This window comes from Tursiops truncatus, chromosome 11, assembly GCF_011762595.2.
Source record: "Tursiops truncatus isolate mTurTru1 chromosome 11, mTurTru1.mat.Y, whole genome shotgun sequence".
NCBI classification, from domain to species: Eukaryota; Metazoa; Chordata; class Mammalia; order Artiodactyla; family Delphinidae; genus Tursiops; species Tursiops truncatus.
The window spans coordinates 15,602,609-15,746,787 of NC_047044.1; the positions used below are offsets into that span (position 1 = coordinate 15,602,609).

Sequence of the window (144,179 nt, forward strand, 5' to 3'; positions counted from 1 at the left end):
CAAATAGAACTGGGAGACAGAAAAGGGTCTGTGGCCGACTGGTGTCAAACCCTTGTGCACGTTATTTTAATTTCTCAGGATCTTATTTATAAAATTAGAGTTTAATTAGATGACTTAAGAGCTTTTTTTTTTAACTCTTAGAAATTTATGACTACTTGATCCAGGCTTTCAGCACCTTTATGAGGTTCCTCCACAGTATTCCCAGTATTCTAATTGCTAAAATTGAGCCCATGCTGTTAGTCCTTGGCAAATTACCTATAGTTGTTCAATACTGATTGACTATCCACAGTGGGGCTCTCAAATTAAGCACACAAAATGGGCGCTGCCCTTTAGGAGTTTTTATTTATCCAAGAGCTGGAATGTGGGTCAGACCTATTTGCATCTCGCTGGCTTGGAATCCCATCCAAACACCTCTTGGGAAAACCCAGCGCTTTGGGTGGCAATGCTGTAATGTGGCGAAAGAAGTTGGACTGGGAATTGGAAAACCTGGTTTTTAGTCCAAACTCACTGTGTGAGTCTCAGAAGCCCATCATTTGTCAAATTCCTTAAAACCCTTCTGGCAACCAGTTTTTTGTATCTCAGAGGAAGACTTGAAAGCCAAAGGACTCTACTTGCCCTCTTTGAGCATTGATTTTCTCAACTGTGATGAACATAATAATATCTACTTTGCAGGATGTCTTTAGGGTTAAAGGAGATGGCTGTCAGAGTGGCCAGCACAGCAGACCTGGCATGGAATAGCCACTCAAATGTTAGCTGAACTGGAATACAAAATGCAACCTCCCTCACAATGATGTTGGAAGATGTGGGGACAAAGGTCATGTTATTCCTATCGATGCACAAATGCTTGAGTTTTGTTGTTGCTGATGTTGTTTTTAAGAACACAAAAGTAATTCCAACACACTGCTTTGATCTTTAAACCTTGTAGTTAATGTCTTTAACACTGACACGCTTTGACATAAGACAGTTTGGGGATAGTGACTGTCATATATGTGTGTAGGTAAGTAAGGAGCCTAAAACACCACACACACACACACACACACACACACACACACACACACACACACACACACACACACACACACACACACACACACACACACACACCCACCCACCCATATCAATGTCTTTGCAATTAAGCTTTTGAGATTCACATGTCAGAGGAAATATATTCTCACAGCCCTTCTTCCAGTCACTTCCTTTTTAGCTCTGTATGCAGTAAAGCGTTAATTTACTTACCAACATTTGACTAAACTCTTAAGGTTCAACCCTAGGAGGAGGTGGCAGTGGACAAAGGATTATTGTCATTCATCATCAACACACTTTAGTCTTCCCCTCCAGTTGCCTATGAAGGATTAGCATTTCCCTGAAAGGAGGAGGACAGAATAAATTGCATCTCCCGCCAAAGAACTGCCGGCTCCTTTCAGCTGGGGGCACATACCGGGAGCTTTTCCCATATTAGTCAGCTCTATCGCAACTTTTGGGCAGTGCCTGCATCTGACTTTCATGGGTTTCAGGGTCAGTCAAAACAGAATTGTAGGGTTGTCGAGGTCAGAGGCCACTGCTGTCAAAGGGTAGTGACCTGAACAGCAAGAGGGAGCCAGCGCCCCCCTCCACCCCCTCCAGTGACTTCATTCTAGTGAATACTTGGCTCATTGCACCTCCCCTGCAGAGCTTTTTTTTGACCTAGTAATAAAAATCCTCCTGTGACCTGGTATTTTTTTTTACATTATTATTTTCTTTTGTTCCTGTTTCTCTATAGAATGACCAAGTCTTGGTCCTTGATAACGTATTGGTTTGTATGTACCCTGGGAAGTGATGGAGGGAAAACTGGTCTGCTGTTAACTTACAGTGAGTGGATGCCACCTCAGGTGCAGCTTACAATCTGCCTTCATTTACCACACAAAACTTTCCCAGAACTTCTGAAACTCTTGTCAACCCAGCAGATTCTCTTACCACGGTCAAGGTTGATTTAAAAACTGCAAAGCCGCTTAGGAGAGAGGAATGGGGGTGGGGTGGGGCGGGAACAAAAGTAGGAAGGAGGAAGAAGGCAGGGCGCTATAGCAGAAAGAGCACAGGCTCTGGGAGTGGGGCAACGTAGTTTCCACATCCCAGCTCTGCCATTTACTGTGTATGGCTCTGGCAGGGCACTAAACTGCTCAGAGCCTCTGTCTCTCCACCTGTAAAGAGAAATGATTATACCACTGACACTTCTCAAGGAGGTTTTGAGAAGCGGAGATGATGCCTCTGACGGGCCTGGCACGCAGCAGACCCCCAGAAACGGAAACCTCTATGGAGTGAGGCAGAGCTGTTTCAGGAATGGACCATATGTCACTCAGTGTGAGATGAGGAAAGCGTGTCTCATTTAAAGCTTGTCCTTCTGTCTTGATTACATTTCAGTTCTTAAGAAGACATCTTGCAGTTTGTTTCCGAGAGGTGTAGCCCGGGCCAAGACATTTCGGATTCCATCTCTGGTGGGGGCATCGTTTGGCAGTTCTTTGAGAATTCACTCTTCTGAACTTCTTTCAGTGGCTTTCCCTTCTATCAGCAGACTATTTTAAATATCAAGGATCAGCACTGCAGCTGCTTCTGAGGCTGATGCTCTCACCCCTGCTGTCTCGGTCAGACCTCGTTATTTTTCGTAATAGCTCTTAAAACAACTGGTTTTAGCTCTGGAGGCATTTATGATGACAAACGGAGGAATAAAACTGGGGAGCCCTATTTCTCCCACCCACCCTCTCTCTTCACCCACACTCTTTTCCTAGCAACAGCTCTTTTCTCAACTCTTGGGCCTACGTCTTCCGTCCCACCTACACCAGTAGCAGCAAAATATGGGGGTGAGAAGGCTGGAGTGGGGGGTGGTCGAGGTGCAGGAGGAGGAATGGGGGAAGAGCTTCAGGGAGGAGGCTGATGAAGCACAAAAGGTTCTGACCTCCTTGGAAGAAGAGGAAACCACAAGGGCTGGCTTAGCTTGGGAGGCTGCCAAGGAACTGAAGCAGAGAAGGGCCAGGTTAGGAGGGCAGGCGGCAGAGTGGTAGGGAGGTGGGCTGGGCTGAAGGACAAACAAAACAGTACAGTCAGGGAAAGGTTTGTCAGCTGTGGGGACACTGTGAACAGTGTGGATGACTGGCATCTGCCAGTCTGTAAAAAAGAAACTTGGGGTGCCTATTCGGGGAAGAGCAGTCCCTGGATCTTAGAACTTCAAGGTGGAAGTGGTGGTGTTTCTCAACCCTGGCTGCATATTAGAATCATCTGGGGAGCTTAAAAGGCTACTGATTCCTCATCACATTCCAGGTCAAGTATTGACTGTGGGTGGGTCCTACCTATCAGTATTTTTATAAAGTTGACAGAATAACTCTGACGGGCAGCCAGTGTTGAGAACTGCTGAAGTCCAGTCCTACTTAGAGCAGGAATGTCCCTTCTGTAACATCTCTGGTGGAACCAAGATTTAATCTCAGTTCTACCTCACTTTGAAGCCAGTAAGTACATCCACCTTTTTTCTTTTAAGCTTCCTATGATGATGATGTGCATACTTCAGACTCTTGACTAAGTCTGAACTCTGAGCTTCAAGAGATCTACAGCTGCCCCTCCCCACACTCTTTCCCCTGTAATAAAGGGAGACTAGCCCCTTCCCATGATTTTTTTAAAAATCTTTCGATTCTGCCTTTAAGGGGTATGAGAAGCTGGGACAAATAGCCTGTTTGTTTTTGCTCTTTCCTTCTCCAGATTCACTTCAGACATTTTGATTGATGTCACTTTAAAGCAAATATTCAGGACAAGTCTGGAGGGAGGGGGAAATAGCAGGAGACTGCCATCCCCAGTGGAGTCGTGTAAGAGAGGCTGGGGTTGGATACGAGGAAGAGGTGTTGCTTGGTGATGGTGGTGCAGGTATATGGGACTCAGCTCCTGGGCATGAACCGCAGTCCGTTTCTTTAGCACCAGCTGGTGGAGCCGTCGCCTTCTCTCTCATTGCTGCCTTCCTGAATCACTGCCCAGCTGCCAGTCTGTTCTTTGTTTTCCCTAAGCTGTCCACCCTCCTCACCCAGATCTGCCCGCCCTGGTCCATCAGCACACAGACTATAATTCAGGATGTCACAGTCATAGAGGAGGTCCGCTCGAGGTCCAGTGGGGAGGTGACCCCTCCAAGGTCACATGGTGGCAAAGCCACGGCTCCCTTTCAGTTCTCTTTCCATGATTTCGGCCCCTCTCCTCAGTGAGGTTGGGCTCACTCGATGGCAGACAGTTTTGATTGGTCTGTAACTGGGTTGCTGTCTCCGAGGGGCCACAGATCCCCTTTCTTTCCAGACCTGGGCTATACTAGAGGCCTGACAAGGACACAGCAGGATGGGTGCCTAGGACGCCACAGGCCTGTGACGTGGGCGAGCCATCCTGGCTGCTGTTCATGACTTCAGCCAGCTTCAAGCTGGCCAAGTCCTTTTCAGAGAGAGTCCTGAAGAGGGCAGGGTCCCTTTATTGCCAAGACTCCTCTGTGCACCCTCTGACAAGCGGCTGGCCCTGCTCCCAGCTGCCGGCCTTGCCCATTCCCTTCCTGGTGGCTGGCTAGGGGCCACCAGAGGGAGAGAAGATGCAGCTGAGTCATGAGCTCACAGCAGCTGTTGTCTTCTTCTAATCAGATCCCTCTGTGTTCTGAAGTGGAAGCTTTAGAACAATTGGGAACATAAGCAGTATGCTAAACTCCCAAGACATGGGGACCTTGTGCTCTGGAGAGAGCGTCCAGTGGCCACTCGCCTCATCTGAAGCTGCCTCCTTCCTCCTACGGCGCCGATGACTCCCGGTTCTCCGCTGTGCTGTGACGAGGAGGCCCTTGTTCTCTCCTCTGCAGAGTTCCTCGAGCAACCGCTCTATTTTCTGGGATTCAGGCTCTTGTTGATCGTGACTATTTTTGCCTAAACATCTGCGCATTTAAAGAGCTTGTGGTTGTTACTTGTACATGGGTGTTGTTTATTCTGCGCTGCTGCTACCTGGCTAGAGAATCTGGCAATTGCTTAGTTTTTTTGTGCTTAGTAGGTCGAAAGTCAGACTTACTACACCCATTCGTTTGTGGAGCACGAGCTTTGGATTGCAGGAGAGCAATAGGTCTGGTTATTCTCAGGCTTATTTTCAGTGACTAAATATGAAATTTTATTCGTCCTCTCCCTTATTTGCCTCATATAAAACCAACTAATGGACCTTGGCTGAAAGAGCAAACTCATTTACCATCAGAGAGTGAAATCCAACATCTGCTTCCTTTTGGTAGAACAACATAGCTAATTTTTTTTAAAGGGGATGCTATGTAAAATGTATAATTTTAATCCTAAAATTAAAATTTCAGGTATAAGTATGTTATGTAATAGCAAGTAAGAGCTTGGCTTTAAAAATAAATCTTTCAAAATGCAAATTGAGTTGTCAAATTCTCATGCCTTTTAGTTAAAATAGTCACTACTGCCATTTCTGGAAATCTGTGGCTCTGAATTTCTCATAGATCCTAGACTCTTAACATTTGGGCAAAACATTTAATCATTTTCCCTCTTGTGTCCTCACTTCCCAACCCTAGAATCAAAATGCAGTTTTGGAGAAGAATTTGTTGGTACTTACTAAGTATTTAGTACTGTTACTGTTCTTTTCCACAAGTTTATTGGCATTTAAAGCACTGTGCTTGAAATATCTTTACAACCAGTGATCATTAAAGCATAATGAACTAAGTACCAGGGGACCTCTTAATGATGCTGGTATTGAAGAATAATATTCCCTGCAAGAGCTGAAAGGCTCCTGCCCTTTGCTGACACTAGCCATCATGAAAACTTCAGGTAAATCCTTGTATGTAGAACTGGTTCCCTACATCAGGCTGTGGGTGCTAAATCGTCGTTTAAGGACTGCATGTGTGGCCTATCCACATTTTAATGATGACAAGATCACAGGGAGCTGGATAAGCACAACCACAGAAGACCACTTAGTTTTGCTTCGCCTACTTATACCCTAAGTATTCAGAATGTCATTTATATTACACACACACACAGGTCATTATCAAATACAAAATGAAAATGAAGAAAGCAGGTCATTCCAATACTTTTTATTTGAGTGTGAAACCATTCATATCTTGCACAACTGTACAGATAAAACTATGTCCATTTTAGCTGTAGACATGATTATCACACTGAGTGGTGTGATCAAATGTTTTATTTACAGAACAACTGCTAAAACATCCGATGTCATGTTTCCATTTATTTCTTACCCATAGGGTAATAGGCCCACCATAATTTCTTGGTGTTTTTTATAATACAGAAAGAAAACCTATGTTAATCTCTAACAAACCTCACAAATTGCTACAAATCTAACAGAAAAATGCCTACGAAAAGATTTTCCAAAAGTACAATACATTTTTATTTCCACACATACACAGTATAGTATAGGTTCAAAGGCACAGCTTTGATTTTTTTCTATCAAAGTGTCGGAAATTATTATAGTCTTATGAAGGAACCATGAAAGTCATTTTCACACTTGGTGCTTGGTAAGTTAAAAGTTTGGTCCATTCAGTTTCACAGAGTTACTATAGCAGAGCTGAGTATGATACTCAATGCCATAAATCCACATTCTCTCAGAACTTTAAAAACCCCTTTCCTGCCTTTTGCTGACACTAGCCATTGTGCAAACTTAGGACAAATACTTGCATGTAGAAGAACCGGTCCCCTACAAACCTCACTCAACTTAAGGCATACAGAACAGGCCTCTTCCTTCCCCCTAAACAGTGCTTACATTCCAAGGCAATGCAGGTACTGTGACAGACATAAGTGTAACAGGGAATCTAGAGTTTCCAGATACCTCCACTTAGCCCTGGTGCTCCAGGAAGCAGTGACGACACCACCAGGAAGAAGGGATGCTTAGGACATATCTGAGGGGGCTGTCTGTTGTACAGTAAGATGACAGCCAGATGGAAAGGTGAATGCTCTTGGTTAAATTATGTGCCCATCCAAAAGCACAAACCAGATTCCGTCTCTAGTATCCACCCTTCAAGACTAAAGAGCTTCTGTCAACAGGAAAATAGGTAATTTACTGGCAATGGTTGCCAACATAAAGTGAAGGCATGGAACAGAGGGAAAAGGGACAGGTCGGCCTGCCCGAGATAGTGCTCTATACAAACAGTCAAGTCTGGCTTGGCTACAGGAACCCAACCTCACTGACTTTTAGTGAGTCCCATTTCTGAACTAAAGTTTATCATCCCACACTGAATCCCAGCCTCATATTCATTAGGAAGATGGACGCCTAGGAATAGTCCAGGAGTTATGATGTATTGAGATAAAATTCTTCTGGGGGGTGGGTGTTGAGTTTATTATTATTATTATTAATTATTATTAATATTAAATATGGATTTCTATGAAAGCAGTCACTTAGCCCATCCTGTGGAGGCCTCTCCGTTGATGTAAGCAAAGCCAGGAAAGTGTTGCATGTGCTCATACTCAGAATTCCTGCGCGTGGTCAGGGGTGTGTACATGTCACTAGAGTTTCCATACCTCGTGGAATGCACAGACGGGCTTGTGTAGCACGTGTTGGCTGTGGGCACCTCTGGCCATCGGGGGGTGACTGGGGTAGGATGCAGTCTGGGAGTACTGCTCATCAAACAAGGTTCCATCCGGGAAGTGGGGCTATTAAACGGGTACTTGTTGAGGGGAAAGAAATTCCACAAAGTTAAAATTAGCTTGAAGTTGCACATACACAATATCAGTCATGTTCACAGTTTAAGTTAAATTTCTTAAGACGCTGTTAATGAAAGTTGATGGGAAGTAATCAGTGAAATTCTGAAAGACTGACTCTTGGTCTAGGAAGTATATAACAGGAGAAATGCAAAGGATTTCACAGCCAGAGCTAGGCTGATAGCCACTCAACCAAAAATACTGACTTTTTGTGCTCTTAATCTGCAATATTTGGGGAAGTCAAACCCAAAAGAAGGAATAACCCCACTGTGAATACAGGAGACAGGGGGAGAGGGAGAGGGAGAGAGAAAGAGAGAGAGAGAGAGAGAGAGAGAGAGAGTGTGTGTGTGTGTGTGTGTGTGTGTGTACAGGAGGAACAGCATGTCCAAATAGATACGGATATATGGATGGATGGTTTTGAGCTTTATCATTTTAGGAGATGTGATAGGTCCCACTCCATCAACCCAAGAGAACAATACTGCCAAGAAAAACACAATGACATCATTAAAAATAGCATTTTACAGTTGAATTCAATTATGAACTGCAACCTAAAAGCAGGCTTTTGAAGAGGAAGCAAGTCAACAGCTTCAAAGGTTATTATTAGTGCCTATCATTCAGAGAACATCTCTCTTTTTGGTTCACATTCACTGAAGTCCTAGAAGATATACAAGCAGGAAATGGTAAATTATTGGGCTTGGTGTGAATGTGGAAGAAGGAGTCAAGATAAGCCAAATGGGAGGGGAGGTGCTTTTGTGCAGGCCAGGAAAACAGGTGTTAATAGCTACAAGAAGAGGGGAAGCTGTTCTGGAAAGAATCGGGAATAAGAGGAGGGCCCCTGAAGTGCTGCTTCTTTTACATTCTTTTCAGTTACCGAGACAGCTATGCAAATAAGCCGCTTTTAGTACAATCAGAGGGGAGGAAGGGGAGGAGCTCTGGGCTCCCTTTGCGAGCTCTGGGGTCTGCAGGCCAGGCAGCACAAAGATTTCCTTGCTGTGCTAAGGGCCACCCCAACAAGAGCAGGAGCCAGTCAACAAGGGTGGCAAGGGCAACGAGTAGGGAGAGCGCCTATATGTGCTAATGTCGGAATTCTTCTGCTCCCCATCTGTCTTCCCTGACAGTTGGAGAGTGGAGCCCCGAGGGATTCGGTGGGAAGCTGCCCCCTGTGAGGGAGACAGACAGGCTGAAGCCTAGACAGCCAGGAGAAGGGGTTATGACAACAGTGGTGCCCCCTGTAGTCGAGCGGGCCAGAGGGGAACTGTTCTGCCTCTTTGAGTGGCAGCCCGAGGGGCAGCAGGGGAAGGCTGTTAGGCCCAAAGCATGCAAAGAGAACCAGCTATTCACAGGTCAAGGAGGAGGGCGCCAAGTTCTAGTAGTGAGGGTTTTGTCCTACCTAGGACAGACAACGCGCCTTCCGCAGTCAGAAGAACAGGTAGACAAGAGGGAGAAGGGCGTAGCTGGTGTCTGGGATCTGGGGGGACAAGGCACCAAGGGGTGTTGCCAAGGAGACCAGGGAGAGCACACGGAGCCTTTCATAATCCCCAAATCAGCTGCGTGTACGGCAGCCACGGTGGACCCTCAGGCCTGGGCAGTGGGATTCTAGCCTAAGACCCATTCTAAACCCCAAAGAGACCGTACTGAGATTGGGCCCTGCCCAAGATATCAAGATCCCGGGTGTTAAACAGGTAATATTAAGAAGTATTATTACAAAATGGTCTCTAATTTTTTCCAAAAGGTGGCTTCCCCCTCCTGACAGTCTCTCAGGTAAGCTCCCCGGATGCATGTCCCTTCCCTGGCACAGAGGCCTCCTCTCTGGTCCTCTGGCCTGCCCAGCTGGTTCCCACCTCAGAGAATTTTGTCCCACCTGTTGCCTCTGCCTAGAACACTTCTTCCCCACCGCTACCCCCAAGCTCCTTCCATGCTTGCCTTTTCATCATTCTTCAGACCTCAGCTCAAATGTCACCTCTTCAGAGAGACGTTTCTGGACATCCTCTCTCTCCAAGCTAAGTGCCTCACCCCCCATCTCTCAGGTCGGGATCTTAGCATCCTGCTTGTCAGCTGTCTCCTTCCACTGGCTTATATTCCTAAGCTCCTGGTGGGGCTTTGTCATGTTCTCTACCATATGCCCAACATCTGAAATGATGCCTGGCACCTAGCAGGTGCTACATAACTTATCTGGTGAATGAACACCAGGACGTTACCGCTAGAAAGAACGTTAGGGCTCATATAATCCAACCCCACGTTGTACAGATGTTGTACAGAAAACTAGGATCCATAAAGTGGGGCACCACATGGCAAGCTAGTGGGAGAGCTGGCAGAAAGGCCCGGTTCTGAGCTGGTGACTTTCCTCCACATCAATCTGACTGGCCCAAACGAGGCATGACCCACCACAACTGAACTGCAGAGAATTCAGAGAGGAAGACACTCCTTTCCTGGAACACAGCCCATTAAACTTGAATCTGTCTGTCACTCTTCCTTTAAGCCCCCCCCTCCCCTACAGACCACAGGGTCTTACAACCCTGACCAGGCCTCAGCTTGATGCTTCTGACAGAGTCCTACTTGCCTGGCTTGTGTAGGTACCATGTCACCGTGTGGACTTGGAGGCTCCTCCCCACAGAACCCAAGAGAGCGTGTCTTTTGTGCCGAAGCAAGGACCCTAGATGCAGCTGTGCCCAGGGGTTGTGTCACAGGCTCAAAAGAGTAATTGCCTGGAAATGAGACTGGCTCAAAATATCTCCAATGTGACAATAAAATTCTGTTACCACAGAATCCGGCCTGGAAAATTCTGTCCCGTTAGGTCAGCTAATTGCAAATGAGTCAGTGACTCGTCTTCCCCGTGGTGAAGAGACCATTGAGAGCTGAGAGGCTGGAGTGCCGCTGCCCGGCCTGGCCATTAAAGCCGCCAGTGAGGCCTCTCTTTAGTCTGGCGGGAGCACCCGCCTCACCTTTCACACTTCACATCCGGGTTCACGCAGGCTCCTCGGGCCCACTGGGCACAAACCCTGAGGTCCCGAGAGCTCTGCTCAGGATAAAGGCACTTTTTGTTGAGGGCCCCTAACCAGAAGTTAGCCTTTTCTAGGTCAAATCCCACACTGTTGCTACTGATGTGAAAATGGAGATGAGTCACCAGTCCCCACCCCGTGAGAGGTGTGTGAGGGGTGTCTGTGGGCACGTGTAGGTGCACGTGTGTGTGCACAAGTGGGCAAAGGTTCCCTCAAGGGGCCGTGACATGAGTCCATCTCAGCTGAGACTGACCCCGGGCCTCTCTGGAACCATTTTAGGAAGTGCTATTTTGAGAAGTGACTACTCACACCGAGGGCTGACTTTCCTGCACTTGGAGAGGGAAGAATGAGCCCTTTATCCCTGACCCTCGCCAAATGGACTGCTACTTGAGCACGGGTGAAAGGTGGCCCCCGTCGGGCACACAAACTGTTTTCCTATGAAAGGCGGCTCTCACTGACCAAAGTTCTGCCAACAGGCACCCCCCACCCAGGACATAGCTCCCCCAAGACTGTGCCAGACGGTCCACATCTGCTGAGCTCTTCGGGTCAGGATTAATTGAGTTAATACATGTGAAACACTTCGAGCTTCCACACAGTAAGTTTTCAAAACGTGGTAACTATTATGGATATTCGTGGTCCACTAATGAAAGGAAGAGCCTTAGTGACTGACCACCTGGTCCTACCTCTCACTTTACAGATGAGGGAACTGAGGGCAAGAGAGGGGAAATGATCTACGTGAGGTCACACAGCAACTTACTACCAGAGTAAGGATCCATTCATCCCTTCATTCATTGATGAGTATGTCCTGAGGACCCAGCAAGGGCCAAGTCTGTTCTGGGTCTTGGGAATAAAATGGTCAGAAAAAAAGGACCTGGTCCCTGCCTTCACAGAGCTAGTAGAGTTGAGGAAGATAGAAATTAATTCTATAATTATGAAAATATAATAACAGTGGTGTTACAAAGGATAATGATGAAAATATCCACACAGAGTGTTAACTATGAGCTAGGCCCTGTTCTAACCTTTATTAACTCACTCAAACCTCACAACAACCCTATGAAATAGGTACTAGAATTATCTCCATTTTTCAGATGAGGAGACTGAGCCACAGAGCTAATCAGAGGCAGAGCTGAGATTTGAACTCAGGAAGCCTGGCTCTACAGTCAGAGATTTTATACCGCTATGGTGGGCTTCTTTTATTCCCTTCGGCCCAAGATGCTATCCCAAAGTGGAGCACGCTAAGCAAACTTTGTAGCAGTCACTGGGCCACTGAGATCGAGGACCCACTGGCCCTGGGCTGGTCCACTGGAGTTGCCGTGAGAGCTGTGTGACCGGCTGGCAAGGCTGGGCCTTGGCCATACAGACGAGAAATGTGCAACAACTTTCTGGTTCACCTTAAGTGTCTTTCTAGACAGTTTGCTTCTGGTTGATCAAATGGCTTTTAAGCTCAAGGGCCCACTTCACATTCATGGCTGCTGACAGGGTAGAGGTTCCATGAATGTGTGTTGAATGAGGCTCAGAAATACTTTGTGGCCATGTGTTTGGTTTGTTTTCTCTTTCTGGTTGGGCATGAGAATGGGGAACCTGGGAAAGGGCAGCTGATACCATCCCTTGTTCACTTATTTTGGTGTGGACAAGTGCAGTATAGCTGAAAGAAGGGTGTTTTTCTGAAATAATTCAAACCTTACCCTGTGCAACCTGATTCATCTGGACTCACTAACTGAGAAATTACGAGGATTCAAACAGGACTGGAGGTTTACCTTTGTAGTACCATGAAGAAAGCATGTCTTGTATAAATGAGTAGTATAAACAAGGGCACACAATGCCCTATTTCAAAAAACAAATGACTTCACGTTATTTTGTGTATATAAATGCTGGGATGTCTGCGATTACTGAACTTCACAGAGGTGTTGTATCCATTCTTTAAGGCAAACCTGGTAGGCATTTACTTGCAGAAGTTAGTTTCTTGTGCTAATGACCAACTGCATTCTTTAACCATATTCTATGGTTGTGATTCTTCTTCCATTCAGACTAATCTTTTCCCCACTGAGTCTGATGTAATGAAGTGTGATATTCAGTATTCAGGAGTAGAACGGCTTGACCTCTGCTCTGGAAAGCTAAAACTAATTAGCCCTGCAGTGGATTTTCCCCTATGTGCTCAACCTTAAACCAAAGTACCAGGAAAGGAAAGAAACACAGTATCTTGAGTGTGTGATTCTTCTCTTTGGGAACTTGAAACTTATTAAGAACAGCTGCAGTAACCTCTCCAATTTACCTCCCACCCTCCAAAACATACACCATGTAGTGTTCAGTGCCACCGGCCTGGGGTTGAGATTTGGAGAATTTGCCTTTGAGTCCGCTTTGTCACTTACTGGATGCATGACCTGGGGCAAATTACATTCTGAGGTTTTCCTCGTCTTTAACACCTGGAGAAAATGCCTTCTTCCTGAGGTTGCTCTGAGAATTAAGTGAGCCTCTGTATTTGAAAGTGCCTAGAACAGTGCTTGACCCATAAATGTTAATGAAAAACAAAACAAAGGATTCTTTGTCTTTAGACAGTACCCTCTCCAGGAGAAGTGCTGATCTCACCCTTCTAACCCTAACCCTAACCCATCGACCTGGGCAGAGATGTTTTATAACTAACGGCTCCCCACCCCACTTTACAAATGGAGACAAAGGCATTAAGCACCAAGTGGAGGGCATGAGCGGGTGGTGGGGGTCAGAGGTCGTGAAAGGACCTTGCCTGAGAGCCACAGGACACAGTGGTGACGTCGCTGCAGGACCCTTTCACCTCCCACGCCTAGTCTGGGTTCAGCGGGCTCCTCCACAGGCGTTCGTTTAGTCCTCAGCCCTTGGATTAGGACCAGCGATTAAATGATGATGCTCCAGCTGGGGACCGTTGTGGTTTCCGGGGTGGATGCTTCGACCTGTCTTTGATCACCAGGGACCGCACGGGCCTTTAGGAGCCTTTGGCTTCTTTCTGTAGCTAAAGGCTTTAAAAATAACAGCCCAGAAAAACCAGCTCCAGAAATTTCATGAGGAGGAATGAGGGAGTGAAGAAAGAGGGAAGGTAATGCCAGGAGCTGTGGCTGGGATTTTCGCTTGATCTTGCCAGTGTCTCCTTACTGGAGCCGAAGCTCTCCCAAAGCAGGCACGCTTCCGTCTCATTCTCCCCGTATTCTCAGAGGCTAAGCAGTGCTTGCCGCAGAGTGGGCACTCGACAGTCGTGGGAGAGCGACTGAATGAATTAATGAGTGGGCTGCTTAGACTGTGTGTGACCCAGTCTATGGCAGCAGCTCTAAGTCCCTTAGGGGATCAGCATGGGGGAGCACAGACTCTGCTCCCAAGAGAAGCAGTCCCTAGGGAAAAGGCCTCTCTGTGTGACACAGTTGGGACCTATACTGAATGCCCCAGGTGATGATTTCGAGGAATCCACTTCTTGGCTTGTCCGGGGATTATACCAGGGCTCCCCCTGGTACTGCCGATGGAAATCAAAACAGACGCCTGTTTGCCCCGAGGGCCCGTGGACCGTGGGTACACTCTGCTCGGTGCCCGCCCCCGGAGGCAGGTCTGTGCTGACAGCTGATGTAACTGCAGCCTGCATCCCAGCTCACGTCCTGCCACGTCTGTTCTGGACTCCTGCAAGTGCTTCCTGGCAGCGCTCCCTGTTCTGCCAGGCCCCTTCCTCTCTGCTTCATTGTCCTTTGGCCCTTGCTGCAGGAGCTCTTTCCTAAGCATAGCTCTCATCTTGCCTCCCAAACCTGCCGCCCTGCCTGCCGCACACCACAGTTGTTTATGCTGCCCCACCTCCTGTTCACTCCTCTGTTCAATAAACAGTGGATGCCCTCTATGAGAGGTGACGGAGGCTGCTGCTTAAGAGCCTGGGCAGCCAGGGTCACACTGCCTGGGTTCAAGTCCTCGGGCAAGTTATCCTCGCTTCCTTTCTGCAAGGGTTACCATGGAGGTGTGGAAAGGGCTCGGCACTATGCTTGGCACGGGACAGCATTCAGTAAAAGCTAGCTGTTCTTTTTGATGGGTGCTGTGACCCGGAGATCCTAGACTTAATTTCTGCCTTCAAGGAGCTCTGGGGTCTCCTGTGGGTGTCAGGAAAGTCAGTGATGAGAAGTATGCCAACAGAAGGAAGCCCAACGCACCATGTGAGTACAGAGGAGTGGCACCGAATACGGTCCTGGAGGAAGGACGAGGGCGGTGTCAGCAAGTGCCGCACAGACAGTAGGATGCTTGTCCTGAACAACAAGCAGAAGAGGTTGAGGAAGAGAATCCCAGCCCGAGGCAACAGTATCTGCGAAGACCTGGGGGAACTGCACGTGGGCTGGCATGGCTGGGGCAAAGGTGGGGTATGGCTGGTAGGCCAGAAAGGCAGGCAGAGCCCAGATGATCATGAGTCTTGAGAGACGTGCTAAGGAGTTGAACTTGACTTTGAAAGCGATGACATGCAAAAGAGGGAGGGTGTTATGGCCAGTTGGCTTTTTTTTCCCAAAAGATTCCTCCAGCTGCAGTATTGGGGATGGACCAGAGATGGGGCAAGTTCAGTGGCATGGCAACAGATGGGAAGGCTTTTGTCATCATCCAGGTTGGATAAAGACCTGATCTGAGACAAGGACAGGGAGTGTGCAGAGACAACGAGGATGCAGAATAGGATGGAACTGGTGACCAGTTGTGTTTGGGGCACAGTGCACAGGAACAAGTCTGAGACAAGTGGAGCACCCAACACTGGTGCGACAGGTGCAGCCACTATCCCCACTCACCAAGGCCACAGAGGAGCAATGTGGTTTGTTAGACAGTGAAGGGCCAAAGGCCTGAGAATGATCGGATAAGGGTCCATTTCAGGAGGACTCTTCTGGTAAGGTTGTGTGTGTGGGTTGGACTGAAAAGGAACAGATGTGAAACCAAGAGACCAGTCAGGATGATGCTGGCATGACAGTCCTGACAGGACTCCATAAGGGTCTGACTGCACCAGGAGTGGGTGGTGGGAGAGGACACAAAAGATTCAGTCTGAGAGTGGTTGCCCGAAAAAAAGGACAACAGACATTGCGGCTGCTTGGCTCCTGGGAGAGAGGTCAAAGGGAGGACAGAACTAAAGACATGTGGTTGGCACCCATGTACGTGAAAGCAAGTAGGGGTGAACTCTGGCTGAGCACCCACTGTGGGCAGCCACTGGAGGGAAGAGATGACACTGAGGAAAAGACTGTCCTTTCCTTGGAGACACACAGTATGCAGAAAGTGCTTATTAATTGTGTTGAATTGACTAGACCTGGCACCACGCACACCAAGGCCTGGACAACAAGTGGGGCCACCGACTCACCTGTGCAGAGCTCCTGTGGTACGGGGAGTAGTGGAGCGGTCCCGAGATGGCTGTGTCGTGCGGGAGGGCCGGGTACTGGCTCTGCATTGGGGGAGGATGCTGGTTGCCATAGCTCCCGTAGTTATAGCTTCCCGTGTATCTAAAACGCATTAGGCACGTTGACTATTGTGAGTAACAGCAGGGAGAACAAATCAGTTTGACACCTTTAAAAATCAACCTCATCTACTTTTGTTCCTTTTTGTTCTTTTCTTCCTTTTTGTTTTCCATTTTTCTTCTTTCTGTTTCCTACCATCTCCACTCTGCGGCTTTGCTGTGATAGTTTTAAACTCCCAGGTGGGTTTTCCTCCTCCCCTCAGCATACCTCCTTCACCACCCGGCGGATGCGCAGGGAATGAAAACTAGCCCTGAGCAAAACATCATTAGTGATGGAAACCTCTTCTCCTGTTGTGGTAAAAAGCCCCATATTATAGCCTGAAGTCAAATAGGAAAAAAAGAAGAAATTACTTTGGGACTTCTGTTTTTGTATTGTTCAGGCCTTTGCTTTCCCATGTCTCTGGTGCAGGGGGGAAACACCACGGCCAACCAGGCGTCAGCCTCCGGTTCTAAGCCTGGCTCCACCACTTCCCAGCTGTGGGACCTTGGGCTACTCGCACCCTTGTTTCTCACATCTGTACTAAAAATGCTGCACATGACCCCGAGGGTCACTTTCTATTATAAAATAGTCTTGTGGAAACATAGGATACTATTACCACTATTCTTAATAACATCTTTACAGCAAAGACGCTGACATATGACCATGCGGGTGTCTGTTGTGCCATTTCTGCAGAGTCGGAAGCTCTCTGAAACAATGTCGAAGTCGATTTTAAATGTGTGGGGAACTACTCTAGGAGGCCCCGAGAGGACATGGTGGCTGCCCCACTGATGGGTCAGGGGCACCTGAGCCTATGGAATTAACCTCAAGTATGCCCACAGCCAGGCCTCAGGCTACCACGTGGAAGGGACCTGAGCGGTCCTCCTCCGTCCCCTCCTGTGTCCCCCAGAGCTGGTCTGTTGGAACCTGGCTTGGGAGGCTTACTGTGCCTACATGGCAGAGTCTCGTGACAAGAAGGGCCCTTTTTAACATCATAAGTGTTTTTCAGATAACTGCACATTAGACGCTGTGTGAGGAATGTCTTTTAATAAAGAATGCAAAGTGGCAAAAAGCTGTTACCCTTTTAAATGGATCTGTAGCTTATTCATCACAGTAACATCACTACAGATTAGGGGAAAAAATATGGGCAAAATCAATGATTTATTTATTCAGGGTCCAAAGCACCACTGGAACCCAGGGGGATTCTCTGAACCCCATGAATGACTGCTGCCCTCCAGGGACCTCCAGCCTCGGGTGAGGAAGCCCTCCTCCTATCGAGTCATAAAGGACTTGGACCCACCATGAAGCTGTGTTATAAGGCTACAAAGTGCACGAGGACCATCCAGGGGAGCTGCGGGGAGGGAGTATTCAGTTTTCCTTCCTAAAGGAGGCAGACACAGGCTGTCAGCCTGACCCTCGCCAGCTGTGTGGCCTTGGGGAACTGGACTCAGTGCAGCCTCAACTTCCTCATCTGTCAGGCGGGGGTGACCCGCCTACCTCCCCTGGTCATTGTGGGGACTGCATGAGACAGTTGTACAGGGGCAAGAGCACGCTGAGAACTCAACAGAGGGCGCAACCTTCCCGTCCTCAGAAAACCACTACCGAGTAAACCCTCCCCTTTCAAATCAAACGTAAAAGCAAGGCAACATCCCGGGAAAGTCACCTACCCGTGCTCGTCTCTGTGGGGATAAACTGGGATCCTGTGTGTGACCGAGGAGGAAGGTACATGTGTACTCCTCATACAGGGCAGCTGTTGGGAGTTTTCAGCTGGAGATCCTGCCGCCGTTGTCACTGTGTATGTTAGAGACCACGTGTATGACTGCATCGCTCCTGCAGAGACAAACGAAGGTGCATCAGTCATTAACAGTTCTCACACCTCCAGTTCTTCCTTAGAATGCTAGTGGCTTCCCATTGCTCTTCAGCTGAAAGCCAAAATCTTTATAAAGCATGTGTCTTGGTCCTTGCTGATCTCACAAGAAGCATCCCCTACCCTCTGCCTTTGTGCTATCTGATCCAGCCACAATAGCTTTCTTTCATGTTTTCCAGCGTACCATGATTCCCGGCAACACAGGGCCTTGGCACATGCTGTTTCTGCTGCCTGGAATCCTCAGTTTTCCCTTAGTACCCACTCGTTCTTCATATCTCAATGCAAAGAAGCTGTCTCCTAACCCCAGACTAAGTCAGATCCCTTACTGCATGGTGGTGCCCACCACAGTTTGTAATCTTACACCCATTCATGAATGTGATAGAATTAATGCCTAATTCCCCACACCAGACGGTAAGTTCCATGAGGGTAGGAGTCTTGTCTATTTTGCCCACCATGAGGTCCCTGGTGCTTAGTGCAGAGACTGGTGGCCAAAAGATTTTCAATCAAAATTTTAAAAGGAAGAAAAGGGAAAGGGAAGACAGGAAGAAAGAAAAAGAGGGAGGGAAGGAGAGAGGACAAAAGAAAGCTCAGGGCGATGTAGCTCAGACGGGCTCCCCAAATAACTTCTCAGCACTCAACTAAACAGGTGTTAAGCATCCAACAAATTGCTTTAAGCAAAGATAAGTAGATTATTGGACTCTGCCTGCCCAGGTCTTTTTGAAGATTATTAGACAGTGACCTTAACGGTGACCTATTCCATACATATTATTAATTCCATTAATTTGCTTTTTAATTGGATACCTTGAAAGTGCTAGGGACTGGGAAAAGAAACTGACAAAATTTAAAACCTTCAAGAGACTTAGGAGCTTTCTGAGATAGAATAAAAAATGGTGATTTAAGAAATCACTAATAGTGATCATAAAGTCCCCAACTTAATTTCTGATAAATTTAGAATGTTGATATAATGGAAAGGATTAAACCTATTTTAAAAGGTAGCGGGAATAGGATTCAGCACCTCCTTGTAGGCACATGGAAGACTGAAGAACTGGTCAAGGGAGGTCATTTTTAAGGTGAACTAAAAGAGAAAACTTTGGTCCTCCAATCCTATACCTTCTACGCAGACCATGTTTAATCTTGAAATTCTTGTGGGAAGATAAAGGAAAGGTTTTCATTTAAAAGTGGAACTCTACCATAGTGTCTCTTTGCTCTGGGTCCTAATTCTGCCATGCACTGGCTGTAAGATCTTGAGCCAGCCTCTTAAATTTTATCTGCCTTTCTTTCATAATCTGTAAAATAGGGATAATTACGTGTATTATATCATGTAAGTCATACAAGTCATGTAAGTCATACCTTGTATGACTGTTGTGAGGATTAACTGAGATAATATATGTCAAAAAGCCTGGCACGTGGTAGGCTCTTAATGATGTTCAAGCACTCTTCATTATGAATTCAGGTATTCTTACATCAGACTTTCTTAAAGTAGAAATTTCTTTATTTCCCATTTCAGATTCCAAGGAAGAAAAGACAAGTTTCTTGGGTCAGATTCTGTCACCAGGGGTGAAACGTCTGAATAGCAACAGTGATTTAACTAATTACAGCAAACTTCTAAACCCATGTTCTTCTGCAAAATCACAAATATCCTTATCCAGCAGTATGGCTAAAAGCACCCCTTCTTGGTTTGGATATCCACACCATTATTTTCCCCCCAAAGATAATGACTTTAGCAGGCTGTGTGCTAGGTGTCATTTATAATAAATGCAAGAAGACTAGAAGGAAAAAAAAAAAAACCCCAAATGATCATGTCTCAGAGGACTGGATTATGCCTGACTGCTCTCCTCTATATTTTGAACTTCATATGAAATTACATAACTGTTGTAATTTTTTAAAATACCCTTTTTATTAAAACAGGTTATTGCTGAGGATGGTTTTAACATTTTTTTCATTTTGCTTATCTGTATTTTTATGTAAAGAATGTGTATTGCCTCTGTGAAAAGAAAAACATTATTAAAATGTATTAAAACAAATTTCACAATTAGAAATGGAATTGGAGGGGGTGGGAAGTTTGGGAAAACAATGAACCAGCCACAGCAAGCAAGTAATTAACCCTTCAAGGCCCTGGGACCTCAGGAGAGCACAGCGAGGTCAGTGGGTATTTTAAAAGGGGCAGTCGGGGAAGCCAAAGGATTTTCTTCCCCCAGCTCCGCAAGCAGTAGGAAGACACAGTGAGAATAGCCATCACCTGAGAGAATGCAGCACAAGTTACTTTTGTGTGAGTTCCTGGAGCACAGCAACGGTTCCTTATTCATCTCTGTATCCCCAACAGAGGGTTTGCCAAATAGTAGGTGTTCAGTAAATTTTTGTTCCATTGAATTTGTTGTTGAAGGAGTAAATGCTGCTAGAAATAGACGTTATCAAACAAAAAGCTAGTGGAACTCTCGGAAAAATGGGCTCCTGTGGTCTGGGAAACAAAACCCCTAAATGGCCATGTGCCAGCAACCTAACAGATCCACTCAGGCAGGCTTAAGCAGATTAACACCTACTGGCTTGGGTGAGAAACGCTCTCTCCCTGGGGAGCAGAAAAGAACACCCCTTGCATTCCCTTTCCTACCGGTGGGACCTCCAGTGAGGACTGCTGCTTCTTCGTTTTTAAGGAAACTAATAAAAGAAAATCTGTGCAGTTAATAGTTTGTGCTTAATTTTTAAGACAGCTCTAATGCTTTTTATTTGTTGGTAAAACAATAACAAACCTTCCATGTTTGTCTAATTCCCATCTTTCTCTTATTCTCCCCTCCCCGTTCCCCCACGTCTAATTAAAAGTCTGAGAATAGTGGTGAGAGTCCCTGATCTCTGAGAATCCTCTAAAGATCCTATAGGATTTGAGAATCCTATAAAGTTGTTGTCCATGTTATAGTATTGAAACTGCTAGAGAGGAATATTTTCTTTCCTTCCCATCCCCAGTAAAACATTCTTCTTCCCTGAGTTTTTGTTGTTGGTGGTGTTTACTTTTCTTCTTTTCTTGAAAGGGGTGCCTCAGGACAGGGAGGATGCTTAGAATATAAGAGGCAATCAATAATGTTTTGTTAAACAAGTGAATGAACGAATGATCATCCAACATAAACCAGTTCTCATACTAGTTTCTTTTTATATATTGACACATTGGATCTTCACAATAATCCTTTTGAGGTAAGTAGTATTACCTCCTTTTTCAGGTGAGAAAATTGAGGCCCAAAACTTGGTCAGGTAAGTGGCAGAGTTGGGATTTGAACCCAGATCTGCCCAACTCCATAACCTTTCCACAATAACAGTTGCTTCTCACACTTGCATGTGCATTTGCATCGCTGGGGATTTTGTTAAAATGCAGATCTGATTCAGTGGGAGATTGGGAGTTGAGCCAGCGATTCTGCATGTATAACAAGCTTCTAAATGATGACGATGCTGTTGGTCCATGGAGTACGCTTTGAGTAGCAAGCCTCTAGGAAACACTGCCTCCTGTCGTGCATCGTGTATGTTCAGGGCCATTACAGATCACAAGCTGTGAGACTCTGGTACAGACTTGTGAACATTTAAACTGCTTCCTAGCCTACCTGGCCATACCCTTCTGTCAGATTTTGGACCAAATCATTTGAACCTTTTCCCCACTAGGATTCTATGGACCATCACAGATGTTGCTCAGGTTTTGGGCCAGCCTAAGCCTTTCTTAGTACCTTCCTGAGAAATAAGCTCCTTTAAGTACGTCTAGATTCTAGAGCTGTCTTTCCCTATACATTAGCCAGTATAAATTTAAATTAACTAAAGTTAAATACAATTAAAAATTCAGCTCCTTAGTCACACTAACCCCATTTCAAGTACTCAGTAGCCTCAAGTGGCTGGTATCTACTGTTTTGGACAGCTCAGATTCACAAAAAAGCAAAAAAACGTTTCCATCGTCACAGAAAGTTCCATTTGAACAGCTTTGTTTCGGAGTATTTGTTACTAAACAGACATTTCCTGTGACCTTCAAAACTGAGAAGAGAAAGAAGATTTTATATCTATCTCCACTCCCACTGGCTATCATCTATCCTAAAGGTGGCTGTGCTTAAGGAGAATATTTGCTGAAGCTGAAAACCTCATCTGTTTGAGTTACACTTTACCAACAGTTCCCTGGCCAAAATCTGACTGACAAAACTGACCAGGGGCAGCAAATGCATCAGTTCCCAGAGAGGTAAGCTGATATGGCATGACCTGGCCCCTGTCCACCTCTGCAGCTTCCTCTCCTGCACCCTCTCCCTTGTTTATATACATCAGTCAAGTCCTCACTATGCCAGGCTCTTTTCTGCCTCAAGCCTGTACACATGCTGATCCCCACTACCTAAAATGATCTTTTCTTCTCCCCAGCCTTTATGTGGCTGGCCCCTTGTCATACTCCAGGTCTCAGATAAATGTCACGTCCTCAGAGAGGCCTCCTCTGACCACCATCTATGATGGGTCCCCATAGCACTTATGACCATTCAAAATTATATATTTACCTGGTGCTTTACTTCTGTATTGACTCTCTTACCCACTAGAATGTAAGGATCATGAGGACAGCAACTGCGCCTGTTTTTCTCGCTTGTGTACCCCAGGGCACGGCACAGATTAGACGTGGAATTACTTTTTGCGGAATGAATGAACAGATGAATGAATGAGCAAATCCAGAGGTTCCAACATGAAGCCAAGCCCCTGGTGGTGTGAAGTCAGGGGCAGATTAAACAATCTATTTTCAACCCCAGCTTTTATTGCCTAATTTCATTCCTTTGGAGAAAAGGAGGCAGCAGGGATGGACGAGGAGGAATTCACTGGCAGGGACAACTCTGGGGCTCTGTGAGTGAGTCACTGCGGCTCTGTGGCGGGGCCGCAGTGTCCACCAACTCCCACTCACTTCAGCTGCCCTCAGAATAACTGAGCTTTTGTTACTTGGAAAGACTAGCCACCAGTTATCTTTGTTACATCCTCAACTGATGCAGAGAAAACGCAGCTGGGCAGGCCAGATGTTCTACAGTTAGGGCTATTTATGAGGAATTTGCCTTTATATTTCTTTAGGCATCCTAGCATCTCAATGATTTAATTTGCTGGTTTTGTGTTGCAGGGAACCCATGGTGGGAAGTTGAAAACAAGTTTAATAGTTAACTTTTATTGTCATTGCTGAAGGAGGGAATACTTAAAATGACATCATAAACGAGGTCTTAGAACCCTTCAGGGGCCTGACTTGCACAGAGCGGGATCTTAACGTTTTGCTTTAAAAGACATTAAAGAATTGCAGCCCAGTGTCCTGTGAAGTGGGTTGCTCCGTTTGGAACCACCTGCCATGCTCCTGAAGAGGAGGAGCACCAGTTTTCCTTAAAGAAAGCTAAGGGGCTTCCCTGGTGGCGCAGTGATTGAGAGTCCGCCTGCCGATGCAGGGAACACGGGTCCGTGCCCCGGTCCGGGAAGATCCCACAAGCCGCGGAGCGGCAGGGCCCGTGAGCCGTGGCCGCTGAGCCTGCGTGTCCGGAGCCTGTGCTCCGCAACGGGAGAGGTCATGGCAGTGAGAGGCCCGTGTACAGCAAAAAAATGAAAATAAAAACAATTTTAAAAAAGAAAACTAAGGTTTCTGAACTTGCTGGGCCAGGAGGAAGGTGGCAAGCCCACAACATTAGGAAAAAAAAGGATCAATGGGCCAGATTCTACCTTGTGGAAATCTGTTGAAATGGAACCTTTTACCCAGTCTCTTCTCATGGCATTGCCACAGACTCTGACATACCCAACCAAAACTGGCCATGCATCAGGTGGTTTGGGGTGCTTGATATGCCTTTCCTTTTCCCTCTGACTTTTCAAAACAATTAATAAATACCATCCTAAAACATATTTAGAAATACATACAGGTATGGACAGAGAACTAGATACAGATATAGATGGGCGGCTGTTTTCCTAGTGAGTCATAACTCATTCTCACACTACTTTGTATTCACTAGTCCTTGTGTCAAAGGTTCCCAAAAGGTTATGTGCAATGAATTAATTTTCTCTTTGTGCTCACCAGACAGACATAATACTGTTCTCTTTTTCACAGCTGAAAAATGGGGAAGTGTCCATCAAGAGTGAGACACTGCTATGTGGAAGAGCTGCAGATACCTGATTGGCCCTGACTCTCAATGAGCTAGACTTGATGACACGTACATCATCTGAGCAATGATATTCAGAGTCCTAGAAGCCCAACAAAGTCACTAGATCACATAAAATTTCATTTAAGGCGTTAATAAGCTGTTTCAGCCAAGAGTTGTTTTGTTTTGTTTAATTTTCTCTACTACTTCTTCATTTCTTGCTTCCTGGCTTGGGTCCTTTTAAAAAAATTGGTTTTGCTTTTTTTTTTTTTTAATTGTTAACCACTTTAGATACTTCTTGGAAAGTAATGGTATACAAATCAAGCAGTAATTTAAAGATGGAAATAAAAATTAGCTGGTCATGAAAACCATATGCTGAGTTAACTTAAAAAAAACACGGCAAATGCATTTTATAAAATTTATAATAATTGTTCTCCAATTTACAACATTGTTCAATAAAAAACTGCACAAATTCCCAAACTTAAGAAGCCTACTATAATAGATTTCCTAAGATTTAGGTGTATATCATGGATAATTTGTGCTTTGTATTGTAATAGCTATAAAACCATACATGTTGTTAGGAAATTATGTTTATGTTCCCTCCAAGACCATGACCCAAAATGCATGCCAAGGTCCAGTCCAATTTAGCAATGGAGTATTTCAAAAGTCGTACTTGAGAAAAATATTACAGATAGTTTTATACAGGATAACATTTTTAATGCCCCCTGGAGATATCTGAGAACAAAGCTGGAATGTGCCAAAATCTTCAAAGGCTACACTCATCTGAAGAGAACCTGTTTCACATTTGTATTTCTAAGAAGCTACTTTTACGACTCCTGAACACATTGCACAGAAATCTCTGTACACGTTCATGATATTCCTGTGCCTCTGACTATCACACCTGCCATAGCGTGAGGCCTCCAAATTGCTACAAAGAAAGCCAGGAGCAGACTCACTAGCTGGCTGAGAATGATCATGAGATCCTAGGAATCGTTCCTTTGCACTCCTCCGTCCCCTTATTTCCTTATTGTCCTCTTGTTTGATCTGTTGCTACATTGGAAGAAAGGTTCCACTCAAATTGTTTCTGCTTCATAATGCAGAACTGTTTCATTTGCATATTTTCCCTGTTTATTTTAGAAGTAAGGATGTTATCACTGACTGACTGACATGTGTGTCTGCTGGGCGGTGGTGGGAGTACGTGGGCAGGATTATTCAGGTAAGTGGCTCCTAGATGCTCTCACTGCCCTTCCTTCCTTAGTGAGGCAGGAGACCCCCAACTCCAGTCTCCGATGGACCCCTGAGCAGCTGCAGAGCTGTGAACAGTGCTTAAGTTCTTTTCCCTTTTTATTTTCAGCGAATAACGTCGTTCTGTACTTTTCTTCTGGAGCCTTCTAAACAGGAACTACAACAACCCACTAGGGAGAGAACATGGGAGGGAGGTGGGAGGCGGTCAAGTTCTTTCTGCTCCAAGTAGGAAACTAAATGCGACTTGCAGTGCATCTATGTAAACAAATGCAGGGATGCTCACATCTGAATTTCCACAGAAGAGGAAGACTCTCCAGCTGTGGACCCAAAGTGAAATCATCACTCCATCTAATGCCAGTTGTTGACAACCCTGCTTTTTTTCATCACTGCTCTGAAGAACCCAGTCTCCTGAGCTGTCTCTGACAAAGGGCCACTGGGTTTGTTGGCACGTTTCTGCCCCTGGCAACATGCAAAAGAGGGCAGGCACCTTAAAGGCTCTTAAGCATCTGTTCATTCCCTCTCTGAGTAGCTCTGGTTCTGGAAACTTTAGTGAAAGAATTAATCAAATGACTCCTGGAAAATGACATGCTCTCTTGCCTCCAGGCCTCTGTACTACTTACTTCCTCTGCTTGGAATACCTTTTCTCTATTATTTGGCCCCCGACCAGACCATCCAAATAGAGGCTGGAAGCCCTGCTTTGTGCTCCCTAACACTCTGACCTTTCTCCCAACTCAGCACTCGTGACATTATATTGTTAACTGCTGTCTTGCTCATCAGAACCCTAACCTCTCACAATAAACTCCCAGGGGCAGGGACCACGACTCACTTGTTTGTATCACCAGCTTTTGAAGTGTTTAGCTCACAGAAACCACTTGAGAAATATTTATTAGATAAATGAATAAACGGATGGACGTGTGAGTGAACGAGCAGATAAAAGATAGCACCTAAATACGACAATCTCATCCTATTTGATCTTCAAAAATACATAATTTAGTTCCCAGCGTATTCTAGTTAGAACTGGGATATAACTAAGCCCACGCTATGAGGGGCTGGAGGAAGATTCTAACCGGGAGGATACCCAGCTTGAGAGTCACTGTGGATGTCCATGAGAGGTGGGGAAGGCCTGAACCAGATGGCAGCAGTGGGCTGGGAAGGAAAGGGTGGGTCAAGATTTGTGTTAGAACAACTGGCCTTGGGAGGTGTGGAGGAGAATGCCAGCTGTCTCTCCCATATCTGTTTCCCCTTCCCTGCCTGGGAACCCTATCCTACACTTCCCCGCCTCTCTTTACAGTTACATGAGGCCATGTGACTAAGTCCTCGCTGATGGAATCTAAGTGGAAGTGACATCCGCCAGCTTCAGGCCAGGGCTTTTCCGAGTCGGTCTTCCTCCTCCAGACCCACTCTCCATTTCCATTAGCTGGTTGCAGACTTGACAAAGCCCTAAGTCAGTGGTGGTCCTCAAACTAGTCAGCCTCAGAATCACCTGGAGGCTTCTTGAGCAAATGGCTGGGCCCCACCCTACAGTTTCTGATTCAGTAGGCCTGCAGTGGGCTCTGGTAATGAGCATTTCCAACAAGTTCTCAGGTGATGCTGATACTTCTGGTCCATGGACCACACTTTGAGAACCACTGCCCTGGGGTACAGTGGAGCCTCATATTGAAGGAACACGTGTCTCTAAATGGTTGCATTAAAGAGAGCCTCCTCTCTGACTGAAACACCCTGCATGAAATAGATGTCCACTGTGTTAACGCCATCCATGTTTGGGTCTATCTGTTACAGTAACTTAGCCTATCCTAGCTAATACAGGAAGAGCTGAGGGAGAGGAGAGCTGATTTCCGGATTTGGTACTTGGGTAAATGAGGGAGTAGAAGATAATGAATTTAATTAGCACAGTCTTAACCAAGCTCTCCACTCCACTCTGGTCTGTTCACCTGCCCCACTCTCACCCAGGGCCATCTAGCAGAAGGTTGTTTCTGCCTTTGGTTCCTGTGTGCTCACTCCTCTGTTAGCTGAGTCCTTCTCATCTTTTAAGGCTGCCTTTGAGACTCACCTCTCTCCTGAAGACTCTCCTCCGCCTGCCCAGGTTCCGGTGGGATGGACAGGGTCTGCTCCTCCCTGAACTCCTATACCCCTCTTGGCTGCAGCCCTCATCTTGTAGGCACTCCTAACAGTAACCCCTGCTATCTGGATAGCAGTGCACTGTTAACAAAGCACTTTGGCTTTTCTTACCTCATCTAATCCCCACAGCAACCATGTGTAAAAACGTGGAGGTGCACACAAACACACACGTGCGTGCACACACACACACGTGTGCACACACGCACTCTATTTATTATATTAGCTAACACTTACTGCAGATTCCACATCCAGTGTATCATTTCCACAAGTCTTGAGAGCAAGGACATTTGCTGAATGACTGAATGAATCAGTTTGTTTATGGTAACTGCTGACTGTGGTGCCTGGGACCAGGAGTTTAACCCTTCTCCACCCTTTACTTTTCCTCCTCCATAAAATGAAACAATAATTACCTTGCAGTGTTACTGTGAATATCAAGTGAGACAATTATGCAAGGGCCCTTTGTGCATGGTAAAGCAACATTTAGACACTAGTAACTAGCTATTATTACCCTTGTAACATTTCTTCCATTTTCAAACCTTGTCTTGGCATGAAAGATCCTGCAGGATGTGACTCCGACTTACCTTTCCAGGCTTGTAACACTTCTTCATGACCACCTACATTTTAACCACTTTACCATTCCCCGAAAAGGCCCCATACTTCCTGCCCCGTGCGTTTGCACACACTGTCCTCTCCCCAGAGGCCCTTCTGTAATACCTTTGTCAGTTAAAATCAAGTTTCAGCTCAAATCCCCTCTTTTGTGAGGTCTCCAACCAGATGGACTCTCCCCTTCCTTGGGGACCCTGCAGCATTAGCTTGAACCTCCATTATTGCCCCTGCCTTGATTCTGGCTACCATGGCTTAGCATATGACTTCCTGTCTCCCCACTTTCCAGAGACGCCTCTCAGTTTCTGGCTCATGGAGGGCTCCCTTTCTTGTTTTCAAGAATGGCTGTGTTTTATATCATTTTAGTGACTTATCTTTTTTGGGGGGGGGGCAGTGGGTGGAGATTTTATCATGGACTTGATCTGCCAACTTGAAAACAGAAGCATAAGGAATACATACAAACTAATAAATGGATAACTGCAAGTCATCCATAAATCCAGGAGGATACTCAGATTTTGGCATTGTTTTGGGAGGGGGCTGGAGGGAGAATGTTTTTCCAGATAGCTCTGGCTTTAAACATCAACTCCCCACTCGGAGCCTTTGAGGGGCTGTTCATTACCTGTAGTGCTGAGGCCAGTGTACTCAGGGGATGGGTTGCTGACAGGGGAGGAGGGAGGTGGCACTTCCACGGACGTGGCAGATTTTGCTGGAGAAAACGATGGCACTGGTGAAGGGGTTGGTGGGGCAGCCTCCGTCAAGATAATCTCCTCTCGGACTTCTGCTATGGGTAGAGAAAGGGTGGGTTCTTAGAGCCAAAGGTCAAGGCAAGTTGTCTTTCAGGGACTTTTAAAAAGCAAATATTCTTTCTAATCTGTGTCATGTCACTCCTCTGCTTAAAACCTCTGATGGTTTCCCATCACCGTGGTGGCATGCAAGGGAATTCCCACGTACACACATGCCCGCTCTCAAGAAGAAGAAGACATTATTGGTTTCCCACCATTTGACTTGTTCACCATAACTAAATTCTTTGGGATGCGGAGCTAAAGAAACACAGAGCACAGAAGTAAAGATACAAATCAGATTGACAAGGAGGACGATTCCCAGTGAAATGCCGGCTTACCGGTGCTTCCTTCTCCCTTCATGGCTCGCATGAGCTCACTGGCGCGCTCCTGGCAGTGCAGGGATTCTAACAGGTAGAGCACATAGTCATCAAACATCAAGTGAATTAGGTGAAAAGACCCTGGTGAGAGAAGATCCAAACAGAAAGGTAAGTCATGTCGGCTCGGGTGTGCCCCTCAGCCTGGTCGATAACACGTCACACGGTGCTCTGACCCTCTGTCCTGGACCCTCATTCCCTCTCAGTTACGGATCACCTTGCGGTCAGAGGATGCTCTCCTTTGTCGTCTCCTCACCTAGCCTGGTGTTTAGCATAAGGTAAGTGTCATTAACACTGCGGCAAGCGAGTCTTTTCCTTGCTCGATTTATTAATAGGACATCATCAAAAATGACACCTATTGAGCCATCTGTCAAAACGCGCCTGAGCTCTCACATTCGCACTGGCGTCATCCTCGTCTGGGCACCCCTCACTTTGTTCAGCATTGCTTGACATAGTGCCTTGCATTTTTCTCTCTTCCACAAGTTTATCTTATTTCCCCGACTGGACTTAAGGATATTCACGGCAGGGACTTTGCCTTCTAACTCACTGGTGTCTACCAATGTACACAACATAATTCCAGGAGCATAACTGACACTTTACATTAGCAACAACGGAATTATTTCCTTAAATGTTTCTGAGACTTCCGTTTAGCACATGGTTGTTACAAAAGGTATTATAATGGAAAAGATTTGGTATCCTCAAGCAGTATTCTTCATTTTAAATTTAGAGTAGATTACTTCATAAAAAGGGATGTGAACAATCATTTTAAAAGATTTTTCCCATGTGCCAGCCTTTGTGCTCAAAGTATTATATTCTCTAATTTAATATCTACCACCACCTTGTGAGGCAGGTGCTCTTACTCCTGTTTTGCAAAGTCAAGTACTTGTGCAAGATAACACAGTACATTACTTCAAAACCATCTTTTTTAAAAATATTTATTTATTTATTTGGCTGTTCCGGGTCTTAGTTGCAGCCTGCGGGATCTTCGTTGTGGCATGCGGGATCTTTAGTTGTGGCAGGCAAACTCTTAAGGCATGTGGGATCTAGTTGCCTGACCAGGGATCGAACCCGGGCCCCCTGCATTGGGAGTGCAGTCTTAGCCACTGGACCACCAGGGAAGTCCCCCAAACCATCTTTTCTTGCACGTCATGCTGCATGGACAGTGGAAGATCCACATACGGAAGGGGCCTTCATGTCTGCTGTCATGAAGACCTCACGGATGCCAGCGTCAGAGAGGCCAAGCCTTCATCTCTAGTCCCATGTTTCCACCTCTCAAGGGACATCTCCACATGGACATCCTGCTGTCCCATGAAGTGTCCAAAACGTCTCACCGACTATTTACAAGCTGCCCTCCTCTTCCTATTTCCCTTGAGTTTGCTTTTTTTAGAAGCCTTATGAGACTCTGGCATTATTTATTATCTTGTGATCCTAGCATCATCATCAACACCACTATTACTGTCATCATCATCATTGTCATCGCACCTCCCATTTATTGAATGCTTACTATGTGCCAAGAACTCTGCTGAGCACTTAACACAGGTCTCATCCTTTCACCAAACTGTGAGATAGGTGGTATTATCCTCTTACACACAAAGAAATGAGTCTCTTCATTGGAATTAAGTAGGGATTGGCCTCAGTTTGCTCTGGCTCCGAAAATCCGTTCCCATTTCCCCTACAGATCATCTGGTCCAGTCTCCTCATAGCACAGATGGGGAAAATAAAGAACATGGTCCCCAGAAGGGCCATTTGAGTTGGGCTCTATGCCTTTTCAGGTCTCAGAAATAAGGTGATGAGGGCCAGTTGGGGGCTTTTGGATGACTCCTCTTTGGTGGAATTTATTAATTTTCTCCTTTTTAGTTGCACCTGGCTTCTTTGTACACGTGCGTGTGCGCGCGCACACACACACACACACACACACACACACACACACACACACACACATATTCATTTCAGATAGATTGATTCTTTTGCTCCAGAAATGTTACAGAAGAAAATCCCCGGCTTAACTCTGAGGCCACTGGATGCCCTGCAGGTCATGCACATCTACACCAATACCCCGTCTCTCCGGAGCTGCCACCACCTATGATCCTTGTGCCCACAGAGCTCCACGTCCACGTCCCCTGTCCTGCACTTTCTTCACATTTTTCCTCCATCTCCAGGGTGCTGTGTCTGGTTTTTGACCCCACTTGGAATTCAGCAAGGTTCAGGGTTTTTTTGAGTCATGGTGAAATGCAGACTTCCAAGACTAAACTTTCCATCTACTTCCCCAAAATGAGTCCTATGAACCGCTGAGGAGGTACAGTATTGTGGGTAACTGCATGGGTCTGGATCAAACTGCCCAGGTTGAGCTCCAGCTCTGCCACTTAGTAACTGGGACCTTGGATGAGCTGCTCCTCGAAAACGTTAAAAATAAAACCAGCCGTTTACTGAGCCCTTGCGCTGTGGCAGCCACTGGGTTAACTGCTGCAGATTTATTATTGCATTTAATTCTCATCACAACCATTTGAAATGAGCGATACCCTCCTTCTGCAAAGGAGGAAACTGAGACTTAGAGGAGTAAAGTAACTGTCCAATGTCACACAATTATTAAGTGGCAGACATGGGATTTGAATCCAAGACTGTCTGATTCTGAAGTTGTTCTTCAATCGTGCAATATGGCTCTCTAAAAGGGAAACAGTCAAACCTATTTTACAGAAGTACCATAATGAGGAAAAGTATATACTAGATGCTTAATAAATAGTAACTAAGGTCGCTTTTGCTATTAATGTTCTAACACCCTGTGATGTGACTGTTTTGTTCATAGAGTCAAAGAAGTCAAAAGATAGCATCAAATACCTAAAAGGAAAAGGTCTCCAAAATGAAGAAGTATTTGCTGAGATGTGGCTCTAAGTCAATAAGGATAGAAAGAGAGAAAGACACTATGAAACCGAATTAGAATGGAAAACCCTAGATAATAAAAATGGCTTTAGTAGTTTTAGCACAGGCAGGCACCTTGGATCATCTATACAGCACCCCTGTCTAATAGATAAAGAAACAAGATCTGAGGTGAAGACACTTGCCTAAGACCACACTGTTAGAAAACATCAGAGCTGGGTTTGGAGGCCAGTACTCCAGGGGAAGTGTTGATTTGGGGTTTCAAGCTCTCTTCCTAATGACTCTCATCATTTACCCAATTGGTCTGATAATTTTCAATCATCTTTCAAACAAGGAGAGTTTGTAGAGCTACTGCTTCTTGCTTATTACTATTGTGCAAAGTGCTCTTAGTACAAAGGAAACTTAAAGTTCAGTCACTGACTCCACAAAAGCTACAGTGTCCTTAGCAAAAATCAATCCTTAAGATTATTAGGTAACAAACAGTTCAGTGCCAGGGTACACAAAGACTGATGAGAGGGAGAGAGGAAGGAGGCAGGGGAGGGAAAGAGGGAGAGGAAAAGAGAAACATCAAAGACAGACAGGATAGAGGCAATTATAGCTAACATTCCTGCTTTATTTCTTCCCTTAGCACTTAACACCATCTGCTATACTATATATTGAAATTATCTTTATCATGTGCCTCCCTACACTAGATTGTAAGCTCCATAAATGCAGGGATTTTTATCTTTTTTTTTTTTCCCCACTGTTCTATACCCGGTGTCTAGAACAGTGCCAGGCACAGTAGAGGCTCAATGGTTATTTGTTGGATGAATGAATCAAATGAGCAAGCACTGACCACTTACCATATGCTCTGTGCTAAGCCCTTTTAATTTTCCAACAACACTATGAAGGGTTTTTTTTTAATTTATTTATTTTTATTTATTTATATTTTGGCTGCATTGGGTCTTTGTTGCTGTGTGTGGGCTTTCTCTAGTTGGGGCGACCGGGGGATACTCTTCGTTGCAGTGCGCGGGCTTCTCATTGCGGTGGCTTCTCTTGTCGTGGAGCACGGGGTCTAGGTGCGTGGGCTTCAGGAGTGGTGGCACGCAGGCTCAGTAGTTGTGGCTTGCGGGCTTAGTTGCTCTGCAGCATGTGGGATCTCCCTGAACCAGGGCTCGAACCCATGTCCCCTGCACTGGCAGGCAGATTCTTAACCATTGCGCCACCAGGGAAGTCCCAAGGAGGTATTATTATCTTCAGTTAACACATGGGGGAAATGAAGTCTCAGAGGATTTTAAACGACTTGCCTAAAGTTACAGAGCTATTGAGCATCAGAGCCCGTTATGGAAAAAGGTACTAGGATAGAGACAAAAGGAGATTGTTGTTGTTATATGGTAACATAGTTAATGGCACCTTATAGAATCAAAGCATTTCTTTTTTCTTATGAAAAGTTTCAAACATATGGAAAAGTATAAAGAATTTTAAGGGAATTCCCTGGTGGTCAGGGGTTAGGACTCTGTACTTCCAATGCAGGGGGCAGGGGTTTGATCCCTGGTTGGGGAACTAAGATCCCGCGTGCTGCACAGCACGGCCAAAAAAAAAAAAAAGAATTTTAAAATGAACGCCAGTGTACTCAACACCAAGCTTTATAATATTTTAACATTTTACCGTATTTGAATCATATTTTTAAATTGAAGATAAAAATGAACCCCCTGTGTTCCCTTCCTTAATCCTACTTCTCTGCTTCCTGTGTTCATGCCCTGATGTAATCACTGCCTCGAATCTGGTATTTACTGTTTACATGCATTTCTATACTCTTACTGCCTATATTTATATATCCATAAAAACACATGATATTGTTTTTTATTTTCAAACTTGATAGAAATGGTACCATACTTTACAGAGTATTCTACAACCTGCACTTGATACTTTGGGTGTTTTTAGGTCTATCCACACTGACACATGTAGGTCTTGTTTAATGGCCATTGTGTGACTATGCCACGATTTATTTGTCCATTCTCCTGTCGATGAAATTTAGGTTATTTACAGTTTTCACTATTGGAAACTGGCTCTAATGAATATTTTTTGTACCTGTTGCCTAGGTACAAAAAATACCTGGCTCTAGGACCAGAGGTGGAATCAATGGGTCCAAGAGCACCTGCATCTTAAGTCTTAATGAGATAGTGCCACACTGCTCACCAAAATCTTCTACATCCTTACTGGTAGCATAGGAAATACAGTATTTGCCATCTGAAGGGTATGAAATGTTATTGTCTTTATAAGTTGCAGTACCCTAATTACTAGAAAGGTCCACCTCTTTTCATATGATATTGCCCATTTGAATTTCCTCTTCTGTGAACTGTCTATTCATATTCTTTGCCCATTTTTCTACTGGGGTATTTGTCTTTTAAAAATGTATTTAGAGGGATTTATCATATATTCTGGATATTAATACTTTGTTCGTTATATGCATTGCAAAATATCTTCCCCCTTTCTGTGGCTTTTTTTTTTTTTGGCCACACCATGCGACTTGTGGGATCTTAGTTCCCTGACCAGGGATCGAACCCAGGCCCTCGGCAGTGAAAGTGTGGAGTCCTAACCACTGGACCGCCAGGGAATTCCCTCTGTGGCTTTTATCTTTTAATTTCGTCTATGTTGTGCTTATTAAACAGAAATTTAAAATCCGAGTGCAGTCAACTTTGCCAATATTTTCCTTATGATTTATCCTTTTTGGTACTTTTTTAAAGAAATAATTTCCTATTCCAAAGTCATAAACTTATCATCCATATTTTCTTCTAAAAGGTTTTAAGTTTTGGTTGTTTTTTTTTCATTTAGATGTTTCTTTTCAGAAGGGGAAAATTGTTTCTAGGGAAGGGGTCTAATTTTATTTTATTTATCCTAAAATGCGTGTCCCAGAACCTTTGTCCACTGATTTTTAATGCCATATCTCTGTCACACAGATCATCTGTACAGTCCTCTTGTTGAGACAGAAAGGCAAGAATTTGATGAGGCAAAGACAAGTTTCATGTCAGTCTGTCTTGGGCATCTCTGCTGTTTCACTACTCTTTGTCTAGCACTGTTAGATGACCACATTGTCTTACTCCTTAATAAACCTGAACGTCAGGTAAGCAAGTCCCTATACCTGTTCCTTATTACTTTCAAAATGCCTTTACTATTCTCAGGCTTTTGCTTTTCTATATGAATTTTAACATCAGATTTTCAAAATCAAAGGAAGAAAAAGTTAAGAACCAGATGGAAATTCCAATTGATTTATGTATTTGAAGGGCATATCCTTTTCCAGATATGAACAGGGTATATTTCAGTAATATTTAAAAATTTTTTTCCTTGAAGGTCTTAAAATAATTTTTGTTAGAATTTTTTTCTGGGCACATTTCTATTGCTATTGTGAATGGGATATATAGATATAGATATATAGATACACAGAGACAGATATTTTCTAGTTAATGGTAAGAATGTCAATGATTTTTAAAAAACTGAATTCAGTAACCTGCCTGAATTCTTATTTGTTCTATTAGTTTGTAGGTTCTCTTTTTCTTGTCAGCCATCATGACATGTCTAGAAATAAAGACAATTTTGTGTTTTCCTTTTCAATTCTTATATTTCATTTCCTTTTCTTATTGCATTGGCTAGGACCTCCAGTACGTATCTATCAGAAACAGCATTAGAAGGCATTTGTGTCTTATTCATGACGGGAATGGGAAAACTTCTAAAGTTTCACCATTTGGTATATTGTTTTCTGCAGATTTTTGAATGCTCTTTAACATATTAAATAAATTCCCTTCTATTCCTAGTTTGCCAAGAGTTTTTAAAAATTATACTTGAAAGCTGAACTGTATCAAATACATTTTTTCCTTTGTATCTATAGAGATGAACATATGACTTTTCTCTTTTAATTTGTTAATGCAGTATGTTAAATAGTAATTTTCTGACTTTGAATCATACTTGAATTCTTGGCATAGGCCTCATTAACCATGATTTAAAAAAAAATTTGCCCTGGATTTGATCTGCTAGTATTTTATTTAGAATGTTTTCATCTATATTTATGTGTGGTTGAGTCATAATATTCTTTTCTTCTACAGCTCTTCCAAGATTTTGAAACTGAGATTATATTAGCTTCATAAAATTAACTGTACAGCTTTCCTTCTTTTGTTTTCATGTTCATTTTCATAAACTAAGGATTTTATGCTTCTTAAAAGTTTAGTAAACGTTGCAATTTATGCCTGATGTTTTTTGAGGGAAGAGACCTTTTCATTTACTGTGGTTATTATTTGATCTTATTTCTAGCATCCTGTTTCATATTTTGAGTTTACGATCCTTTTTCTAAGCTTCTTTTATCTTCTCAATTCTTGCCATTTAAGTTTTCACATTTTTCCATTTTTCTTTGGTAACTTATGATTCTATTCTTTTAGTGATGATCATATATCCAAACATCTATTAAATCCAAACTATAAATTTTTTTCAACAAAGTCTACAGTTATTTAGTATTTCAAGACAAAGACCTTAGCATGCGTTAACTATTCCTTAAAGATTCTCTCCCAGCTACCCTGTGTTTTATTGTTTCCTGGAATTTGGTTTTACTTTCTTGAAACACACACAAATTAGTTTTTAAATTACAACCAAAAGTTAATTACATTTGCTTATATATTTTAAAATTTCTCTCATCTTAAAACAGGGCTCCCAAATTCTTTGACACTCCTTCCTGGGAAAATTGTGGGGCGGTGTCTATGCACTTCCTTCAATCTTGGTAGGTTTGTGACTGCTTTGATCAACAGAGTAAGGGGGAGTGAAACTTTCACTTCTGAGATTGGGTCATAAAGGCAATGCGGCTCCCCCCTCGGCACACTCACTCATGGGGCCTAAGCTTCCATGTGAGAGGTTCAACTGGCCAGAGGCCACTGTGTGGTGAGGAAACTGAGCCACATGGAGAGGCCACCTGAACACACTCCAATCGGCAGTCCTAGTGTTCAAGTCATCCCAGCTCAGGCACCAGACACGTGAGGGAAAAAGCTTCCAGAGGATGCCAGCCTCCAGCCGTCGATGAACTCCAGCTTTTGAGTCTTCCCCTCTGAGGTCCCAGACATCATAGAACAGAGACAAGCCATCCCCGCTGGACCCTGCCCAAATTCCTGACCCATAGAATCTGTAAGCATAATACTGTTTTAAACCACTACACTTTTGTTAAACAACAACAATAACTAGAATATTGTTGTTTCTTGTATCCCAGACCTTAGCTATGGTTTTATTTTTCTTCTTATTGAAATCCATTCTTTAATTTTTTTTTTTCGCGGGCCTCTCACTGTTGTGGCCTCTCCCGTTGTGGAGCACAGGCTCCAGACGTGCAGGCTCAGCGGCCATGGCTCACGGGCCCAGCCACTCCGCGGCATGTGGGATCTTCCCGGACCGGGGCACGAACCCGTGTCCCCTGCATTGGCAGGCGGACTCTCAACCACTGCGCCACCAGGGAAGCCCCCATCCTTTAATTTTATTTAAGTGAAGTTCTATGGGTGCCATATAGTTCTCTTAGTTTTTGTATAACTGAATATGTCTGTGCTTTGCCCTCACTCTTGAATAATGGTTGACAGTTCTTTGTTCTCAGCACTTAAAAGATATTATTCCATTGTCTCCTGGCATCTCTTATTACTCATGATTGTCTAATTATTGTTCTTTTCTCTCATAGCTTAAAAAAATTTTTACTCTATCAATATGGTTTTAGAAAATCCATCAATGAGGGGTAAACAAATTTGTCTAGCCTTTTTGTGCCATGCATCTGAGCCCAGGATATTTGTCTCAGTTGTGGGAATTGAAAAAGCATGGGTTTTGTGGTCATGCACATCTGATTTTGAAACAGGGCTCTGCCACTTGCCATATTGATTTTGGGCAAGAAAATTCTCCAACTCAGTAAAAAGGTACCTATTATTATCTGCCTTGCAGAGTTGATGTGAGAATTAAATGGTTCTATGTGCTTCCTACACATTTGTTATAAAGAGTAGCATTATCCTGCCTTTGCTTCATGTTCTATCACGACTTCCTTGTCTGTTATATTGAGGGCAGTAATAGTGGACCTCATAAGTTGTTGTGAGAATTAAATGGGAAAGTGCCTACTGTTATGTCTAGTGTACACTAGTCCCTGAATAAATGTTACTTTGCTTTTCTTATTACTATTCAGCTGGAGGAAGTTAAAGAGGCCTTGGCAGTGTGGCTCTAGCATGGGATAGATCCCCAGGGGAGCTCAGCTTAGTTTGCTGTGCATCCTGGGCAAGCCCCCTCTCCTCTCTGGGTCTCTTGCTTCTTCTCCCGAATACAGGGAAAGCAATTCCTGCCTCCTGGTGCTTGGAGGGGGCCTGAGAGACATTTTGAATGTCAAGATCCTGCAATTTAGCAGGTTCTGGGTAAGAGAGCCAGGCCAGGACATCTAAACATTGAGAAGCAGTCTGGAGGCTCCGTCCGTCATGGCCACTTGGCCTGGGAGTTGATCCCATGTGGCCTCCCCGGCCCCGCCCGAGTGGGTGAGCTTTGATGCTAGGCCAGAAAACAAGCGTGTAAAAAGGTGAAAACCTGGGAAATGATATGTAGCCCTGCCCCCTTGGCCGTCAAACCCGAGGCAGCCTTTCACAGCATTTCATGCTGAAGCACTTCCAGGAACTATTGTTGCCTTCCGGATGTTCCTAACAGTGAAACAGGGGCATCTGGTAAAAACCCATAGTGAAAGGTAAAGGCACCTGCACTGACTTGGGATCCAGGTATCCTACGAACTAAAATCAGAGCAGTCAACTGAAAATATGTTGTTGTTGCTTTTTTTAAATAGAACCTCTAATTTCCTCAGCCCCGTTAGGATGAAAAGTTCATTGCCTGCTACCCTACCTTTGCTGACTAATTTTGCTAGAAAGTGCTGCTGCAGCAGAGAAAGAAAGTCTGGCTACTTTAGTTCACCGCATAGGCTCTTTCAGTGAAAAGGAATTAGGGAGAAAAGAGTGAAAAGGAATTAAGGAGAAGAAAGGAGTCAACTACCTTTGAAAGAGGCTGTTCTGCGAAGAGGTGATAGAGTCCCCCCGTGGGATCATTGTGATATTCCACACGATCATTGTGACGGTCAGCCTGCTACTCGGACATACAAACCCCGCACCATTCACAGCTACCAGGATCGTGTGGGAGTTATAAGATATATAGAGCTGGCCCCTGTGCTTGGGGGAGGGGCCAGGGAACAGAGGGCTCTTTTTCCTAATTAGCTGTTTTTATACAGGGAACACATGACCCAAACACAACCACCAACTGTGTCTTTGACATATACAGGCAGAAAGGGGGAGCTGGGCTTTTGTCTGCCGCAAATTCTTTCAACTTGCCTGTCACCCCAAGCTGTAAAACTCAACAATGAGTCGGATGAGCAGGACCATTTCAGATAGTTTGCTAAATGGACTTGGAGACAGGTATTATTTCCATCTGTTCAGGGTTGAAAAATACTGTAAAAGTGAAATTGGGTTAATATCTTTTTTCTTTCCTTTTCTAAAAGATTTGTGACCATGTTTGCCATTTGCCTGAGTTTCCAGTGTATCCTAGAATGTGCGTGGTTCATAAAGAAATAAACACATTTTAAGGAATAATATTTCTTAGTAATAAATTCAACCTATTCTAATTGTTCTACTTTCCATAACATTGACTGTTAACTTAGTACATACAAATGGATTTCAAAGGCTATTACAACACAGACTACTTTCCCTGTCTAATGAAGGGTGTTTGATAATATACAGTCAGTATAAGAATCAGCAACTTGAAGAATAAGATATAAAACAAGGAAAGGGTGCTTGCTTTGTGGATGTATATATACTTATTTGTGCGGTATCGTTCTTCTTTGATTTCTGAAGCAATGAAAAAAATCTCGAATATTTTTCACCCATCAGCTTAACTGAAAGCAGTTATGCACAAATGATCTTCCCAGAGCCACAGGTAACATGTGCTAACACTAACTATGCTGAACTGGAAGTCATCAAAATGCCATGCCTGGTGGCACTGCCCAGGTAGCAGTCACCAGAGCATTTCCATATACAGCTCAAAGAGAATTTCCATCTGTAGCCATGGTGCAGGCAGGTTCAGAGAACTTCCCAACGCTGAGATTAAAGAAATCCACAACAAAACGCTTCTCCAATTGGGTAAACACAGTCTTTCATGGACAGAGCTGTTTAGAAAAAATAGTGCCTTCTTTGTTTCACCACATATTCACTGCATTGTATAGCACAACTGGGAAATAGTGACAAGACCATAAAAAGCTAGATGGAAAAGTGTCAAATTAAACCCAGAGCAAAACCCAGAGCTGATTGGCTTAATTGGAGATAATGAGAAGCAAAACCACATCTCTACTTGCAAAGTAAAACAGAGAACTGAAGCAATTACCCAGAAAATTCACAAACAGCCCTTTGCCGAAATGCCTAGAAAACTGAGGCCAAAGTGTTTTGAGATTTCAAATGTCTGGATAATGCCTTAAAGTTCCACCTCACTTTGCTAATGATGACCCGGACTCAATGCGTATGCCATTCTTTCCAGTGAAAAATGGCATTCACCCCAAGTCGGTGATTAGGTTCCTGCCCGCAGAGACTACCGTAAGCACCTCCGGTCAGAGATTTCAAGTCCCGTTAAACTGGAAAACAGGAGACAAGGACTTGGGGTAGGGATGTGTCCTGGAGGTGATGAAAACCCAAGGGGTCAGTGAAACAAAAGGGAAAATGAATGCAAAAGTCGTTTACTGGGGATCACACTGGGGCACGTTATCAAAGAAAACTTTACCCACCACTGGCCTGTCAATCAAGCCGTTTGCAAATTTTGCACTTGGAGGCTTCTTCATGTGCCCAGTCTTGGCAAATCCACACTATGAAATTTGGCAAAATAGACCAGTGGAAGCAGCCATGACTGGGGACTTCCAGAAAAAGGGGAGCACAGCCACTGCTATTTACTCCTCTTTAAACTCAAATAATGTTATCTGTGTGCAAGCCTCTCGTTTTCAGATACGTATACTTCTCCTTTAGCGTGCAATGCCATCTTTCTCCCTGAAAGTCCTAACAATATCGTGTCCCCCCAGAATAGAGAATGTTTCCGGGTGATGTCCTTGTGGTCTCAGAGACAGCAAGACCATGCCTGACTCCGGAGAGATGGACTTGGTACATGGAGCCCGGAGAAGACGTGTTTGGATGTGGGGAGGGCTGGGGTGGCCTTACCGAAGCTGGGGGCACTGTGCAAGGTCATGTCCCGGATCACCCTTGTGCCAAAACAGGACCACATCAAGAGGAACTGCTGGGCCACCTTCTTCAAGGACCCTTGCCTCTTGGCAGCCACCTACAAGAGAGTGAACGGCTGTATGCGTGGTTGATTTGACCTTCATTTATTACTGTCTCTTATTGAAATGACAGGAAGGCTTCGGGTCTCTAAGTTCAATGTTATAGACTTTTTATTTTTAACAGCAAAAACACACTTTAAGAAATGAAATCTTATGTCGAGACTCAACAGGTACAACCGCTAGGAGAGATGCTGACCTGGTTGAACCAGGGGAGGGAGACTCTAAGAGTCCTGCCTCGTGACACCCCCCTCCCCCACTCCTGAGGGGGGCCTAGGCCTCTCCTTGCATCCCTAGGGCTCCGAGGCTGCCGAGGAAACACTCAGCTAGCTCACTGCGGGGCTCTGTATTACCCAAGCGCCATCAAGGCGAGTGATGGGCTGCCACACCCGGGCCTGCACCTTCCGCTTCAGCTTACCAACCTTCACAACACACCGGTCCACCATGGTGTCCAGCCACTCGATGTAGGACTCGATGGGAGACTGCTCCTCCAGGAGATGGTCGAACTCCTGATACACTGTCAAACAGAGGAGACCCCACACACCATGCAGTTGTGTTTAAACACACACAGGTGTTAAAAGAACAAAGGAATACAACGGAATAAAATAAAAAACTCCAAAGTCTTAGCAGGGTATTCAAGGATTTAGAGAATACACCCCAACTTACCTTTCCAGGCTCATCCTCCGTGCCTGTGAACACTTTAAGCCCTGGTCACCCCGGGTTACTTGCCATCCCCGCTTTTCTCAGGCAGTTCCCTCTGCTTAGACTGTTTAGTCTGTCATGAAACAGCTGAAATGATCCTCCGATGAAATCCTATTTACCCTCCCATGCCCCTCGCCGGCAGAACTGATCACTCTCCCTCTGTACTTTCACAGCACTTTACTATTTGCATTCTACCTTCACTGTATCACTAAGAACACTGCTATAGTTAGGGGTGTGCATGGGCGTGTCCCCCTGCTACTTCTTTGCCTGATAGCTTTATTAGCTGGCACATTACCTGTGCTATAGCTCTTATCCAGTATGCGCTTGCTTGCATGACAGGGGAGATGCACTGCTGCTCTCTTGCTCTCTGCCCCATGGTAAGGCACATTTGACCATTCAAATGTTTCTGAACCACAACCATACTGGACAAGCAGCCTAACCAGCCTCTCAGTGCTTGACACATAGCAGACGCTTAATAAACGTTTGTGTAAAGGAAACCATCACTGTGCCCTCCAGTTTCCATACTGGTCAAAGGAGGATCATCATATCACTTTACAACCTGTCTTCAGGTACAAGTCAAATCATTGAGTATAGAAGGATTCTGTAATCAGTGAAGCACTGCAGAAAGTAGAAACATTGCTGTGGTGATCTCCAATCCGGAACATCTCCTCTTACTACATTTCTTTGTGTTTTTGTATGTGAAGCTCAATAAATCAAACCACGATTCAGGATTCACATGTTCCTACAGTTTTCATTTGTCTGAGCAGCTTTTGTTGTCCCATTTTCCAGGACTGGCCAATCTGCTCTATTTTACTTAACTGATAACTGCTGCAAGAGGTCAGCTTCCAGGACCCGAAAACATATACTTTAGAATGAGAAAGGACTTTACAAAACCCATTTAGTTGATCTGTCTCATTTTACAGGTGAGGAAGCTATGTCTTAGAGGTCAGATGACCCCCTCAGAGTCAGAGGGTGAGCTGGTGGCAGAGCAGGAACTGGAACCCAGTCTCTGACTTTCCCTCTGGTGTTCCTTCGCTCTTCACGGCACTGCCTGTGCGTCTGAGCCACTGTGCTTCAATCCGTGATGATAAAGATCGAGATGGCAATGAAAGTGCTAACTGCCAACATTTACTGAGTGCTTGCCGCAGGCCAGGCACTCTCCTGAAATGTTTTCTACGGGCACACTCTGACCTTAGACTACCCCTAGAATGTGAATGTCATGAGGCCAGGACCTAGAACAGTGCCTGGTACACAGTAGTTGCTCGAATGTTTGTTGAAAGGATGAACGGCCCACGGAGGTAGGTACTATTATTACCCCCCCCACACACACCCAGCCTTTTGACAAATGAGGCAGAAGAGGCGCACAGAGATGAGTGACTTCCGCAGCTGGTTAATGGCAGAGGCAAGTTGCAAACACAGCCCGCCTCAAGTGCTTGCCTCCCAACCTCTTCTCTACACTAGCTCTACGCTGTGTGCCATGTATGTGGCACACATTGTCCCATTTCATCCTTTTGCATTATCCCCATTTTACAGATTTGGAAGCCGAGGTCACAGCGCACCAGAACCAGGGTTTGAATCAAGGTCTGTCGGGCATCCCAACCGCATGCTCTTACCACAGCCCCACTTAAGACTCATTCTAATCATCATGCTCAAGTCCCAATGTGTACTTTTTAATTTAAGGTAAGTCAGGCATCCCCAGCCAGCATCTACATCATGGATGTGATGGTAACCCCCTAAAGCAAGAATCCGCAGACTTGTCAACTGGTTGTAAGGAAAGGAGGGTGCAGCACACAGGTGCCCCTAGTCCTATTCAAACCGACCTTTGGTCCAGCTCATTGTGTTCAGGGACTTACTTCCCAGCTGTCTGGAAGGAGCAAGGATGACACCCGCGTGCCAGGCCACCTGCCTTCAGGCTTCCTCAATCCCCCTCATCCCGGCACTGCATCACATAGTATGTCCTCTTTGGGAAAACGCAACCATTTGGAAATTACTTGTTCAACTTCTGATTTGCCATTAACTCTAAGCTCCACGTGGCAAGGGCAGTGTCCATCTTATTCACTGCTCTTTGCTCAGCGTCTTAACACAGTGCTAGACCCAGGACAGGCATTCACTAAGTACCAGGTGGGTTGCACTGAACCTCATTATGACTCCCTTCCTCTAGAAGAATACAATCACAGATTTAAAGGACAACATTCTGGGCTTCCCTGGTGGCGCAGTGGTTGAGAGTACGCCTGCCGATGCAGGGGACACGGGTTCGTGCCCCGGTCTGGGAAGATCCCACATGCCATGGAGCGGCTGGGCCCGTGATCCATGGCCGCTGAGCCTGCGCGTCAGGAGCCTGTGCTCCGCAACGGGAGAGGCCACAACAGTGAGAGGTCCGCGTACCGCAAAAATAAAAAATAAAGGACAATATTCTGCCCCCAGCCTAAGAAAGCCAGAAGAGAAAGCCCCAAAAGGTTCTTTCTTGGAGAAGCAGCAGTGACCTTCGTGCTGCTCCAGCAAAGGCTCAGAGCCTGGTCCCTAAAACAAGCAATGGTGATTGTATTTTTCCTTATGAGTCTGGGTCACATTTTCTTCCCCCCATGAAAGGTGCTGAGGGGAGAAGAGAGCTGAGTCTAATGCTGCTAGGAGTGGTTAGCAGAACCAGGAAGTTGGATCATTGTGGGCTTCCACCCATCTATTTGGTCCTCTACAAACATTGCTGGCCTCCGCCTCTACCCCTGGCCCTGTGTGAGGCCCTGGGGACACGGCCATCAGGAGTATAGCTAGCACTGTTAGGGGGCTCTTAGCCATGCTTTCCATTGCCTTCCAAAAGGAAAAACACAACAGGAAGCATGACTGTAAGCACTTGGAAAGATCCTGGAACCTCTAAAGCTTGCCCACATCTCGTTATTTTTTTCTCCTCTGGCATGCACAAGTGCATGGCTGTGACACCAAAACTAGACCTGGGTTCCAGGTCTAGCTCTGCTACCTTGGGAAAGGCTCACCACCTCTCTGGGGCTCAGTTTTCTCATCTGTAATATGGGGCTGATAAGTGCATCCTCCCCGAAGGGTTGATGTGGAGATTGAGATCATGACACAGGACCTGGCATAAACCAGGCACGCTATCAGCTGAATTATTATTTGTCACAATCTCTAAAATTCCTAACAGGGGAAAGCAGGCTGGAGGCTGTTGCACAGGAAGAAATAAGAGCCTGAGAGGAGCTCTGGGGTCACTAGGAAAGAAGAAGCCCCAGGGAAGGTCCACGTGATCCAGTGCTTCAGCTGCTCCATTTGTTTTTGAAAAGAGGTCTCTAATAGGAACATCTTAGAGAACTCTGTTTATAAACATGACATGCTTAGGCTGGATGAAGAAAGTTTTCCTTCAGGGCAACAGTGTTGAGGGGGCGTAGTAGAAACCTAAGGGGCTTGGGGCTCTCAGAAGACTAGGCCCCTCTTCTCGGGGCAGGGGACAGCCACTCTGCAGCTTCCTGAATGTCACTATTAGGGCCTTGGGCCTCACCCCATCCAGAAGGCACAGCTGCTGCCGTATCCCCCACACCCAGCACAGCCTCAGCACCAAGCTTTCCAAGAGCTGATGGGGGCGGATGGACTCACCCTCTGTCCTCATGCTCCCTTCCCCTGAGGCACAAGAAGCAACGGCTGAGTAAAATAAGGAAGGAGCCAACAGACCCTGGTCCAGGGGATTCCCTGGGCAGAGGCTGTGATGGGCTGTTGAGGAACAGCACGGATGTGCTAAGAATGGTGGTGTTCTCTGGCCTTCCGTGTCCTCTGCTGCTAAGAAGAGCAACCCGACCACATCAGGATAATACCTGGAGCGGTACTCTCACCATCGTTATCCACAGGGGCATGAACATGTATTCACAGAAGTGAATCACCTTCCATCCCCTTCTCAAACATCTACTACGATTGAGAGGTTCACCTGCCAGTAAATAGGTGGGCTGACGCCCGTGGCCCTCCACAGAAAAGTAGGCGGGATTTCCAGCTTCCTCCAGGCTGACATAATGACATACACTGAGAGAGGCAGCAAGCTTTTGTCCTCATTTGTTGATGCCACCTAGGGAACAGCACCTGGCATCGAGGGTCACGGGTGGGGCCTTTTGCCTGACACTGTGTGCTGCCCAATGCCCCAGCACCCATTTTCTCCAGCAAGGTTGACCCATGTCCTTGAAAATCAGCTGGCCCCTCCATCTAGGCCGACCCATTCAACAGGGCCAAGAGAGGGGATGGGATCCCAGGGAGAAGGACAGGGTGGGAATGCCACCTAATTATGTACCAAGATACTCTTTCTTTCTTTTTAAACAAATAAAAAGACACACGCCCTGGTAGAGCATCTTACACTGGATTATGAGCTTCCGGTGCTCATCTCGAGTGTCTTCCATGGTGTAGAGGGTTTGCTTGGTGATGCTGTTGAGATCCACGTTCCTCCAGTCTTCCAGCATTTGGAATGTGATGTCTGCACTGTGGATCACTGTTCGAGATGCCTGGAATCCAATACAATCAACTCATTAGCTCATGGGTTGTTAGGTTAAAACCCCTTCCTTTATTTCCTTTTAGTTCTTTTTAATGAGTCTGTTTATGGTACTTTGCAAAGTACTCTGAAATTCAAGAAAACTCAGAAGATGAGTCTATAACTCAGAAGATCCGTATACCATTTTCTCTGTGGCTCTCTCCTCACATCTCTCTTTATAAGAAACTACCCCATGGTGGCCTAGGCCAGACCAAACCTGCTGTTCCCAGCCCCTTTGGTCTTGACCCCGTGGAACAATGGGATGAAGCCCAGAGATCTGTCAGCCTCCTGATGTGAGCTTGTGGGCGAGAGCTCTGTGTTTAATAACCTGTGTCTCTAGCATGTGAGAAGCAACAGGCTCAGATCTAGGAAGGGTCCTGCTACCCTTGGGCCTATGATAGATTCAACCCCAGAAATTTTACAAGGTGTAGTATTCATCTAAGTGCATTCTGAAGCAGTTTATGGTCTAGCTTTCTGCTTTTGCTTTTTATGTAACTATAATAATTAAAACAAATATGAACAATTGAGATGGAAGAAAAGGAAACTATACCTTACGACTCAGTGGTCTTTTAATGTGGTCTATGTGAATGTGAGAGTGTGTGAGTGTGTGTGTGTCTGTGAGTGTGTGAGTGTGTGTGCGTTTAATCTGTGGCTTCCTCAGCAACCCTCATAGTAGAACTTAAATTTGTAAGCTGGAACAATACTCGGAACAACAATACTTGGAACTACCAAGTTGTAACAATACTGATAAAAGCAAAGGAAAACACTTCCAGAATCATTTCCTTTACTTGCATGTTTTCAAAAATGTCTTTAATAAAACAAAACAAGATTTCAAAGACACATGGACATTATAAGTCGCCTAATGCTTATGAATTTCCAATCAAATGTAAATACTGACAACCCTTTTACATGTAGACTGTCCGAGCACAGGTAAAATAAAATCTTACTTAAATCATTGTAGAAGTCTTTGCACAACACAGAGGCCTAGAATATATGAATATATGAAAAGTGAGTTGGGTTGGTTTCTAATGATAATTGAATGTGAAGGTCTAGGATTCTGGATTCAAATATACTTAGTGCAAATCCTGACCTTGCTACAGACCAGCTGATTGATTGGGGGCAGGCAAGCAGATTAACCTCAGTTTCCTGATCTATAAAATGAAGATGTACTAGTACCTATCTCTTCAGGAGGGCCACTGTTGAAGACTCCTTGGGATAATGCTTGCAAGGTGCACAGTTCAGGGAGTAAGAGCTCAATAAATGAGGCTCCTCTCATGCAGGTCGACTCTCTTTGTTGTGATCGCCCTGACACCCCAGGACCTTTGCACAGGGTGCTCCTGCTGCTGAAATGTTCTTCTCTCACCCTGCCCCGGCCACCCTGCCATCATGCGTGCTCAAAATTAAATGCAGTACCCATGGAGAGGGCTCCTCTAACCACATTATCTCAATAGGATCTAAAATGCCCCGTTATTCTCTATTTCCATTCTCTTTCCTTCATAACGCTTATCACTTTTCACTATTTTTTGTTGGGCAAGTACCACTAAGTGTAAATGTCTGGCACACAGTAGGCACTCAAAAGATTTTGTGGGATGAATGGCTGAGATATGAATGCCAAGTTGCTTGCTCAGTGTATATCCAAAAGGGCCTGAATAGTTGGCTCTTGGGTTTAAGTATCTGGGGGTGAGTTTTTGGCTGGATGTTGTTTAGTCTGACTTGCCTTGTGTGTGTTTAGGAAAGCTTGCTGGGATATTAGCTAAGATGCTCCATGGTGTTTCATTCCCAGCACTAACCCTAGTCCTTTCGCTGATCCAGAAATGTGTCTGATAGCTGTCCAGTGAAGATGGAAAGGTAGCAATTGCTGATTAAAGTACGAACTGTCTATGTGAGAAGTGGCGAGTGTGTGTGTGCGCATGCCCGTGAGCATGCAGGTGGTTGTAGGTGTGGGTGTGGATGCTTTTATCTACATGGTACATTAAAGGGTCAAAGGCCTTTCTAAACTTCCTAAATGTCTACTTTTAACTATGTCCTAAAACCGTATCTAGTTCCCTGATATGACCCAAAACCGGCTCTTCCAAGCTGGGAAGAAGAACCAGACGGCATGCACCCTCAGAAACAATGCAGTCTTTCCTTTTTTTTTTTTATAAAGAATATCTCAAATCAATTTATTTTATATACACATTAAAATCTTTTATATTTAATAAATGTGTAAGATACAAAGACAAAAATGACAATTCCCAAGACCCAATACCCATGATGAATATGAGTTTCCCTGACCCAGAATTTACCATCATTAAGGTCTGGAAATATTTGCTTCCATCTAATCACTGTTTTTGTTATTGTAAAATTATTATTGTTTTTGTTTTAAAAAGATACACATATTTATGCAATTGAAATTTAATATAAAAAATTAAACAAGAAATTTTTGATCTTTATGTGTAGATACTATATGTTTAGTGATATTAATAGAACCCTCAGGCTTGTGTTGAGTCCCTCCTAAAACCTTTTGATGGACAGAGGTAGGATTTGAAAACTAACCCTGGCAGTGTTTCTTTATTTTGTTACTATTCATTTTATTTCCTGAATCCCATTAACCTGTGAGGCTCTGCCCTACCCCAGAACAGTGCCCAGGTGTGGCCTCTGAAACAGTACAAATGTGGAAGGTTTCCCTCTGTGCCATTTATGCCAGGGGCAGGGCTGGAACAGTGAGGTGTGGGGGGGGGTGGGCGGTGGGTGGGTGGCGGTAGTTTTACACTTTCTGGTTCCTGGCCTGGAGCCTTCCTTCAGGCCACTCTAACTAGAGACCCCTCCCCCTCCCACTTTGACCTTGAGTAACCAACACCAACCCAAAACCAACAATGTAAGGGAGAGGTTACAAACCCGAACACATAAACAAAGCAGGCAGGTGAAGTGCATGAGTGAGGTGGGCCAAGTGTAAGAGAAAGCGGAGGTGATGAGAGGACGCTGCCTGCTAGAGAAAAGCTCGGCCCATCCAGCTGGTTATTGCCCCGGGGAAATTAGCTCTGGGGTTGCCAGCTCTTACAGTTTTTCTACAGAATATGTGGGTGTTTAGTTGTCATCTCCTAGTTTCAACTGTTAGTGACTAAGTAAAAAAAATTTTTTGAACATACGCCAATCAAACAAAAATAACCCCACACATCTGCGGGCCAGATTTGACCTGCAGCCACCAGTTTGTCCCCTGGGCTTTAAGGTCATTAACAGTTTAATGAATGTTAATGGCCTGCCTTAACAGACTTAGATTCCCTTCCTTGAGGTTCAAAATTAACAGAAATGCAAAACTTTATGCCATCAGTTAGAACTACAGAGCTACAGCGGGATCTTTCACTTTTTACTGTACGTATATACTTTCACTAATTAAAAAAAATTTTTTAATAGTAAGCAAATGTCACTTTTGTGCTAAAAAGAACAGAAACCTGGGGAAAAAACAAAATTGGGGTGATTTTGCACCCCCCAGGCTACACGTGGCAATGGCTGGAGACATTCTTGACTGTCGCAACCAAAGTGGTACTTGGGGGTGGGTGGTCTTACTGGCATCTAGTGGGTAGAGGCCAGGGATACCACTAAGCATCTACAATACACAAAGCAACTCCCCACAACAAAGAATTACCCAGCCCAAAAAGGCAACAGTGGCTGAGAAACCCCAATGTACTTAAGCAAAACACAAAACTTGTGGACCTAGAATATATGAAAGGTTAATGGGGAAATGATGTCAGAAATTATTCTGTATGTTACTTGAAACTATTTAGTGATTGGCTAGCGTTTCAATTCCTTATCTGTAGAAATTTAAGATAATGGTGAGAGTGTACTATTAAACAACCACACCCTGACAGATCCTCTCCAGAGTTATTGTGGATTTGCCGTTCATTTTCAATGACTTAGCAGTAGTTAGAACACATAACACAGGACAGCTACCTGGCAAAGGTGATTTAGTGATGTTTGCCGTCTCAGAATTTGGGAAAATCTTCTCGACACTGCAAGAAGAAAAGAGTGAGTATGACACATTTTATGCTTTATGGTCCGACCTTGGATTTTCCGCAGGCCGATTTCAAAAAGTAGCTTCCTTGTTTGCCTAACTTTGTCACTGTCCAATCCTGTTTTCTGCACCCACTGGCAAAACCCTGCATTTGCTTCTTTGTTCTCCCATATGGACAACTATTTCCTAAGATGACGATATTTGGGGTACATATTTCAAAGTTGCCCACACTCCACACTGGCAGGTGTGAGAAACTGTGGCGTCAATCAACCGTGAGTAAAAGCAATTATTTACTTGTCTTTCATTTCGCTAATTGCAAGCTCAATCACTTCTCCCCATAAATAATTGCAGGAATCAAGTGGAAGCTTTGAAGAAGGCCCTTTAAAAAGTAGTATGTCTACTAGGAAACCTTGATTGAGCAGGGTTGCTTCTAGGATAGAACCTTGGGCGGCACCTTGAATGTGGCTTTGCATTCATCATCTGTCGTTTTCATCTAACAGTCTCCACGACCTATTTGTATGGATGATCCTGGGTCCTATGCTGACATAATAGGCTGATGCTTTGAAGTGGGGTGATCTTATATCTGTAGGTTTCGAAGCAGACAAGTCATGTGCCAGCCCAAGGTCTTCATCCTTACAGAGTCCTTTGGAGAGGTGTGTGTCTCCACTCCTTGCACCTTCTTGAAGTGCACCCCCAAGGCTCCCTGGGGAGAGCGGGCGCCTCCAGGCTCCCATAGGTGGCAGGTCCGACAAACCTCCTGGCTTCGGACTTTCAAGAGATTTGCTTTGCCAGCGTAATTAAAATGGGCACGGGGCATTCTTCTCATTAATTTCTGAACTGGTCAAGAAACAATCAGAAATTTCCCTGGGATTATTCTAATTTGTACTCAGAACCAGCTTGGTTGGAAAAATAGGGCATGGGGTGGAGGAAGGGGGGGGCAGGTGGAGTCGGGGGACAGATGAACTTCTAATTTTCCAGGCCGATCAATCGTTAATCCTTCTCCTTAATTACTTTTTCTTTAACTTTGTGATGTGGAATTTAGTGCTCATGAAAAGAAAAGAGCTGAGAGCCGTGAAATAAAGCAGGCTTTATCAATAGGTGATGGGCACGGCAGGCGGCCTCAAAGCACGTCTGAAAGGGCCCCCTTTGCCTGTGGAGAGAGGGTAATTGGATCTCCTTCATTTTCCTTGCTGGTACTTATTTCGGGCAAGCATGGCCAGCTGTATTCAAATGGGGTTTTAAGAAACACATATCTTAAAACTTTATTTGGCTTAACATCATCTCACCTTGGCTTAATAGCACGTGAGACTTCCCACAAGTAAAGACACATTGACACAGAGAAAGAGGACCAGTTTTCTCAGGCCACATGAATGCTGGGGAATGAGTGGTGATGCTCAGCAGAGAAAAGATTCACAGTCCGAATCCCCCATGAGAAATATTAATTTTGCTTTCTCATTAGGCAGAGAATTAAATAGATGAAGCCCTGAAGCTCTTGTCTGTCTTCTATTACCCCCACTTTGTGGACAGGAGCTTCGGGGAAATCTCCATTTTAGGGTCAGATAGGCGTGAGTTTGACTCCTGGCCCCTAATTACCATCTGCATGTCTGTGTGGCTTTGGCGAAGTTTCTTTGCCTCTCGGCGCTTCACCTGTAGAAGAGGGATACTGTTTCCTACATTGCAGGGATGGGTGAGGATTAAATGGGATAAGGAGTGTGGTGGTGACAGCAGAAACTCTGGCATCAAACAGACCTAGGGGCTAATCCTGCCTCTGCTGCTTACTTCCTCTCTAAATCTGTTTCATTTTCTGTAAAGGAGAGGTGTGCCACCCATAATAAACATTTTGTGAGGATTAACGAAGTTAACGCATGGAAAGTGCTGAGCATGATAGTTGGTGCTTTGTAGGCATCAGTAAATTCTTAGCTATTATTATTATTTTATTAACAACCTATGTAAAATATCTGGCACTAAAATGTTACCCTCCCTTCCCCTCTGCTCCCAAACTTCATACTCACATTCAAACTTGATGTTTCGTAAATTTTCTGGGAGGTCATGGAGAGCCACTTTTAGCCACTCATCCAGCTGTTTGGCAAACTTTCGGATCACCTGAGTTAAGCTAGAAAGAGAAATGACACATGCTAAGTGCCTTGTGTGTTGCCCAGTCCTCCCCACAGGCCCCTACAGAGTCTTATTTCCTCTGATGGTGTTTTGACTGCAACCATTAGGCGCCACTGAAAGCAGTAACCTCAGGGACAGGGTCAGCAGTCCATGCCCTGTGGAGAGCTGGTGGGTCTGAGAAGGGCGTGGACAGAATGTGCTCTGGTGCCCACACTGGTCGACGAGGGAGACACAGCATACACAGGTGTGGGGAAAAGCCCACTGCAATGCTTGGCATCATCCAGAACCCTGTCTGCGAGTAAGACCCCATCCTTCGTTTTTGAAGAGGCTTGTGGGAGGGGTAATGACAGTGGACAGTGGACCTGAGAGCACCGTTTGCAACTGGCCTCTCCTCCTTATGCTGCTCAGTCTTGTTGGAGCTCCCCAGGCGGGCAGGAACCCCATCTGCAGCATACCGCCACGCCTGCCCACACAGCCGGGACTCAGGCTTACTAAAATGTTTGCCTCTTGGTAGGAACTGGGAAGCAAGAGTACATTTTTAAACTGACAAACAACCCTGACACAGACCTGGAAGCCATGTCAGATTTGGAAAGTCAAGGACTGTTTGGGGGCAGGAGGTGGGGTGGGGGTGGGGGCTAGAGGGGTGAAGGGTTGAGGGGGCAGTCGGTTGCAATATGAGATGGGAATCTGGAGTCGAGGAGATATTAAGCACCATTTTCAGGCTCTCACCATCAAAATCATCTGCTCATCACCATAGGTCCGGTGTCCTCCATGAGGTCCTCCTTAGTCATGCCTGCCACAAGGACCTCTCCCCACCCTCACCATCCACACCATCCTTGCCTTCCACCAACACTGCCTACCCTGCTCTCATTCAGTCCCTGTCGGATTCTCCCCCTAGTTAAGCAGTCCTAACTATGTTCCTCTGCTCACTCACTCTTTCCTTTTCCATGACTTACTACAAACTTCTCCATGTTCCTCTGCTCACTAACTCTTTCCTTTTCCATGACTTACTACAAACTTCTCCGTGTTCCTCTGCTCACTCACTCTTTCCTTTTCCATGACTTACTACAACCTTCTCCGTGTTCCTCACACTTCCAAACCCCCACCTCCCCCCTCTCCACCAGCAGGTGGCATCACCTCCTACTTCTCAGGGAAAACACCCCAAAGAAGTCAGCCTACCTGACAGAATCAAGGAGCCAGCCCCATCTCTTCCCCTCCTGCCTTCTCAGGAACCTTCCACTGCTGACTGCTCCTTCTCCTGCATATTCACCTTTTCCTCTCTCTTGATCATTCCTCTTGTCATTTTAACATGTTCAAAAATGTCTCACCTTAAAAACAAAAGACCGTCTTCTTTCCTCACTCTATCTCCTCAAGCTACTATCCTCTTTCTTCCACTTCACAGACATACTTCTTCAGAGTTGTCTAGACTCTCCGTCTCCTCTTCTTCACCTCCCATTCACTCCTCACCTCACTCCTGTACCTCTGCCTACAAAGCTCCCACCCAGGCAGCAACCTCCATCCATGACACAAACCCATAGACTCATTCTGGTCCTCACGTTGCTTGACATCTGGCAGCATTCGGCTCCGTTAGCCCTTCCTCCTTTTGGAAACGTTTACTTCACTTGGCATTTGTGACCCCTCCATCTTCTGGCTACTTCTCCCCAGTCACAAAGCTCAGCCCCCTCTACCTGGCCATTACATCGTCCAGTTCTTCCAAGTCTAGTCCTGGGCCCTCTCTTATCACATTGTATTCCTTCCTTGGATAGTTTCTCCATGCCCACAGCTTCAGTCACCATCTCTAGAACTCTGGACCAACTGCATGCAGGACACGTCCATTTCAAAGCCCCAAAAGGTCCATCGAACTAAACATGTCCAAACAGAATTCATCATTTCCCCATCAGACCTGGTTCTTTTCTGTGGTCTCTATTTCAGTGTGCACTCTACTTTGTTGAGTTTTGTTTTTAACATTTTTATTAAGAAAAACTTCAAACCTTCAAATACCCATGACCCAGCATCAATAATTAGCAACATTTTGCCAGTTTAATTTATCACATGCTTCTTTTTCTTTTCTAGAGTGTTTTAAATGAATTCAAGATGTTATGCATTTCTGACAAGTTTTAAATATGTATTTATATATGTACATACATGCACAAACACTTAAAACCACCATGCCATTGTTATACCCAACAGAATGAATAGTAGTTCCTTCATATTATCTAAAGCTCGGTCTGTACTCAAATTTCTCTATTCCTCTCAAAGACATCTTCTAGTTTGTCTGAATCAGGATCCAAACAAGTTCCACACATTGCATAAAAGATATAATTGCCTTGTTCTATTTCTTAAGCCTTTAAAAAAAATTCTATTTCATGCCATTGGTTTATTGGCAACATCATGTTATTTGTTCCATGGAAGGCCCCACATTCTGATTTGGTTGATTTCTTCCTTGTAGTGACACTTAACTGTTCATTTATCCTGTGTGCTTCCTATAAACCGGGCACAAAAGGAGGAAAAAAAGAAACAAAAGCTGAAGGAACTAACAGAAAACAACTAGCAAGATAGAAGATTTTAATCCAACCATGTAAATTAATTACATTAAATATAAAGGTCTAGACATAGCAACTAAAAATTAGAAACTGTCATATTGGATAAAAAAGCAAGACCTCATTATATGTTGAGAATATGAAATCTACTTTAAGTATGAAGACATAGAGTAACGGAGTGGAAAAAAGATATACCATGCAAACACTAATAAAAAAAAAAAGCTGGAGGGGCTTCCCTGGTGGCGCAGTGGTTGAGAGTCCGCCTGCCAATGCAGGGGACGTGGGTTCGTGCCCCGGTCCGGGAGGATCCCACATGCCGCACAGCGGCTGGGCCCGTGAGCCATGGCCGCTGAGCCTGCATGTCCGGAGCCTATGCTCCGTGGTGGGAGGAGCCACAACAGTGAGAGGTCCGTGTACCGCAAAAAAAAAAAAAAAAAAAAAAAAAAAAAAGCTGGAGTAGCTATCTTACTATTCAAAGTAAACTTCTGAACAAGAAATATTACCAGTGATAAAGAAAGGTTTTACATTATGAAAAGCAGGCAATTCATCAAGAAGTCACAACAATCCTAATGTGTATGTACTTAATAGAGCTTCAAAATACACGAAGCAAAAACTGATAGAAGTAAAAAAAGAAATAGACAAATCCACAATTATTGTTAGAGACATCTATATTCCTCTCTTGGTAAACAATAGAACAAATGGACAGAAAATCAACAAGGGCATAGAAAACATAAAAAATGCTAACAATAAACTTGACTTAATTGACATTTATAGAACATTCCACCATATGAGAGCAGAATATACAGTCTTTTCAAGTACACATGGAATATTCACCAACATATTCTGGGCCACCAGACAAGTCTCAAAAAAATGTGAAAGAACTGATACAATACAACATATGTAACCTGACTATAAGAAAATTAAACTAGAAATAACAGAAAGATATGTCAAAAATCCTGAAATATTTGGAAATTAAACAACTCACTTCTAAATAACACATGAGTCAAAAAGAAAGTCGCAAGGGAAAATATTTTAATTGAATTAAAATGAAAACATAACATGAAAATTTGTGGGATGCAGCTAAGCAGTGATTAGAGAAAAATTTATAGCATTAAATGCTTTATTAGGAAAGTAGAAAGATTTATAATCAATGACCTAGGCTTCCACTTAAAGAAAATTAAAAAAGAAGAGTATACTAAACTCAAAGCAAGAACAAAAGATAAAAGCATATATCGATAATATTGAAAACAGAAAAACAGTAAGAAACCAAAGAAATCAGAGAAACTAAATGATAGCTTTTGGAGAAGATTAATAACATTGATAAACCTCTTGGGACACTGACCAAGAAAAAGAAAACATGATATAAACTACCCACATCAGGAATGAATAAAGGGACATCACTACAGATCCTACAGATATTCAAAGGATAATAAGGAAATACTATGAACACGTTTAAGCTCATGGATTTAAAATTTTAGATAAAATTCTATACAAACTCTTACAGAAAAAGGAAGAGAGGGACTCATTTTATGAGGCCAGGATTACCCTGATACCTAAACCAGAAGACACTAAAAGAAAATAAAACTAAAGATCAATAACTCTCATGAATGTAAATCCTCAACAAAATATTAGCCATTCAGATGTAGCAATTATACATATGTATGAAACTACCATGATCAAGTGAGTTTACCCTGGGGATGAAAGCCTGTTTCAATATTTGAAAGTCAAACAATGGAACCCACCTTATTAACAAACTAAAGAAGAAAAACCATATGATGATCTTGGTACAAAAAAGCTTTTAACAAAATTCAAAATCTTTTCATGATAAAAATTCTCAACAAACTAGAAATGGAAAGGAATTTCTCCAACCTGATAAAGTGCATCCATAAAAAATACCTATGGCTAGCATCATTTTTATAATGAATGCTGAATGCTTTTCCTTAAGATCAGGGAAAATGCCAAAATGCCACCCCTACTTAAATGGGGACATCATTTGAGAGGTGCAATAAGACAGGGGGAGAAAAGAGTATACATATTGCAAATCAAGACATAAAGGTGTCTTTATTCCTAGAGTACATGATTATACTCATAGAAAATCCCAAAGAATCTACAAAAAAGCTATTAGTCAGTGAGTTTAATAGGATCTCATACAAGATCAACAAACAAAAATCATTTTTCTTCAACTATCGATGAACAACTGGAAACTGAACATAAAAAATAGTAGCATTTACAATAGCACCAAAACCCACAAAATAATTAGATATAAACCTAGCAAGATATGTACAAAATCTATTTGCTAAAAACTCCAAAACTATGAAACACCAATGAAGAATATTAAAGAGGACCTAAATAGATGGAGAGATATACCACATTCATGGATTGGAAGACACAATATAGTTAGGATGTTAATTCTTTCAAAATTTATCTATAGATTCAATATAATCCTAAACAAAATTTCACAGAACTTTTTGCAGATTCTATGAACTTAATATGCAGAAGCAAAGGAACAGTTTTGAAAAAGAAGAACAAAGTTGGAGCACCCATTCTAACTGACTTTAAGACTTACTACAAAGCCACAGTCATCAGAACAGTGTGATATTGGTGAAAGGAGGACATATAAAGGAAAGGAACATAATTGAGAGTCCAGAAATACACACACACACACACACACACACACATGGCCAAGTAAGTTCCCACAAAACTTCAATGTAATTCAATAAACAAAAGTTAAGTCTTTTTAACAGTTGGTGCTAGAATATTTGGACTTTCATCTGCAAAAAGCAGAAATGAACCTTTATCCCTACACCTTACACCATATGGAAAACTCAAAATGAACAAATGTAAAGTCTAAAAAATTATAAAATGTAAAAATCGTAAAACCTAAAACATCTAGAACATAATCTAGGAAAAAACGGTGACCTTTCTTGGCAAATGATTATTAGATATAACACCAAAAGCAAAATCCACATCATAAAATATTGATAAATTGGACTTCACCAAAAGTTGAAAATTCTGCTCCTCAAGTGATAATTGTGTATAACGTGAAAAGCCAAGCAAAAATTGAAAGAAAATAGTTTCAAAACACAACTCTGGAAAAGAACTTGTACCCAGAATATATAAAGAATTCTGCAACATCCATTTATGATAAAAACTCTCTGGAAGGTGGGCATAGAGGGTACATACCTCAACATAATAAAGGTCATATATGACAAACCCATAGCTAATATCATACTCAATGGTGAAAAGCTGAAAGCATTTCCTCTAAGATCAGGAACAAGACAAGGATGCCCGTTCTTGTCACTTCTATTCAACACAGTTTTGGAAGTCCTAGCCACAGCAATCATACAAGGAAAAGAAATAAAAGGAATCCAAATTGAAAAGGAAGATTAAAACTGTCATTTTGCAGATGACATGATACTATACATAGAAAATCCTAAAGAAAACACCAGAAAACTCCTAGAGGTCATCAATGAATTTGGTAAAGTTGCAGGATACAAAATTAATGCACGGAAGTCTCTTGCATTCCTATACACTAACAACAAAATAGCATGAAGAGAAATAAAGAAAACAATCCCATTTACCATCACAAAAAAAAGAATAAAATACCTAGGAATAAACCTACCTAAGGAGGCAAAAAACCTGTACTCTGAAAACTATAAGATGCTGATGAAAGAAATTGAAGATGACACAAAGAGATGGAAAGATTTACTGTGTTCTTGGACTGGAAGAATTAATAATGTTAACATGGCCATACTACCCAAGGTAATCTACAGATTCAATGCAATTCCTATCAAAATACCCGTGACATTTTTCACAGAACTAGAACAAATAATCCTAAAGTTTATATGGAACTGAAAAAGATCCAGAATTGTCAAAGTAAACCTGAGAAAAAAGAAAAAAGCTAGAGATGTAACCCTTCCAGATTTCAGACTATATTACAAAGCTACAGTAATCGAAACAGTATGGTACTGGCACAAAAACAGACACATAGTTCAACAGAACAGGATAGAAAGCCAGAAATAAACCTATGCACTTATGATCAATTAATCTACAACAAAGGAGGCAAGAATATACATTGGAGAAAAGATGGTCTCTTCAGTAAGTGGTGCTGGGAAAACTGGATAGCTACATGTAATGAAATTAGAACATTCTCTAACACCATATACAAAAATAAACTCAAAATGGATTAAAGACCTAAACGTAAGACAGATACTATAAAACTACTACAAAAACATAGGCAGAACATTCTGTGACATAAATGGCAAAACATTTTTTTTGATCTGTCTCCTAGAGTAATGGAAACAAAAGCAAAAATAAATAAATGGGACCCAATTAAACTTAAAAGCTTTTGCACAGCAAAGGAAACCATAAAGAAAATGAAAAGACAACCTATGGAATGGGAGAAAATATTTGCAAACGATGCAACCAACAGGGCTTGATTTCCAAAACATACAAACAGCTCATATAGCTCAACAACAACAAAAAAACAAACAACCCAATCAAAAAATGGGCAGAAGACCTAAACAGACATTTCTCCAAAGAAGACATACAGATGGCCAAATAGGCACATGAAAAGATGCTCAACATCGCTAATTATTAGAGAAATTCAAATCAAAACTACAGTGAGGTACCACCTCACACCAGTCAGAATGGCCATCATTAAAAAGCCTACAGATAACAAATGCTGGATAAGATGTGGAGAAAAGGGAACCCTCCTACACTGTTGATGAGAACGTAAATTGGTGCAGCCACTACGGAAAACAGTATGGAGGTTCCTCAGAAAACTAAAAATAGAATTACCGTATGATCCAGCAATCCCACTCCTGGGCATATATTCAGACAAAACTATAATTCGCAAAGATATATGCACCCCTATGTTCACAGCAGCACTATTTACAATAGCCAAGACATGGAAACAACCTACATGTCCACTGACAGATGAATGGATAAAGAAGATGTGGTACATATACACAATGGAATACTACTCAGCCATAAAAAAGATTGAAATAATACCATTTGCAGCAATATGGATGCAACTAGAGATTATCATACTAAGTGAATTAAGCCAGACAAAGACAAATGCCATATGATATCATGTATATGTGGAATCTGAAATATGGTACAAATGAACCTACCTACAAAACAGAAACAGATTCACAGACATAGAAGTTGCCAAGGGAGAGGAGGAGTAGGAGAGGGATGGACTGGAGTTTGGACTTAGTAGATGCAAACTATTACATATAGAATGGATAAACAACAAGGTCCTACTGTATAGCACAGGGAACTATACTCGATATCCTGGGATAAACCATAATGGAAAAGAATATAAAAAAAGAATGTATATATGTGTATAACTGAGTCACTTTGCTGTACAGCAGAAATTAACACAACATTGTAAATCAACTATACTTCAATTTAAAAAAAGAACAAATTACTGTTACACACAACAACATGGATTATGCTAAGTGTAGTGAGTCATACTCAAAAGGCTACTTAACATGTGATTCCATTTATATAAGATTCTGGAAAAGGTGAAAGTATAAGCACAGAAAATAAATGAGTGATTGCCAGGGGCTGCCAGTGGGGAGAGGCACTGACAAAATAGGCGAAGTTTTTGAAGTGATGAAACTATTTTATATTTTGTTGTATACACTAAAAATGATGAATGTTAATGAATATAAGGTATACTTCAATAAACTTGAATTTAAAAAATAAAATTAAATTAAAAGCTATAAAATATAAATAATAATATAAAATAAACTGATAGAACTAAGAACAAAAGTATCTGTTGTATCAATAAATGTATATGGGCTGGACTTACCTTATAAGAGAAAAATCAGATTGGATAATAAAACAAATTCTAATGGTTCTGTATACAAATGAGTTATAAAGGTTAAAAATAAAAGAGTGGGGGAAAAAAAAATAAATAAATAAATAAAAGAGTGGGTAAATGTATTCCCTCAGATGAAAACAAAAAGAAAATAGAGGTCATGATTTCAATATCAGACAAATTGAATTCTGGGCCAAAAAAAATTAAATGAGACTTTATAATGCTAAGAGTACAATTTACAATGAAGATGTTGTAATTCATAAGGAAGGCATTACAACTCACACTGAAGACGAAGCAATTAGAAATATCAAAGCACTAACATTCAAAAACAAAATAATAGGAAATACAAGGTGAAATAGGTTGGCACACATTAGAAATCAGTCTTTAACTTACTAACCTTTCTCAGTCCATAACAGTCTAAGTGGACAAACACTATGACAACACAAGAACTAAATAACAATAAATTTGGTCCAAATACATATATGTCAAAAAGTCTGTATGAAGATACAGAATGCTTCTTCAAATGTAACAAAACTGACCATATATTAGACAACAAAATCTAAGCATAGTCTCAAAAGAAGAAATAGTTCAGAAAACAGTCTAATCACAAAGCAGTAAAGTTAAAATGAATAACATAACCAGGAAATAATAGCTCCAAACAACTGGATATTTTTAAATGCTCTATTTAAATTCTTAGGACAAGAAGGAACTCCAAATCAATGTTGCAAAATATCTAGAAAATAACAGTATTAAAATATTACATATCAAAACCTATGAGATAGGGCTTCCCTGGTGGCGCAGTGGTTGAGAGTCTGCCTGCTGATGCAGGGGACACGGGTTCGTGCCCCGGTCTGGGAAGGTCCCACATGCCGCGGAGCCTGTGCGTCCAGAGCCTGTGCTCCGCAACGGGAGAGGCCATAACAGTGAGAGGCCCGCATAACGCAAAACAAACAAAAACAAACAAACAAACAAAAAAACCCAAAAAACCTACGAGATAAAGCTAAAATAGTGCTCAAAGGAAAAAGCCGAGCCTGAAATACTTATGTTATTAACCAAAACTAAAAGAAAGTACATAGGGACTTCCCTGGGGATGCTGTGGTTAAGAATCCACCTGCCAGACTTCCTTGGTGGTGCAGTGGTTAGGAATCCGCCGGCCAATGCAGGGGACATGGGTTCAAGCCCTGTTCTAGGAAGATCCCACAGCTGTGGAGCAATTAAGCCAGTGAGCCACAACTACTGAGCCCATGTGCTGCAACTACTGAGCCTGTGTGCTGCAACTACTGAAGCCCATGCGCCTAGAGCCTGTGCTCCTCAAGAGAAGCCACCATGATGAGAAGCCTGTGCACCACAGTAGCCCCCGCTCGCCGCAACTAGAGAAAGCCTGTGCACAGCAACGAAGACCCAATATAGCCAAAAAAAAAAAAAAAGCAAAAGAATTCAGAAAGAAAATACATCAAACATCTATTTTTTGGTCAATTTTTTTGGTCACTGATATAACCCAACTTCCTAGATCTGAGTCAGACACATAGGAGACACTCAATAAATATGTGTTGAATAAATGAGTAACAGAGTAAACTTAAAAAAGGAAAAGGAGTTAAAAAAATAAAGGCAGGGCTTCCCTGGTGGCACAGTGGTTGAGAATCCGCCTGCCAATGCAGGGGACACGGGTTTGATCCCTGGTCCAGGAAGACTCCACATGCCGCGGAGCAACTAAGCCCATGCACCACAACTACTGAGCCTGCACTCTAGAGCCTGTGAGCCACAACTACTGAGCCTGCATGCCGCAACTACTGAGGCCCCGTGCCTGAAGCCCATGCTTCACAACAAGAGAAGCCACCACAATGAGAAGCCTGCGCACTGCAACGAATAGTAGCCCACGCTCACTGCAACTAGAGAAAGGCTGCACGCAGCAACAAAGACCCCATGCAGCCAAAATAAATAAATAAATTTATTAAAATATAAATTAATTAAATAAAGGTAGAAATTAATATGTTAGAGAAAAAGAAATAATAATAATACCAATAAATACATCCAAGAGCTTTTTCCTTGAAAAAAATTAAACAAATTAGGTAACCTATTCACAAAGAAATGGCAGAAAACACAACTATGCAAACAAAAATGCAGTAAAACAGAAATAATCACAGACACAAAGGGAACTCAATGAATCTACAAACCCACTTTGTTCAACCCTAAGCAAGTAAATTTAAAGATCTGGAAGAAATTGATAATTTTCTAGGAAAATATAATTTACCAAAACTTACCTCAGAGAAGATAGAAAACCTAAACTGACCAATTACTATAGGAAAAAAAGAAGAAAAATTTCAAAGATTTACTCCCTCAAAACACTCGGCCCAGATGCCTTCAAAGAGAAATTAATCCTGTGTAATCTTCAAGAGCAAATAATTTCAATGCTATTTAAACTGTTTCAGACCTTAGGAAAAAAAGTAGGGGCAGAGGGAACCTTCCAGATTCCTTTTATGAAGCAAAAATAATGTTGATACCAACAACTGACAAAGATTCAACAAAAAAGAAAAGTGCAAACCAATCTCACTTCTGACTCCTGATGCAGAAATCCTAAATAAAATAGAGAATAAAATCCTGCAACACATTAAAGAAAATAATAGACTATGAGTAAGTGGGTGTATTCTAGGAATTCAAGAATGGTTCAATATTAGGATATGGGTAATATGATCACTTCTATAGATGATGGAAAGCATTGGATAATATGCAACAACCATTCTTCATCAAAAGTTTAATGAGAGGGCAGGGGAGGGGAGGGTAAAAAAAAAAAAGTTTAATGAAATAAGAAAATACAGATATTCCTTAGCATGATAGAATATCTCATTCTTAATCCAAAGCCAGCATCATGTTTAACTGAGAAACAATAGATGCATTCTCATTAAAGTCAAGAGCTTTTACCATGTTCTTGAGGAATAAGCCAACATAATTAGATAAGATAAATAAATTAGAAAAACATTTTTAGATAATATAATTCTAAACCTGGAAAATTTAAGAGAAGCCCCCAAAAGGAATACAACATTAAGATAGTTAAATTTAAAACAGTCAGGTCCAAAGAGAACACACAGAAACCAACAGCTTTCATATATATAAACAACCACCAGTCAAGAGATATGGAGGAAAAGACTGCATTTACAATAGCAACAAAAAAAAGTAAGAATGAATTTAATTTTAAAAATATATATGATTTATATGAAAAAATATTTACAACATTCCTGAAGGCCACAAAATTTAAGACCAGAATAAATGGCAAGGCAAACAGTGTTCTTTTCTAGAAATTCTCAATACCATAAAGATATAATTCTCCCTAAATTAATCTATAAGTGTAATGTAATCCCAATGAACATACATATATTTATATATAAATTTTTATATGTATATAAATACTTAAATAGACAAACTGACGCTAAAGTAGTTAATATGGAAAAATAAGAGACAATAATAGGAAAATTCTACAAACAGAAGTAAGTATGAGGAGCTAGCCTATTAAATATTAAAATATGTTTAAAAGCACAAAACTTAAAGACAGCGTGACCCTGGAACATGAATATATACAAATATCTATGGTATAGCCTAGCAAGTCTAGAAATAGCACCAATACATATGACATTTACTACATTAAATAGGAGGCACCTCAAATCTGTGACGAAAAAATGGAATAGTTAACATATGTATGAGGATAGGGAAAGCTGTTGGGGAAAAAATGAAGCCATACTTTACATCTTACACAAAGATGAATTCCAAATTGTATAAAAGTTCAAAAGTACAGAATCAAAGCATAAAGTTTGTAGCATAAACCAAGGGAAAATTATTTTGTAACCGGAGTGGGAAAGACTTCTAAAACAATGAAACAAAATCCAGAAGCCATAAAAACAAGGACTGATAAATTCAACTACACAAATATATTTTCTGTACGGCAAAAACAAAGGAACAAAATGAGAAAAGATTTGCAACTCTTATTACAGATAAATGGTTAATATTTCTAAAAAATAAAGAGCTCTTAAAAATCAATGAGATAGCCTCATATACCAGAGGGCAGACAGCAGAAGCAAGAAGAACTACAATCCTGCAGCCTGTGGAACAAAAACCACATTCACAGAAAGACAAGATGAAAAGGCAAGGGCTATGTACCAGATGAAGGAAAAAGATAAAACCCCAGAAAAACAACTAAATGAAGTGTAAATAGGCAACCTTCCAGAAAAAGAATTCAGAATAATGAGAGTGAAGATGATCCAGGACCTCGGAAAAACAATGGAGGCAAAGATTGAGAAGATGCAAGAAATGTTTAACAAAGACCTAGAAGAATTAAAGAACAAACAAACAGAGATGAACAATCCAATAAGTGAAATGAAAACTACACTAGAAGGAATCAATAGCAGAATAACTGAGGCAGAAGAACGGATAAGTGACTTGGAAGACAGAATGGTGGAATTCACTGCTGCAGAACAGAATAAAGAAAAAAAAAGAAAAGAAATGAAGACAGCCTAAGAGACCTCTGGGACAACATTAAACGCAACAACATTTGCATTATAGGGGTCCCAGAAGGAGAAGAGAGAGAGAAAGAACCCAATAAAATATTTGAAGAGATTATAGTCGAAAACTTCCTTAATATGGGAAAGGAAATAGCCACCCAAGTCCAGGAAGCCCAGAGAGTCCCATACAGGATAAACCCAAGGAGAAACATGCCAAGACACATAGTAATCAAATTGACAAAAATTAAAGACAAAGAAAAATTCTTGAAAGCAGCAAGGGAAAAATGACAAATAACATACAAGGGAACTCCCATAAGGTTAACAGCTGATTTCTCAGCAGAAACTCTACAAGCCAGAAGGAAGTGGCATGATATACTTAAAGTGATGAAAGAGAAGAAACTACAACCAAGATTACTCTACCCGGCAGGCATCTCATTCAGATTCGATGGAGAAATCAAAAGCTTTACAGACAAGCAAAAGCTAAGAGAATTCAGCACCAGCAAACCAGCTCTACAACAAATGCTAAAGGAACTTCTCTAAGTGGGAAACACAAGAGAAGAAAAGGACCTACAAAAACAAAACCAGAACAATTAAGAAAATGGTCAGAGGAACATACATATCGATAATTACCTTAAATGTGAATGGATTAAATGCTCCAACCAAGAGACACAGGCTTGCTGAATGGATACAAAAACAAGACTCATATATATGCTGTCTACAAGAGACCCACTTCAGACCTAGGGACACATACAGACTGAAAGTGAGGGGATGGGAAAAGATATTCTGTGCAAACGGAAATCAAAAGAAAGCTGGAGTAGCAATACTCATATCAGATAAAATAGACTTTAAAATAAAGAATGTTACAAGAGAAAAGGAAGGACACTACATAATGATCAAGGGATCAATCAAGAAGAAGATATAACAATTATAAATATATATACACCCAACATAGGAGCACCTCAATACATAAGGCAAGTGCTAACAGCTGTAAAAGAGGAAATCGACAGTAACACAATAATAGTGGGGGACTTTAACACCTCACCTACACCAATGGACAGATCATCCAAACAGAAAATTAATAACAAAACACAAACTTTAAATGACACAACAGACCAGATAGATTTAATTGATATTTATAGGACATTCCATCCAAAAACAGCAGATTATACTTTCTTCTCAAGTGTGTACTGAACATTCTCCAGGATAGATCACATCTTGGGTCACAAATCAAGCCTCAGTAAATTTAAGAAAACTGGAATCATATCAAGCATCTTTTCTGACCACAATGCTATGAGATTAGAAATCAATCACAGGGAAAAAAAATGTAAAAAACATAAACACATGGAGGCTACACAATACGTTACTAAACAACCAAGAGATCACTGAAGAAATCAAAGAGGAAATCAAAAAATACCTAGAGACAAATGACAATGAAAACATGACGATCCAAAACCTATGGGATGCAGCAAAAGCAGTTCTAAGAGGGAAGTTTACAGCAATACAATCCTACCTAAGAAACAAAAAACATCTCAAATAAACAATCTAACCTTACACGTAAAAGAACTAGAGACAGAAAAAAAAAAAACAAAACCCAGTTAGTAGAAGGAAAGAAATCATAAAGATCAGAGCAGAAATAAATGAAATAGAAACAAAGAAAACAATAGCAAAGATCAATAAAACTAAAAGCTGGTTCTTTGAGAAGATAAACAAAATTGATAACCCATTAGCCAGATTCATCAAGAAAAAGAGGGAGAGGACTCAAATCATTAAAACTAGAAGTGAAATAGGAGACGTTACAACAGACATCGCAGCAATACAAAGCATCCTGAGAGACTACTATAAGCAACTCTGTGGTAATAAAATGGACAACCTGGAAGAAATGGACAAATTCTTAGAAAGGTATAATCTTCCAAGACTAACCCAGGAAGAAATAGGAAATACGAACAGACCAATCACAAGGCATGAAATTGAAACTGTGATTAAAAATCTTCCAACAAACAAAAGCCCAGGACCAGATAGCTTCACAGGTGAATTCTATCCAACATTTAGGGAAGAGCTAACACCCATCCTTCTCAAAATCTTCCAAACAATTGTGAAGGAAGGAACACTCCCAAACTCATTCTATGAGGCCACCATCACCCTGATACCAAAACCAGACAAAGATACTACAAAAAAGGAAAATTACAGACCAATATCACTCATGAATATAGATGCAAAAATCCTTAACAAAATACTAGTAAACCGAATCCAACAACACCTTAAAAGGATTATGCACCATGGTCAAGTGGGATTTATTCCAGGGATGCAAGGATTCTTCAATATACGCAAATCAATCAATGTGATACACCATAATAACAAACTGAAGAATAAAAACCGTATGATCATCTCAATAGATGCAGAAAAAGCTTTTGACAAAATTCAACACCCATTTATGATAAAAACTCTCCAGAAAGTGTGCATAGAGGGAACCTACCTCAACATAATAAAGGCCATATATGACAAACCCACAGCAAATGTCATTCTCAATGGTGAAAACCTGAAAGCATTTTCTCTAAGATCAGTAACAGGACAAGGATGTCCACTCTCACCACTATTATTCAACATAGTTTTGGAAATCCTAGCCATGGCAATCAGAGAAGAAAAAGAAATAAAAGGAATACAAATTGGAAAAGAAGAAGTAAAACTGTCACCGTTTGCAGATGACATGATACTATACATAGAGAATCCTAAAGATGCCAGCAGAAAACTACTAGAGCTAATCAATGAATTTGGTAAAGTTGCAGGATACAAAATTAATGCACGGAAACCTCTTGCATTCCTATACACTAATGACAAAAAATCTGAAAGAGATATTAAGGAAACACTCCCATTTACCATTGCAACAAAAATAAAATACCTAGGAATAAACCTACCTAGGGAGATAGATGGCCTGTATGCAGAAAACTATAAGACAGTGACGAAATAAATTAAAGATGATACAAACAGATGGAGAGATATACCATGTTCTCGGATTGGAAGAAGCAATACTGTGAAAATGACTATACTACCAAAGCAATCTACAGATTCAATGTAATCCCTATCAAATTACCAATGGCATTTTTTACAGAACTAGAACAAAAAATCTTAAAATTTGTATGGAGACACAAAAGACCCCAAATAGCCAAAGCAGTCTTGAAGGAAGAAAACGGAGTTGGAGGAATCGGGCTCCCGGACTTCAGACTATACTACAAAGCTACCATAATCAAGACAGTATGGTACTGACACAAAACCAGAAATATAGATCAATGGAATAGGATAGAAAGCCCAGAGATAAACCCATGCAACTATGGTCAACTAATCTATGACAAAGGTGGCAAGGATATACAATGGAGAAAAGACAGTCTTTTCAGTAAGTGGTGCTGGGAGAACTGGACAGCTACATGTAAAAGAATGAAATTAGAACCCTCCCTAACACCATACACAAAAATAAACTCAAAACGGATTAGGGACCTAAATGTAAGACTGGACACTATAAAACTCTGAGAGGAAAACATAGGAAGAACAAACACTCTTTGACATAAATCACAGAAAGATCTTTTTTTGATCCACCTCCTAGAGTAATGGAAATAAAAACAAAAATAAACAAATGGGACCTAATGAAACTTAAAAGTTTTTGCACAGCTAAGGAAACTACAAACAAGACAAAAAAACAACCCTCGGGTTTCCCTGGTGGCGCAGTGGTTGAGAGTCCGCCTGCCAATGCAGGGGACATGGGTTTGTGCCCCGGTCCGGGAAGATCCCACGTGCCGTGGAGCGGCTAGGCCCGTGATCCATGGCCGCTGAGCCTGCATGTCCGGAGCCTGTGCTCCGCAATGGGAGAGGCCACAACAGTGAGAGGCCCACATACAAAAAAAAAAAAAAAAAAAAAAAAACCCTCATAATGGGAGAAAATATTTGCACACGAATCAACGTACAAAGGATTAATCTCCAATATATATAAAAAGCTCATGCAGTTCAATATGAAAAAAACAAACAACCCAATCCAAAAGTGGGGAGAAGACCTAAATAGACATTTCTCCAAAGAAGATATACAAATGTCCAAGAAGCACATGAAAAGCTGCTCAACATCACTAATTATTAGAGAAATGCAAATCAAAACCACAATGAGGTATCACCTCACACCAGTTAGAATGGGCATCATCAGGAAATCTACAAACAACAAATGCTGGAGAGGGTGGGGAGAAAAGGGAAACTTCTTGCACTGTTGGTGGGAATGTAAATTGATACGGCCACTATGGAGAACAGTATGGAGGTTCCTTAAAAAACTAAAAATAGAATTACCATATGACCCAACAATTCCACTACTGGGCATATACCCATAGAAAACCACAATTCAAAATGACATATGTACCCCAATGTTCATTGCAGCACTGTTTACAATAGCCAGGTCATGGAAGCAACCTAAATGCCCATCCACAGACGAATGGATAAAGAAGTTGTGGTACATATATACAATGGAATGTTACTCAGCCATAAAAAAGAATGAAATTGGGTCATTTGTAGAGTTGTGGATGGATCTAGAGACTGTCATACAGAGTGAAGTAAGTCAGAAAGAGAAAAACAAATATCGTATATTAACGCATATATGTGGAACCTAGAAAAATGGTACAGATGAACTGGTCTGCAGGGCAGAAATTGAGACACAGATGCAGAGAAGAAACGTACGGACACCAAGTGGGGAAAGTGGTGGTGGTGGTGGTGTGATGAATTGGGAGATTGGGATTGACATATATACACTAATATGTATAAAGTGGATAACTAATAAGAATCTGGTGTATAAAAAAATAAATAAAATAAAATTTAAAAAAAGAAATCAATGAGAAAAACATCAACTACCAAATGGAAAAATAGTCAAAGGATAAGAACAGAGAGTTCATGGGAAAGAAATAGAAATCACTCTTAAAGACATGAAGAGATATTCAACTCCATTCGTAATAAGATAAATGCAAATTAAAACCTCACTGAGACAAGTTTAAGTCACAGACCCTTTGAACCAGGAATTCAGCCCTTTAGGAATTTATCCTGCACATATACTCTATGTAGTAGGATGAAGGGTTGTTCCCCCCCATAATACGTCCAATTGGAACCCGTGAAGTTGACCTTATATGATTACAGGGCCTTTGTGGATATGCTTAAATTAAGGAGCTTGAGATGAAACCTTGGATTAACTGGGTGGGCCTCAAATCCAGTGACAAGTGTCCTTACGGGAGACAGCAAGACACAGAGTGGGAATCAATGTTAAGATGGGAGGCAGAGACTGGAGTGATGCAGCTACAAGCCAAGGAACGCCAAGGATAGACGGCACCCATGAGAAGCTGTGAGAGAGGCACAGATCAGATCCTCCCTCAAAGTCTCTGCAAAGAACCAACCCTGACAACAACTTGATTTTAGACTTGTGGCCTCCAGAACTGTGAGGGAATACGTTTGTTGTTTTCAGCCACCCAGTTTGTGGTACTTGGTTATTGCAGCCCTAGGAAACTAACAAACTGCACCACAGAAAAGAATGTACTAAAAACATCATTCACCACAGCATTGTAATAGGACAAGATTGGAAACATCAAGACAACTAATTTAACTCAACACAGAGGAACAATATGCAGGTGTGAAAAAGAAAAAAAAACACCTCTTTATAGACTGATGTAAAATGCTCTCTGTAGCAGTCCCAACAGGAAACAGATGCCACTCAAAACACTAGAGTTTGTTTATAAGGGACAAGTCATAAAGGCGTGGATAGGCATAGGAGAACCCATAAAGGTGACCGCTGCAACCAGGGGTTAGGGTCAGCAGGCTCTCATCCACCTCATGACGAAAGGACAACCTGGAGGGAGAGAGGCGGCCTGGAGGGCAGCAGAGCCCAGTGGAGGTACGTGGCCAGCCGGGGGGTGACCTCATAGGGAGGGAGGTAGGGAGGCAATCTCCTGACTTCACTCTCCTCCCTCCCTTTGATGTCCCTTCTGACCCCCTCCCCACCACCAGCTGATCAGGGCTGGAAGCCAGAGGGAAAGGGAGCCCCGTAAGGAGTTCCATGCAGTCCACCCTCCCCACCTACCCCTCACCGGGCAGAAGGCAGCATGGAACACAGCGGAGCCTGCATCTGAAGGGGCACAGAAGCTGCCCAACACAATCTCCAAGACTTGTTTTTTTGAAACAAGGTATAGAACAGCATATGTAGTATGTCATCATTTGAGTAAGAAAAAGTATATGTCATGCACTGGTTACATGTGCATAGCAGATCCGGACAGGGCCCTAAGAAAATGACTGTATTTGATGCTCTGGGGAGAGGACCTGGGTATGTGGGGAAGAAGATTAGGAGACTTTTCACTGTGTAACATATCATCCTTTTTGAATTTTGAGTGATACAAGAGGTTCAAAATGTTAAATTTTATTTATACTGGAAATACTAAATTTTATTTATATTCAAAAATATAAATAAAATTTAAAGTCCAATATTAATGGTCTTTACAAGGGAGGCCCCCAGACAGTACATGGTTCTATTCAATAAATGAGAAGCAGGAACAATACCTGCTGAGGACCAGCCATGAGGGGATATGAGAAGAAGCGTGCCCACCTGTCAGGTAATGCCTGCAGCACAGTGGGCATCAGCACTCCGGAGATAGCTTTGTAGAGGATGGAGTCACACACGCCGACGATGTTCACCACCGTGGAGGAGCCCAGCACGGGCAGCATGTGGGGCGGCATTCCTTGCCAAAAGTGCAGAAGGAAACTTTGAACCTGTATCAACCCACAGAGAGAAGAACCGTTGAGGTTACACAAGGCCCTCCCAGCAGAGCCCTGGGACTCAGCCAAGGCCAGCCCAGTCCACAGCGTTATTCTCTTCTCCCCTTGCAGCAGCAGAGGCCATCCCAGCCTGGGTGGCTTACGAGGCCCCGGAAGGTCCTCCTGTCCCAAGTCCTCACCCTGCCCGTCTGGGTGCATGCCCCCTGCTAGAGAAGCACTTGGCCTGGCAGCCTGGGGTCTATCCTGCCCTGGGAGAGAGCAGTAGCAAGTTAACCCATCTGCCCCTTCATGCTGAGCGTGGTCTGGGTAAAAACTTTAAGCAAGGGAAGGTGGGATGTTGCTTCTAAAAAGCTCAGAGCACTACAACTATTCTTTGGGCCTGTTGGTGCCTCGGGGACCCCAGGGTGTTCTGGAAAGGAAGGGAACATTGTGCGAGTTGCTGGTAAGAGGACTGTGTCTAGGAGGAAGAAGAGTAGGTGTCACAGACAGAAGTCTCCTGATACAATCTTGTGCGCCCCCAAAATGGATAAAGTGCAAAGGCCTCTTCGTGGCCAAATTCGAACACTTTCTCAAAGAGCCCTTGGTGCAGCCTTGGCTGGCTAGCGTCATTATGGGACGCTAGACGGTGCCATCTGGACAGTAAGGTACGAGGACACCCAAGCCCAACCACTAGCACAGGACAGAAATCTAGCGGGCACTCAAAATGGAGTTATTGTTATTAATCGAGGAGAGCAGGCCCCCTACCCCTGTATCTTCCAGAGTCTGAGTTGGAGGTCAGGGAGAGAGCAGGTGGGGGGTGGGACAAGATAAGGGAAGGGAAGTGACACGGTAGAAGATGGGTATCTGGTATGTATAATAACACTAAAGATACCTAGACTTTGGCTAACACTGAGGAGTGACTCATCTTAAAGTTAGGGAACAAATAATTGAAGTTTTGTGAATTCTTACAAGCTCAACTTGGTTCCTGTACTATCTATCTTTCTTTCCTCCACAGATGGGCACTCCTGAACCCTTGTGTACAGCACTTCCCACATCCCTGGTTCCCCAAATCGATCCTGACCCAAGGCAGGAGGTCATTTAGTACCCAAGTCTAACACTTTGGAGGTGGTATTGTTAATGGTGTCAGCGTTATGTATTTATTGAGTGCTACTATACGTCAGGAACTTAGCACAGGTTCTCTCAGTTAATACTACAGCTTAGAATCACTGCTCCCATTGTGTAGAGACATTAACTTATTTGTCCAAAGCCAGACAGCAAGTCAGGGAATGGATGAATTTGTCTTTTCACAAATCAGTCTAGTGGCTAGTTTGCTCTTCACGTGGGCTTCTACCCCATTCCTGAGACCTATGCCTCTTCTTGGACTGCTGCCCACATCCCAGCTTTCTGCCCCAGCCTGGGGACCTGCAGTTGTCCTTCAAGCCCCTCTTAGAAGTAGGGTCTTACTTTCCTTTGACCAGGCTTCCTCTGACCCCAGCTTGGTGACCTGAGCTCAGCCTCGGATGGACAGAATTCCCTGATCCCCACGGCCAGGCTGGAATTCCCAGCGTAAACACTGGATGGGAGCCTTTGGGGGTGAGGAATGAGGAGAAAAGCATGCCCCCTGACTTCCTAGAGGGAAAATGGTAATTTCCAAAAACAGGATCAAAGTGGTAAAGGAGGTCAGGTTTGTAAATTATGAAACTCAAAGTCACAGTTCTGTTAATTCCACGAGAGTGAAAATATTGCAAAGTTTACAATGAGACTGAAAATTAAAACCAACAAAAAAAATCCAAATGAGTGAAGACTGCCTTCCAGGGTTCTAATCCTGTCACCACTACCAACTAGGGGTATAATATCTCTATGCCTCAGTTTCTTTACCTGTGAAATGGGAATAAAAGTAGTATTTACTAGATTTTGGTAAAGATTCCTAAAAAGTACTTATTACAGTGGTTGGCACATAGTAAATGCTCAATAAAGGTTAGCTGCTATTATTACTACTATTATTATTATTTGTATCATGGAGGCACTACAACTATGAGGCCCAAGAAATCAGTGCACTGCCCTAAGACATTTGAGACACCCTTGCCTACGTTTCTGAGCGTCACCCAGCCAGGATCCCCATGGTGGCTCTGCTCACCTGTCAAGGTTCCTGTTCTTATTGGGACACCTGGTGGCTGACTGCTGGCCGCCTTGGGCCTGGAGGTGGCCACATCTCTTAGACAAGGTGCTTACCCTCCAGACAACCCTCTGCTGTCTCCGGATCCCATCTCATCCCTGGGCACTGGCCTCTGGCCAGGTCCTGGACCTCCCTGCCTGTCCTTCCAACTCTGAATAAGCATTGCCCAGTTGATTCCTAGTATTTGGCAGATTCTGAATTCATCTGCCTTTCTAAGCTCTCCTTGCATGTAGCCCTACTCTTTTTTTTTTTTTTTTATGAGTAGTCAATTTCCAGCAGAAATTCTGGCAAACATTAGCTGCTGTGTACATTAAAACAAATCTGTAGAAAGTCACTCTCATTAGCAGCCATCTGTCTTTTTCAAGTCTGTTCAAGTGGCACAGGGAGCCCTGATCAGTCCTGGTACCAGGGCAGCCTTTGTAGAGGGCATATTATCCAGTTTTGACCTCCCTTCCCACTCTGCATTTAAGAGCATTTAATGTCCAGTGGACTAGTTCCTCAGAGTGAGAAAGAAAAAAAAGGAGGGAGAACAGTGTAAAGCTCAAGGGCTGATACCTGGAAGTCAGGGGTGAAATGGACAGACACAGTGTTCATATCAGGAGGCTGAGCCAACAGGACCTCCTGACAGACTAGATATGAAGCGTGAGGGGAAAAGAAGAACCGAGGTTTGTGGTTTGAGCAATTGTGTGTGGTAGTGGCAATCTAAGACTTGGGAAGAACAAATCTGGGAGTGAAAATCAGAGCTCTGATTAGACCACCGTAAGTTAGACGGCAAGTCATTTGAATCTGGAGCTCGGACTAAACGAATATACAAATATGAGAGTTACCAGCCTTTACAAAATGGAGATGGTGTCTTCCTATCAGTAGGATGAAATAAGATAACTTGTAAGATGCCTGGCATGATGAAGGCATTTAACAAATGGAAACATAATCATACAGAAGGGAAAAGTTCTCCTCACTCCTTGCAAGCATAAATGGTGGGCGAATCAGGGGTAAATGATTGAAAATGATTATTTAAACCAAGTTTCCTGGATTATCTACTTTAGTCCCTTGAACTCCCAGCCCTTTTTCTCTCTGTTCAATGAAGTATCAGGAGATGATTTCCTTAAGAATACCTAAGTAAGTTTTCTATTTCTTTTCCATGCCTATGTTTAGTTCATTCCTAATATATTGGCACCTTGTGGAAACATATCTGATGACTTCCAGTCATGGGTACTTAATTGCTACAGTGTTAAAAGGAACTTGACAAAACAATAACTACCAAAATACCTACCACGTATTATGCTCTGAGTTTGAAATCAGACACTTTATCTATACAATTTCCATGTAATCATCACAATTTTACTGTGAGGTAGATATAGTTATTATCTCCATTTAACAGAAAAAGAAATTGAGGCTCAGAGAGGTTAAGTACCTTGCTCAAGGTCACAGGCTAGAAAGTGGTGAATTTGGGATCAAACACAGGACTATCTGGATTTTACAGCTCTCTGTGCAATGTAGTTTGGAGAAGGCTTTGCAGCAAGTCCCCTACCTGCAGACTTGGACTCTTTGTGCTTGCCTGACAATGCTATAAGTCTGTGGCGGTTTTCCATCCATCCACCCATCCACCCATCCACCCATCCATCCATCTATCCACTCACCCACCCAAGAAACATTTACTGAGAGCCTGAGAGTATAATTGACCTGGATACAGTAGTAAGCAAGACAAACAAGGTCCCTGCCCTCAAGGGCTTCCATGGTGGTGGTAGGAGACAAACAATGAACAAGCAAACAATAAGATAATGTAAGATTGTAATACTAGTCTACATTGTGACCTCAATGGATATTAAACATCTTGAAGACCTGAAACAAACTACACCATCAAAGTGTACCAGATGCATCCACCATTTATTTACCAATGACTTTTCTCAGCTGTAGGAGAAAGCCATGCCCATCAGAGGTAAAATACCCCCTTCATTCTTTTGTGTTTGGGTAGAATGAACAACATCTCGATCAGCCATCTCAAAAACGGCCACCAAATACCTCTGCCCAGGGGTAGAAAGAAATACTGGACCAGCAGTGTTAGGTGACAAAGATCTAACCAACTGTGCGACCTCTCTTAACTCTCTGGTTGACGTATCTGACGAGAGCAAGCATTTGTATGGCCTTTTACCAGGGATTGTCTCATCTCCTCCTTCCAGTAATCCTGTGAACTGGATAGGCAGGGATGATGTTTTTATCTTCGTTTCTAGGATGAGGAATTGAGCCACGTCTTGAATCCAAGCCTAAGCTCTGAGTCTAGCACTTTTCCCGCAGGAGCACTCAAGCCCTCACAAGGTTTCTGGACCATGTATTCTGCATCCTAATTGCTGGTGTGCGTGCCTTTTTTTTCCCTCAAGACCGTGTCCTGTCACCCCATTTCTGGGGGCTAGAGCAGCATATGGCACCATTAGATGCCCAACAAGTGTTGGAATTGATGAATGGAATTCAGTGAAGTGAGATGATGATCAAGTTTTGAGATGTATAAAGCTAGATATGAACATAAGGGAGGACTGTCACCAGTTTTGTTGTTAGTACTTTTGTGGCAGAGAGGGACAGCTATCCACCAGAGCGCCTCTTCTCTAGTAGTGTAAGCTGCCGTCCAGTGAGGGGCCACACTTCCCAGCTCCCCTTACCTCAAGGTGGGGCTGTGAGACCAGCTCTTGCCAATAGACTATGGGCAAAAGTGATGCATTTTATTTCTGGGCTGACAAGGTTAAGAAAGGGGATGTCTTCCCTGTAATCCTTTTCCCCATCCATCAGCTGAACAGGGAACTCCAAGACTCTAGGGCAGTGTGTGGCCACAAAGTAGAAGAAGCCTGGGTCCCTGAACCACCCCCAGAAACCAGCCTTCCAACCAAGGGCGTCCACGTTGGATTGTGACATGTATTGTCTCACTGTGTTAAGACTTGGGGCTTATCTGTTACAGAAGCCAGTGTTGTCTTAACCAGACATGAGTCATGGTTTGCCCAGATCTCAGTGCACTGTCTGTGATTCGTGAGACATAGCCAAACTACAATACGAGAGAAAGCAGTGAGTTTGCTTTCTTTAAAAAGAAAATAATTCCACGTAAACGGTCACTCAAGGAATTTGGGGAATTTAAGAATCTAGTGGATGAAAGTCAAGAGCAGGAAGAATAGTCCTTCTCTGCCAACACGCTGCCACCTCTCCTGGAGCCATGTCTGAGAACCAAGCGACAGCTCACATACGGTGGTACCACTGCTACACTGGGCTCCTGAGGGAACAGTAAACAAGGTGCACAAGTACCGGCAAGTGCTCAACAAGCATTCACTGCCTTACCTCATCCTCTTCCCCTCCATCTCCAACAGCACATGCCCCCCTAAAACACACAAAAAGGGAATCTCCAGCATCTTTTTCACCAATAACTACTGATTTTTATAGCCCCTGTAGAGCCTGGGCTATCTTCCCTGAAATTGAATGCCCACACCTGATCTCAGGGTGGTGTCTTTGGTTTAGTTTAGTTTTTTTTTTTTTTTTTTCCTGCCCGAAAGGCATTTTCTTTCAACAGAAAGGCCTCAGGTTTATGGGGTGAAATGTGCGGTTTCCTGCCATCCTGTTGGAAGATTCTTTTGGACGGCATTTTAGGCAAGAAGATTTTATTGTCTCTTTGGTTATATAACCAGTGCTTCAATCCTCCCTTATTTCTCCTCCCCGTTCCTTAACTGTGATATTTTTAAATAAAAATGAAATGAAATTCTTAGATTGTTTGTATTCAAAGATGGCCCTACCGGCAGTGTGAGATGGACACGGGGACCAGACCTTGAGAATGGAGGGTAACCAGCTCCAAATGCACTGAAGCGGATAAGCCTCAGGAAAAGGTTAAATCAAAAATAAAGAACAGCTTTCCTTTCGTTTTTCTGAATGTATAATTCTGGGTGTAATGATACCTTGGCAAAACTGTGTTCCCAGGAGGCCAACTGGGCAGGATGCAGTTCACTAGACAGAGCAAGTAAAAAGCCATGCCAACTGCTGTTCACACAGAGAATCTGTAAAATGGGGATAGTAACAATGCCTGCTTCCTAGGATCACTGTGAGGATTAAATGAGCTAATGTGCATCAAGGGCTTCCAGAGGCCTGGCAACTAGCAGGGAGCTCGTGAAATAGAAGTTCGTGTTATCATAATATTTTAACACAGAGTATTCATAGCTCAACACTTGTTGACCTACCTCATCAAAGTTGGCTCTTATTACAGTGTCCAGTATTCTCTGACAGTGTGTTCTGTACATCATAATAAAGGTAGAAACCTGTGAGGGGTGAGGAGGGATCAACAATAAAGGCATACATTAATAGGTGTTACTTCTGCCCTTGGAATTTCAATTTCGAGTCATTTATTCTATGTGGAGGAGATGAAATTCGCCTAATTCCTACTCATCCTGCAAGACCCAGACAAAACTCATTTTCACTAGGTGGGGCCCGCTGACTCTCAGCTCCCTCCTCTGTGCTCCCATAACACCTGAGTGTGTTTCTCCCTCAGAGCACTCACCCTGTGGTATGGAAAGCATGGGTTTCTCTCTCTGCCCCATCTCCACCCCCTGAAACTGTGGACTCTGGGAAAATAAAAATAGCATATTATTCATGCTTGTGTATCCAGCATTTAGTACAGTACCTGGCACATAGTAGAGGCCTACCGAATTAAATTCTCATCAGCTGAGATACTGAAAAGTTAAAACCCAGCATGTACTCATAAGAAGAGGTGCTTTTGCCCAAATCACAAAAAGACATTTGGAAATTCTCTAGAATCTGCTTAGCAAAAGAATTGCATCTCCAGCTCCATTTAACTAAGAATTTTAAAGCAATGGTACAGGAAGTTTGTTGAGCAAGAAAGCAAATTTGAGAAAAAATAAGGATTTATCTAGTTCTTAGATTTAAAGCATTCTTTTCAGGTATTCTTTTTGTTTTAGAACCTAGATATATGCTTTATATAAACTTAGTTTGCTTGTGCAAGCATCTGTCTCCCTGCTCGACTGTAAGCTTCCTGAGAGCAGGACTCAAGTCTCATTCACCACTGCAACCCAGTGCGATATGTAGAAACTCATCACCTACTGGTACACTGGGCAGCACAAGGTAGGTGCATTAGGATGTGACCACCCAGGGGAAAGTCTCCAAATTTGTGTTTCCAATTATTTCTTCCCAATACCCTATGGCCCAAACTATCCGATTCACTGTACCTATAAAATCTTTTTTGTCTATGGGACTATAATTTCACCACATCCTCTGCAGCACATGGGAAAATAAACTTTATCCTATATAAAAGCAATCCAGAGGAGGGGGCCCTTGTGAAATGAGACAGTACAACATCATAGATGGGTAGGAAGGTAAGTAAGATAGATAGGTAGAGAGATAGAAACTTTTAATTTTAGAATAGTACTGGGTTGTAGTACAGTTTTGAAGATAGTTCAGGCAGTTCCCTTATAGCTCAAACCCAGTTACCTCTACCGTTAACATCTTGCATTAGGATGGAACATTTGTCACAACTAATGGACCAACACGGATACATTGTTATTGTCAACTAAAGTCCATACTTGAATCTGATTTCTATCTTTATATTTTTAAACTCACCATTTTGTAATAAAAGTGTATGTGTGTATGTGTGTGTGTGTGTGTGTGTGTGTGTGCTGTGGTGTGTGAGAGAAAGAGAGAGAGAGAGAGAGAGAGAGAGAGAGAGAGAGAGAGAGAGAGAGAGAGAAACCACCCACTCCCAGCAACACTTCAGACGTGGTCACCTTCTCCTCTGGCAGACTGGCCGGCAGATTTAGATCTTTGACATTTGGAAACTCTGGCAGCAATGTTCCAAGTTTGGACCGGGGTGAATACGCCACCGTCTGTTTGCTCACTTCTTTCTTGCCCGTCTCGCTCACCCAGGCGGCTCCTTTCTTGGAATACATCACATCATAATATTGGGAGCTTTCCTTCACCGCGATGCCGTAGTAATGATACCTGGGCCACAAAGGAAGAGAGAGAGACCCACATGCACCCTCATCAGGTGGAGGTTCCTGAGCCACGGGAGCCCAAGGCCAAAGACGGCTGGACCCATCCTCCCTGAGCTAGAAGAGTTAACTCCTCTGCAAGGCTCAACATGTTGGAAGTCTAGAATTAAAGCAAAGTTCCATGTTGCCAGCCATCAATCAGACAGGTAAAAATAACCAAAATTGCCTCCTACAGAAAATGTTAAGTCAAATACTTTGCAAAGCAGAAAGTGGGATAAAAAAATTTCCATTTGTACTTAATCTCTTATATACATGGACCCAAGAAGAAGAGTGTGTTTATGACTGTTAACTGTACCACCAACAAAAATTCATTTGGTCTATGTTTTTCTTAATCAATAAATGGCAGTCTTAAAGAACTGTATCTTAAAAAGGATAAACTCAGTATCTCAGTTGACACTGAATGTAAGACAAAGACCAGGACCTTTTATTAACTCAGAATGGGCTTAATAACAGCAATGTTTTCAATTAAGACGAATGAGGGATGGAGGCTGCATTTTGTTTGGGTTTTAGCTACAATCTATTGAACACTTGCTATGTGCTGGGCACTTTGGAAAGTGCTTTACATACATTAATTTGTAAAATAATTCTATGAAATGGGGATTATTATAATCTTTCTACAGATGAGAAAATGGAGGCAAGAAAGCTTAAGTAATTTGTTCAAGGTCATACAGCTGTTTAGGGGAGGAAGCAGGTTTGACTACAGAGCCACTGTGCTACACTAAGAAAACACACCACATGGTGGTGTTACAAACTTTAATGTTTGTCAGAGCCACTTATGGACTGTAATAAAAATACAGATTCCAAGGCCCCTTCCCAGACCTAAGGATTCAGGACAGGGAATAAGGGGCCGAGAATCAGCACTGAAATGAGCACCACAGATAATTCTGAGGCACATCCATTTGAGATCAGCAAGCCTGCTGGGTTAGGCCCCTGCAGTACATTCCTGGCTCTATGAGACCGCCATTACCTACTATTCTAACACAGCAGCTAACAAGGTACTAAGTGCTTTACACACATTGCCCGATTTCATCTCACAAAACCCCTGGGAGGCTAGAACTAATTATTATCCCCATATTACAGACTAGGAAACTAAGACCCAGAGAATTTAAGTAACACATCCAAGATCATATAGTGAGTAAGCAGTAGAGGCAGGATTTGAACCTCTAAAAGTGCTTTTAAGCGCTGAGCCGGTGACTGTCAAATTTTACTACTAATAAGAATCACCTACAAAACATATTAAAATACAGACTCCCAGGCCCTGCTTCCAAAGATTCTGATTTAGCAGATCCAGAGTGGATTTTTACGATCACATGGCAATACTAATGTAAGTAATTCATGGACCTCACTTTCAGAAATGCTGTACAACGTATTAACTACTCTTTTCTACTCATGGAGATATGGTGGTGACAGTCACGAGATAATACAAAAGAGAAAGCAGTCTGAGTTCTGGGAGAGGCTTCCCAGGGAGAGGAGAGCGGAGCACAGGTAACCTCCCCTTTCCCCGCTCCCCCTTCACTCCTGATACCATTCTGTGATACTTCTGCTCAGTGGGCATCTCGCCTCTATCTGAATGCCTCCTGGGATGAAGCACTCAGACCATCCGAAGGTAGCCCAGTTCATTTTAGGTTGGTGCAGTGATCAGAAAGTTCCTCTTTGTGTTGAGCTGATCTCTGTCTTCTACGCCTTCTACCTCCCAACTGTCATAACTGCCTTTCCACCTGGAGGGTACTCCTTTGGTAGTGGGGGTGGGGGCGGGTTCCATTTGCTCTGGAAGCCCCTCCAGGCGGGAGGGCAGTTATGACACGCCTCCCTAACTTTACAAAGTCCCCCCTTACACTTTCTTAAGATCAAGCTAGTAATAACATGTTCAGATCAGACCGCTTCTTGATTTTTCAGACTGTATGTTGCTAGAATTGGCAACTGCAGCGAAGCTAGTGCTCTGACCACTTCTCAGGTTTCTATTTCAGGTCTGTAAGGCACGTCAACACACTCTCCATCAGCCCCCTGCCCCCCCAATTTATTCTGTCCAAGTAAATTTGCTGAGGGATTTTCTCTAAAAGGCCAAATGGCATGCTGGAGACTAGAGCTTCTTATTACCTCTCAATTGGTTGAAGGTGAGACCAACCTTGGAGGATCCTTATGGAGAGGATACAATGAAACTGAATTTTTAAAGAAGATATTGCCCAATTTGCCAACCTCTAGGTTAAAGAAAAAGAAAACAAAAAAACAAAAGCAGGCTCTTACATGTAGACAGAAGGAAACTTTCTCCAAACTTATGCAGGATGGGAAACCATGCTGTTCTATCTTTACTACTTTTACTGCCTGTCTTTACTATCTATCTATCTTTACTATCTATTTGTACACTTTTATCTCAGAAATGGCAACAATGTATTGGAGCCAGTGACTCTAAAAAGACCGTAAGCTGGAGAAAAATAATTCCTTTCCATTCATTCAAGAGTCTTCCAACCATCTGCTTCTCTGTGGATTGATTTGCCCTTGCGTGCCAACCACTGTGCTCACCAGCAAACAAATAAGGAAGAATCTGGGTTTTCTACTTTATACTCTTACCAGGGCTGAAAGCTCATTTTTAAACAAATACTGGAATTTTTCATTATGAATGAGATTTGTTCATGAGAGGAGTCACCCTGAAAAATTATTAGAAATTTATTCCAAGATGTCCCTTGCTCAAAAATTTTCTGTAAGTCTCTTTGGAAATTGCCCCCAGAGCTTCTGAGCCACATGAAAAAAATGAGTCTCGTTTATTTTCAGAACTTTACTACAAAGGGTTTTCCCCAGTTTGATCATCCACTTTCCACTTTCTTTACCTAATTTGGCTCCAAAGTTAAACCCACCCTTGGAGGATGGGAATGTGCTGCCTGGGGATGGCCAGGGGTAGAGTCAGGGGGCAGTATTGGACATGCTGCTTTTGAAACATTTTTAGTGACAAGTCTTACAAGTCCTATGTGGTGGTTGTTTTTTAACAAAAAGTTTCATTATTTTATAAGTCAGTATGTGTTGATCTGCTACTCAGCATGGTAAAAACGTTTAGAAATGCTGCATAATAAGGCACTCTCTAGTGGAATCACGGTGTACAGTAGTATAATAAAGGTTCTGACAAGTCCTGCATAAAGGACCCTGTTTAGCTCAGTGCTTACCAAACTTACATGGCCAACAGACCTTCTTCCTGGAACACCTAGTCACTTCCAACAGTTTTTTGAAACACCCTTCGAGGCAAGTCTCTATAAATCCAGATTTTAGTGAAGCCTGGGCTAAATAGGCAGAGTCCCTTCCCATTGACTCTCACCTGGCAGACAGGCATCCACACAGCCTCTCATTCCTCGGGTCACCTCCTCAGTAAGCCCTTCCAGGGCTACCCTCTCTAAACCAGACCAACCTTTTGTTATTCTCTAGGACAACCCTCTTCACAATCTGATGATCATTTTTGTCTGTCTTCCCCTGGAGAATACATGTTCCATCCAGGAGGGCAGAAACCTGTTTGCTCGTGTGTCCCCAGCACTTAGCACCATTTATCTGACATGCAGAAAATGTGAAGCAAACATTGGTTGGTTGGTTGGTTCCGAATGGATGAATGGGAAGCAGTACATCCTGGGTACCACAGCATGGCTGGAGCTTTCCACCCCATCTCCCTTGCAGGGATTGGTACAGGGTTGCTTCTCTGGCAGACTGGATACTGTCAGAGTAGAGAGCTTGTTGACCAAAACAATCCAAGTAACCTGGAGATTGGTCAAGAAACCACAAGGCGCTCCTTTTAAAGAATGCCCAAGACTCTTTCACGAAAACAACTAAAGGCAGGGTGGCACCATGTCGGATTCCTTAAAGCAGCTGGCCTTTTGGACGGCCTTGCTCTCAGGGCTCCTGGGAGAGGGGGCCACTCCCGCCAGCCACAGACTTCCCCCCCAGGCCTGTGGACTGAGCTCAGGATGAAAGGCCTGGGGTCCCGATCTGACTGGAGGCCCGTGGACGTGCACTCTGCAGGTGGAAGGGCTGTCGGTGCTTACTTTGACTGTCCTCGGGTCCCGAGTCTTCTGGTGGTTAACTGAGGAAACTGCTGCCTTATGATCTGTAAGTCAACACAAGAATCAGTTACGCGCTGGGAAAAGCTGGGAGCGCAGTGCCGGAGTTTACAAACAGCAATCTAAAGAATGAAGGAAAACACAGACCCTTGGTTGGGATGACTTATTAGGAGTCCAAGAGGAACCCCGAGAAGACCACTGGTGCTGGGGACGCTGGGGGGGGGAGCACCTGAGTGACGGTGGGGCTCTGGATCCTCAGGGGGGTCTCACTTGGCCGCTCTGGGCTTCACCCCCCTCCTCACAACGTAGGCAGTGTACGCTTTCATCCAGAACCTGTTACCCCCGTTTACAGCCCTCCAAAGGCTTCCGCTGCACCTGGTACTCACCCCCACCTCAGCCTCTGTAACCCGGTCCCTGCTTGCCTCCTGGCCTTCCTCTCCTCCGACTCTCGCCCTTCCTCACTGCATCCCAGCCACACTGGCTTGCTTTTTATTTTAGTTTTTCCCTGTTCCTGAAACATGCCAGGCTTCCTCCCCACACTGGGGGCCTTTGTACTGCAGCTCTCTCCATCAGGAATGCAATTTCACCCAGATCGTCACAAGATTAGCTCCTTCTCCTACAACATTCGGGCCTCTGGGCAAGGTCCCTCTGCCCAGGGGCCTTCTCTGACCAGCGGGTGCAGAGTAACACATGCAGCACCCCAGCATGCGACCCTGCTTTCTGTCCTCCTCTCGGCACTCTCCGCAGTTGTCTCGCTCGCTTGCTCTCTGAGGGCTTATTTCACATCTCCCCCCACTTGAACATAAGCTCCACGAGAGCAGGGACCTGGCCCAGGGCACATGCGAAGAGCTCAGTCCATGTTTGTCGAATGAAGGCATGAAGCCCGACCCCTGGCCTGGAGAGTACCCTTTACTCATTTGACAAGTGGACGACGCTAAGTGCTGCTTCCCAGGACAACCACGTAGATCTGCCAGAAACCTAGGAGGGGCCTTCTGCCAAGGTGAAAACACAACCAATGGGCCACTTTCTTGGTGTGTACAGCGATGGTGTTTGTGAAGAGGCAGTACGGTAGAGGGGTTCTGTGCAAGGGCTTTGGAGCTAGATTACCTGGATTAGGTCCAAGCTCAGCCATTTGTTATTCTGGGGCCCTTGGGCAAGTTATTTAACATTCAGATGACTCAGCTTCCTCATTTGTAAAATGGGAATGATACCAACCCCTACCTCAGAGAATTTTTGTGAAAATTTAAACAGTAAACATATGTAAATAATTAGCAACAGTGCCTGGCACTTAGTAAGGGTTCAATAAACATTGCCCATTATGACCAGTGATTATCCTGATGACTCATTCATTCCCTTTTATTACCAGGGATGTTTAAGTCTAGCCACATTTCTTCTAACTCCCTTCTCTTCTAATACAGCATCGAGCAGGCAGGTGTGGTCAGACAGAGGGAGCCTGCACACTGTCCTTCATAAGAGATGCGGCTGCACAGGCTTCCCTGGTGGCGCAGTGGTTGAGAGTCCGCCTGCCGATGCAGGGGACGCGGTTCGTGCCCCGGTCTGGGAAGATCCCACATGCCGCGGAGCGGCTGGGCCCGTGAGCCATGGCCGCTGAGCCTGCGCGTCCGGAGCCTGTTGCTCCGCAGCGGGAGAGGCCACAGCGGTGAGAGGCCCGCGTACTGCAAAAAAAAAAAAAAAAAAAGAGATGCTGCTGCTGATTTCCCACTGGCAGGGCACGAACTATGAGCACCTTCTCAGAGGTGGGGATGAATCTCTACTGATCCACTTACACCCTCTTCCAAGCCTTTCCTGATCCCCTGACCAGGTAAGAGCTCTTCCTTCTCCAAACCGGTGCACCTGCTACTTCCAGTCTGTGACCAAGTTCCATCCTCCCTCTATTGTGAATATATCCTGATTCTCCCCGCATCTCCATCTCCATCGGCCCCAGGGCCATAATCTCACACCTGGATTGCTGCAATGGCCTCACTGCCCCTGCTGCCAGGCATGCCTCACCTCAACCACTCCTTCATGAAGACTCCAGACAAAGTCCAAACCCACCAGGTTCTGCCTTCATTCCAGCTCACCTCTCGTCGTCCTCTTCCTCTCCCAATCCCATGAAGTATTGAAGGGTATTACCACTTTTTAAAAATGTGCTAAATTGGAGAGCCAAAAAATGACCTGTGCCTCTTTCTTCCATTTGAGCATCAGGCTTTTTCATCTATCAAATGGGGATAACGACACTGTTTCAACCTATCGTCCAGGCTCTGCCCCCCGCTTGATGTCCTCCAGGAGCATCACCCTTTTCTAGCACATTCTCTTCATCGACAGACGTATCCTTCAAATCCTTTGATGGCTCTTCAGAGGATTCTCAGAAAACCCAGTTTCCAGGCTTTTGTGGTTATCTTATGGTCTCCCAAGCAATATATTTGCATGGTTAGAATCTTTAATTCCATTTGTGAAAATACTTTTTCTCTAAAAATATGTGATGGCCAAATCCTCTCCTCCTCCTCCAAAAAGAGAGAAAGGTCATTTCAAATAAAGCACGAAGAGGAAAGGAAGCCTGTTAGGAGTTGGGGGTGGGGGATGGGTGGAGGCCCTGCTGCACCACATCGCTCTCTGCCCAACTGGAGGTCAAGACTTTTCCCACTCTGAGCAAAGAAAGCTGTCGCAGACAGCACCTCCTCCTTCCAGCCGCAACAAAAACCTGTGGGAAGGGAGTTTGCTTTTTTTTTAAGTGTTTCTTATGGGCTGCAAATTACAAATTATTCTCCTTTCCTTTCACCAAATAATCAGCTGGTCCCTGAATCTGAAAGCCCAGCACAATTTAGTTTGAGTCTCAAAATGCAGGGTCGGTTCAGCCCTGCTAAGGCTGTTCAGCTTTTAATTTCTGGAGCAAGACTCAGCAAACAGTCAAACACTTTTGTGGAGCTGTGAGAGTTGAGCTTCACTGTTTGATAAATGGGCAGACGGCAGGCAGCCCCTCTTTCTTTTTTTGTATGGATTCAATGAAGCCTGCCTAAAGAACACCACATGCTGTTCTAGCTACTGATCTAACATTCCGCAACATCCCAGCCTTCCAAATTCCCTTTAATTACTCAGGAATCCCACCCTCTGCTCTTTCAGCCTGGGCAGACGGGGCTGGGGTCTCCATGGGCCAGGCAGGGGTGGGATGCGGAGAAGCTCTGGCGAACCAGTCTCTCCGGGGCTGCTGGCATCCTTTTTTAGGTGGTGGTCAGGTTATTCATCTCTTCCGTCCGTTCTTCTCTCCATTATACACATGGCTCCAGGTGGAAGGAAACTCAGCACGCAGGGTACCCTGACATAATTTTGTGGTTGTAGTTTTTTAAGAAACATGAGTGAGTTTGGGGCAAACGTTCCTGAAATGGCATCTTCAAACCACAGGCCTCATTTAAGATAAGGAAGGGGAAGAGTGAGAAGAGGAACTGACACCCATTGGGCATCAGCAGGCACCATGCGCTAGACAAAGTATTTTACTCTCGGTATTAAATTTATCCTAAAAACCACACTGGAGGAGAATATGATGGTCCTCGTTTCACAAATGAGGAACCGGGGTCTAGGGTGATACAGGCTGCTCGGATTCACAGACGCCAGCGAGCAGAAGCAGCAGGGATCCAGTTCCACTGTCTCCTGTTCACCACTTTCACCGACACCCAAGGGAGCCAGCAAGGGTCCACTGACTGTGCACGAAACCCTCAGCATTCTCTGTGGGTGTCACCTCAAGAGACACCTTCAGAGCCACATAGCAAAGCCACTCGGCCTCATTACTCTACAGAGAGGCCTTGTTTGACTTTGACCCCAAGTCATATGGTCTTGCTTGATCCAGCTTGATCTCCAAACTTAGTCATCAGGGACGCTCTGAAAAAAGGCTTTTGGTTGTTCCCCAAAATTCAATCCACCCTCAGTAGGCAAGGATTTGCCACCAACAGGAACTGATCCAAAAGAAGTTCCAGTGTAATGGAATCAGTGGATATTCTCCCCCACTCTGAGGGAGACAAACTCGTGTATACAAAGAATCAAGTATGCTTAAGACGGTTTTAAAACAAGAGCTCCCGGTCTTATTTCAGAGGTCATCTGGGTGTGGGAAAAAGAAAAGGGGCTTTTCAAGCAGCAAGAAATTATAAATTCAGTACAATGGCAAGTACTTGTGCCTTCTCTTAAAAAACACACACAACGATTTTTTGAACAAGAGAGAGAAATGGTTAGGGAAAGAGGTTAAAGGGATTCTAATTGTCACAACTTTAAGTCTGAAAGTGGGGTACTCTCTTTGTTGGCAATAGACCTTGAGCCTTTTTCAGAGAAGAAAAAATCATTAAGCCTGGTAGTATGAATAAGTTTTCCTAAATACTTTCCATTGATGCTACCATCTTGAAATGGGTGCTTGCCAGAGTCATTTTACTATGCTGGGATAACTCTATCCATTTAACAATTTGGGGAGGAGTAACACCTACTGGGTGCCAGGCACTGGAGGTTGAGGTGGGTTCTACCCGGCTGCAGGTTCCACAGGAAATTCCACAAAAGAAATTTTTAAAAATTACAAGAAATTTACATCTAGAGCAATGAGACAGAAATGGAATTTCAGATTATGCATACGGATCGATGAAGGATTCCGAGCAAACACCCATGGCTAGAGAGGTAACGATCTGTTGCTCGCGATAAGTACCGTGGGTAACAATTCCAAGAAGTCCAAAAATCTATATGTGAGCCCAGTATTGTCCTTGGGATGTTGGGAGGATGTGTCATGTCTGTGAGTGTGAGAAGAGACAGTCAGCATACACCCATTTAGCTAGAATGTGGTGAGTTACATAAGATAGAGGTTAAGTCAAAAAGGGAATAATTCTGAAGATGATAATACGAGAGGGTGAGGGTGGTGATGGTAGCATGTGTGTGATGTGGGAAATTTTTAGAACAATTGTTCTCAAAATTGTTCAGAAGGAAGAGCAGCTAGGAAGGTTGAAACATTCATATGTTAGTGATGATATATTAAAAACATGATGTATTAAAGTCATGAAATGTTGCGATGGTAAACTGAAATCATAATTAGAGCTAAAGTGCACTGAGTGTTTATACTTACCAGGCACTGTGCTAAGGCAGCCCTTTTAACAGTCATTATCTCAACAGTCCTCAGGTGGTTGGTGCCATGTCCCCATTTTACAGAGGAGAAAATTGAGGCTCATAGCTATTAAGAAAGCTCCTGAGTTCACACAGCTGGTAAATGGTGGAGCTGGGATTCAAACCCACACAATTTGATTTCTGAGCTTTTACACTGCACATCAGTAAAGATGTGTGAAGTAACAAAATATGGAATCTGGTGTGAAATCAGACATTCTGACATCACAGCAGATACTAAGGGTTAAGAAAAACATATGCAAGAATTTAAAGTAGAAGGAAACTGTCCATGTGCTTAATTTTTTTCCTTTGCAAATTGCAAAAAGACCATCCCTGAAGAATCCTAAAGATGCCTCAAGAGTACCTTTATCTCCCTCTGTGTCCCTCCACAGGTGCGCAAGCAACCTGGGGTCAGGGCAGATTGTGAGCGCTCTTGAGGAAGAGGGCAGTCATGTAAAACGAGAGGAACCTTTAGCCTTATCTCTGTTCCAGGCATATGTGGCTGAAAGAAGCATAGGTCCCCAGAACACTGTTGTCTGTCTGTCTGTCTGTTTGTTTCTTGCATTGCTCAAGCATGGGCGGCGGGGAGGAAGGAGCCACGTATTCAAGGAAGCAACACCCACAGCCCAAATGGCTAAGTACCTCAAGCCCTCACGGGGAAAAGGCAGGATATAAATAAATTCAATTCATACAAGTACATCTGCCGCCCCAGATTCCCTTCCTCCTGTCTCCCTACCTCTTACTGGAGGTGGGGGGGGGGTCCCTGCCCAGCAGGTGGCATCCACTGGTCTCCCCCCTTCCCCTCAGATCCAGCCCTGCCACTACACATCGGACCTTGGGAAGCCCACTCAATCTCTTTGACTTTTAATGTCCTTGTCTGGAAAATGAGAAGGTCTCACCAATAGATCTTTAAGTTCCCTTAATAGATTAAACTTCTTTACATTGAGGTGTTAGTAACTGGGAAGTATTAATGAATTACCCTGCTCTTTTGTAGTTGCATTTCCACAGACTTAAACGAAAGGAACTGAGGATTTTGAGATATCGGCAAGCCTTCGGGGGAGGTGCATTTGCGAGGTTAAAGGGCCTCCCGACGTATTCAAGTCGCACTGTGTCACAGCTGTCTAGTTGCCTATCCATGAAACAGCCTCTTCCTGACAAGCTCAACAAATCTTTGACCATAAATCATGTTACCCCACACAGTCTAAGCTACTCACTTGGTGCACTTATGTTTCCTCCCGTGGGCTCCACATTTGAGAGTACACCCTGCACTCTCTTAGGATCCTGGGTTCCATTTTATAGTCGTGACACAAAAAAGCACACATGGAGAGAAATGGGTGAAGGTGATCAAAAGGTACAAACTTCCAGTTATAAGATAAATAAGTCCTGGGTTGTCATGTACAACCGTCATGTACAGCATGCTGACTATAGTTAACATTATTGTACCGTATGATCGAAAGTTGTCAGGAGAACAGATCTCAAAAGTTCTCATCACAAGAAAAAAAAATGTGTAACTCTGTGTGGTGATGGATGTTAACTAAATTTATTGTGTTGATCATTTTGCAGTACATACATACATCAAATCACTACGTTGTACACGTAAAACTAATACGATGTTAGATGTCAATTAGATCTCATTTTTTTAAAAGAAAAAGGATACATGGATTTCTGAAATGCCCTTATGTGGATAAAATGGCTAGTTGTCTGCCCCTTTCCCTTTCTAACCGAACTCTAATTTTTTATTCCAGGAGGCGATGGACTACATTCTCCCGCCTCCCTGACAGCCAAGGGCAGACAGTGAGACAAAAGGGGAAATCACTGGGCAGGGCTCTGGGAAAGCTTCTAAAGACAGCTGACTCAGCTGGAGTTTTGACCTTTCTCTCCCTACACCCTGTTTTCTACTTCTTGCCTGGAATTTAGGCTTTGTTGTCCAGCAGTCACTTTGGACCATGAGGTGACCTAGAAATTAGAAGCTATCTGCTAAGAATGGCAGAGCACAGAGAGAGAAGGAGCCCAGGTCCCTGATGCTCTTATAGAGCTGTTATACTAGCATAGGTTACCTTCTTTTAAACTTATTCTATGTGAAGAAAAGTAAAGCCACAAATTTATTTAAGCCACTGTTTGGGAATGAGGAGAGGCATCTCTTACACACAGCCCCAATACAATTCCTAACTGATACACCTTCTGATGTCCACCCAGGATTTACCTCATAGGAAAGGTTCCAGGGACGCTGGAATCAGCTATCTCATCTTTAAACAGGAACAGAAAACGGCATCTAGTTCACAGGGCTGCGTGAGGATTAAATAAGGTAATATGTGCAGAGGGCTTGGCCCAGTGCCTGGCAAAGAGTGTCAGTGTTATTGTCATTATGATTTCTCATTGAAAAGTGTTTCCAGTTCATATGGTAAAGACCCTCACACCTTTGTAGACTGACTTCCCCACGTGATAGATGGAGGGACTGAGGTTCAGACAGGGAAATGGGACCTGTCCAGGGTAATACAAAGAGTAAGAGTGACAGATCCTCAAATTCAGGGCCCAAAACCTGGCGTTACTGGAAACTCCTCGCCTACTGCACATGGTGGACCCTCAGTAAAAGTCTGTGGAAGAAGACATTCTTTTGCCTTTAATCCTCCACCAGAATGCCTGTTACAAATGCGTGGAAAGCAATCCAATTAGTAAGAGTTATTCTCTTAGCTCAGAAATCTGAGGTCCAGTTTTTCTTTCCGAAAAAGCTTAGCTCTTGCTAAGCACAGTTATGCTCCATCTCTGGGCAGGTGGAGTTTTTAGTTTCCAAAAGACCAGTGGAAAAGCAGGAGAAAGAAGCATTTGGTGAAACTGAAACACTCGCTTCAGCTTCCACGGATCCCGCAAGTCTGCAGGTTAGGAGAAGGCAATACTAGGTACCTACAGGTACTCCGGGATTGACCTGGTTCTCAGGCTGCCCTCACTCCCCACCCCGAGGAGGCAGCGGTTTCCTCCTCTGCGTCCCTCCGATGCTGGGTGTTCATAGCTCAGGGGGCACATCTGCCATCTTGCTTTGCAGTTTCTCACATGCATATGTCCGTTTGCAGCCTCCTCCCCTAGAGGACTCCATTTCCCATCTCCTGAGATAAATGCATACCTAATAAATACATACCTAAGGTTCACTTGGGTGAACCCAAGTGTTGAGGGGGAAGCAGAATGGGAAATACTGGCAGGGGGGTTCCCAGTGCCTGGAACACCCTGGGGGGAAGATCTGAGGGGAAATTTCTCAATTGCAGTGACCAGCGCACTTGACCCTGAGAGACAGGCTGAGACTTCACTCCCAAATTTGATCATATGGAGGTGTCCAAGTGACTGCTAATGACCAAAGTCAAAAGGACAACTGTTTACACAAAACCTGCCTCTACACATACGGACCGTACCCCCAAAATAAGTTGCTCTGTGTAAATGAGACAGTTAAGTACAGGGACTCTAGAGCCAGACTTCTCAGGGTCACATTCTGAATCACACATCTACTTACTGGCTGTTTGACCTTGGGCAAATTACCTAACTTCTCTGGGACTCAGTTTACCCTTGTATGAAATGGGGATAATAGTTTCTACCTCATAGAGTTGTTTGGGGGATTAGACAAGGTTGACATATGTCAAGTGCTTAGAACAGTGCCAGGTAATAGAAAGCACTATGTAAGTGTTTGCTATTTTTATTAATTTTATTAAACATCTGTGAATGCTGCATTCATACTTAGATATAGCTAGACACTTCTAATATCTGTTAAAAAGAACTGTCTTTAATAAGCTTGGGTAATTTATGTGAGTATGATGTCATGTGTAGGCCAATTCTGATATTACCTTGTGTTTGTTTCAATTTACAGTTGTGTTGCTCTCTAAACATTTATTTCACTGCTTTTGCTGGAGAACTAGGGGTATCATTTTGGAAGTGTTTTTTCTCACCCTGACAAGCCTGGAGGCTCCAGTAGCAGGAAGGAAAGGTTAGGGAAGAGCAGAAGGTCAGACCACTCTCCCCTCCCCCACTGCAGGTCCCCAGGCCACACGTGGTCAGTCCTGAGGTGGGGGGGAGGGGAGGAGTTTTCAAATGGATGAGAGACTGTAGGTTTCAACTAGAGCACTGCACTGGACTTTAGTGTCTACAAGAGCACCTAAATTATTGAAAAGAGGCTTGTTTTTTGTTTTATTGGAGTATAAACTGCTTTACAGTATATTGGAGTAAAACTGCTTTACAATGGCGTGTTAATTTCTGCTGTATAACAAAGTGAATCAGCTGTACATATACATATATCCCCATATCTCCTCCCTCTTGTGTCTTCCTCCCACCCTCCCTATCCCACCCCTCTAGGTGGTCACAAAGCACCGAGCTTATCTCCCTGTGCTACGCGGCTGCTTCCCACTAGCTATCTATTTTACGTTTGGTAGTGTATATATGTCCATGCCACTCTCTCACTTCGTCCCAGCTTACCCTTCCCCCTCCCCGTGTCCTCAAGTCCATTCTCTACATCTGCTGAGGCTTGTTTTTATAATCAATAACCGAAAAGCTGTTAAACCTGCCACAAAACCATCAGGGGTCAGGGAAGGGAGTTTGGCCGTAACATGGTTGAGAAACAAAGCAAAGCCATTTTCTGTTTGCACATCACCAAGGTGGGCCTGTTCCATACCCGTCACACTCGTGGGGGCTCCTCTGGGCTTCTCTAAGAATAAAAGCGTAACACGAGGCATTCAGAGAGCTGGTCAGAGCCCTCCAGCATAAGGCCAGAGCCATAGGGTGAATCCTCAGTGGAGAAGCAAGAGCGGTGGGCAGTGGGAGGTCAGCTGGAGAGCACAGCCCTTCAGCCAGTGTGGACAGAGATCCAGGGGGGTCTCCCCCCAAACCCACCACCGGACCCCTTTCCCCCAGCGTATGGATGACGATCACAGCACAGGACACTGATAGCTGGGAGGAGCCTTCAGAGAGCACCAGCTGGTCAAAAAGACTCCTGTTGCCTTTCCTCTAGATACCCTCCCCCTCTGTCCCCCTCCCCCGACCCTGGAGGAGTCAGAAGAGGAGAGAAAGAGTCCCCCCCTTCCCTTTCACAGAGCAAATTCGGAGGCATCGTTGGGGGAGGTCTGCCTTCCATGTGAGATGGAAGTTTTAAATTGGACAGAACTGGGCTTTTTCATAGCTGAGAATGAGTTTTAATGATCCAGCCAAGACTGATATGATGGCTGATGCTGTGGGATTGCCCTGCAATGCTGTCAGAGGGCAGAGCAGGAATGACGGACAGAGGACTCTGAAGGCAGCTCTTTAAAGTAAGTGAAAATACAACCAGTTTCCATTGGTACCTCACAAGTTCATCCCTACTCAGTAAATGGACTAATGGAAAGTGGATACAATGCCAATTTCGTATGGTGACCATAAGGCTTAAGCAAACTGCCACATGTCAAACGATTCCTGGTGTTCTTAGCAAACAGCAATAATGTAAATCATTCAATCTTCAAATATCTGAAGATCTATTATGTGCCAGGCACTATTCTGGGGGCTAGGGATGCAGAGTGAACAAAAAGGTCCTCATGGAGCTTCTATTCTAGAAAAAGAGATGGACAAAACACAAGCAACTAAAAAATATATATGTTACATATTTATTAGTTACATGTATTAATAATTATATATATGTAATAAAATATATAGATAATACTACAATATATAGATAACTATACATATATATTAGTAACATCATATATATATAGTAGTTCAGACAGTGGTAAGTGCTATAAAGAAAAATAAAGTATGGTAAGAAGATAGAGGAGTTAGAACGGAATGCAGCCAATTTTAGAAAATAGTGATTTCTTCCATTGATAGAGAACTTCACAGTTTTAAAAAACATTCTCATAAGTACTGTCTCATTTTATCCCTGGAGTAATCTGGGACACTTCCTATCTAAAGGTAAGGAAACGGGAGCTCAGAAAAGTGAAGTGACTCCAAGTTGGATGACCTTTCATCACCCCAGCCAACAGCAAAAGCAGGCACAAGAAGTCAGTTCAGCTAGCAGCCTCAGGACGCTCTGCAATTCCGAAATTAATTCCAGGACCCACAGTCAATACATTACTGGAAGCTAGTGCTTTCGGAGCTTGCCCACGGTGTTGGAGAGGGGATTTTTATTTCAGATCTTACTTGCAGCAAAGCGATCGCTGCCATCCACTTTACCAAGAACAGGATCCCAGCCAGGAGACATGGGGACAGCTTTATCACTGAGGTCTGTTTCACCTCAGCCCACTTGCAAGCCAGGTGGGAGGACGACCACCAATCTAATTTTTCTCTAAAACCTAAGCTGAAATAGTGAACTTTGCCTGCTCTAAGCTAAAAGTTCAGAGATGAATCATAAGTTTGGACGGCTCGGCTCAAAGGAAGACTGTCCACAATTACACGCCAAGGTTTTACAGAACTAGTCCCTTTCTCTCAAGGAGGTGGCAGCTGCAGTGTGCCGGGAGCCCTCAGGAAGGGAAAATGTGTCTGGGATTTCAATTCAACAAGCTCAATGCGAAAACCCTCAGCAGGTACCTTCTGTCCTCCGTGGCTGGAAGGACAGCCCCAGTTTCCAGTGTACTTGAAGTTGATGGCAAGGCAGCTGCAGAGAGCTTTTGCATTTGTGCTTTAATTTCAGTTAGAGTATTTCCTTGTTTTGGGACTGGAGATAAGACAGAGTTCGGATGCTTTTTTTTTTTTTAACATCTTTATTGGAGTATAATTGCTTTACAATGGTGTGTTCATTTCTGCTTTATAACAAAGTGAATCAGCTATACATATACATATATCCCCAGAGCCCCTCCCTCTTGCGTCTCCCTCCCACCCTCCCTAACCCATCCCTCTAGGCGGTCACAAAGCACCCAGCTGATCTCCCTGTGCTACGCGGCTGCTTCCCACTAGCTATCTGTTTTACGTTTGGTAGTGTATATATGTCCATGCCACTCTCTCACTTCGTCCCAGCTTACCCTTGGATGCCTTTTATTTATTTATTTATTTTTTGCAGTACGCGGGCCTCTCACTGTTGTGGCCTCTCCCATTGCGGAGCACAGGCTCCAGACGTGCAGGCTCAGCGGCCATGGCTCACGGGCCCAGCCGCTCCGCGGCATGTGGGATCCTCCCTGACCGGGGCACGAACCCGTGTCCCCTGCATCGGCAGTCGGACTCTCAACCTCTGCGCCACCAGGGAAGCCCTTGGATGCCTTTTTAAATGACTATTTTGGAAGCACCTGGCACTGTAATTCTTCTTAGAGAGGAAACTTATTATTTGGGAAAATACTCTGAAAAGCCATTTGGATTAAATGAGACTTGTGGGCATAGATGCCAGCAGGAAGCGAGGACTAGAGAATAGAGGAAATTTGGTGGAGGTTGTCCCAAGAAGGAAGGAGAGGGAGAGTGCAGGGGGCAGCAGGAGGCGGTAGAGGAGGACAGGAGAGGCAGCAGAGCAGAGAGGGCGGCACCAGCTGTGGAGAACTGGCAGGAGGGCCAGGGAGCGTTTTGGGATGGGGATGTCTGTTCCATGGGACCACGTTTGGGATGTAAACTACCGCTGCACACTTCAGTCTCCTAGGACGCTTTAGTCTACATGGATGCTTTCTGTGGACTGCCTTGTGCAAAGCAAAGAGGACCCCGAGTTTCATCCCTAGCTCATGATGGTACAGAACAGGGCTGTCCACTAGAACTGTCTGTGGAGACGGAAATGTTTTATTTGCACTGTCCAATATGGTAGCCTCTAGTTCCATGTGGCTACTGAGCATCTGAAATATGGCTAGTGTGACTGAGGAACTGAATTTTAATTTTGTTTAAGTTAAACAGCTGGGTGTGGCCAGAGGCTACTGTACTGATAGCACAGGTGTGGAGAGAGGGGGTATATGCAGAAAGAGGAGTCCCAAGTCAAGGTGACCCTGAGGATGCAAACACCCTGGGACTTGCTGAAATCTTGGTGGCAGATTTGAGACTTGAAATAGGAATGGAACTGGGATGCTGGGAGGAGAGGAAGAGTTAAATCGATTTTACCTAGATCACAAGGTCAAGGAAACCCTGAGCTGACAACAGAGTTACAAAAGAATTTGAGAGAAAAAGGAATAGAAGGTCCTTACACAGGCAAATTGGAGTTTCTAGAAATGCTGGATTTTTTTGTTTTTTTTTTTGTTTTTGTTTCAGAATCTAAGTTAACAAATGGCTATCTGTATCTGTGCACAAGCATCTCATAGAAAAGTCATAATAACAGTTGTAATGGCACATGGTAGGTGTTACCAAATACCTGAGTGACCAGATGACTGAGTGCACAGTACCCTACATCAGCCCGCCACCCTCTCAGGTGAATCTTGCAACATCCCAGGAAGAAGGCAGGGGTTAATTTCCATTTCACAGCTGAGAGGACTGAGTCTCAGAGAGGTTAAGTGATAAGTCCAGGAGAGCTAGGATTCTTGGTCTTTTGGTTCACCCAACCTGACTCTCCATTTCGGCCTCTGGGAGGGAGCGTGTAGATGCAAGAGAATGTTCCAGGATCCCAGACACAGGACAGGGATGCACTCCTGCTGTGCTCTTCCTTCTCCCACTGCTGAGAGGCTCTCAGTGCCCCTCTCTAGACTGGGAGCCCCTCCACAGCAGGACCCATACTGGGACCCCTCTGAGTCTCCACTGCCTGACACAGTGCATGGCACACAGCCAGTCTCAGCCAACACTGCCCGGCTGAAGAAATGAACGAAAGAAACAGCAAAGGTGGTTTCGCCACTGATTTTTTTAAAAATTCTTTTCACTTTGGAGAAGGAACATTAACCCATCACACAAGCATTTTTCCCTTCCTAAGTCACCACAGAGCATCTTCCCATTTACTGAGTGGAGCCAATTCTCAGCCACTCAGTTTCAGACTCTCCGGGGTGGTTGGCTCAGGGCTAACATTGCCCTTTGTCTTTTCTTGCTGATGATTTATCTGTTGAGGATCTGAAAAGTGAATTTCTGAAACATTGACCCCTTCCTGCCATTTCAGTCCTTGTGACGCTTGCACTCAGAAAACTGGTAAGGAATAGTGGTACAGGACAAGCTTGCCTATTTTTTATTAGCCGATGTGGAAAAATAGTTACACACAGGAAAAAGAAGCTAATAAAAGGAGAAAGAGTTTAGATGTATTGACTCAATTAAATTGAATATTTTTGGGGTGTAAAAAAATCTAGATCTTTATCAAATAAACACGTGATGAGTCTTAAATTGAGTTCCAATAGCCTTCCTTGGCCAGCTGAATATGAATGACCAACGGTGATGATTTTTTGTAGAGAGAGCCCTGAGTGTGGGATGTATTTTTAGCATAAGTGGATAGAGAACAGTCAGGCCTGCAGTGATATTACAAACAGTCCACCCCCAGCTGAGGACTCCCAGACCTCCAAGCTATCATACAAGGCCACTTCCCAGTTTCTCTAAGGCTCTCACATTACCAAGCCAAGCAGTTTGCCTGTCCCAGGCTCACTGACATATACATAACACACTTGCAAGTTCAATATTTGCTGCTCAGAGAAAAGAAGTTACTGTCTGCAAATTAAGTACCAAGGAAATTCAAGGTAGACATTCACTTTTACTTTACAACGTGTCTGAATTGTTTGAAATATTTAATACTTTGGTATTACTCTGTTTTGGTATTTGGTTTGGTATTACTCTGTTAACAACTGTTTGAAATTTTTACAGCAAAGTAACCAACGTATTTACTTTGATAACCTAAAAAAAAAATTAAATGATTTAAAACATGATTAGGAACTGTGCATAAATTACTTAGAAGTAGGGAAGAAAAGGAAAACGTCTGGTGAAGTTGGACTCACCTTTCCAAAGCTGGCAGCGTTGACGGGCTGGGTGTCATTCTTCTCACAGAAGTCCAGGTAATGCATGTAGAGGGCACTGCGAGGGATGCAGACCCCTTCTGCAATCTCATAGTTCTCCTCCAGCCTGGGGAAATAAAAGCCCAGTGAATAAACCCAAGAAAGAAGGATCTGTTCTTTCTAGTCCTCCTCCAGAGCTGGGCAGACCTGAGAAATAACTCTTTTCTTACAGATGGGGAAACCAAGGCCCACGAAGACAAAACAGTCTGCCTAAGGTCAGGAACGGAGTTAGCAGGTTAGCAGGATCAGACCCCTGGTCCCTTTGGGTATGACCTCAGGTCACTTTTCCGGTCCAAATTCCCAGTCCCTTTCCTCTGTGTTGTCACTGGCCTGACCACATTCTGGGTGAATCAGATTCCCCCAAACTCCAAAAAATGATAGAGGATATTGCAGGTGCCCCCCTCAGCCTAGCTACCCACTGTGTAGCCATTCCTGATAGGTGTTAAAATCTTGGGGCTTCTTGGCTAACAAGAGCAGCAGAGTGAGATAGCCTGGGAAAACAAATGCCCCGGCACAGGCTGGACAGCTAGATGGCCACTAACCCACTGCTGAGGGAGGTTATATGACCACAGCAGGGAGTTGAACTGCTTGTTTCCTTTAGGCTCACCTTCCCTGCTGTACTGGGATTATATGATTCTACACCCATTATCTTCTTAATGACTATAGGTTAGTGTTTCAGGGTAGGAACTTTCCCATCTGGATTCAAATCCCAGCCTTACTACTTGCTGGCTTGGTGACCTCGGGTAAGTAAGTTACTTAACCTCAGCCCTCAGTTTCATTTTGGAGGTACTGACTATAACTGCCTCTCAAGGTTGTCATGACAATCACATGTAACGTGTGACATGCATCAGCATGGGGCCTGGCACATGGTGAGAGCTTAGTAGGTGTTAGACCTCATTATCATCCACTTTTCTGCTCCATAAAACATTTTTGGGCACTCAAGGTGTCCAGAATTTGTGCTTGATACTGGGAACATAAAAGTAAACTTGATACAGTTTTGGGTTTTTTTTCCCTCTTTAACCCAAACACCAGAATGTAGGCATCCAATCATCAAGTTCCCCCTCACCACCATGTCAGCCGTGGAGAAAACAGAAGACAACAAACAACACACTGGTGTTCATTGTGGATGTCAAGGCCAACAAGCACCAAATTAAACAGGCTGTGAAGAAGCTCTATGACATTGACATGGCTAAGGTCAATGCCCTGATCAGGCCTGACGGAGAGAAGAAGGCATATGTTTGACTGGCTCCTGACTATGAGGCTTTGGATGTTGCCAACAAAGTTGGGATCATCTACACTGAGTCCAGCTGGCTACTTCTAAATATAAAAGTTTTCACTGTTAAAAAGAAAAGAGGGCTTCCCTGGTGGCGCAGTGGTTGAGAGTCTGCCTGCCGATGCAGGGGACACGGGTTCGTGCCCCGGTCCAGGAAGATCCTACATGCTGCGGAGCGGCTGGGCCCGTGAGCCATGGCTGCTGGGCCTGCACGTCCGGAGCCTGTGCTCCGCAACGGGAGAGGCCACAACAGTGAGAGGCCCGCGTACCGCACAAAAAAAAAAAAAAAGAAAGAAAGAAAAGAATGTAGGCGTCCAAAAGAATCAGGCTCCTTTGTCATGGACACTGTGGAAGGTTAAACATCTCTTCCAACAAAACTGCTGGGGCACGTGACAGTTTGTCGACTTCTCTTTGGGCCCCGCTGCCTTCAGAGTGTGGGGCACACACTGTTCAATAAACTCACCAATAGAAAATATTTCTCCTCTGACTGTGAACTGGATATTAGGAAACAACCCCAAGTCATTTGGAACCAAGTTTGAGGGCTAAAGTGACTGGAATAACCTTTTTCTCCCAACTGTTTTTCTAGGGGTTCAAAAATAAGGCATGATGCTAAAACAATGAATTGAATGTCCTCAAGTGGCTTCTAACTTTCTCTGAGGGCACTTGCCAAAGAAGTGGTCCAGCGCTGTTGTAACTGAAGTGGAATGAGGACACGGCCTCCCGAGGTGCCCACTTGAAAGGGCAGTGCTCATTCGGCTCATTGCAACATGTGGTTGAAAGAAAATCAGTTCAATCATTTCATATCCAAACCCCACGGATGACGCGGAGGACCAAGCAACCCGAGGAACGCTCGGACAAATGAAGATGCCTGTGCTGAGCCATCCCAGGTAGTCGCACCCACTCCCCCCTCTTCTGGGAAGGGGAACACTGAGTAACACCTGACAATTTTTATAAGTGTGCCAGGAAATAGTTTATGCAATCCCTTCTAGGCAGCCTAATTCCTTGAGGCTGGGGTGGTGTCTGCTTCACTTCTGCATTTTTAAAGTCCAACAGACTCCGTGGCACACAGCAGGTATTCAGTAAATGTTTGATGGATAGATTGTGTCAGTCATATATTCATTCAACAAATATTTACTGATCTCTTATCACCCAACAGGTGCTGGGAATACCATGGTGTGCAAGATAGCCCTTGTTTGCGCATGGAGAACAGATTAATGGTGGACAGGTGGATAAAGACACAGGTAATCTTCAATTCAACAAATATTTATTGAGTGCCAGGCAGTGTTCTAGACTTTAAGGAAACAGTGGTGAACAAAACAAAGGCCCTGTCCTGAAAGGGCTTACATTCTATGTGTCCCCAACATCATACATTGGAACTCTAAATGTATTTCCCTGTGGGAAAATGGTTTCACATAGAGATTAGGTTTCTTAGGACTGTCCTAAGCCTCGGGGCTGGTGTGAATGGGGATCAGCCGTCTAGTTTAGCCTGGACCCCTAAATGCCATTCACAGTATTGTTTCCCTATAAAAGTGAGTTCAAAGGTCCAAATAACCAGCTTATGCACAAACTCGTGGGGGTCACCTGAAAAATGCAGCTTTCACAAAATGGGGTCTCACAAACATTCTTTGTTTGGCCTGAACAGTGTTGGCCCAACTTCTAAAATTCAGGACATTTCACATAGGAATCTGGATTTCTGGCTTCTTTTGAAAAGGCTGAGATCTGGCAACACTGGGCCCATATTCCCGCGTGACAATTGGGCAGAGTTACATGTGCCCTCGGGTTGGCCAGAGTCCTCACTCCTCCCTATTTTTCTTACACCCAATCTATTTTCTGTTCCTTGTCTGCCTCCTGTAGGCTCTTGTGTTGACATAAGACACAATCTATGCCCTAGTTCACTTTGCAGTTTACTGTGGGGAGAATAATGCACAGAAATAAGAATATTTAAATACTACAAACTCCCAACCACAGGTGCAGAGGAATGTGGGAAGACAGAGAGATTACTGTGTAGATGGGAACAGATGATTGAGGTTTCATGATGAACTGGAATTAGAACTTTGTAACAACAACAACAGCTAGCATCTGTTGAGCTCTTACTAGGTGCCAGGCATGGGGTATACATTATCTCACAATAACCATTTGATGCCCATATTTTAGATGAGGAAACTGAGGCACAGAGAGCGAAATTCATTTGCCCATGGTCATGCAGCTGGTAAATGGGAGAGTTTGTCTCACTGTGAACCACTGTGGTATTCTGCCATGGGAGACGGAGGGGGTTCCAGGCAAGGAGAACAGCAAGGCTAAGAGACAAATGTGGCTCGAGCTTTGGATGATGGAGACACTGGTCTGAGTGGAGAAGAGGGCTTGTAATGGAGTATCTGAAAGGAAAGAACCATGGGGGAGGGGCATGCCGCATAAGAGAACATGGCTTGGCCTAAGAATTTAGCAACCTCCAGAGTTGAAGAGTTACTATGAAAGTCTTATTTTCAGAAGGTAATGGAGTGTTACCCAGACAGGATTGAAAAAAATATTCAGAGACAGGAAGACCCGAGTGTTTCCAGGATGCTGTAGGAATAATAATAATGTAATCAAATACAATAGAATACTGCTCAGCCATAAGAAGGAATGAAATAATGCCATTTTCAGCAACATAGATGGGCCTAGAGATTATCATACTAAGTGAAGTAAGTCAGAAAGAGAAAGACAAATACCATATGATACCACTTATATGTGGAATCTAAAATATTATACAAATTAACTTATTTACAAAACAGACTCACAGACATAGAAAACGTATGGTTAACCAAAGGGGTAAGGGGGTGAGGGACAGATAAATTAGGAGTTTGGGATTAGCAGATGTTAACTACTATACATAAAGTAGATAAAGAAGAAGGTCCTACTGTATAGCACAGGGAACTATATTCAATATCCTGTAACAAATCATAATGAAAAAATGTGAAAACTAATATATATGTAACTGAATCACTTTGCTGTACACCAGAAACTAACACAACATTGTCAATCAACTATACTTCAATTTTAGAATGTAATCAACAACAGTAACTAGCATTAATTTAAAGTTTAATATGTTGTATTTGCCAGCAATGGATTGAGACTAAAAGAACGTTTAAAGAAAACAAAAACAAAAAAAACCCCCAAGTCTCATAGGTTTCCTCTTAGACGACTGAGAGTGCCACTAAGCAATTTCCTTAGAAAGCTTAACTTCAGCTCTTTAGGCTACTGTGTTGTGGGATATTTTCCAGTTTAACTCATAGACAAGAACAATCTGGGAAGCTGGAACTTTGTGCATAACCAGCTGTGTGCTTTTTGCTTATATTTACTAATGATTTTCTAAAATTGATTTTGGCCAGAAAAATCCATGGACACATTCAACAAACATGCATTTCAAACCATTCAGAATTCATCTTATAAAAAGTATATGGGGCTTCCCTGGTGGCGCAGTGGTTGAGAGTCCGCCTGCTGATGCAGGGGACGCGGGTTCGTGCCCCAGTCCGGGAAGATCCCACATGCCGCGGAGCGGCTGGGCCCGTGAGCCATAGCCGCTGAGCCTGCGCGTCCAGAGCCTGTGCTCCGCAATGGGAGAGGCCACAGCAGTGAGAGGCCTGCGTACCGCAAAAAAAAAAAAAAAGCATATGATCCTTTAAATTATAGGGAGCCAGTTAAGTTTTTAAAGCATAGGAGTGCCAGGATCAAATTTATTCTCTGGAAAGGTCACCTTGGCACCTCTATGGTGAGTGGACAAGGAGTACTAGTGAAGACTGGCACATAGTGGCTGACTAGGTAGTACTTGTAGAATGAATGAGTGAATGAACGAACAAATGAGATCGGTTTGGAGCCACGTTAATAGTCAGGGCAGGAAATGATGGAGCATGGATTGAAGGAGTGGCTGTCAGGGCAGAGATAACACCTAGGCTGTGGGTCTCATGCTGCCAGATGTGAGGAGGGTGGGAGCAACCAAGGAAGCCCTCAAGTTCATAACTGGGTTGAATGGGTGCAAAGGGGCTCCATCCCCACGATTAAGAAAAGCTGAGGAGGTGAGTTACAGGGGCGGGAATAATGCTTCCAAATGTTGTGCTAAAGGCCATGGGTTCCCAGATAAATTCCTGGCTCCCCCCTCATTGGTTACTTTACTTAAGCCCCCTGTGCCTCAGTTTCTATTTGTTGTTTGTATGGTTCGTTTGCTCACTAAATTTGGTCAAGAAATCAGGATTAAATACAAGGTCAAGTTTAAAATACATCCCATTAAATGAATCCATAGCGGCAACAAACTATCCATGTTTGAACCGTACGGGTGTAAGTCACAGTTCACACAGGCTGAGCTAATTAAGCAGGTACCTGCCAAAGGACAGAGCCTTCTAAATAACTACATTCTTATCCACGTTTTGTTTCTCTTACTGGAGCTTCTTTGCCTCAAGGTATCTAGGTGGCTTATGACTATGAAGCATTTTAATGAGCTCTGTGAGTGAAGACACGTAATTGGAGTTAAGGGCAACTTTGATGCTTGATGAGTTTCTACAGGAATAGCATCATGACACCTTTCCCCAAACCTTCTTACAAACTCCAGAGGGTCCGTGCCTGTACCGAAGTTGCTAATTGAAATGCCAGCTTCCTGACCAAGGCATGGCAGAAAGGCAGTTAATTATTTCTCTTCATATCTGATGAAATTTCCCCTTTTCCTCCTCACTTTTACAGGACATCATTAGTCTGACATGGTGAACAATACTCCATTATACCTGGATATATTTTTTTTAATGATCACCAAAACATTCTCCACGTCTTCCATTTTCTGATCTTCTATTTAACAACCTGATCATATTTGAATTGAGCCTATCCTATTATGGAGAGATAATGACCTCGGTCCACTAGCCAACATGAGTCATTATCTGCAGTATACATTTTTAAAAGACCTCCTCGCAAGGTTTCAGCATGCAGCATCCAGGAAGGTAGAAGCTTCGTATTAGCGCTTTACGGTGAAGAGCAGATGTCTCAGCGCGTAGCATAATTTCTCCCTCTGCTCTCATTTTAAACGTATGTTTTCTTCTATGTTCACGTGGGCTTTCAGTCCAGCCTCCACTTCTCGAGTCCTTGTAGACATGTCTGGGACAGAAACTTTTTTCTTCTATTTTACCCAAAGAAAAGAAAATAGGATTTTTTTTTTTTTTACTTGCTAAACATCATAATTTATTACTGAGGTTATCAGAGAGATCTGAGACTGCAAAATATGTGAGAAAAAAAAATCTGGCCAAACAATCAGAGCCAGACAATAGTCTAAACCCTTCAGTGGCTCCCCTCTGCCTCTCACAGAAGTTCAAATTCCTTACCTTGGCACCCAAGGCCCCCTATCTCTCTGACCCTGACTACTTCTCCTTCTCCAGGCTTCTCTGGCCTCACTCCCCTACACATACACTTCTCTCCAGCCGACGGGACTGTCTGTTGTTCCTCAAACATATCTTGCCACGCTCCCCGCTACGGTACACGTTCCCTGGCCTTCCCACCATGGGAGGGGACCCCCTCTGCTGGGCCTCACCCTTCAAGACCCAGCTCAAATTTCTCTTCCACCAAACTGTGCTTAATTTCCACCCAGCCCCAACTGCTGATCACTCCTTAATCATTTCTTCCTTGACAAATTCACATATTCATTCATTTGATAACATGTAGAGTGCTGAGTTATGTCTGTAGAGGAAAACACCTTGACTGAGCAGACACATCTTCTCTTCCTAGAGCTCTCACTGCCTCCTGGGGATTTCCACAGCTCTTCCGAACAGCTTCACTGAGAGACAGCAGTTTTACAGTCAGGGATCACTGAGTCTGAATCTTCCTCCACCACTTGCAAGCACTACAGTCTCAGGTATGTTACCTGAGCTCTCAGACTCTTGCTTCCTTCATCTGTAAAATGAGGGAAACAATACCCAACACCCATCTCCCAAGGTTGCTGTGAGGGTTAAACAAGAATCCAAGCACAGCCCTCAGCCCTCCAGCTGGCATATGCACATCACTCAATGGAGGGTAACTATTGGTATCATTCTATATTAGCGCAGAATATTCAGGTAACACCTCACATCTTAGACTGAAAGTCCTTTGAAGGCAGGGACCACTTCTATTTATGCCAGCATAGTTCCTAGCACTGTGACCTGAACATGGTCAGTAACAGTGTGGAAGGAAGGAGGCGGGGTGTGTGTGTGTGTGTGTGGCAAGGGCTGGGGGCAAGGAAGGAAAGCAGGCTTTTGCACAGATCAAAAAAAAGTTTAAAAAAATCTTAACACCTGGGGGGTTAAAGGAAAAGCCTGTTTATATTAACAGATCTGATTTATATTTTCAAGCGCCTACTCTCGTGCCAGAGATGTTCATATTTGCTATCACTACTCCCACAAATGGGTAACTTTATCTCCATGACATGGAGGAAGAAATGGAGAGTTGGGGAGGCTAAGTGACTTGCCCCAAACTGCTTGGCTGGGAAAAGCCCGCCTTGGAGTATGAACTCCGGGACGATGCTTCTAAAGCTCTCACTCTGTGCTAGGGACTGGCATCCATGTGCTCAGTGAGTCAGCATTACCTATTGAGCACCTACTATGCGCCAGGCACCGCAGAATACAGCAGTGAACGAGAAGACGCAATCCCTACCGTCGCCTTTAGGAAGCCGACGGTTTCTCAGGAGGAAGATGGGGACCAAGGAGAGACCACCACCAGATGATAAATAAGTACAAAATGGTGGCATTTGGCTCCTGTGGGCTCGGATTCTACAGAAGGCCAAAACAAATAAACAAAACCCACCCAATCTATTTTATTAAACTGCAACAATTAAGCCCACAGTTTGCTGCTGGGTAGACAAACACGAGTTCAGGTGGGTCCCTGGTGTTTCTCCTGGGACCTCGCCGGCCCCGCCTCCCCTTGCTTGAGGGTCTTCTTATAAGGAGTCAGGCATCTCCCCCACGTGGGTGGAGTGAGACTGGGACCATCTGCTGTGTTGAGTTGCCCTCTTCCAATAGGGGTAATAATCCTGCCTCCTCTACCCGGTTTTCGTGAGATCCAGTGAGCTCAGCCAGCAACATCAGCTGGGGTAAGCCTGGCACACCAGGGGTATTGGCCCAACCTGTAAGTTTGGTCCCTGCTCAGCCATGGACTGAGTCAGGGATTTATTTCTGCCATTGTATTGACTCAACTGGACCAGAATCTACAGTAGTCTAATCCAAATCTTGTGCTTTGCCTACAAGCTACCAAACTGGTGCTCCAGAAAGGCCTGGGATTAGCCAGCTTCTGGCATTCCTCTGTTCACTTTTTGATTAATCAAGTCCTTTTCTTTTTTTCTTTTTTTTTTGGACAAAAACTAGGCAGTACAGTAGCAGAGTGTCACAAGTTCTGTGCTGCTGCTAACCCACTTGTCGGGGCCTAGGCTACAGGTTGGCAGCCAGAGCGCTGGTGGCCCGAATGGCAGTGGAGGGGATTTTGGCACCATCCTCTACCATGAACCACCCCCTTCAATCTTCCCTTTCCATCTCTTCCCTGCCTCTACTCATCTCCACTTCACCGTTACAAATAGGGCTGCAAAGAACATCTTCATGTGTGTCCCCCTGCACACCTGGGGGAGTGTTTCTCCATGTCAGTATCCAGGAGTGGATGTACATATTACAATGTTAATGGGATGCAAAATTGCCCATTCACATGGCTTTACCATCTTACACCTTCACTCACAGCACAAACTATTTTCTAAAAATAAGAACCTAGCTCTACAACATAGCGTCTCATTCTCTGAGACATTTACACCCTTCACGTTGTCCTGCTTAAGCTGCCTTTCTCCATCTCTGGCTGAGGACTTCTAGCGGGACATAGTCACACCTATTGGCACTGTATGTCACTTCTGGTTACATTCAGAGCTAAAAATGTTTAGCCTCCCTTTCTGGAGTGAGGTGGACTAACTCACACTATGAAAGCAAATCAGGTTATGCCACCGTTGAATAAAGAATTAAATCAGAAATGGGTGCACAACGTCAGGTATTGGTGACATCCCATGGGTCTGGCCTAGCAGCTGTGGCTGGGTCTAAAATGTCACCGTACTTCTTTGGCACAGTACCCAGCCCAATTTTCTACCTCTGGCCTCCGAGAACATTTTAAAGAGAAACACCGAATTTATTTTGTTTCATATTGATTTGAAATATTGAAAGCCTAGCAATCACCCAAGCCTCATTTTTATTTTTTCAAAAGAAAGGAAAATGTCTCCCACGAAAGTGACAATTTGGTCTTCAATCCTCTTCCTTTGGGGAAGGGCCTCCCTTTCCCTGGAAATTGCAGACAGGGAAGTGTCTCCCCCCTGATGGCACACAGGAGCTCAGAGTGACACTGGCAACAAGAGAGGTGTGTGAGAGGGCGGGGCAGTGGAGGTGGACACGTGCTGGCAGCGAGTAGGCCAGGACAGCAGACAGGCTGCTTTCCCTGCCGAAATCCTCTTTGTGAATAGAGGTTATTGTGTGGCCAGGATTCCAGCAGGGCTCACCATCCCCAGTGGGTTGGGCCTTACTAACCTCATGACCAAGGATGCTGGAAAGTGTTTGGCGGAAGGCATTTGACAATATTTGCCTGTTTTCTGCTGGGAACTGCCTCCAGATCACGTGGCCCTGCTTATTTTCAGCTGCTTGGCTGTTGTATTATTTGTTCTTAGAGTGGGGATGGTCTCTAGGGTGATGGGGAGGGGCTCTCAGCAAGGTGGGAGAAGGCAGAGAGGCAAATAGCTCCTAAACCAATTCCAGGAACAAGCCAAGCGTCCCGGGAGAACTGGGCACTATCAGGCCAGTGGCTACCACCTTGGCGGTGAGGCCAAGGTCCTTTCCTGGGGCTGCCTGCTACCCCTGGAGAGAGGGGACAACATGAAGGATACAGACGCCTCGGAGGATGAGATGCCATGTTGCGGAGCTAGGTTCCCATTTTTTAAAAAGCAGCATTTTGTATACTTCGGCTGAATATAAAATGGTAAGGCCATTAGAGTGGGCAATTTTGCAATCCTGTTAACATTTTCTGTGCGCCCAGCACTTCCACTGCCTGATACCCAGAGAGAAGAAACACTTCAGCAGGTGTGTGAGGGGACATATGAAGATGTTCTTTGGGACTTTATGTGTAAAGGCAAAGATGAGATTTGGACACAACCTAAATGTAGGTCAAAGAGGGAAATGGCGAACTGAATTCTGCCGCTGTCTTACATGAAATTCTGTGCAGCAGTTAAAATGAGGTTGTTCTCTGGGGACTAATCTGGGTATAGCTTCAGGGTATTCGACTAAGGGGAGAAAGCAAGCTGTGGATCAAGATAGTGTGACAGGTTGTGGAACAATATTTTTAGTGTTCTATGTCTGTATTCTTTTTATAAAGGAGAAAATACTAAATAAAAAACCACAATTCAGAAACTTCTATCAGTACATATGCATGTAAATGCATAGGCAAGGGACAGTAAAAAAAAAAAAAATATATATATATATATATACACACACACACACACACACACATGTATACACACCCACACACATACATATTTCTCACTGGTAACAGCGCTGCTCTGGAGGAGGTGGACTTTAACCTTATCTGTAATGTTTTCGTTTTAAAATAAGGAAATGCATTTTGCGTAAATAAAATAAAATTTAAATGTAAATGTGTATTTGTTGAATTTATTTGCACCTTTTGCCGTTTTCTAAAAAGCTAACAAAATAAACACAAAAAGAAGAAAATTAGACAAAGGAAAGAGATTAAAAAGTATATAGGGCTTCCCTGGTGGCGCAGTGGTTGAGAGTCTGCCTGCTGATGCAGGGGACACGGGTTCATGCCCCGGTCCGGGAAGATCCCACATGCCGCGGAGCGGCAGGGCCCATGGGCCATAGCCGCTGAGCCTGCGCGTCCGGAGCCTGTGCTCCGCAATGGGAGAGGCCACAACAGTGAGAGGCCCGTGTAATGCAAAAACAAAAACAAAAACAAAAAAAGGTATATAAATATCAGACTTAGCTCTGAACTCCCTGGCAGCCAGAGCAAAGAGAGGACATGTGGTATAAATTATATCACTTTCCCTTGTAGAGTGGAGGGTGCATCCAGTTCCTGTTGAGAGACAAAGTTTTTATACTGAAAGTCTAGTCTAAAAAAGTTTACTCATGTGGAACTTGATATAGGATGTCACATGTCCTCCACCATGGTTTTAAGCATGGCTCTATCCCTAAGTTTAGAGAAATGTCCTACTTTTTCTTCCCTGCTATTTACATACTCCCCTGTCTCCTTCCCCCACCTCATCTGTACTGCTGTCTTCCTTGCTGGCTATGCTCCAACCACACGGGCCACCTTCTGCAGCTCCTTGAACAAGCCCAGCCTGCTTCCAGCCTGGAGAGAGTGGAGGATACTGTGGTCTGTGCCCAGGTTACCTTTCAGGACTGAGGCGTTCTTCCCCACCGCTGAGACGTTGATTGCTGAGGCTGAATCCTTCCTGGGGAGTTGTCCTCAGCAGAATGGGAACTGCCTCGCCCAAAGTTATGCCCCCTCACAGGGCTGGAAGGGGAGATGGGATGAACTGGGAGATTAGGTTTGACATAAGTGCACTACCATGTGTAAAACAGATAGCTAGTGGGAACATGCTGTGTAGCACGGGGAGCTCAGCTCGGTGCTCTGTGATGACCTAGATGGGTGGGATGGGGGGTGGGAGGGAGGTCCAACAGGGAGGGGATATAGGTATACATATAGCCAATTCACTTCACTGTACAGCAGATACTAACACAACTTTGTAAAACAATTATACTCCAATTAAAAAAAAAACACCAAAGTTATATCCCCTCTCCCTCGGGGCAAACTACCTGCAGTGATGAGCAAGATGGGGGAATAAAAACCTGAATCCATTGCCTCAGTTCATCTCTGAGGCCCACCCTGGCTTCAGAACTCCCTGTGAGATCGCTGAAGCCTCTCGTAGCCTCCTCCCAGCCCGAGACCCCCTCTGCCCATCCCCTCGTACCCTCATGGTGTCAATACTGGGTGCCTTACATAATAGGCCACCTGTAGGCACAGCTCAGAGTCTGCCTCTGGGAGAGCTTGACCTGCAATGTTCCCTCTCTAGAACATTTCCCTGATTTTAACATCGTCATGGTGTCTGAGGGCTTCTTGTCATACAAATATTCACTTAAATATCACCTCCTAAAGGAAGCTTTCCCTCACCATTCAACCTAAAATAGCCTCTGAGATATGATCATATCAGCCAGTTCTAATTCTCCACACAGCACTTATCCGTATCTAATACATTCCTTGTTTATTTATTTATCATTAATATAATAATTTTTTAAATTATCACCCAACTTTTTCTCTCATCGGCCCCTATTCTTGGTCTGTCTTATCCACTACTGCATTCCCAGGGCCTAGAATAGGGCCTAGCAAACAGTAGGTGCTCAGTAAACATTTCTTAAATGAGTTAATAACTAAAATTCTATCTTAAAAATATAATATAAAAGGAATTAGAGGACAATTTGATGTTTGAACAACTTGTTACCTTTTGATAATAATACTCAAATTTATACATTTTCAAACCTGATCTGACTCTGAAAAGAGATTTTTTTCATCAAAACAAATCCACTGCCTAACTCTGTGAATTGGAGGATGAAATTTCTTCCGGAATGATCTATGTGACCTTTTATTTAGAAAAACCGATATTTTGTATAGAATTACGTACAGTAGAAGGAGAACTGGCAATGCATATGTCAGGAAGGAGGAAAGCCCTATTCTGGGATGTCCTTGTGGGACTCAGAAGGAAGAGGTCTGCTGAGCAATCCATGGCTAAGATTTACCTCGCACCCACCCTACACCAGACACTGTTCAAGCACTCTGTATATACGAACTCACTTCCTCTTTGTGACTACCCCAGAAGGCAGTGGTCCCCAACCTTTTTGGCACCAGGGACCCGTTTCATGGAAGACAATTTTTGCATGGACGGGTGGGCGGCAGGGGGATGGTTCAGGCGGTAACGCGAGCAATGGGAGCGGCACAAAAAGCTTCACCTGCCGCTCACCTCCTGCTTGGCGGCCCGGTTCCTAACAGGCTGCAGACCAGTACCGGTCCACGGCCCGGGTGTTGGGGACCCCTGATATAAGGTAAATACTACTGCCATCTCTATTTTACAGGTAGACTGAGGCACAGAGAGGTGAAGGACCTTGCCCAAGGTCACACAGCTAGAAAAGCAGAGCTGGGAGTTAATTCCTGGCAGTGTGATTTAAGAGATTACTCTATCTACAGCCTTGCTGTTGCCAGGCAAATGTCAGAGAATCACAGAAAAACAGACATGAACAAGGTGATTTTCTTCTAGTCCCTTTCAAATTTTTTATTCTGAAATGTATGACATGTTCAGGTTATTAAAGCAAGAGTGTCTGTTGATTCCTAGCATTTCTAGAAACTCTCACCCCCAAACTCTTTTATGTTGATGCCTCATTCAATGTGCTAGCATTATGAGAATCTGTGTGACCATAATTTGGGGGTAAGGAGTGCAGGGAGAGATTTGACCAGGGAAGTAAAGTAGAATTTTAAATAAAGCAAAAAGCAGCAAATGCAATGAGAAAAAGAATGTAGGGGCAAACTGATGGAAACAAGCCAAAAGGCTGGAAATGGAGCTCTTGAACACAACCTCTGCTATCCTTGTAGCAAAACAAGTTGACTACTGAGACTCTTGTTAGAGAAGATTGAGTTACATTTGTGAATGCTTTCTCCCAATGTTGTTTTCCTCTCACCTGTGGGTGGATTAGTCAGAAGAATCTAATATGATTTGCTCATTAAAGCCAATCTGCTTCCTTTTCTGATCTAGTCTCTCTTCTCCATCCTTCCTGATTTTTCTCTTCCTTTCTTCAAAAGCATAGGCTTTGCAATTAAAGTGACCCAGCCAGGTTCCTGCCTCTGCCACTTCATGGCTATGTGTATATTCAAGCAAATGATTTAACTGTCTAAGCTTTACTTTCCTCATCTGTAAAATGGGCATAACAATACCAACTTCACAGAATTGTGAGAATGAAATGAGGCATGTATACAAAGTGCCTAGCATGCAGGCTGGCACACAGTAGATTCATTCCTTTCCCCTCCCCACTTCTCTCTCCTTCCCCTTTGTTCCTTACTTCCTTCCGCTTTGCTGGGCTGAACTAGAGTGGTAATAGCCCTTAAGTGACAAGTTCTTCTGAGAGGTGAGTCTCAGGTATAGAATAGCTTTGGTGTTCAAAGCTACAACGTAATTTCTAAGTAAAACTCTTAGAGGAGAATTTACCTGTAAATACCAAACATGGGTGCAAACACTTAAACAACATCATTAACTATAACATCAAGTCCAGGAATTCCAAATATTAAAGGGAGAGCCACTCAAGTAGATAATTTGTATTAATGTTAAAATAAATGTAGTATAGTTGCAATAAATTATTAATTTATTAAGAGTTCATTGGTAGGGGTGAACAGACCTATGTTTCTATAATTGGCTGCAACATTATTTATTAAAATAATAGACTCTATTAAAATCAATTAATAACATCCATGTAGAATCCAGTCTTTGCCAGTGTTTTGATGATGGAAAAAAAATCTATTCCCAAATAAAATAAATATGAAAATTCAAATCTCCTGTCTATATCTAAGTTGAGTATTTTATGCATAATTACAAATTAAACTGATTGCATATGGGCTATTGGATGTCAAGTTATTATGACAATGTCAAAATATCCAAGTAATATGCTGTCCTGTCTGTAGGAAGACATAGTTATATGAGCTTCCCATCAAGAGAGAACTTGCTCAGAATGGAACTTACCATTGCAGAGTAGCAGGAGTGGAATGGGGCTTGGATGCTCTATTATTTTCTTTTTCCTCATCTGTTAAATGAAAGAAAAAGGAGTGAACTTCAGTAGGAAAACATACAAGGCCTTTCAGCTCTCCCAAGTCTCAAAAGACTACGTTGCCCTCAAAGGTTGATGCTTTGAAAGCAATGATATTTTGGCTTTTCTAACATGTTAGATTTATCACACTTTAATAAAAAAAAAAGGAGAAACTGACTTTTACGGAAAACTCTTATATCAGTTTGTATTTTTATTTGACATAATACGTTACAGTTTGAAGAGCTATCTCTCTTCATCACTGAACAATATGACTGCACTCCCCCAACATGCTATGTTCGCAACTGAAGCTGGACATTTGATACGATGATTTTGACCCTAAGAACACACTGACTTCGCCACTATTTGTTTCTTGTAACTCCAATGGAACAGACAGTTAGTGTAGGGAACGGAGAGTGTAAGTGTTCAGAAGAATCAGGTTAGCAATACAATAGAACAGGGGTTGGCAAACTTTTCCTGTAAAGAGCCAGTTAGTAAATATTTTAGGATTTGGGAGCCAAGAGGCAAAATCAAAAATATTATGTAATATTTATATAACAAGAGAGAAAACAAATTCCATTTCCATATTGACAAAATTCAAAATATAATACTAGTTGATTATAATTTTTGTAATACAGGTCTATTAATTAAAAATGAAATTAATTTGGGGGAGCGGGTAACATTTTTCTTAACTGGGGTTCAAAGCTCACATTCCCTTTCATCCAACAGATTACAAATATCCATCTACAAAATCATTCTTAGTTTACAGCCCTACGAAAATAGGTGTCAGGCCAGGTTTGGTCTGTGGGGTTCTAGTTTGCAGACCTCTGCAACACAGCAATCTGAACAACAGATCAATCTTTGCATACTTAAGAAGGACTGCTCACAGTTTTATCATGAATTAACTGAGAAATAGATTTAATTAGTTGCATTCAATTCTTAATGAAGATTATTGATAGAAATAATCAACATAAAATTAAATTTCTAGGGAATTCCCTGATGGTCCAGTGGTTAGGACTCCATGCTTACACTTCAAGGGCGCAGGTTTGATTCCTGGTAGGGGAACTAAGATCCTACAAGCTGCATGGCGCAGCAAAAAAATAATAATAAATTAAAAAATAGTAAAATTTCTTGACCCACAAAATCTGACCCAAGAAAACTGGTACAAATAACAGTCTCAAAAGAAAATAATGTCAAAACCTACAAATATAATCAACAAAATTTAATAAGAACATGTAAAACAGTCAACGAAATAAATCTGTGGTATAAGATTTATATGGGAAAGAATCTGTACTTGTGAAAATAATTTAAGTAAAACTAAAATGAAAGTGGAAGAAAGTAAAATATACTGCCAATGAAGTAGCTTAATAAAGTTGCCCTCAGAAAATATTTTCTTGATGAAAGCTTATCTGTATTGGTGTAAGTCTGATTACAATGTCTGCTCATAAAAACTGTGAAGATATTGCTGTTGCTCATTCAACAACTGTACAGACTCACCTTCTTCCTTATTAATAGAATCCCAATTTAAAGGGGACCATGTGTTCAGGGAGGGTTATCCCCTCTCAAATCCTAGAGAGATGACTGTTGATTAATTTAAATCTATCATGGTAATTTTATGTCATCTAGCCCCTGATGGATTAGGTGGGGCATGTGACATGGTGATGTGGCCTATCAGATTAAGAAGGAGCCCTCTGGGTGCTTCTGGGAAAGTTATTTTTCTGTAACAAAAAGGAATGGGGGCCTTGATGTCGAATTTCTGGCCTCCAAAACTGAAGGAAGGGAGGGAGGGAGGGAGGGAGGGAGGGAGGGAGGAAGGGAGGAAGGAAGGAAGGAAGGAAGGAAGGAAGGAAGGAAGGAAGGAAGGAAGGAGCAGGGAGGAGGGGAAGAAACAGAAGAGACACACTGGTCTGGTCTGCTTTTGAACACAGCTGTGAGTAGATAATTGGAGTGAAGCAGCAAACTTTCAACTGGGAAAAGAGCAGCCTGAGGACAAAGTCAATGCCAAGCAAGGCAGAGAGAAAAAGGGGGAAAACCTGGGGATTCTGAATGTCATGATGTGCCTCTGATTAACCAACCCTAAAAACTGCTGCCTCTTTATGAGATAATACAATTTTCTGAGTTAATAAATCCTCTTTTCATTGGGTATTCACTTCCTTGCCTCCAAAACCATGTTAACTGGTACAACACTAAAACTAAATGTTCTCAGGGACAAAATGTCCCAATACATCATTGGGCTCAACATCTGTTCATGCTGCTTTGTCAACCTGGAGTTACTTCTAAATGTTTGTCATCCTTTCCAGTTTAGAATATACAACACCACCTCTTCGAAGCCTCCAAGTCAGGAATCATTAATCCTAACTCTGTTCTTCTGTACCCCATTACTTGTCTTTCAGTCGAATGGTTTAGCCATCTGGATCATTATTTCTATGCATATCCATATCCATCTCTCTGACTTGCATATCCTACTTAAGAAGATCCTACTTAAGAAGGCAAGGAGGCCTGTTTTCAAACTATATTACAAAGCTATAGTAATCAAAAGAGTAAAATACTGGCATAAAAACAGACACATAGATCAATGGAACAAAATAGAGAGCCCAGAAATAAACCCCCACACACAGTCAACTAATTTATAACATAGGAGCCAAGAATATGCAATGGGGAAAGGACAGTCTCTTCAATAAATGGTGTTGGGAAAACTGGACAGCAACTTGCAAAACAATTAAGTTGGACCACTATCTTACACCATACACAAAAATTAACTGAAAACCAATTAAAGACTTGAATGTAAAACCTGAAACCATAAAAGTCTTAGAAGAAAACACAGGCAGTAAGCTCCTTGACATTCATCTTGGTGATGACTTTTTGGATTTGATACCAAAAGCAAAGGCAACAAAAGCAAAAAATAAACATGTGGGATTACATCAAACTTAAAATCTTCTGCACAGCAAAGGAAATCAGCGACAACAACAAAAAGGCAACCTACTGAATGGGAGAAAATATTCGCAAATCATGTATCTGATGAGGGGTTAATATTCAAAATATATAAAGAACTCATACAACTCAATAGCAAACCCCCTGCCCTCGCCAAATAATCCAATTGAAAAATGCACAGAAGATCTGAATAGACATTTTTCCAAAGAAGATATACAGATGGCCAATAGGTACATGAAAAGATGCTCAACTTTACTAATCATCAGGGAAATGCAAATCAAAACCACAATGAGATATCACCTCACACTTTTTAGAATGGCTATTATCAAAAAGACAAGAAATAAGTGCTGGTGAGGATGAGGAGAAAAGAGAACCCTCACGCACTATCGGTGGGAACGTAAATTGGTGCAGCCACTATGGAAAACAGCATGGAGGTTCATCAAAAAATTCAAAATAGGGCTTCCCTGGTGGCGCAGTGCTTGAGAGTCCGCCTGTCAATGCAGGGGACATGGGTTCGTTCCCCGGCCTGGGAGGATCCCAAATGCCGCGGAGTGGCTGGGCCCGTGAGCCATGGCCACTGAGCCTGCGTGTCTGGAGCCTGTGCTCCGCAACGGGAGAGGCCACAACAGTGAGAGGCCCATGTACAGCAAAAAAAAAAAAAAAAAAAAAAAAAAATTCAAAATAGAGGGGCTTCCCTGGTGGCGCAGTGGTTGAGAGTCCACCTGTCGATGCAGGGGACACGGGTTCGTGCCCCGGTCCGGGAAGATCCCACATGCCGCGGAGCAGCTGGGCCCGTGAGCCATGGCCGCTGAGCCTGCGCGTCTGGAGCCTGTGCTCCGCAATGGGAGAGGCCACAATAGTGAGAGGCCCGCGTACCGCAAATAAAAAAAAAAAAATCAAAATAGAACTACTCCATGATCTAGCAATTCCACTTCTGGGTATTTATTTGAAAAAAATGAAAACACTAATAAGAAAAGGTATCTTCATCCCATGTTCACTGTAGCACTATTTACAATAGCCAAGATATGGAAACAACCTAAGCATCCAATGACAGATGAATAGATAAAGAAAATATTTTATATATATATATGAATATTATTCAGCCATAAAAAAGAATGAAATCTTGCCATTTGCAACAATAATGATGGATATTCAGGGCATTATGCTAAGTGAAATTAAGTAAGAGAAATACAAATACCATATGATTTCATTTACATGTGGAACAAAAAAAAAAGCTCATAGATAAAAAGAACAGATACAGACTGGTGGTTGCCAGGGGGTGGGGAAGTGGGGGGTGAAACAGATGAAGGGAGTCAAAAGGTATATACTTCCAATTATAAAATAAATAAGTCACGGGAACGCTGTAGACAGCATGGTGACTGCAGTTAACAACACTGAACCGCATATTTGGAAGTTGCTAAGAGAGTAGATCTTACAAGTTCTCATCACCAGAAAAAAAATTCTGTATGTGTGGTGATGGATGTTAACTAGACTACTGTGGTGATCATTTTGCTGTACGTACAAATATCAAATTATTATGTTGTACACCTGAAACTAATATAGTGTCTTGTATGCCAATTATATCTCAACTTAAAAAAAAAGAAGAAAGCAGGGATGGTATCTTAGTCATCTTTGTGTTCCCTCCAGCCAATGCCTTCCATTCACACTTAATTAAATAGCTGAGTCTGCCTTCCACAACTGTCTTCAACGATCTTAAAAATAAAAGCACGAAAAGGAGCATGAGTCCCATAAGAATGTAGGTAGACAGACACAAAGAACAATACTCAACCTCAGCTTTCACCAAGAAATAAAAAGTAGATAATAATGAGGTACAACTTTATACCTCTGAGAACAACAAAAATTTTAAATAATCATCTCCAGTGCTGGTGTGTAAATGGAAAAACTGACATTCTCTCATTTCTCTGAAGGTAGTGTTAACTGCTACAGTGGTTTGGTAAGTAATTTTGCAATGATACTGAGAGCTATCTACAATATCCAGTCACTTGGCCTAACAAGCCCAACTCCTAGGAATTACACTAAGTAAATAATTGAAAGGCTATGTTAAAAAACAAGATCAATTGCATGTTTTTAAACAAGGAAAAACACATAAACAACCTAAATATATCTCTTTCCAGCTTATGCTGGCCCATGATTTATATTTTTGTCCCCCCCCACTAGAAATGGCAGGGTATTTTTTTTCTCTGCTTTTTCAAATTTCAACACATCAGTCAACGTGGGCTACGTGTCAAAAGATCTATATTCTAAAATCAATTTAAAACCTTACTGGCCATGACTGAGAAAACCCCTCAACCTCTGAGCTTCATTTTTCTTCACTTGTAAAACTAGTCATTTTAAAGGGCTATTGAAGGGATCATATTAATTAATTCAACAAAAATTCACTGAATACCTAATGTATGCCAGCTAGACACACTGAGAATAAAGAAATTAAGCTCTTGTCCTTTAGTCTGGTTGGGGAAGGAGAAAGACAAACAGTAGAGAAAGAGGCCAAGTTCAGTAAGAAGTGATAAATGCTGTCCTGTGGGTAGGCAAGGAGGATCCTGCCAACCCAGACTGCATGAAAAAGCAGCGCCTGTCAAGACAGGCTTCCGAGAAGAAGCCACAAGTAAGATGAGCCCTGAGTGGGCCAGAGATGGGAACCAGGTGTCAAGGAAGGTGGGATGAAGTCAAGGGTAGGGTGGAGAAGGTGGGGGACAGATAAAGCCATGGGGACCTGAAAGATCAGGCAGCCTTCCCAGAAGCAAGGTGGCTGCAGCAGGGGTCCTGGTCAAGAGGTGGAGTGGAGTAAGGGCACTGAAGCGGTGCTGTGTGACATCTAGTAATCCCGTTCAATCTTTAAGAGTCTCTGGTCTCTAAACTGACAGTAATAATAATGCCTACCTGGAAAGATATTCGGGAGGATTGAGTGAAATGAACTTAAGAGCTAAGAGCTGGAAAACATCAGTGCAGGAGCTGCATGGCAAAGGCTGCCCTGGGCTGCTCTGGCTGGGAGGCCTTGGAGCGACTCTGTTCAGCTGGGATCTACTGTGGGAAGCAGGCAAGGGAGGCCGCCTCTCTGCTCGGGAAGGTTTACAGGGGCAAACACAACGGCATCGACAGGGACTCTGCAAGGCAAACACACAGCAGGGGACATCAGGGCTCCAAACAGGAGGTGGCATTTGAGCTGGCCTTGAAGAGATGGTCAGAATTTAAAAGACAACCTTGTTTACTGTTTGCAAAGATAATACATGTTCATTTGCTTTTTAATTTGGAAAATATTTTTTTCAAGTTTTATTGGAGTATAATTGCTTTACAGTGTTGTGTTAGTTTCTGCTATACAGCAAAGTGAATCAGCTATACGTACACATACATCCCCTCTTTTTTCGATGTACTTCCCACTTAGGTCACCACAGAGCATTGAGTAGAGTTCCTGTGCTATACAGTAGGTTCTCATTACCTATTTATACATAGTAGTATACATAGGGAAAATAGAAATCTCTGGAAATACAAGCCCCTCTCAATAGAACAAACTATTGTCAACTCTTTATCCTATTTACCTCCAGTCTTTTTTTCAATGTTCTCTTTCACAACCAAGCACGCACACACACACACCCCTAACTTAAAATAAGTGAGGGTCACATAGCACATCCTGGCTTGTAACCTGTTTTACTCAGTCACCTTTACAAGGACAGGTCAGACTTTGAGAGGAGGATGTTGAGGGCAGGGGTACTCCAGGGGGAGCAAGCAGCATGAGAAAACTCCTAGCGGAGGGAAAAGGCAAATGGTCCGTTGCCTGGAGCCAGAAAAGTTCCCCATTCTGGGATTCCACCACAGTGTCTCCCATTCAGGGGATACCCGTCTCTACTGTGTCAGATTTTTTCTTCCCAACTAAACTTTGTTAGGGCCCATTTCTGATACCAACCGCTGGTAAGAGAACTAGCTTTGAGGGCAGGCCGACCTGGCTTTGAATTCCAGCTTTGCCCCTAACTCTGTGGGAGCCTAAGCAGTCACTTGACACATCCAAGCTGGAGGGCCCTCACCTAAAACATGAGAATCATAACTTACGTTACAAGGATGGTTTGAAGATTAAATATCATAAAATATGTTAAAAACTAGATACATTTAAAAAGAATACCAGAACAATACTAACAGCCTTCACTGGCCAAGTACTTAAGCCAGGCACTGTGTATCACTTTTCATATGCCACCTCATTTTATTCCTCCCAACAGTGCTATTAATTAGTTTTCATTTCATTTCATTTCATTTCATTTCATTTCATTTCATTTCATTTCATTTGGCTGCGCTGGGTCTTTGTTGCTGTGCATGGGCTTTCTCTAGTTGCGGTGAGCAGGGGCTACTCTTCGTTGTGGTGCGTGGTCTTCTCATTGTGGTGGCTTCTCTTGCGAAGCACGGGCTCTAGGCATGTGGGCTTCAGTAGCTGTGGCGCACGGGCTTAGTTGCTCTGCAGCATGTGGGATCTTCCCGGACCAGGGCTCAAACCCGTGTCCCCTGCATTGGCAGGCAGATTCTTAACCACTGAGCCACCAGGGAAGTCTCCTATATCCCTATTTTATAAGTAAGGAAATCGAGCTTTGCGTGAGGCTAAAAAATCTGCAGGAAGCCATGCGGCCCGTGAGTGGAGGCTGGACCTCACTCAGTGATGGGCATGTGGCAGCTACTGATAGTATTTAGATAAGAACTGGTCTACCCGGAGCCAACAGGGACCCTCCACTCAGTCATCAAACAGGCGCCTCCCACCTCTGCAGGCCCCTTTCCCTCCAGACACTGGTGACTTCATTCCCAGCCTTTTTTCCCCAAAGAGGCTGTGTGTCACACCCAGACCTGACCCTCCTGTCTGATGACTCTCCATCCTAATTCACCAGAAGTGCTGGTAACTCAGGCACTCATTCATCAAGTATTTATTGAGTGTCTAGTATGTTCCAGCCCTATGCCAGGGGCTGATCGGGGAGAAAAGGCAGACGTGGTCTCTGCTCTCTTGAGCTCAAATTGTCAGCAAATAAAATGCAAGTCCTGGGCAAGAGCTGAGAAGGGCAGGCCCAAGATGCTATGGCAGCGCCAAGTGTGGGGTGCGAGCCCAGGCTTGGGATGTGAAGGAGAGGCAGAAGCCAGCTAGACAAAGAGGACAGGAGGGCACGTGTTAGGAAGATGGAAATAGACATGGTTGACAGAGACTTTAGGAATTGGCCTTCCCAAATGCCTCTTCATTTTAACAGGCGGAAAAGCCTCAAACCAAACAAGAATCATCCTGTAAGGCCGAATTCCAGGCTGACAAGACTCCTGGAGCCATTCACGGCACACACTGAGCCATCCATCCTCCAGGCCCACCCTGCTCGTCCTACCAAAGCCGGAGAGCAGCATCTGTTTAAAATTCCTCCCACCGAGATGCTGCCCAGTGCCTGGACTTCTCCCTGACACTCTGTTCCCTCCCACTTTTCAATTATGATTCCTAATACGTCCCCGCCCAGGGAATCCTGGTCCAATTCCCAGTGGTGAGCATCTCTACTCCCTTTCCTGGATCTGTTTCCTAATATTAACTTTGGGGCCACATTTCCAGGCTCAAATCCTGGATCCTTCACTTGCTGGCTGTGTGACCTCAAACAAACTTTTGGTGCCCTTAGTTCACTTATTTGTAAAATAGGGGTAATAATAGTACCAAGCCCTAATCGTGAGGGTTAACTAAACCACTCCTGGCACAAGGCATGTGCTATCTAAGTGTTCGCGACAGTCATCATTCCTCCAGAGAGGTCGTGTACCTGGATCCCTGTCCTGCCCGTAGGCCTGGGTTTGTCAAGTCCTGCACCTGGGCCAGAGTCATCCACTCCTCTCCTGTGCTCCCACAGCACCTTGGCTGGTCCCTGGCGAAGCCCTCGTCACAGCGTGTGGTCGCTATGTGCTGACCAGTGCATCTGCCTTGCTGGTTTGTAAGCTCTGTAGGGCATAGACCACATTTGCCATTGTGTCTCCAGCACCCACACATGAAAGTATTTGTGGAATGAATGAATGGCTAAGATAAAACCACAGTCAAATGCTGAGCCTACCCATCTGATTGCAGTAAGCATATAAAATAACAACACTATCAGGGAACGTTCATTGGGGTCTTATAATGTGCCAGGCACTGGGCAAAGCTCTTCACATTACTGCATTTAATTTTCATAGCTTCCTGAGACAGTGAATAATTTAATGCATGTGAAACATCAAATATGGTGCTTGATATATACTTAGTGCTTAATCAATGTTAGGTTTAATTATGAGTATTATCCCCTTTCATAGAGGAAGAAACTGAGGCTCAGAGAAGGGAAGCAATTTGTCTGAGGTCACACAGTTTAGCAATGGAGCCAGGAAAGGGACCCAGGCTAGTTGACATCTCAACCTCCCTGAATCCAAACACTTACGAGCCTCATTCTCTCTTTAAACCTGTGGCACTGAGCTAGAGATTTTTAGGGAACTATCTACCTAATCATTTATTTTCTGCCTCTATGCTGATTGAATTCGTGATATTTGGTAACCTATTCTAGAATATTTCCTGCCTAGAGCCAATGTGGCAGAGTTTAACATTGACGGAGAACATTTCTAAATTAATTACTTCTTTTCAAATCCCAAGAACGGTTCAAATTTATGTGAATCTCAAGTTTCACTTCAAAGTTCTAATTCTATTTCCTTTCATTATCCTAATCAAGGCTGCACCTGGCCAGACCTCACCTGTTGGGAACACGGGGCTGCCAAACATTTCATTTCCCCTTATCTACCTCCTTTCCAGCCCCTGCAAAGAGCATCAGCTGATGCTCAGGGTGCCTGGACTAGGCCTTTGGCAGTGTGCATCAGCCCCTGGCAGCAAACCCTTCTCTCCGTGGGAACAGGGCTAAGTCCCAAACAAAACTGTGATGTTGGCAGCATTGCTCTGAGGGGGCCCACACCTGCTTCCTTTCACCTCCTCTGGGTGAATTCCTTCATAATCTTGGAGTAGGAAGGGGCCTTTCTAACTTTGATACAAAACCCAAAGCCATACAAGAAAATATTGAGAAATTTTACTACATAAAAAAATCTAAAGCTTCTATGTGGGGGAAAAAAACACACTGTAAGTACAAATAAAATGACCCGCTTGGGAAAACTGCAACCACAGACAATGGTCTCACCTCCCCGCTGTAGAAACAGCTACAATAAAACCACAAGGAAAAAGACCAAGATACACAGTTGGTGGAAAAAATGCAAATGTTCCTGAAATGTGAAAAGACAATCTCAATCAATGAAAATGAAAGCTACACTACAATACCATTTCTCACGTATCGGATTGGCAAAAATCCAAACCACAACGACACAACTCTGCCCTGAAGTTTTCTGCCATAGGGAAGCAGGTGCCTCCTATCTTGCAGGGGGAGTGCAAAATGGTGCCTCCCCACATGGAAAGACATTTCACAGAATCTACTGAAATCCTATATGCCCTTTATCCAGCAGTCCCATGTCTGCGAACAAATCCTGCCGCTACTCCCGGAAACATGGGAAACAACCGCACACGAGGTTATTCACTGCAACTTGGCTGTAACAGCAAAAGTGTTGGAAACAGCCCAGCGCTCATCTAGTTAACTAAATTACAATACATGCTCACAGTGGAATACTACACAGCTGTGAAAAAAGAAGATTAAAAGCAAGAAAAGAATGAGAATGCTCTCTCTGTTCTTACTCATATGGAACACGCCAGGGTTTATTATTAAGTGAAAAAAGCAAGTCACAGAAAAATGCATATAGGGTGCTACTTTTTTTGTGTAAGAAAGTGGCAGAAAAAGAACATATATTTGAATTTTTATTTGCATAAAAAAGTCAAATGCTGGAAGAATACACAATAAACATTGGAAATACTCAAAGAATGCATAAAAAACAAAAATGCTTCCCACTAGGGAGCTCAGGAGGGACGACAGGGCAAGGACAGAGCAAGACTTCTCAGTGAGTACCTTTACAGCATTTTGATTTTTGGACTGTATGAACGTATTATCCATTCAAAAATACTCTAATTTTGAACAAATTAAAAGACTCTATTAAGGAGGGAACGTCAGAAGGAAGAACCTCTTCAAATGGTTAAATGGTCCTGGAGTGCCAAAAACTGAAAGTGAATTACAACTATTACTTGTAATCTAGCGTGGCTTTATAGTATTTTGCTTTGCTAACATCCATTACTTAATAAACACTCACTGAGCACCTACTATGTACCAGGCCTTCCATATTAAGTGCTGGCAAGACACAGTCAATCAGACAGGCTCCCTTCCCCTCAGGGATTGAGGGCCCGTGGAGGGAGGGAGGGGAGGTGCAGAAGGGCCCTGACAGTGTGCTCCACACACAGAGGAGGGAGCCTAATTCTCCTCAAGGAGGGGACAGATAGATACTCAGGGAGCAGGAAGGGCAGCCCGTGATAGATATGGAGGCTGAGAAAGGGGAAGAGTCAGTGGGTTGTCTTAAATCATAACCTAACCACTGGGCCTCCTGAGCTCTCCAGCACTGTTTTACCTCAGTTCCCAGCCACGACTAAAACTGCAGCGTTCACCCCACGAGGACAATTCAGCTTTTAAAAGCCATCATGGGAGGACTCTCTGTGAACTTCCCCACCCCAGACTTCCCACTCTAAGGCACTGCCCTTGCTCTAGGAGCTGTCTGAGAACCTTTCTGCTGTTGGCGGGGATGGAGGCTTTTGTCCACAACTTGACGGGACTATGGATGAGTTTAACCACATTTCTCTGGAACCCCTTCTTATGGAGTTATAAGATCCCAAACTGGAATAATAACCTGACATGCTCAGTGGAGTGAGAGAGATATGTGACTTTCACATATATCGCCCTGAAATGTGATGAGATTTTAATATGTTAATGATGAGTCACATTAGGTTGTGACTCACTGTGACCCCAGTTCTATGCCACCGTGCTGATGAATTCCAACTTTTCCTGTCCCTGTGTTATAAATATCCTCTGTCACCACCAGTCTATCAGTAAGTGCCACGATGAGCTGGTGAAGGGTTGGGGACAATAAAGGAAGCAGGGACATTCCAGTGGGGCAGGCAGGCAGTTGTTAGGAGCTGTCAAAGAACAGAGGGAACGGGACTCAGTATGGACTGTCACTCACTCTCTCTCTCTCTCTTTCTCTCTCTCTCTCTCACACACACACACACACACACACACACACACACGGAGCCTGATAACTCTTGACGATAAAGGGAAAACTCTGGACTCCTGCCTAGGATATAAGATAGAGGCTGAAGTCATTTGATTTAGATATTAAGGAAACGATGACCTGAAGACTAGCGGGCTTGGGCTTACATTTAATTTGTTCTGTTTCCCAAGGAGGGAAACAGGAATCCCAAGGAATCCCACGGGGTTCCTGCTCTTTGGACCCATCCTATCACCCCAGTATCTCCAATTCTCTCCATCCCACTGATACCATGCTGGTCTACAGCCTCATCTCCTCACCTGGACCAGGCGGAGGCCCCTTAAGTGCCTTCATGGCTTTAACCCACCTGCAGAGAACCTCCACACTAGCCTCCTGAAAACTCCACTTTGACCTGTCACTCTTCCACCCAACTCCTTGAGTGGCACCTTAACTATCAAACTCCAAACCACTTGTGGGAATCCAAATCCCTCAACAATATGGCCCAAACTCCCCTTCTCAGCCCTGTTTCCCATGATTCTTCAATCTCTCTGCTCCAGACAAGGTAGAAAACTCTCCAAGCTCAAAACCTGCCTTGTGGCCTTTTGCCTCCCAGCCCTTTACTTAAAGGAACCACATGGATCCTATGAGGCCCAATGCAAATGCCACCTTCTCTGAGATGCCTTCCCTGGTCACCTTCCAACCTTGTGACTGCTCCCAAACTTTAGCAAGCAATCTGATCACATGGGAGTTTGTTCAATGCAGAGTGTGCCTCAGTGGGTCTGCAGTGGGCCCAAGATTCTGCATGTCTAACAAGGTTCCAGTGAGGTCGTGCTGGAGTCCAGGAACATACCTGGTATGGCAGGTAGAACACCTTGCATAATTCAAGTTGAATTTATCACATACAATCTTGCATTATTAATACTCAAGCATGTGCCTTAGCTTCCCTTCTGGAATGAAAATTCTTTGAGAGCAGGGACCCACAGAAGAGAGAGTTTATACAGTAGACAGAGAACCAGCTATAAAATCAGACAGCTCTAAGTTTGACTCTTTACCACTTACTTGCTAGGCTATAAGTTATATAACCTCTGATTCTCAGTTTCCTCATCTGTAAAATGGAGATTAAAAAAAACCTTCCTCCCAGAGTATTAGAGGAAAGAGTGGCTGTGCTTATGCCTAGCACACTGCCTGACGCTGAATAGATTTTAATTTTGGCTCCCTGCTCTTTCCTTGCATGTATAACTTTGGGCTTTCCACAGAGTCTTATATGCAGTAAGTGCGCAAGGAATCTTCTGGGCCCAATTTCTGCAGAAACTTCTGTTCCAACCTGTACAATTCTTGTCAATCCACACTGCTAAGCTTTCCTCTCTAGACAGAATGCTCTAACCAGTCATGAACCTGATAATATTTTACAGTCACAGTCTCCCTATTTGTTGGTAGGCATGCCATATGTTTCTAAACATAAAGACCTGCTGACATCTGCCAGGGATAAACTGCAACTTATTCAGGTTGGGAATGAAAATTTATTTGACCGTAACTATGGTAAATAACCCATCCACTCTTGTTCAGACTCCCACTCATCAGGCATTCAGGGCTTGACCTCACTGGTCCAAGGTTTTCTTCCCAACTGTATTCCATCAAAATGTCCCATGTCCCATTTTTTTCATGCTCCCTGAAGCTCTAGTTACTCAATTAAACTGATCTTTTCTGAGCTGCTAAAAGGGACATAACAGGAAGACCATTAGATAGAAATCAGAAGACCTGGGTTTACAATTTTGATTTTAGCAGTATCCAAGAGTATGATTTTAGACAAATACTTCCCTTCTCTGAGCCTCAGTTTCCTCATCCATAAAACTGGAGAGTGGGCTAACATGATCTATAAAGGCTCACAGTCTCTTCTAGGCTAATAAACTGATTATCCTCCCACTCGACTTCATTAGAACCAGCACCCTCCTGGTGCTAATGCTCAGCTCTTACTCAGGCCAGTGGAAGAAATATTTTTCAGCAGCTGGAATTTTGACCTCTCTCAAATCACCCTGCGAAGGCATTTTTACCTGCTTGGTGTGGCTCAGAGATAAACTCTACAGCACACCATTTAGCTTGCAACTCAATAGCTAGTATTCCATTTTTTCTGCTTGCTAATCAAACACCAGTTTTATTCAAGGTAGTAACGTGACAGCCTAAGAGGGACTCATGATTCGTCTCTTCCAGGGGTCAGCAAACAAGTTCTGTAAAGGTCCAAAGAGTAAATATTGCAGGCATATGGTCACTGTCACATATGCTTCTCCTTTTCTTCTCTACTCTTTAAAAAACAAGAGTGCTTCCCTGGTGGCGCAGTGGTTGAGAGTCCGCCTGCCGATGCAGGGGACACAGGTTCGTGCCCTGGTCCGGGAAGATCCCACATGCAGCAGAGCGGCTGGGCCCGTGAGCCATGGCCACTGAGCCTGCGCATCCGGAACCTGTGATCCACAACGGGAGAGGCAACAACAGTGAGAGGCCTGCGTACCACAAAATAAATAAATAAATAAATAAATAAATAATAATAAAAAACAAGAGAGAGCAAGATGGCAGAGTAGAAGGATGTGCTCTCACTCCCTGTTGCTAGAGCACCAGAATCACAACTAACTGCTGAACAATCATTGACAGGAAGACACTGGAACTCACCAGAAAAGATACTCCAAATCCAAAGACAAAGGAGAAGCCACAGTGAGACAGTAAGAGGAGCGCAATCACAATAAAATCAAATCCCATAACTGCAGGGTGGGTGACTCACAAACTGGAGAACACTTATACCACAGAAGTCCACCCACTGGAGTGAAGGTTCTGAGCCCCACGTCAGGCTTCCTAACCTGGGGTCCAGCATTGGGAGGAGGAATTCCCAGAGAATTAGACTTTGAAGGCTAGCAGGATTTGATTGCAGGACTTCGACAGGACTAGGGAAACAGAGACTCCACTCTTGGAGGGCACAGACAAAGTGTACGCATCGAGACCCAGGGGAAGGAGCGGTGACCCCATAGGAGACTGAACCAGACCTACTTACTAGTGTTAGAGGGTCTCCTACAGAGGCGGGGGTGTCTGTGGCTCACGATGAGGACAAGGACACTGGCAGCAGAAGTTCAGGGAAGTACTCCGTGGCATGAGCCCTCCCACAGTCTGCCATTAGCCCACCAAAGAGCCTGGGTAGGCGCCACTGTTGGGTCGCCTCAGGCCAAACAATCAACAGGGAGGAAACTCAGTCCCACCAATCAGCAGACAAGTGGATTAAAGTTTTACTGAGCTCTGCCCACCAGAGTAACACCCAGCTCTACCGACCACCAGTCCCTCCCATCAGGAAAGTTGCACAAGCCTCTTAGATAGCCTCATCCACCAGAGGGCAGACAGCAGAAGCAAGAAGAACTACAATCCTGCAGCCTGTGGAAGAAAAAACACATTCACAGAAACACAGACAAGATGAAAAGGCAGAGGGCTATGTACCAGATGAAGGAAAAAGATAAAACCCCAGAAAAATAACTAAATGAAGTGGAGATAGGCAACATTCCAGAAAAAGAATTCAGAATAATGATAGTGAAGATGATCCAGGACCTAGGAAAAAGAAAGGAGGCAAAGATCAAGAAGACGCAAGAAATGTTTAACAAAGACCTAGAAGAATTAAAGAACAAACACCTAGAAGAATTAAAGAACAAACAAACAGAGACGAACAATACAATAACTGAAATGAAAAATACACCAGAAGGAATCAGTAGCAGAATAACTGAGGCAGAAGAATGGATAAGTGACCTGTAAGACAAAATGGTGGAATTCACTGCTGCAGAACAGAATAAAGAAAAAAGAATGAAAAGAAATGAAGACAGCCGAAGAGACCTCTGGGACAATATTAAACGCAACAAAATTCGCATTATAGGGGGTCCCAGAAGGAGAATAGAGAGAGAAATAACCCAAGAAAATATTTGAAGAGATTATAGTCGAAAACTTCCCAAACATGGGAATGGAAATAGCCACCCAAGTCCAGGAATCCCAGAGAGTCCCAGGCATGATAAACCCAAGGAGAAACATGCCAAGACACATAGTAATCAAATTGATAAAAATTAAAGACAAAGAAAAATTATTGAAAGCAACAAGGGAAAAACAACAAATAACATACAAGGGAACTCCCATAAGGTTAAGAGCTGATACCTCAGCAGAAACTCTACAAGCCAGAAGGGAGTTGCATGACATATATAAAGTGATGAAAGGGAAGAACCTACAACCAAGATTATGCTACCCGGCAAGGAACTCATTCAGATTCGATAGAGAAATCAAAAGCTTTACAGACAAGCAAAGCTAAGGGAATTCAGCAACACCAAACCAGCACTACAACAAATGCTAAAGGAACTTTTCTAAGTGGGAAAAACAAGAGAAGAAAAGGACCTACAAAAACAAACCCATTACAAGTAAGAAAATGGTAATAGGAACATACATATCGATAATTACCTTAAATATGAATGCATTAAATGATCCAACCAAAAGACAAAGGCTCATTGAATGGATACAAAAACAAGACCCATATATATGCTGTCTACAAGAGACCCACTTCAGACCTAGGGACACATGCAGACTGAAAGTGAGGGGATGGAAAAAGATATTCTGTGCAAATGGAAATCAAAAGAAAGGTGGAGTAGCAATACTCATAACATATAAACTAGACTTTAAAATAAAGAATGTTACAAGGGACAAAGAAGGACACTAAATAATGATCAAGGGATCAATCCAAAAAGAAGATATAACAATTATAAATATATATGCACCCAAAAATAGGAGCACCTGAATACATAAGGCAAATGCTAACAGCTATAAAAGAGGAAATCGACAGCAACAAAATAATAGTGGGGGACTTTAACACCTCACCTACACCAATGGACAGATCATCCAAACAGAAAATTAATAATGAAACACAAACTTTAAATGACACAACAGACCAGATAGATTTAATTGATATTTATAGGACATTCCATTCAAAAATAGCAGATTACACTTTCTTCTCAAGTGTGCACGGAACATTCTCCAGGATAGATCACATCTTGGGTCACAAATCAAGACTCAGTAAATTTAAGAAAACTGAAATCATATCAAGCATCTTTTCTGACCACAATGCTATGAGACTAGAAATCAATGACAGGGAAAAAATGTAAAAAACACAAACACATGGAGGCTAAACAGTATTTTACCAAATAACCAAGAGATCACTGAAGAAATCAAAGAGGAAATCAAAAAATACCTAGAGACAAATGACAATGAAAACACGACAATCCAAAACCTATGGGATTGGGCTTCCCTGGTGGTGCGGTGGTTGACAGTCCGCCTGCCGCTGCAGGGGACACGGGTTCGTGCCCCTGTCCGGGAGGATCATACATGCCGCGGAATGGCTGGGCCAGTGAGCCATGGCCGTTGGGGCTGTGCATCCGGAGCCTGTGCTCCACAATGCGAGAGGCTGCAGCAGTGAGAGGCCCACGTACCGCAAAACAAACAAACAAACAAAAAACTTATGGGATGCAGCAAAAGCAGTTCTAAGAGGGAAGTTTATAGCTATACAAGCCTACCTCAAGAAACAAGAAAATTCTCAAATAAAAATCTAACCTTACGCATAAATGAACTGGAGAAAGAAGAACAAACAAAACCCAAGGTTAGCAGAAGGAAAGAAATCATAAAGATTAGGGCAGAAATAAATGAAACAGAAACAAAGAAAACAATAGCAAAGATCAATAGAAGTAAAAGCTGGTTCTTTCAGAAGATAAACAAAATTGATAAACCATTGGCCAGACTCATCAAGAAAAAGAGGGAGAGGATTCAAATCAATAAAAATAGAAATGAAAAAGGAGAAGTTACAAAAGACACTGCAGAAATACAAAGCATCCTAAGAGACTACTACAAGCAACTCTATGCCAATAAAATGGACAACCTGGAAGAAATGGACAAATTCTTAGAAAGGTATAAGCTTCCAAGACTGAACCAGGAAGAAATAGAAAATATGAACAGACCAATCACAAGGCATGAAACTGAAACTGTGATTAAAAATCTTCCAACAAACAAAAGTCCAGGACCAGATGGCTTCACAGGTGAATTCTATCAAACATTTAGAGAAGAGTTAACACCCATCATTCTCAAACTCCTCCAAAAAACTGCAGAGGAAGGAACACTCCAAAACTCATTCTATGAGGCCACCATCACCCTGATACCAAAACCAGACAAAGATACTACAAAAAAAAGAAAATTACAGACCAATATCACTGATGAATATAGATGTAAAAATCCTCAACAAAATACTGACAAACCGAGTCCAACAACACATTAAAAGGATCATACACCATGATCAAGTGGGATTTATCCCAGGGATGCAAGGATTCTTCAATATACACAAATCAATCAATGTGATACACCATATTAACAAATTGAAGGAGAAAAACCATATGATCATCTCAATAGATGCAGAAAAAGCTTTTGACAAAATTCAACACCCATTTATGAAAACGACTCTCCAGAAAGTGGGCATAGAGGGAACCTACTTCAACATAATAAAGGCCATATATGACAAACCCACAGCAAACATCATTCTCAATGGTGAAAACCTGAAAGCATTTCCTCTAAGATCAGGAAAAAGACAAGGATGACCACTCTCACCACTGTTATTCAACATAGTTTTGGAAGTCTGAGCCACGGCAATCAGAGAAGAAAAAGAAATAAATGGAATACGAATTGGAAAAGAAGAAGCAAAACTGTCACTGTTTGCAGATGACATGACACTATACGTAAAGAATCCTAAAGATGCCAGCAGAAAACTACTAGAGCTAATCAATGAATTTGGTAAAGTTGCAGGATACAAAATTAAAGCACAGAAATCTCTTGCATTCCTATAAACTAATGATGAAAAATCTGACAGAGATATTAAGGAAAAATTCCCATTTACCATTGCAACAAAAAGAATAAAATACCTAAGAATAAACCTACTGAGGGAGACAAAAGACCTGTATGCAGAAAACTATAAGACACTGATGAAAGAAATTGAAGATGATACCAACAGATGGAGAGATATACAATGTTCTTGGATTGGAAGAATCAACATTGTGAAAATGACTATACTACCCACTGCAATCTACAGATTCAGTGCAATCCCTATCAAATTACCAATGGCCTTTTTTACAGAACTACAGCAAAAAATCCTAAAATTTTTATGAAGACACTAAAGACCCTGAATAGCCAAACCAGTCTTGAAGGAAAGAAACAGAGCTGGAGAAATAAGACTCCCTGACTTCAGACTATACTACAAAGCTACCATAATCAAGACAGTATGGTACTGACACAAAAACAGAAATACAGATCAATAGAACAGGATAGAAATCACAGAGATAAACCCACATACCTATGGTCAACTAATCTATAAGAAGGAGGCAAGGATATACAATGGAGAAACAACAGTCTCTTCAATAAGTGGTGCTGGAAAAAGTGGACAGATGCATGTAAAAGAATGAATTTAGAATACTCCCTAACACCATACACAAAAATAAACTCAAAATGGATTAGAGACCTAAATGTAAGCCTGGACACTAAAAAACTCTTAGAGGAAAACATAGGAAGAACACTCTTTGACATAAATCACAGCAAGATCTTTGATCCACCTCCTGTAGTAATGGAAATAAAAACAAAAATAAACAAATGGGACCTAATGAAACTTAAAAGCTTTTGCACAGCAAAGGAAACTACAAACAAGATGAAAAGATAACCCTCAGAATGGGAGAAAATATTTGCAAATGAATGAACAGAGAAAGAATTAATCTCCAAAATATATAAACAGCTCATGTAGCTCAATATTAAAAAAACAAACAACCCAATCAAAAAATGGGCAGAGGACCTAAATAGACATTTCTCCAAAGAAGACATACAGATGGCCAAGAAGCACATGAAAAGCTGCTCAACATCACTAATTATTAGAGAAATGCAAATCAAAACTACAGTGAGTTATCACCTCACACCAGTTAGCATGGGCATCATCAGGAAATCTATAAACAACAAATGCTGGAGAGGGTGTGGAGAAAAGGGAACCCTCTTGCACTGTTGGCGGGATTGTAAATTGATACAGCCACTATGGAGAACAGTATGGAGGTTCCTTAAAAAACTAAGAATAGAATTACCATATGACCCTGCAATCCCACTACTGGGCATATACCCAAAGAAAACCATAATTCAAAAAGTCACATGTACCCCAGTGTTCACTGCAGCACTATTTACAATAGCCAGGTCATGGAAGCAACCTAAATACCCATCAACAGATGAATGGATAAAGAAGATGTGGTACGTATATACAATGGAATATTACTCAGCCATAAAAAGGAATGAAATTGGGTCATCTATAGAGACATGGATGGATCTAGAGACTGTCATACAGAGTGAAGTAAGTCAGAAAAACAAATATCGTATATTAACGCATGTATGTGGAACCTAGAAAAATGGTACAGATGAACTGGTTTGCAGAGCAGAAACTGAGACACAGATGTAGAGAACAAACGTATGGACACCAAGGGGGGAAAGTGGCGGGGGCAGGGGGTGGTGTGATGAATTGAGAGATCGGGATTAACATGTATACACTAATATGTATAAAATGTATAACTAATAAGAACCTGCTGTATAAAAAAATAAATAAAAGAAAATTTAAAAAATAAAAAAAAAGAAAAAACAAAACAAAAGAACATTTTAAGATCATGGACTGTATAAAAACAAGAGACAGGCTGGATTTGAAGTGGGAGCAATCCAACCATCGTAATTCTACTCTTTTCTATTATTTTGACAAATATTCACTCTCCTATTTTCCCTCTCAGCTACAGATTAGATAAAGTTCTGGACATAAACAAAGTAAAAGAAAAATGTCTACAGAGGGCTTCTGGGAAAGCTGTTTTATTCTTCTTTTTATTTATTTATTTATTTGTTTGTTTGTTTGTTTGTTTGGCTGCTCTGCATTCCATGAGGGATCTCAGTTCCCCGACCAGGGATTGAACCCATGCCCCTGCAATGGAAATGCAGTGTCTTAACCACTGGACCACCAGGGAAGTCCCTGTTGTTGTTTTCTGATAAAAGGAAAACACATAACAGGTAAGCTACCTGGTGCCTTCTCTTGCCCCATCCAGCTGTTTTAAATGTGGACCTGAATCCTGGACCTGAAGCAGCAATCTTGTGACCATGAGGTCACAAGCCAACATGAGGACAAAACGCCAACAACTTTGGAAGACTTAGCAGAAATACATACAGAGCCTGGGTCCTGGATGATGTTGAGCTCTTGAATAAACCTAGGAACTTTCTACTTCTCGTCTTTTGGTTAAATAAGATAGTAAATATTTACACAGTTTAAACCACTGTCAGGTTACTCTCTTTTACAATCCAAAACACTCTTAAAGTACTAAAATTAAGAGAAAAATTAATTTTTGAAACTTCAGCCATATTCTAAGGCCCCCACTATGTGCCAAGACCTGGGGTTACAACAGTGAACCACACAACATTCCCGCCCTCATGGGGCTTTCAGTCGAGGTGAAAGATGACAAGGCACAGACAAGTATTAACATACCAATAAGCCACTGAGAGGGAGTGGTGGGCCTTCCTAGCTCTGGCCTTGGTATCCCTATGGACAAGGTATGAAATCCTCAAAAGTCTTTGAAGCATTACCTTCTGAGAGGCAGAACGGTGCAAAGACTAACTGCCTAATATTCAAAGGCAGACATACAGACCTGGGCTGAAATCCTAGCTCTACCACTTACCAGCCGTGTAACTTTGGGCAAATTACGTAACACCTTTGAGCCTCAGTTTTCCTATGTATAAAATGAAGCTCATAAGAATAAGTTACCTCCTAGGACCACTGTGATAATTGAATGAGAGATATTGGAATTAAAGCACTTCTCATTGCTTAACAGATGATAGCCATATATACATATTAACTATAAATATATACATATATACAACTTTGTTTAACAATATATGCTTAGAAGAACAACCAGAAAGCAATACAAAAACATCAAGAGTGGTTACCTCTGGATAGCAGGATAGAGGCAATTATTTTTCTTCCTCATATCTTTTCCCCTATATTTTTCAAATATATACATGCATGACTCATATAGCCAGGGGGTGAATTTCTTTAATGTAGTATTTTTGCGTTTTGAAAGCAAAAACAAAATATGGACTGATAGAAGTCAGGTGGCCCACGTTTTAGATCTAGCACTGGCACCAACATGAGCTCCACATCAACCCTAGATTTGTTCCTGAGGATATTTCTAAATTGCTACACTGGAATCTAAGCAAAGAGTGTAGTCTATTGGGCTGATGAGACTGAAGTCAGAGTTTGTAGATGACAGAGTGGCTAAGATATAAGGAGCAACATTCCAGAGAGAAGAGAAGAAGACAGACGTGCCTGCATTCAAACTCCCCTCAAGTCTTTAGCCCATTCCTATGCTGCACATGCAGAGAGTGAGAAACCAAAAAAACCAAAGAGAAAACATCAGCTTAGAGGCTAAAGAGCTGGTCATTGATTAGCTAGGGTGTCAGAAATTGGAGTTCAAGCTGGGTCAAGGTAGAAGGAACTTGGTAAATACCCAGGGCTTTCAGTTGTGGACCCAGAAAAGCTATGACCTAGGAGTAAAGACCACACTCTGGTAGTATGGACAAAATTGAAATAGACTGGACTTAACCAAGGCTTGACAGGATCAAGGAGACTTGCTGGTTCTCTATCTGCCTGCTAGAACAAAATTTAACACTCTGTGGAGGATGTTATTAACATCATTCACCCAAAACCTCTCCAACTTTGCATTCATAATGTCGAGCACTGAATCAAAAACTATAAGCTACATTGAAAAACAAGACCAAAACACTGAAATCCAAGGAAAAAACAGATAACAGAAATAGACCCAGAGATGATTGAGATATTAGAGTTATCAGACAGGGACTTTAAAATAACTATGGTTAATAAGATTAAGGAGATAGAGGAAAGGACAGTCAAACTAGATGAAGTGATGGACAAAACAGATGAAAAATGTAGAATATCAACTGAGATTTGGAAAAAAAAAAAAAGAATCAACTGAGCATCTACCATAAAAGAAAGAAAACAATATCCGAAATTAAGATAACTTGGGTAGGGGACTTCCCTGGTGGTCCAGTGGCTAGGACTCCAAGCTCCTAATGCAGGGGGCCCGGGATTGATCCGTGGTCAGGGAACTAGATACCATGTGCCACAATTAAGAGTTCACATGCCACAACTAAAGATCCCTCATGCTGCAACTAAAAGATCCTGCACACTGCAACTAAAGAAAGATCCCTTATGCCACAACGAAGACCCCACGTGCCACAACTAAGACCCAGTGCAGCCAAATAAATAGATAAATGAATGAATGAATGAATAAATAAATGAAAATAGACCACAAAACTATATTAAAAAAAAGGTAACTTGGATAGGCTTAATAGCAGACTCTAGACATGACATGGAATTGTCAATTCATGGGAATTGACAACTGAAAATGATGTCAACAGGAAACACCAAACTGAAGAATGAAGAGAGAAAAATGGACAAACCAGAGCAGAGTGTTAAGAAACATATGGGGTACAGTCAAAGGTCTAGTATTCATGTAACTGGAATTCAGGAGATAAGGGAGAATGGGGCAGAAAAGATATCTGAAGAGACAATGGTGAACAATTTTACAAATTTCATGAATGACAACCCACAGATGCTAGCAGCTCAGTGAACCCCAAGAAGGAAAAATATAAGAAAACCATATTTATGTACATCACAGTCAAACTGCTGTAAACTAAAGAGAAAGAAAAAAATCTTTTGCCTGAGACAAAAAGACATTGTATTTAAAGGAGTAAAAATAAGTCTGATGGGGCTTCCCTGGTGGCGCAGTGGTTGAGAGTCCGCCTGCCGATGCAGGGGACATGGGTTCGTGCCCCGGTCCAGGAAGATCCCACATGCCGCAGAGCGGCTGGGCCCATGAGCCATGGCCACTGAGCCTGCGCATCCGGAGCCTGTGCTCCACAGCGGGAGAGGCCACAACAGTGAGAGGCCCGCGTACCACAAAAATAAAAAATAAAAATAAAAAAACAAGTCTGATGACTAACTTCTAGAAGCCAGAAGACAATGCAATAAAAATTTTAAAGGGTTGAAAGGAAAAAAATCTTACCAGACTAGAATTCTATATTCAGCAAAAACGTCCTTCAAAAATGTAGGTGAAATAATACTGTTTTTCATGATCTACACTACTCTATACTGCACTACCAGAAATAGTAAAGGAGTTTCTTTGGGTTAAAGAAATAATGATCCCAGATGGAAGCATGGACTTGCTGACAAGAATGATGAGCCCTGGAAAGGGCAAATATGTGAATACATATATTCACATAGTAAAATATGTGAATGACTAATATTTAAAACAATAATAATAATAATGTCTTATAGAGCTTATAACATACGTAGATGTAAAATACATTAAAGCAATAGCACAGAGGGTGGGAAGGTGGTAAATGAGGTTAAACTATGAGAGCGTTCGTGCACTGTATTTGAAGTGGGGGAAGGATTAACGTGAGGCAGACGTGAAAGGAAGGGTACATAGTGTAATCCCTGAAAACACTCTAAAAGAATATCTAATTGGAAAGCTAGCAGAGAAAAACATTAAAAATATTTAATTGCATTAATCCTTCCCAAAAAAGGAACAAGGGAGGAATAAGGAAATAAAGTCAGATGGGAGAAATAAAAATTAAATACAGTACCAAGTTTGTTGCTTTAAGCCCAACAATGTAAGTAACTATATTAAATTTAAATGATCTAAATATTCCAATTAAAGGTAAAGATTATTTGACTAGCTTTTAACAACTATATAAAAATCTTAATATTGAATTCAGAAAGGTTGAAAATTAAAAGACAAAGATACACCGTAACAACCCCAATAAAAAAGAAAGCTAGGGCTTCCTTGGTGGTGCAGTGGTTGAGAGTCCACCTGCCGATGCAGGGGACACAGGTTCGTGCCCCGGTCCGGGAAGATCCCACATGCTGTGGAGCGGCTGGGACCGTGAGCCATGGCCGCTGAGCCTGCGCGTCCGGAGCCTGTGCTCCATAGCGGGAGAGGCCGCAACAGTGAGAGGCCCACGTACCGAAAAAGAAAAAAAAAAAAAAGAAAGCTAGTGTAGTTATATTAACATCAGACAAAATAGACTTGAAGGCAAAAAGTATTACTAGAAATAAGGAGGGACATCTAATAATGATAAAAAGGATCATTTCAACAAGAGGATACAACAATACTAAATTTCTAAGAAATTAACACTTCAAAACACATAAAGCAGCAATTAACAAAACTGAAGAGATAGATAACCACAATATAACACCTCTTTCAGTACCTTATAGACAACAACAAAATCCATAAGGATATGGCACATCTGAATAACATGATTAACCAACCTGACCTAATTGATAGTTACAGAACATTCCATCCAAAAACAGCAGAATACACATTCTTTACAAGCATACATGAGCATTTGCCCAATAGACCATATGTTTGGACAAAAAAACAAGTCTCACTAATTTTAAATATTGAAGTCATACAGAATATGTTCTCTGACCACAGTGGATTATAATATAAATCAGTAACAGAAAGGCAACTAGGAAATCCCCAACTTTTTAGAAATTAAGCAATAGATTTCTAAATGAATCATAGGTAAAATAAGAAATCACAATAGGAATTAGAAAATAAGTTTGTATGGTAATGAAAGTATGACACCAGAAGAATTATGTGAAACAGTTAAGTAGTACTTAGAGGAAATTTTATAACTTTAAATGCCTATCTTAGAAAAGGTTGAAAATCAATGATCTAGGTGTCTATCTCACAATAGAAAAAGATAAAAAATTAAACTCAAAGAAAGCATAAGGAAGGAAAAACTAGAGAAAAGAGCAAAAGTAAATGAAATTTTTAAAAGATGTAAATTAAGGGGGAAAAAAAAAAGCCAAAAGTTGGATACCTGAAAAGACTAATACAATTGATAAACTCTGGCAAAACTGATCAAGAAAAATAGAGAAAACATATCAGAAATGAAAGGAGGACATTATTGTAGATGCTAAAAGCACGACAAAAAGTAATAAAAGGAACGTTTAAACAATATCATGTAAATAAATTTGAAAATTTAGATGAAATGAATTCCTTAAAAATAACAATTTGCTTAAAGTAACAAAACAAGAAATAGAAAAATATGAATAATTCTATTGCTATTTTAAAAACTGAATCCATCATTAAAAACTTTCCCTCAAGGAAAACTCCAAACCCAGATGACTTCAGTGTTAAGTTTTTCCTAATATTTAAGAAATAAATGAAGCCAATCTTACACAAACTTTTCAAAAGAACAGAAAAAAAAGAAAGTTTCCACATGTTTTTATAAGGACTGTATAATCTTGATGCCAAAACCTGACGAAGATAAAAGGAAAATCATTGGTCAATAAATCTAATAAACAGAGATGTCAAAATTCTTAACAAAATAGTTGTCAATCTAACCTAGAAAAATACAAAAAATCAAACTTTTGACCAAGTTCAGTGTCTTCTAGGAATGCAAGATTGGTTTAACTTCAAAAATTTAATCAATGTAATTCACAACATTAACAGAATAAAGGAGAAAAACATATGATCAGCTCATATGTTCAGCTCAGTAAACTATTTGATAAAGTTCAACACCCATTTAAGAAAAGTCTCTCAGCAAACCAGGGATTCAATAATGATACCTACAAGAAGTTCATAACAACCATCATGCCTAGTGGTGAAACATTAAATGTTTTCCCCTAGGTAAGGAACAAGGCAAGAATGTCTGCTATCACCACTTCAACTCAGCGTTGCAGTAGAGGTCCCAGCAGGTGCACTAAGGCACAGAAAAGAAATAAAAATATAAAGACTATAAAAGAAAATGCAAAACTATCATTATCCGGTGACATGATTATGTTCATAGTAAACTCATAAATAATAGGCAAATTTAGCAAAGTGCCTGGTTACAGTCATTATCTAAAAAATAAATTGCATATTCATATACTAGCAACTGACAATTAGAAAACATTTAAAAATAATACTACTTACAATAGTACTGAAAAATATCAATTACCTAGGAATAAATCTAATGAAAGATGTGCAAAATCTCTACACTGAAATCTGCAAAATACTGTTGAGAGAAACTAAAGGCCATCTAATACATGGAGGTTTAAAGCACATACACAGATTAGAAATTTGATGTCGGCAAGATGTTATTCTTCTGAAATTAACTGTGGATACAATGTAATCCCAATCAAAATCCTAGCAGATTTTTTTTTGTGCATGTGAAAATAGATAAGCTGATTCTAAAATCTATATAGAAATATTAAGAACTTAACCAAAACCATCTTGAAAAAGAGGTCTTATGCCACCATGTATTACAATGTACCATAAAAGGTACAGTAATAAAGATTATTGTACTGGCTCTAAAACAATCAGACCAATGATTCAGAATAAAGATCAAGACATAGATCCACATGTATATGATCTCCTGATTTATGACCAGTGGGTAAAGGGCATTCTTTTCAGAAAAAGTGGTGCTCTATCAGTCAAAATTAAAAATAAAAAAAGAATTTTGACTCCTCCCTCACACCATTTACAAAAATTCCAGATGTCTGTTGACAGAAAAGTAAAAAGTAAAATAATAAAAATTCTAGATAATAAAATGAAGAAAACCTTCACGACCTTAGGTAGGCAAAATTTTCTGAATATGACACAAAAGCACTAACTATAAAAGAAAAACACTGATAACTGGGTTTTATTAGAAGTCAGAACTTCTGTTCATCAAAAGATACCACTAAAAGAATGAAAAGGCAGACCACAAACTTCAATACTTTTATCTAACAAATATCTCCTATTCAAAATATAAAAACAACTCTTACAAATCATTAAGGGAAAGACAAATAGCACAATCAAAAAACAACAACAAACAACAACAACAAAACCTGACAAGTAAAATCCTGAACAGGTAGTTCACAAAAGAGGATGTCCACAAGAATATTCAGAGCACCAATCCTCCTCAAACTCAAAAGATGGAAGAGGAGTGAACACTTCCAAACTCATTCTACAAGCCCAGCATTACCCTGATACCAAAGCCAGATGAAGACACTATAAGAAAACTACAGATCAATATCCTTTATGTACAGTGATGCAAAAATCCCCAAGAAAATGCTAGTTAACATAATTCAACAGTGTATTAAAAGGATTATACACTATGACCAAGTGGGATTATTACTTGAATGCTAGGATAGTTCAACATACAAAAAGCAATCCATATAATAAACCACATTAACAGAACGACCACATGATCATCTCAATTGATGCAGAAATAGCATTTGATAAAATTCAAAATCTTTTCATGATAAAAATACTCAACAAAATAGGAAGAGAAGAAAACTATTTTAACAGAGTAAAGCCTATATGAAAAACCCACAGCAAACGTCATACTCGGTGGAAAGACTACAAGCTTTTCCTCTAAGATGAGGAACACTTTTGCCACTTCTATTCAACATACTGCCAGAAGAAGAACACACACACACAAACACACACACACACTGCTAGAACTAATAATGAATTGAGCAAAGTTGCAAGATACAGAATCAACATACAAAGTCTGCTGCATTTTTCTGCACTACCAATGAACAATCCAAAAAGGAAATTAAGAAAACAACTCTAAGGACTTCCCTCGTGGTCCAGTGGTAAAGAATCCGCCTTCCAATGCAGGGGACACGGGTTCGATCCCTGGTCGGGGAACTAAGATCCCACATGCTGGGGGGCAACAAAGCCCGAGTGCCATAACTATTGAGCTCGCGCGCCTCAACTAGAGAGCCCATGTGCCACAAACTACAGAGCCTACATGCTCTAGAGCCCATGCCACAACTAGAGAAGAGAAAACCCGCACTCCACAAGTAGAGAGAAGCCTGCGCACTGCAACGAAGAGCCTGCGTGCCACAACAAAGACCTGACACAGCCAAATAAATAAATATTTTAAAAAAGAAAGAAAACAATTCTATTTACAATAGCACCAAAAGGAATAAAATACTTAGAAATAAACTTAACCAAGGAAGCAAAAGGCTTGTACACTGAAACTATAAAACATTGCTGAAAGAATTAAAGAAAACATCAGTAAATGTGAAGACATCCTGTGTTTATGGACTGGAAGACTTAATATTGTTAAGATGTCAATACTATCCAAAGAGATCTATAGATTCGATGCAATCCCTATAAAAATCCTAACAAACTTTTTTGCAGAAATAGAAAAATCCATCCTAAAATTCATATGGAATCTCAAGGGACTCCGAATAGCCAAAACAATCTTGAAAAAGAACAACATTAAAGATCTCACATTTCCTGAT

The 144,179-nt window shown here is 42.9% G+C and overlaps 1 protein-coding gene across 1 annotated transcript; it reads right to left on the reverse strand.

Moving 5' to 3' along the window:
- Positions 1 to 6,059: 6,059 nt before the first annotated feature.
- On the reverse strand, positions 6,060 to 82,223 carry RFX4 (regulatory factor X4). The gene is made up of 14 exons (XM_033866172.2): positions 82,076 to 82,223; positions 80,287 to 80,500; positions 78,730 to 78,807; positions 72,200 to 72,363; positions 52,630 to 52,730; positions 50,557 to 50,615; positions 46,456 to 46,600; positions 41,837 to 41,931; positions 41,299 to 41,416; positions 29,186 to 29,305; positions 28,685 to 28,846; positions 17,805 to 17,967; positions 16,008 to 16,146; positions 6,060 to 7,651 (listed from the first exon to the last, which is right to left on the reverse strand). The coding sequence occupies exons 1-14, from the start codon at positions 82,168 to 82,170 to the stop codon at positions 7,379 to 7,381; spliced, it is 1,926 nt and encodes a 641-aa protein (XP_033722063.1). The 5' UTR covers positions 82,171 to 82,223; the 3' UTR covers positions 6,060 to 7,378.
- Positions 82,224 to 144,179: the final 61,956 nt, after the last annotated feature.

Coding starts and splice junctions, on each gene's coding strand:
- RFX4 (XM_033866172.2), bottom strand. CDS start 82,170: ATGAACTGGGCTACCTTCGGATGGTCTGAGTGCTTCATCCCAGGAGGC. Junction 72,364..78,729: donor TAAGAGCCAACTTTGATGAG/GTAGGTCAACAA, acceptor GGGTTGATACAG/GTTCAAAGTTTCCTTCTGCA. Junction 7,652..16,007: donor ACCACAGGAGCTCTGCACAG/GTGAGTCGGTGG, acceptor CCCCTCAACAAG/TACCCGTTTAATAGCCCCAC.